We start from the raw sequence: 144179 nt of genomic DNA, 5'->3' as shown, positions 1-144179 counted from the left end.
TTTTGAATTTTATCGGTTGGGACCGATTCGTCTAGCAGCTGAAGGCTTTGGGCGACGAGATGCCAATTTATTAACAAGTGAAGGTATATTTGAATTTCTGTTAAATGAACTAAAAAATTTAAACACTGAAATAAGTTTCAAATTATTATATGCTTTAGAAGAACGAATTCAAAAAAGAAGACAAGTAGAATTAGAAACTCTTCTGCTGTATTTGCAAAATCCACAAAACATTTCTAGTTCAGCGAAGAAATCTAGTGTACTTTCTTTAGCTTCAAAAACCGAAATTATCAAGTTATCTGGAAAGATATTGTCTAGAATATTTCCGAATTCTTACGTGGAAACCTATTCTGATGAAGAGCAAACCGAAGAAACTAATAATCAGAGCAATGCTTTTGTAAAGGAAGCCATGGAAAAATCAATTCATAAGTTTCTTCAAGGCCCTGAAGGAAAACTTACAAATCCAGAAACACTGAAAGAAAACGATTCTTATTTCATTATTTGAGGCAAGGAATAAAAGAACAAAAAACTTATATTTGTTATTTGAGCCCATATACAGTAGCTAGTGAACGAGTATTTTCAATTTCTGGCATTATTGTCTCTAAAATAAGCACAAGACTTAGCCACCGTTCAGTCGATATTTTATGTTTTTTAAAATCCTATTTTCTTAGGAGAAATTAATATTAGTGAAAACAATATAAATATTATTTGAAATTTTTGTTTGAGTTTTCGTTATTTTGTGTAAGTAATATGTATATGAATCCTTAATTATTTTTTTTTATATTTTGACTTTGATAATGATTTTGTTTTTTATTATTTTATGTAAATTAAATATTTTTCCCTATTCTTTTTTTTTTTTGACAAAAATTCGAAAACCGGCAAAAACCGGAAATATTGAATTCGAAAATCGGTTTGTCAAAAAATCAGTTTTTGTATAAACCTTACTCAATACCTTATACAGATAATATTCCGTTGGGCAATCGAAAATTTGAGCTTAATGACGTTTACGTGAAATGAGCTGAGAATTTATTTTGGATTCCGTTGATCCTTTTTCAATGACAATAAAATACAGCTTATTACAAAATTTAGTTCGATATTTCTGTTGACGCGCGCTGTTGCATTTGTCGTGTAACTGTAACCTCATCTAAATGATTTCATTAATAATCGCTTAATTATTTCAAAATTCTTTCCTTTAGAGAATTTATTTTGTCAATGAGAAAATAAGTTCCATTATTATTTTTTATCAAGCTCATTAAAAATCACCTACTTGTCTTATCTGTTTAGTTAGAAATGAAATTTTAATTATGTGTTTTACATAGGATACTTTATTTTGAAGCGATAATGATTTCAAATTGACTGTAATCCACAAATAATAAGAGAAAAACCTAATAAGCTTATACATGTTGGCTTTTTTTTGAAACTATAACTTTTTTTGATAAAATAACTTTTGATAAAAATAACTAATTATTTCTGATTCTCATATTTTGAATGGAGCTTAAAATTGTAATGTTTAAAAAGATTAAATGGTTTTTAGAATCTCCGTTTTAATAAGTTTGCTTTTGTGAATTGGTATTTATGATTAATTATCAGAGTATTAATGATTTTTTTTTCTTTTGGTTGGATTTCTTCTTTATCTACATTTAATTTAAAGGATTTATTTCAATGAAAGAAAAAGCGGAGAATCATACAAAGATACAATTTGTAGAAATGCCAAAGGGTAAAAAAGAAATCTAGATTATTTGAACAGTGCAGATTTAGATACTTAAGAAACAATGTTTCTGATTAAAAACAGGTATGCAAATACTTTGCTGATGTATTTCAAATGTAATTAGAAGGCGATTTTTTCCCCCGGCCTGTGTATGCTTAGTCTAAAATATATCTCGATTGTATTTATTTATGATTTACAATTATACATTTATTAAATAATTATTTACATTCTGAAAAAAAAGTGCAACATTTAACACAGATAACTGATTTTTTTTGCATTAAAATAAGATTATTCATGTCTAATACATATAATTATACAGTGTATATACATTTTAATAAAAGCTGTCACTTGGCTCTTCACAAAGTGCTAAGTGACATGTATAATGCATGTACCAATACTTGTATAATGTATTAAATTTGTATATCTCAGTTTTTTTTCTTCTTCATTTACATAATGTATACAGTTTCTGAATTCGGTGCAAAATTCGCATATTTTAATGTTCTTACATAAAAGTCGACATACAATCGTTACATTTTCTAAAAACATTTGAGTCTATGTGTAATCTCGCTGTCTTTGGGAAACGCATTTCAAGCGATTCATTAAAAAATTATAAAATGTAGATAGATATTGAATTATTTTTCCCAGAAGTTATAATTGTGTTTTATGATCATATAAAAATATTCATTCTTATATTATCCTTGAAGTTGCCGTAAAGAAATAAGCATGGCCTATATTAGGAATTTTTATTATGCGAGTTAGTCAGAAAAAAGCAGATTCAAATACTTTGAGAAATAAAATGAAAAGGTTTAAATGTTGAAGTAAACGTACTTTTCCAATACAAATTTTTCGATCACCAATTAATGTGCTGAAAATAGATGTGCTGATGATGAACTTATCAGCTCATTAGGAAATTTTGTGTTGAAAATGAACATACCATGAGTGGATCAACAGTTTTGTATCTAAAATGAACATTTATAAATGGGTAACAAATTTCATAGTGAAGTTGAACATGCCATGATTATATATGTAAAGCGGGAAGTTTCGCTCTTGAAATTGAAATAGTAAACATTAGAAACGTCTTGCGACACTTTTGTAGACTTACGAACTAATATCGCCAATTAAAGGTTGACTGCAGTTGTTTGTGGTTCACAGCTCGCCAGAATTTAAATTATTGGCGAAATACATTTTTGCATCAGAACAATGTTACATCACGGGCTCCTATCAGACTTCTTTAAAAGGTTTTAGTGTTCAGATTGGAATTGCAGCCACTCGCACCACATTCATCCTATATATATTTTTTGACTATCATCTATCCTGCTCCAGCGAATCATTTAAATGGATGAATGAGGTGCTATTTATAAGGCGATCCAAGTGAAAATGTGTAGGGGTTTTTGGTAGTGATATTTAAATGGTAAATTGGATAAGGTTATAGAAAATAAAAACTGTTTTACTTTAAAAAAATATTTTAGTTCGATTGAAAAAATAGAGAGGAATTACACACATTACCATTAAGTTTCACTATCCTTATTAAATTTGTTCCATGGCGATTATTTACATGTGATAAAGCAATTTGAATTTTCAAGGCCTCGTGCGTCAAAACCAAGGTATACAATCTCCAACGAAATAGGACAGTCCTTGGAAAGCGCCTATTGGCATGCGCACCATGTTTGTTCTTTGGTGAGTTTTGATATGCTTTTTCAAATGATCTTTACGTCCAAACCTTTTGGCGCAGAAAACACACTGATGGGGTCTACAGCCTGTGTGGATGCGTAAGTGTCTTGTAAGTTCTTCATTTCTTGTAAAACTTTTGCCACAGTTTGCGTGGTCACATACAAATGGTCTTTCTCCTATTAAACAAATAAAAATCTTGAATTAAAAATAGTAATGATTAAATAACTTCATTTCAAATTACTGATTAAAAACAAATAGTTCAAACATATCTCTTTTTATTCCAGGGTGATTTTCAATCCCGATAACCGACTATGAGCAATCACGATTTTTCAAATTCTAGATTTTTGAGATTTTGTACAATTGTGTATTCTTGATTACAATATAATGTTTTAATATTTTCAGAAATTATCAGTTAAACAATTGATTTTTATTCCTTATAGTTGGAACCAACTAGTAATGAATTAAAAACTTAATGTACTTGGAGTATTTCTGTTAGCGCCTGAAGCGTTCCTAATCTCGCTTTGAAATTCATAATTGTAATAAAATTCCTCACTTCTAAGTAAATTAAAAAAATATGTTTTTAAATATATATACTTAGTTTTCCCTTGTATTTTGAAGCATAACATTCCTTTGATTACCGATAAAAATATTAAATTACTTTCACGCAGTAAATAGGCTTATTTTCACAAGGACTATTTAGCAATTGAAATTTTCTAAAAAATAGTCGGGCGATAAGGATTACAAATGATCAACCGCTACTTTCCCAAACATCCCCATCACAACAAGACAAGATATAGTATTTACAACAGATATTATTTAACTTTGAATATGATGCATTTTATCCACCATGAAATATGCCATTTCTAACGCAAAATGAAAGAGACTGAACGGTTATTTTAAAAAACTAACCAGCTAATGATTAAAGCGGAAATGTTTAATTAGAGCAAATATGTTGTTGTTACGTATGACACTTGTCATAGATAAGCCAGCTGACGAAGTCAGTGATTTTAAGCCGAGTTTGTGCAGTAGCTTCTGAGGATCAAGGCCCCTGAGCACCCGAGGGCAGAAGTCTGACTTCTAGCTCATATGAAGATGACACTCACACACTCGCTTGCCCAATCCCTTTATGCTGGGGGGAGAGGGGGTCTCGAACTTAGGATGCCCAGATCACGGAGAAGACGCGCTATCCCTAGATCAGGACACCGGCAGAGCAAACATTCTGTCCTGAAGTAAAATGCAACGTATAATTAAAGCTGTTAAATAATTCATTTTTTAATAATTTAACTGGATAGATACCAATTTTCTATCTTTATACAATTGATTTTATAGCAAATTAGTTAATTAGGAGCTATTTGGTTGCTCAATTATTTTTATGTTCCTTGTATTTTCTATTAACATAATGTCAAAGCGCTATCTATTGTTCGAAGTTATTTTGGTATAACCACAAGATCAGCTTTCCCCGCCATTAGTAAAATTATAGCAAATAATGCATTAATATTGTAAATATAAAAAAAACTGCTTATATTATGAATAAATTGTCTTTGAAAATCGGAATTTAATGTGTCACTGTGAGGAAATGGTTAATAAAGGAACCATTCATTTAATTCTGCAACCTCAGGGGTATTTTGCTTTCCTGTATAAAATGTGGGTCACATTTAATCTCTCTAGATAAAACTGTTGCATATAAATCCAATAAATTTTTAACTAAACGAATTGCCACTTGATACGATACTTTACTGTCGCCATTCAACTGCATATATTTCAGACACGATCTCTAAATTACTGAAAGAAATAGGATTAAAACAACTAACACGATGCCACCCTTTGAGTCAATAAAGACATTATTGTAAACATTGCCATGAGGGCACGTTTTGCCTGCGGACGAGAGCGCGATCTGTAATTAACTTTCCACTCACCTATTTTGACGAGATTCCCCTCGAATCGTTTATTCGATAATGCAGGACTTAACCACTTGGACTCTCTTCAAATGTCGATCGCCTCAGCGCAGAGTCTTTTAAACTATTGGACAGGTCTCGAGAGGAATACTTAGGTATAGCGAACTTTTTGATATTCTCTCCAATTAGTAAAAATTAACTTACAAATTAATTGAGAAAAGCATATGGGTCAAGGTATTTCATAAAAATTTATTAAGCATCTATCTTAAATTTTTTTTATCATAATTTTTATTTTTATTTTATTTATTTATTTTGTGGTGTAAATCTATAATTGAGATCGCGAAAACATCAAAATGATCCTATCAAAAATAAGGATCGATAAGTTTTGTATTTGAGAAGGGATCATGAGTGAAAAAAGATTTTTTTTCACTGTGGTCAGTATTGCATACTATTGCATGTGTCCAACTATTTGATATATTTACTAATTTAATCGCGAGTTTATGCTTTGTTTGCAAAACACATGTTCGGTCCGTTTTCCTGTGCATTGTGACTTATAGCACTTTACAAGCCCAATGACAGTTTTCTGTCAGTGATTTAAGCCGAATGAGCGTCTCTTGTTTTTTCAGCAGCGCCAACTAGGGCCAAGAGTACGACTTAGCTACTTCATGCATCACATTCGCTTGCACATCCCCTTTTTAGAGGGGTGCACATTCACACAACAAGAACAACCATGCCCAAACCGGGACTCGAACTCGGGACTACCAGATCAAGGGGGAAGACGCGCTACCCCTATGCCAGGAGGCCAGCGGTCCATTTTCGTACTTTTGAGTACGAGAAAATGGTTCTGTTTAATCTCCATTTGATCGTCTGTTTATCGCAACTGTTCAATTGGTTTGGATTGTCTTAAGCATGAACATGGACTCTTCTAAGGAAAAATTACATTTCATAATAAACAAGAGGATGATAAATTGTATATAAATTGTAAGTATTCCTGTTCAGAGAGCATTATACGAAAAAAAAATAGCGACTATATCATGATAGAATTTCGGTTACTTACATTTTAGAATAAGAAGGGGAAAAAAAATGGAAATGCTAAAAAAAAAAGAAGAGAAGAAATAGTATTGAGAAGTATAAAAAAGGGCACAAATCGCCATTTTGTAACTTTTTGCATATGCATTACTGGAGTTTGAATGTTTATAATATTTTTTAGTATTTACTACATTTTTATATAGTTTGCAATAATTAACTAATACGCATGGTATCAGTGATTAAACGATAATAGTTAAATTCTGATTATATTGCGGACTCTTTACTGGTTTTTCTTTCTTACTGCTAATTTTTGATTGTCCTTCACTTTGTCATGTTTCTAAGTACATGTCTCTGACATTTGTCTTTCATATAATGATAGTTTCGATAATTGTATTGCAAATGAATAAGGATATATTTATTTTAAATATCTGGTAGTCGCAATACTTTGCTGTTAAGTATTGTGAATTATAAATAGGAATCTTCGTTCAAAACCTTCTCAACTCATTCTCCTTTAAGAAACCTTATTTAATATCAATCAGAAAAATGAAGATTTATCTCCAAAACATTGTTATAGCTAATTAAACCATACCTGGTCGTCGCAAAAATGCCATCTACTGCATTACCGCAACTGTGTGGTTCTAACATATAGTTCCGTATAGTTCTAGTATAACTGTATTTCTATGGATTTTTTTTATAAGATTAACAGAATAAAAGTTTCTAAAAAATCTGTTATTCTAAGGTTCTAACCTATATAGTAACCGTATTTCTATGAAATTTTTTATAAGATTAGAGTAACAGATTTCTCAAAAGCTGTTAAATTTTCGCATAAATAGAAATTAAACAAATTTTGAAATTTTCTTTCAACACAAATGTTGAGCTTTTTCCTATCTAAGAGTATTCGTATTTTCCCCCTTGCATAATAAAAATCATTTGTGGTCAGTTATTTTCGATAAATTACCTAATACTAAACTAATATATGATTATTTTTGAAACAAGATCGAATAATTATTTGTTAATATACATAAAAGGAACTAGTTTTTCAACTATAGGAGAGAATATGAAAGGGTATTTATATGCATTGTATACATTTGATATTGAATTTTTAAATACTTTGTATAGAATTTTTTTTCTAAGTTGAAATATTTTAAAGCAAATTACTGCTTTGAAATAAACTGTTTTTTCCTTATGATGTCAAAGCGATTATTAAAAATTCTTAAAATTATATGTTTCTATAATCTTTGAATAAAAATTTTCAAGTTCAGATATTTTAATCGAAATAATAAAAATAAAACTTGTGGTTGAATTTGCAATAATGCTACCGAAAATCAGTACATGCTTATTCTTTTGTTAGCTTGGAGCTAGTTGACAAAAAACAAAATGTGACAAAAAAATATGCGAAAATCTTACCAGTAGTGATCTATTTTTTTAAAGTTTTATTTTAAACAGTTTCTATCAAAATATTATTAATACTGTTTAAAAGGACATCTAATTCCTTTTAAAAATAAATTATTTTTGCTGACTATATCAGAATTTCAACTAGATTGTTATTTAATAAAATGCACATTGTATTTAAATTCATGTATTTTAAAATATCATGAATCACCGTTTGTATCTTATTATAAAAAATGAATGAAAATGATAATTAAAATCGTCTAGAATATCAAATAAGTAATAAACGTTGTAGCTAATTGCCATGCCTATAATATCTTTCACCTTTTCATGAAATTTAACTTTAATATATTTTATTAAGAGGAAGTAAATTAATAAAGGAAAATATCGACTTCAAACTTTTCTTCATAGTACAGAAATTGAGAATTAATTTGGTCATCCAGAAAAAACAAAACAATCACGTATGAAAGTTAATTTCTAAGAAATTGCATCATTATATTCTTAAATGTATAAAAAAACTTTCTTAATGATATTATTTATTTAATATGATCACGATCTTTATCAAAATAACCTTAAAATTTTTGTTTAATTAATCTCTTTAGGTTGCGGGAATCAAAAAGTTCAAAATAATCTTTGAAAAGTTTTATTTTTTTATTACATTTGAATGCGTGACAATCTTTGATTTTTGCGTTAAGCTTCTTATTTTGATTTGCAACAAAAATTCGTAAAATCTCATTAGATTAACTTAATCACTTTTTTCTTTTTATGTAGAGCAACATGTAAATAATAAAATTTTATGAATTATTTCTTAAAAGTGAAAGGAAATAAATGCTACAGATTTTCTTTTTACTCATTTTAAATCAAATCTTCATCAATGTTAGAGTAAATATTTTCTGAAACAGATTCTAACAGCTTGATATGAATACTTGAAATAAGTACATAAATATAGGGCTAGTAATTTGTTATCATCCAATAAACTAAAAAAAATTTAATTATGATACGATATTCATAAAGACCACAAATTTTGCCGCACGTTACAAAACGAAAACTAAGATTGAAGAAATTCTACGTCGTTGCATTTTCAGGTCATAGCTTGTTATTAATATGTCGTAAGAGTCATATTTGGAATGCCGAGTCAATAATCTGTATTTTCGACACATTGTTATTAGGTTCATTCAAGATTAACTTTTGGTGCAACTATGTCAATTCTTTAAAGAGCATGGATTCATTAAAAAGTAATTGATTATTTAAGATTTAATATAACAAATAAAAAATTATTAGATTAAAATGTTAAAATATTTCGATAACATTTCAATGTGAATAGGGGTATTTATTTTTGCCGTTCTTCCGCACAGCTATAATGATTGCATCGATTATGTAAATTTTCACAAAAAAAAAGCATCTCTATTATGAACATTCCTAAAGCAAAAACTTAGGATCCATTTTTAATAATAAGCATATAAAAATTCATGTAGTTGTTGAATTTTAATCAAATGGCTAATAAAAAATACTTAAATAAAATGTATCGGGCCAAACTTGGGCAAAGAGTGAATATTGACCATTTCAGTTAATCCGCTACATTTGGTGGTTAGATGGATCCTTAATCAAATTTTTTTTTTATCAAACTTTCATGTTTTAAATTTTTAACTTAAAAATCAAAAAATTATTCTTTTTTAAATGTTCCAAGTTTGTCTTAATAATAAGTGAAAAAAACTAATCCTTTCGAAACCTATCAAGAGCATCCATATGATACCGATACAAGTTTTTTTTAAAGAAAGGCACGTTCCGATGAAGCAAAATTTATATTAAGCTTTGCGAGCAAACAATTGTAAATGAATATTTTCACTTAAATTTTTGATAAATATTAATAAATAGCTAAACATTTTTCAAAAATACTTTTACATAAATTTTGAACTAATATTTCTTCTGATTAAAATCAGTCCGATGATAGAGTATATAAAAAAAGATTTAAATAAAGTATTTTTAAATATACAGTTTACGCAGTCAAATTTATAATAAACACTAAAATTAGAATAGAAACATTGCTAAAAAGAGAATTTAGTGGAATCTGCATCGTTTGCATTTTTTAAAATCAAGTTATCTGTTCTTGTTTTTGAATCTCTCTATACCTCGATAGAACGCTTTCTGAAAATGTAGCGACCCCCGAGAAACTGTCGAGTTTCAGAATTTTCCCTGTATATAAGAAATGTCACGAGAGTTCAGCTATTTGCTGGTCATTTGCACCATTTCTAGCTTTCACGCCTATCCGACCACACAGTCATTGAAAAGGACCACGGCATGTGGTGAAAGAATCTATTCATCGCTTAACTTTTGCCCTCATGGTCAAAATCAATCAATAGAGCTATTGAGTAGCAAAGCTTTTATCCATTTTAGACAGCCTCTAATCTCTGACAAAGAGGCTCTTTAGCGGGGGCTTAAAGTGGAAAGCCCTCTATTCCAAGACGTAAAGGAGTTCAGGTCTATTAAGCATGCATTGAAGGGTTAGTGGGTGGGACGTGGATGTTAGGGTTCTTTTGGTAAACATCTTCATTGCTTACAAATTCTTACGTTTGAACTTTCGTCGAGTAAACGGGGTCAGGCACAACTCAATGAGTTTCCAAACATTAGAATGTTTTGAACATGAATAAAATCCTATTCATGTTTTGAAACGACTTGAACTCAGCTACTAATTTAACATTGTAATGGTGCAGCACGATGAATTGCCATAGAAAATCTGTTATGATTTCCCATTGTAGTAAATTTTCGAGTTACATCACTTTGATATTGGAAATGACGTCAATTCAAGTAACACCACAGTGTATTTACATGTCAGATTATGTTTCAATAATATTGTACATATCTCGTGTATTTCATTTTGATTGCATGTTTCAATAATAATGTACATATCTTGCGTATTTCATTTTGATTGCATGTTTCAATAATATTGTACATATCTTGCGTATTTCATTTTGATTGCATGTTTCATTATGATAAACTGGAATATATAAGCCGGATACAAGATCAAAAACACTTAATATGCTTGGCCTATATCATGATTACCAATTAATTTAAAAGATGAAAATGTCGTATTATATTCTATTACTCATGTAGAGTAGATAGATCCAATTCAAGGACTGTAGAATCTTTAGACGCTATTATAAGATACATAATTGCAATTCTAAACAATCCAAAGAATACGTCCCTACAGCATGTGCTGTTCTCTTTCAATGCAACTGTTAACACAACGCTGATTTATGCTTACACATATCAGTGAACTGCGTAGTATATCACTGTCTCGCCGGCCAATAACGTGAGCCACTGAGCAAACACGGTATCACGCAGGCCTTATAAATGTTAAAAAAAAAAAAAATCCCCGCCCTTGAACAAAAAATAAAAAAAAAATTGCATTGCACCCTTGCTAGAAGTTCAAAAACAGATTATCCATTTTCTGCGAAATCTCATATTTACTTTTAGACAATTAAATTTTTTAGGGGTTTTTGACAAATGATCCTGTAAACTGGTGAAATAACACTTTCTTTTCAGGAAATATCTAGTTTTGCTCCATAAATTTAATCACACGCCCTAATGCTGGCAGCAGAACATAAAGGGCATCAATATGTGCTAAAATCTGTCCGCTCATCTAAAATAATAGAGATGTGCCAAACTCTCCTTAAAGAGTTTGTGCGAAGAGCGTGAAAGGATACGTGTTATTTAATAATTGTTAGTAAATTTTTGTTGATTGGATTCGTGTTCAGGTTTTAAAACAACATGAAAAGATAGTTAATCAAGTCAAGTACAATAACCATTACAATCCAAAATAACCCAATCCGATAACTAATATCCTGATGATATTAGAAAATTGTCCTGGCAACAGCCCTATGACGTTCGCGGTTGTTATTTATGAAGAGAATATAAGTGTTGCAAATACTGTAAATTTTTTTATATATTAGAAACAGGGATTTTATAAATACAATGTGTTTATAAATCATTTGTTCATAATAAAATAATGACATTGTGTTAACTATTACAACTGAGTTGTGAATCCATGTAATAATAAATAATGAAATGTATGAAATATAACTTTAAAAATTAACTTTGAGCCTTACTTTAAATTAAAAATAAATGAATGTTAATTTAATTGAAATTTCTCAATTTTTAATTTTTTTCTTTTTTGATTGGATTTTTTGATTTTTGATTGGTTGCACTTATATACGTCATGTAATTGGGAAAAAAAAAGTGAAGAGATAAGTTGATGTTTGATTTTTTTTTTGTATATGATTATAACATTCTATATAGCATTCAATATATCATATTTCAAATATTTTTGCTCAAACAGCTGCCTAACTGAAACATTAGATATCAGTTCAGGTAAAAAATTTATTTGCTTGTTCATTCGGTCATTATTGATAAATTCAGCAAATGACATTTGCAAACTTATATAAACATATGAGAGAAACTTATATAATATTAGATGATATACCTTGTGTTGTCCAGGGTTAAAACTTTTTCACATACAATTCTTTTAATGTAAAAACTACTTTCTTATAAAATATTATAATCCTGCAGTCACCTGCATTCTCATTTTTTTTGCTGTACTATATATGTTTATTTGCAGTAAACCCAAATAATTTTATTGTTTAAAATGTTTAATTGCAATTAAAATATCAGCAATATCATTAAAACAGCCAATTTTAAAAACCGCTGATGACTGATTTTCGTCATAAGTGTGAAATATTTGTTAATTTGTTATTAGTCATTATTATATTTAATTTAAAATAAATTAGTTTTCCTGATAAAAATTTTTAATCGTCTATGCTTCTAAAGTTTGCTCTTAGAATTTTGCTCTTGTGCATTGGCAACAGCGTTTGAATATATTCTTGTTCTTCCATAATATGAAAAACATTTCGTTTACTCTAAAGGATTTACTTTCCGAGTCTTCGTATAATTTGAGGAGTGCACTAAGGTTTTCTTTGGGTCATAGTTAAATCACTATTTTCAAACAAACAAAAAACGTCGCCAACAGATACCAAAAAATAGGTAGTAAAATAAAATTAAAGTAGTTTTATAATATTTCTAAACTTCGGCATTGCGCAGCAAAGGATTGCCTACAGGTTACTTATTTCAAAATTTGTTAAATTTTCTAAAAAGCCATTAACATCTGGAAGAAAAATTACACAAAAATTAAACTAGCATCGTTAAAACGACGCAATTTTAAAGTTTATGATGATGCGAATTTTTTCCAGATTAATTTACCCCCAGGTTTTTATGGGAAATAGGCGAACTATGGGTTTATTTCTCATAGGCTGAAGCTGCTGCTCTCGGCGTACATCGGTTTCATTTCCTCGTAAGTACTTTGCTTGCCTCCGTTTGAGCGATTGACTTATGCCTGTTTTTAGGTATTGATAAATCACTATTTTGAAATAAATAAAAACTTGATAAAAAGATAAAATAAGATAGAAATTTTAAAAAAATGATGTTAGAACAGTTCAAAATTAACATTAAGTTTAATGCGTTTAAGTGTTTAAAAAATTAACAAGAGTTGGAAAAAATATTGTGCAAAAATGGAATTAATATCATTGAAATGGAAAAAGTGTGAATTTTAAGAGGGTATTAAAATATTTTTTGAAGATTATTTGCTCCGAAGTTACTGCAGAAAAAGGGCAAAATATAGGTGGCATGGAGCATATATACACACATAGATTCCGAGCCAAAATGAGTCTTATTTATATTAAAATAAAACAAAAGTGCTTTAACATTTCAGATCTCACATCAGAGAAAAGAGAATAGTGACTAACATTTAACAGTCTTATTATTTAGAATTCCTATTACGAGTTTGAAGGTTAATAGAAAATAAATTTTTGATTGTTCTTTCCAGATATTTCTTAATGTATCAATTTCTCAAATATTTAGATTGAAATCTCCTTTCAAGTCTAAGCTTACCAAATCATATATCATAATCATAATCACATATCGTTATCTTTCATACAGAAAATTTATTTAGTAGCATAGTTAAAATATGTAAGCATTAATGCATCTGAAGTTATTTTTCATATTTTAAAGTATTTTTTTTTTTATATTTTATCATTTCTATTATCTTAACGTACGAGCAAAAATACGAATATTACAGTAATCGTAAACCGTACAAACGTTTTCTGTCATTCAAATACTGAAGCGAAAGTAGATCATTTGAAACATACCAAATACTGAAAGATTCATGAAACGTTTAGAGAAAACAAACGTCTAAATGCGAAAAAAAGTTTTACAGAAGTGCAGCTTAGAAAACAAACGGTCTTATCGATCTAGGAGATCTTAAGAAAAGCGAAAATCGTTACCAAAGACTTTTATTTTTCTGGATCAATTTAAGTGAATACAAAGTTTTATTAATGGCAAAATAATTTGAGTGTTTTGTCTGAATTGCCTCTAAAATTGATGTAATATCAAGGATGAAAATACACAATGAAAGTATTTTGTGGGAAATATTTGGATAAAATTCCATGTGAATCAAACAATTGCTGAAAAAGCAAAAAAGAAAAAAAATGTGAGATGTGTAACGAAACATTTGAATTCTAGATGTACAACTTAATACTTTTCAAAAGATGAAAATACATATATCACTTCAGCAAATACTTTTTTAAAAGATTGATACATACAATAAACGAGAATAAAAAGTAAATTTTAAAAAAATCAAATAGTAAAAAAGTATAACTTATTATGGCAAAAACTTTTGATGAAACCAATTAAAATTTTTTCAGTCTTCATTGCAATCCAAGTAAAACTGTTTATAACAATTTCAAAGCATTATTTCTTAACGACAGCATATCTAAAAGATTTGCTTACTGCTACTACGCAACGCATGCTGACAGAAAAAAGCGAAACTACCGGTTTTCATTCGGAAATAATTTGGATGATTCTAAGCCGTTTTGTCGCAAGAATCCTTATGATGAAACAGTATTTTTGTTTATATTCGCTTATTTGATTATTTTTTAGTTTCTTCTGAGAAAATCTTTGATTTTCTTGACGAGAATAATTTGAAATCAACCTTTCATCGAGCACTGATACCTATTAACATAGGTTATATTATTATTTTTTTTTAATTATTATGGAAATAATTTATTTGAAACGCTTGACAAATATTTAATATAATTATTTATTAGGGTTTTTGTCATGGAGAAGGAAATTTATCAAAATGAAGATTTGAGTTAACCTATACTTTTATAAAAATTGACTTATTTCATAATTTGAGTTTAAAACTTTTTCTATATTTCTTAATATCATTTTTATTGATTTATATAATTGCTGTTGAAAAAGAAAATATGCATTGCATTACTCAGCAAATAATCGCAATTTTTTCATGCTTCTGGAAAATGTCTATGTGGTTTTCGAAACTTTTTTTTCATGTTTAAACATCATGACTGAAAAGAAAACTTTTCAAATTAGTTTTCGGAATCATTTCATTTATCAAAATAATTCATGTTATCAAACTGGTACGAAAGCATCAGCTAATGGAAAAGTTAAATGATGACCACAGCTTTCAAAATTTTGGTAAATAAAAAAAAATAAATAAAAAAAAGCAGAATAATAGTGGAATAAATAAAAAGTAGAGAAATTATTTGCTAGATCTTTATTTATAAGAACTTTACAAATTTTGATTAACTGTACGGGCGTATATTAACTATATAAATATTTTAATATTAGTCATATTAATCATCATTTTATATATTTAATCATTTTATAATTAGTGTAATTTCGTTTATATACTTTTTCTTTAAAGTTAAATAATGAAAGATAATTAGTTTTAAGCTTCATCCTCTGTAATAGTATTCTTTCAACATTTCAATGAATATATTGACAATTAACCGCAAATAATTACCAGATTCAAAAATTCATCAGCCTTTGGTTGAACAAAAGTACTCAAGTAAGTTTAAATAAAACATAAAATATTTTGTATTTACTATGAAAGGTTTATTTGTTAATCTTTCAAAGATTATTTGTTAATTATTTTGCTTGTCAACATCAATACAAATAACTTTATATATTTAACTGTTGTTTAAACGATGAAATTATTTTAATTCAAAAATAAACTTAGCGTTTCCTTAAAAGTAGATGAAGAAAGAAAGGGGGTTTTACATTTCATTAATTATAGTATCATTCATTCAGCATTTTAATTTGAATCCTGAACAGAGGCTAATAAATAATATGAACTCGATAGTCTCCACGTTTAGTATTTCAATAAAAAGCCAGGAATTATAGAATGAAACTGAGAATTTGTCTAGAAAACACTAAAAAGTAGATATATAAATTTAAAATTAATTTCAATTTCAGTTCTGTTCTCCGAATTATGGGGACGATGGGTTCTATAAAACATTCTTGCGAATTATTCACTTAGTTAAGAAATTTTTTATGCACATGTATTAAAATATAAATGCATCAAATATCTTTAAAATAAAATATTTTTTAAATTAAAAATTTAAAAATATTCTAGATGATTTAGATTTTAATTTATTATTTTTTATTATCTCAAATAGTTTTATTTGGAGCAAAACTAAGCATAATTTTGTAATTCCAACTAAAAGTTATTTTTTTAGAAATGTTTTTATATTCTGAATTTTCATAAGCGTTTTTCGGTTTTTTTCTGAACTAAAACTGCTTAACTATCTAAAAGAATTCCAAACTTAAAATGCATACCCAGTTTTTTCTAAACGTTTAATCGAATTCTTCCCTATAAATTTTATGCGATTTCATCAAAAAGTAAGACACCTGGAATACTACAAAGATACACTATTTTACACTATTGATAATGATGATTGATCATAATAGTAGTTAAAATATTACATAATTATCATTCATGAAGTGTGAAATTTTAGAGTAAAAGCTACGTTCAGTTTAAATAAATCTTTTTAATTTTATTTTTTGAAAATATATTTTTGTTAGTATCTGAAATAAATTTTCAATGAAGGATTTAAATTATCGTGTAATTTTTATAACTGATTTTTCCCCGAAAACAATTTCCAATTATTTTTCTATTTTCTCCAATAACCAGGTATTTAATATTAAATTTATATCCAGCATTTCTTTAAACAATTTTTTTTTCTTTTATACGGAAAATCACGTAATTGATCACTATACGTATGGGAGGGTTTAAAATGATCAAATAATGCTCTTATAAGTACTGAATCTTGAATAAAAAAATAAAGATGTTTTAAAAATCTATTTTATTTAAATCGGCTATAATCCAGCTACTACCAACGTGTTCAAAAGCATTTCACTTTGAAATTTTTTTTAAAAAAAGTAGTTTTATGTAGTATCTAAGGTAACCGTGGTACAGTCTTTATTATTAAAATCTATTTTGAATTTAAAGATATCATTTAAAAACAATTTTTTGCACTTAAAAATCTAATGTACTAAAGGGTATTAAAAATTTCGTCAATCGTTTGAAAATATTTAAAATATTTTCTCAAATTCTGGGAAAATTTCAAAAAATTAACACAGCAGGTCAAAAATTAACTTATCGTAGCTACTGGCAGAAAAAAAATTCGAGAGCTAAAAGAAATTAGAATGGAAGATAACAGAAAGCATTAAAAAAATATCATGAATCGAGTGCAAATATTTATGTAGCTTTTTCAAAAAAATAATCTGTATATTATTTTTGCAAAAAAATAATGTAATATGTTCAAAATTAAGTCCTTCAGGTAAGGGAAAAGAAAAAACATTTTTGCGAGACCTGAAAGAATTTACAGAGGATAAAAAAAGATCGTATTTCCAATAATTTTCCTTAATTTCTCTTGATTACGCTTAGCTGCATATTTTGAGGAAATACTAAATGAAACGCAACTTTTTCGAGCAACATTTTCATTTGATATTTTTTTAGTCATGTCTTTTTTCTTCCTTTTATTTTTTTGAAATAACATTACTATGCAACGAAGAATGTCAAACATTTAAGAAGTATTTATGAGCCCTAAAGAAAACTCTTTCAATACGTATATAAAAAAGAGAGAGATTCTGTAAATTATGTGTTTTTCTATGTGTGCGAATTTTTATACTTTATCGGTATCGAATATTCAGCGACTATACATATGAAGTGTGACTAAAATTTGCAGCATTTAAATAGAGATTAGAATTTGAGAAGTTCTCATGAATATGCATAGGAATATGTAAATAGTATTAACAAAGAAAAGTACTCCATTAAAAAGATTTGTTTCAGAATTGAATTCTCAGATCTTAAAAATAAGTATTTAATGAGTATTTTGCGTAAAAGCAGTATACTAAATACTCCAATTTATTTGCATTTTATATAAACGTACTTGTAAAATTAACTAAATTCTGCTTTATTTGCATTTGTGAATCACTTTTTAAAGAAAAATTATTTGTTATACGTATACAGTGAATTATGAAGTAAAGTTGAGAGAAAAATATCAAATAGCAGCTTTTTTGTATGTTAATAAATTTCAAGTTCAGTTTCAAAAGAAATACAATGAAAAAAATTATTATTATTATTATTATTATTATTATTTTGAAGAAGTAATCCGTCTTGTGAATTGAATCTTTGGAAACATCGATATAAGTATTTCGATAGCAATTAACTTTAATTCAATATTTAGCTTTCTTCGATAATGAAAAATTTTTAAATTTGAAGAAAAGACTTTAAGAATTATTCAGTTTTAAATGCAAACAATGCTTATTTGATCATCTTAATTTCCTTCTTCATGATATGACGAATGCAATTATTTTCTCTGGCATTGAGCTATGACAACAGTGAGAAAAGTAACAAGAAAAAAGTTAAAAATGACGTCAAATATGAAAATATATACCTGTATGAATACGAATATGTCCTTTTAATTGTCCGTTGTTGCTGAAAGACACCTGACAATGAGGACACTGAAATCGCTTTGGCCTCTGCTTTTTGACCTTCATTTTAGAACTGGGCTGTTCTAAAAGTTGACTAATATGAGGAGTCACCGGAAAAGCCATTTCAGGAACAAGGTCTCCCCAAAGACAAGAAGCAGCAGTTGCAGCTTTTGAATCGACCACTGATGGTATTAATATACCTTCGTTTGATGTCATGTCAGGTATATGATATTTGTCATGTACCAAGTTCAGTATTTGAGGAGTTACAGTGGTAGTAGCTGCAGCAGCAGGACATGATGGGGGTACTAATTCTGTTAGATGGTCTGTCAATGAAACAGGTACGGGCAATGTCCTTGGAAGTACACCAGTACTTCTAAAAGCCGAAGGAATAGTATAACTGCTTGAACAATGTGGTTGAAAAGTTGAAGGTGGGAAAACTTTCAAGTCATTTAAATCACCTTCATCAGTGATGATCTTTTTAGGCTCTTCAGAGTGTTCTGACTTAGGCAATGAAGACCCAGGAGCAACAGAAATAGGGCTGTTGGGGATCTCTTTCTCAAGCTTCAGAGAATGGGATTCCCCAAAAGCCCAGGGGCGAAAGAGGGATGACCGATTTCGTACCTGTTTGAAAGCCATGGGCTCGCAACCACTTGAAGTCGCGTGACACATCCACTTGAGTCCAGACACAGCAAGCAGCTCTTACAGCAAACTCACTTTAAAGGGATCTTGTTTCTAAAGGCTCTCTAAGAGCAGATGGTGTAACCAAGTGATGCCTATTTCTCGATATCCATTCAGAAACCTATATAATGATGAATGCAGTGCCTCTAACAATGCCACGGGATTTAGATTGGCCATTTGACTCTACGGGCCCTAGTGTTGATTTCCCTCCTTTTCACTCCCCTCTGCCTATGAACGCGTGATGGATGAGCAAACACCCCTTACTTGCCCCGTTCTGGATGTGGGGCGGAATGGGGGGTTGCCGGTGGGATGAACTTCATTGGGGAACACCGCCAATATTTGCCAAAATTAATGCGATGCATAATATATGCTTCGAGATGAGAAAAATATATTTCAGTGCTTCCTCAAACTTTTAGTTTTTAAACGACAGTTATAGTAGCTTGTTCTAGAACGACTCCAAAATCCCTCAGAGGCCCATACGTTCACTTCAAGTCTTGTTTGTTTATTTCTTTTAATTAGACGCTATTTTCATGATTTTCATAATGAATGTGTCCAGTAAGTAAACTATTAGAACAAGAAAGGCTGTTTGAAAACCATTCAATAATTCTTTTTCTCATTAAATATTTTTTTCGGATTAGAATTGAAATAAAGATGCAACTATAAAAAAAATACTACTTAGTAAGATTGACTTCTCTATAAATGAAGCATCTTAGATGATGAAAAATTGTGAATTTATAGAACTTAGTTTCGATTTTTTACAGCTGAATGCGCATTTATTGAAATAATCATGAAATAATTTATATAAATTGAATAATTGAATAATTTATATAAATTGAATAATTTATATAAATTGAAGTTATTTATATAAATTGAAGTTATTTATATAAATTGTTTATATAAATTGAAGTTATTTATATAAATTAAATCAATCCAATTAAAATCGCAAATGGTTTTTCTTTCATTATATAAAAGATAGCGTTTTGTATTTTATTTATTTTTATCTGGGAATTATTCAAATATTATAAAATTTAAAAAAAATTATCATGTTGCAATTTAATTCATTATCATTTAAACATGTATAAAAAAGTGACTTCAGTGTATAAATTCTCGTTGAAAATGTGAAAATCAAGCTAATAAACTATTAATTCGGATACGTATGACGGTCTTATGAACTATTATATGTATGAATGATAATGATATAAAATGGTTATGATACTTATGAACTATTAATTAATTATTCCGATAATTAATGACGGTCGGATACTGCAATTTATAAAAAGCAAATTTCTCAACTAAACTCATCAACAATAATAATTGCATAATTGTGACATTTTGCAAAGTGATTTCAAAATAGTTGCTAAACGTACGTTATTAATCGTGTAGATGTGTATAATTCAATTTACACAGTATTTACTTAACTTTCATTTAATGGTATAAAGTAACTATGCTCATGGTTTTGTTTCATTTTACAAAAAATTTAGCAATGAATGTTCTAAAAGCATGTTATGCCTTGGAATGAATTTAAGCTTCTCACCTTTTTCTGGTATTATCGATAGTCGAATCTAGTAAGCCAGAACCTGTTACCGCACAATGCCTTCCTATTGGATATTTCCTTATTTATTTTATATATACTACCATCTCAGGAACTTTGAAATTTATCATATATAATATCTGAGAACTTGCACATTACTACCCCCCCCCCCCAAAGTATATTCGTACCAAAGGCTGCAGCTCTATTTTAATCAGATTGGCCTGTAGAATACCAACACACGCACACACACATACAGACATATATTCTCTTTCGTTATTAATAGAAATGAGAATTAATGGAATGGATGAGTCTGTTTCTTTGTAACCAATTTCGATACGCCGATCTTCATTAATTTCAAGCGTAACTCGCACTCAAGTTGCATCCGTATTGTTTACTTTTAAATAGCCATCCAATTTCGCAAAGATACAATGTATCGAAAGTCAGTAAAAATGTCATCCCTTTGTCGGAATCGTATTGATATTCTTCTTTTTTAACCAAAATTTCTTTAGTTGTCGTTTCTGAACTCATTCGTGAAATTTCTGTCGTATACAGTGTCTAAAAGTTTACATCGCTCTTGAATCAAAAGATCTAAAATAGGGAACCGATCTTTTATCTGATTTTAATTTTTTTAAATTTTCAGAAAAATAGGAATGAAACTTATTAACAAATCCTATGCAATGTTTTCTATATATTCAATTAGTTAACTGCCAGTGAAAGATTTTCTTGCATAAACTCTCCTAATGTGGGTAATAAATCAACTTTCATAATTTTGATTCATTAATTATAATCAGTATTAATTTCAAAGCCTTAACTAGCATAACTATCAATGTGGCTGCCTCCATAGATAACTGTTTTAAGAGAAACTACAAAAATGGGAAAGATATATATAAATTTGAATGATAAATATTAAAACAAAATATTACAAGAGCTGCAATTTTATTTTCATTATGAACATCCAATTAATATTTTAAAATGTACCACAAAAAATAATGTACTAGTAGTAATGCATGTATCGAAGGCTGAGAATCTCAACTTCAGAGCATTCAATATTACTCGAATATTCATTCTCTGCTATTTGTTATCTTTCAAATGAACTTAGCATGTTCTACTTCTGATCAGAGGCATGTATTTTCAAATTTAGTTTAATTATATCTACGTTCCATTTTGAAGCAACGTGAAGGCTATTTGACGTTGAATCTCTTGATTTTGGAATGGACCTTCCTCTGGGCATCACTTCCATAATTATAGATTTATGTAGGTACCCTGTATAATAGTCAAATATTTAGACCTTGAAATTTGATTAATATTGATTTTTTAGGTCTCTTTGTGTTCGAAAAACTCGTTTTGTAATCATATCTGTTTACATGCGAATACTTTAAACGAAATGTTTCTAAGCAATTCAATGAAACTAAACACAGACAAAAATAGTGGGATATCTATGGAAAAGGAAAAATAAATTCAATTTTTAATGAGTTTTCAGAACTGTTGATAAAGAACTGTTGATTTAATCTTTAATATTTTTCCGCCATACATTCGGTAAATATAAAGTTATTCAATGAAAGAATTTTGATTAACGGTATCTTAAGCTTGAGTAAGAAGTTTTAATCGGAAGCCAAGGAAGGATTACAGAAAATAAAAGAAAAATGACAAGAATAGCTATTCTGATTTCGAAACCAATTACTTCAATAATACGAGAGAAATACAGCATACTTTTAAATAAGAATATTTTGTCAAGCTTAAAATTCAAACTTTGATTTATTCGATAAAGACAAGCTAAATAATCTTATGAAAAGCTTGTTTACATTGCAGTTTAATTATGGCAAAATAGACATTAGAAATCTACGAATGTTTAATGATTTCGCCGAAACTTTTTTTATATCCGTTTCAACAGAATAAAATTAAATAAGGGAATTTACAAAAGATTTCAACATAAGATACAAAATGAAAAGCGTCGTCATTGAAAAGGTAATCAATAACTGCGTAAGATTTAAAATAAATATTTAATTTATTAAAATTAAAGACAAAAGAAGTAACATATTTGATAATAGATTCAATTCTGCCTATTTAGAAAGTTTAGCTTTCATCATTAAACAAATTGCTTCAAAATCTTTCGAATTCAAAACCTTTTAATTTGTTTAAAAATTAAGAAAAAAAAAACGAAATACAGAATGAACAAGAAACTAAAAATTGAGAATGAAAGTGCTTTCGGCTTATATTTGTTTTATCTTTATTAATCCGTTGAAACAAACAACAATTTTTTGTTGAAATTGTGTCTAACAGCTTTTAAAATAATTAAAGTAGGAAGAATGTTGATGAAAAAGAGGAATTCAAATGTTGGAAAAGTAGAATTATCGAAGATATTTGAAATTCGCAAAATGATGTAATCAACATTTGGAAAAAGAATAATTAAGATAATATATCATATTTGCATATAAAATAAAGAGAACATTAATTAAGCAATTGAAGTTCGTTGAAAACTTTAAAAAAATGGAATGTAATTTTCCGAAAACGTAAAAAAGAATAAGTTTTGGGGGACATTTTTTTTTTTATTCAAAAGCTAATGAAATTTTCACAAATAAAATATCTTTTAAAAGCATGAAAAGCAAATTGTTTAATAATATATCTTGCCTAAATATACGTGAAGCACTTAATAAAGAATGAGAATGAAAGAACCAAAAATTAATGAAAACTAATTACTGACATTTATCTTCCAAATTTTCCCACTTTCAACTTTCTCAATTGCTCTCCATTAAATGGGATGCATTTATCCTAACTTTTTCCAATCTTCAAACATGTCCTAGAAGCCATTTTATGACATGTCCTTAAAAATAGTCTCCTGGGATATCACCACTGCTTCTGAGGATATAAACCGCTTACCTCAGTGGTGTTTCTTCAAATTCAGAAAAAAAAAAAAAAAAACGTATGATGATAAATTAGGACCATAAGAAAGATGAAAAACGCATGTCTTATTTTCTTTCTTTCTTCCTTTTTTTTTTTTTTCTTTCATGATGAGCCTTCTCGGAATCCATAGCTCGCAAAACCGTGCCACGTGCAAGTTTTCTATGAGAAACATCTGAGTGACACTCAATGAAATATTCCGTCTTTCTGATGGGTCTTTTAATGTAATTCGACGATCTTCCTTCACTTTCACAGTTACAATGTTGATATTTACTTCGATCAAAGAAGCCACTGGAGTATTGGATCTAACTTCCTTTGAAATTGATTTTCTCCCTTCTTTAAACATTTTAAATATCTTCCAGCTCGGCTGTAGGGTAGGAAAGACTTCTCATAAGCTTTCTGTAGCATCACATTGGCTTTAGCTGAAGATTTATTTTAAAGTAAAAAAAAAAAAATTTGGTTCAGGCGAAAGTGAAACGGTGTTTATTTGGTCCTTTGCCAAGATTATAGCAGTAACGTCATAGCCTGCGCTAACTATTCTTCACTTATCTGGCTACACATTTCAAATTTTAATTCCAAATTTTTCTAATCATTTTTTTTAAAATTATGATCATTCCTTATTTTAAACTCCTCGTGTAAATGCCACGCAAAAAAAAAAAAAAAAAAAAAGACCTTTAAGAACACTGTAAACGGTAAAAACAATCTCAAGATTCTCATAATTTTTAGACTGGTTTCCTTTAATTATACTTATCCGCTGAGTTCACCCTGTGTATATGTCTGTTCGTCTGTCAGCTCAAGCGACGCTCTCGTCATCTTGTCAAGCTTCAAAATTACAAAGGCTGCCACAAAATAGCGGTAGTGTTGCTTTAAAAGCGGGACGTTAATGCGACTAAATTAAGCCAAAACAGAGAATGAAGTTGAATTCCAAGTAGCTAAGCATAGCGCTTTGAGCTTGAAAATTAATATCGAAAAAAAAACATATCGAAAGTGATTTCGAAAATCTTATAAAGGGGATTAAAATTCTTTTTCCGACAAGAGCTGCAAATTATAATCATTTTTCCAGTCAATGGGACGTACATTTACCATTAAAGAATTAGAATCTGAAATTTTGATTGATATATTTGAAGTAAGAACTCATCCTTTATCCATATTAAGGAAGATGAGATAATGAATTATAGATTTAAAACAATAATACTTAAAAAATTTCAAGCAATTGTTTAAAAATGCCTAAATAATTTTTGAAACGTCGTAAAAGTACTGGATAAAATATACAGTTTGTAACAATATTGACAGACATTTTCAAATATTGTAAATTATGAAAAGGCAATGCCTTTTAATCAGTGTGAGATATAATATCTGAAAAAAATTTAAAACATCCAATAATAAAACTGCAAACTGTGTTGGAATTAAATAAATTGATGGCTAGTTTAAACCAAATGAATTGGTGAAAAGTATATATACACACACACACATACCACTTCGAAAAAGTGGTTTTCATAAAGAAACACCAATTACTGGAATATTCAGAACTCGATTTTAAAAGTGGAGCAAAAAACGTTCGAACCATACTTCCCGAACGATCGACAAAAACTTTTTGGTAAAGAAGTACGCACACACACACACACACACACACACACACACACACACACACACACACACACACACACACACACACACACACACACACACACACACACACACACACACACACACACACACACACACACACACAAGGAATGTTATATTTGCAGTGATAGAGATCATTGCGCTAGATACTGTGTAAAACAAAATAATAATAAAAAAAAAAATTTGAACCGAAATTAAGAAATAAGCCCCACCACTGACAGAAAAAAATTAGAACAGCGCGGTAACATTATAAAAAATTTTCTCATGCATTTCATTAAACATAAAGAATGATATATATTAACATTTTGCGTGAAAACTGAACTAGTTAATACTTTCGTAGATTCAGACGCTCAAATCCCAGTCATAAATTCATCGTTAATTCAAAACAAAAAAGCTTCAAGTATGAAGGGAAAATAATACTCATTTAAAATTTCGGGGAAGGAAAAAAAATAAATAAATAAATAAAAAAAAAAAAAAAAAAAAAAAAAAACTTGAAGCAGTAATTGAGAGGATGGAGATGGTCTGGAATCAAATTTCGGCCCGTTTAGAAATTATTGCTGATACGATTCCGACATTAAGCCCTTAATGTATTCAAACACTGTATGTTTATTGCTATTTGCTTGTGCATAGTAACTTAGGAAGAAAGAAGCAGTTTGTGGATGATTTCCATACTGTATTAAACCTCTTTTGAAAAGTGGTTTCTATTTCCTATTGAAAGTATAATTGATGAATGTGATCTTGATTAGTCACCGCATGTGAATGATCCAAATATTGGAAATGAGCTTTCATTTTTGATTAATAATTATAAACCCAATAAACTAAAGACAGTAAGTTACAAATAAAAACTGTTCTTCAAAAAGACGTTCCTCAATTATATAGGGTTCAGTGATTGTCTTTTTTTGAAAAACAGACAGAAAATGAAGAAATAAATGAATGGTTCAAGTAGAGTGCTTTTAGATATCATTGTTTTGATAACTGCTACTCTTTAATTCTGTGTATAAAATAAAACAGAAATTTCTAACTCTACGTAGACTACCTTAAATTAAATGCTAAAACTGTTAACGTTAGTTAACAGTTTTAGCATTTAACAGTCCATTACCACTGATAGATAAAATTCTAGATTATTGCAATCTGGGAAATTATTTTCATGCCTCTAATTCTATAAAATTAAGCTAATTTTATTTTTATTTTCAAACAACATTTTATTTATAATTTTAAATATGTTAAAAATAAAATTACTATTAGGGGTTGTAACTATACTGCAACAAGTAGTTTAAGATTAAACATTGATAAAGAATTAAGATCGTCTTTAGGACTAAAAATATTTCAGTGTCTATAGAACATGAAATTCTATAAAATATATATTAAGTCAAAATTAATGATGAAATCTCAACAGATAAATGTAAAATATCTAAAATTAAGATAAATATATACACATTTACGAAAACAATTGTGGAAAATGTAAAGAATTTGCAGTATTTAAGTATATTATTGCTTTATTAACTTGTGTATAATATTGTCTGAATTAACGTAACTGTTATCTGGAATAATACTTTTCTTATAATATATATTTAAATCCATATTTTCGTGACAGTTAGAAAAACAATAAATATTAAAATAAAATGCAAAGTGTTTATGAATGTTTCATTATACTAATTTAATTATTAAATAATTACTCTACTTATGTATTAAATAAATTAATATAATAACACAAAAAAAACCTATTTTTTAATAATGTAATCATTAAAATTGATCATGTATTCAATCAGGTGTACTGGAAGCTGGCTTTCAAAATCCTGCTTTGAAGAAGAACCTATCTGCATAACTATAAAGATTTAACCAGAGAATGACACTTTTTTTTATCTCACGGTTAATTTATTAGTAGATAGGTGTCTATTGTCAGTAGACCATAGATGCACTAATTCTTAGTTATGTTTCTGATTAAAAGCTAAATTACTCTAACCCAGGGCTCCCAAATTTGTTAAGATGGCACTGCTTTTAACACACAATGAAATGTCCTCTTAGCTTCTTAATTGCTTGCAAAAAGAGGAATATATTAGCTCAATGAAATAATTTATGTGACATTAGTGATTTTGTTATTAAGAATAATGCATTGTGTAAAACTGGAAATGACTCTGATCTTTTGATGACACCTCAAATAATGCAAACAGAAGTTGTTAATACGTCGCTGCCACGACTAAAAACTGATATTCGACCTTTTATAAAATTAGATGACCCCCCCCCCTTCTTTGTTATTTCCTATTTATATCAAAAAAGGAGTCATCTAATTAGATAAATGGTTTCGTTCAATTAGACATTAGATGTGAACCACAGACGAGTTACGCGGTTAAAAATATTCGTTTTAACTGGCATTTATTAAAAACATTATGAAGAGAAAAAAAAATTTCATATTAAAAAGAATATGTGGAAAATGTGACGTAAAAGTGCATTGAACGTATAGTTGTAAATAAAAACAGGGAAAAAACGAAGTATTTTTTAATCTAATCCCAAATCAGTAGCGCTAATTATCCCAATTAAGAGCACTACATTTTTGGCTATATGCCGTCGAATCTACATCTTCTCAAAACGTTATCGAGAAGGTGAAATGTAACAGCAAGTTACATTTGGAAATCACATCGCATCATAAGAGATAAAGGAATTGCGTTTATATCAAAATATTTTCAAAACTATTGTGAGAATGAAAACATCCCCATCTTGGTATTACTACTGGTATTCCAAGAGGTAGCGAGAAAAAACAGAAAAATTCTTGGTACTTACTGTTGTTCTAGTTTTAGTCAAACTATCTGGATAAATAGCATGGATTTGTTACTGCTGCGCACAGGAAACTAATCTCGACTGTTTCAATGACACTTTTCAAATTTACAACCGGAATTAAAATGAGAGATAAAGAAGATCTACAAATTTTTTAACTGCTAAATTCAAAAATTTATTAGTCTTCTTTAATTCTCCTTTTGCACCAATCGAAAGTTCTAAAAGTTTTCTTTGCATGCTCCTTGAACAGTGACCCTGAAAAGGTCAGCATCTAATCATCTACAGAAGATCGTGGGAAAATTCGATAGGGGTTTAAAGAAATACTTGAAAGGAAAATGAAAAACTGTCAAAGCATTGGCAGGATCGTTTTTTTTTTTTTTTTTTTTGTTTTTTTTTTGAAGAGGGTTTTTTTTTATCGTTAAATTTTCATTAAATTTATATTAATAATTAAGTTAATATCCTTATTATTCTTCCTTCATTTCTTGCATGTATGCATTTAAATTTAAAAATATAAATTATATTTAATTTATATTTATAAATTATCTTTAATTAAATTTTATTCCGATTTTCGCACGAAAAAATTAACTCTTGCGTGGAAAATAATTTTAGTTTTATCTGAATTTTATCAATTAAAAATCACACATTTATGTTATATAATTCATCCCTTCTTGTTAGATAATTCCTAAATTTAACTACAGATAATTGTATATTTAATTATATAATCTTTGAATTATATCCAACAAATGCTAAGTTGAATCCACAACTGAAATACATCCTTAAAACTCTCATTCATTCGTTCCTCAAACAATATTTTTTTTCTTTTTCTATATTTTGCAAAAGTTTTATCTCTCTTATCCTTTGTCGCCTTTACATCCCGCATTCTAGTACATCCGATATCATCTTTCTCCTCCAAGAAGTAGATTAAGAGCACTCGCACTAAAAGAGGAGGAAAGAAAAAATAGATAAAATTCAGCTTATGTCTTTAGATTAAGAGCAACTTAGTATAGGGATTTACTTATCTGAGTTATGGTTGCTTGGTTTCGTGTTGCTTGTCCAAATTCTTATGAAAGTATTGTTTTTGTGTGATTTATGGGTCTTTACCAAACAAATGGTTGCAATAACCCTCATACTACCCCAACATAAAATCAAAGAAATTACGAAAACTGGATTATAATGATTTTTCACTACTTTTAAGCACTCCTTTGGTAAGAGCTTTGAAATATATAGTTACCATAAAACTTTGATTTGTTGAAGAAATATTATTTGGTGCTAAACTATATAACCTAAATTAGAATCCAATAAGACCACATCGCTAACTAACTAAATGAAGAAATGAAAAACATAAATATATAATTGTTTTAAAACAATTCTTGTATAATACTCCTGTAACATACACTCAATATGTGAAGACATCATAGCCCTATAGCTACAGATAGTGACCTATAGGCAATAAACTTGTAGAGTTATTTGCTAGATGATATTTTGATGCATATGGCTCAATGATAATTTAATTATCTTTATACATAAAAATGACATAGAAAACATTGGGAATTTCTTACTTTCAAGCCCGTTTTAATCACAAACTTTTTATTATCCAAATAAGCTTTTAAATAAACGAAAAATATGTACACGTTTTCTTCTTATTTGTTTTTTAGACTATTTGACTGACTCTTATTTTTGGTGAAACTTAAGTTTTTATTTGGATAATAAAAACCTAATCTCTATTCATTAACTCCTTTTTGACAGAAAGATCTTCATAAAACTATTTTTATGGTAATATAAAATTACGGGGTATCTCATTATATATTAGTAACTAAAATTTAGTTCATATTTACTAAAGGTGAATATGAATTTTAGTGGTGCATAATTCTGTTGTTTTAAAATAAATTGGATAATGTGAACACAAAAACAGTAAATTTTTTTATTCATCACATAAGTATTTTTTTTATTATTATTTCCTCCTTATTACTGTACTTTTGACGAAACAAACATGAAATGTGGCACTTTAATATACTTGAATTTTAAATAAATTAATTTCTTTGCAAAAGATGACAAAAGATTTATTGAATAATAAAAATGCTCCTAGTTTGTTTTTTTTTAACTTATTACCAGTTTACACGAAACATCACTTGCGTTTTGATGTACCCTCTGGCAATGAATTCCTCCCTGTTAACCACCTTTATAAGTCTTGGTTTAATAGTACTAAAATTAAAAAATCAAATTTGAAAAGGAAAATTTGTGTCAACCAACTGTGTTTTCGAGGCCATTTTCCCGTTATTTTTAGAGACTAGATTGTTTTTGAAAATTTTCAAACTTAGTTATCCAATGCTGAAAACGTGTAGATATCTAAAATGAATCGCATAGAAACTATTTTATCGGAATTGTAAAAATCCATAACTTTTCAAACTTTCTTCGATGGCATGCCTGGATATTTTATTTGTCTCTCTCTTTCGCTCTTTCTATTTTGTCTTTTTGCTTTTAGACGAAATTTTCGAAAAATTTGAAGCACATTTTATAGCTTTTCTGATGTCTTTTGAGACTCCTGAATCAGTTTTCAAAAAAAAAAATATTGATAAAACTAATAGTGCTCCCAAAATCCATTATATGAATATTTTCAATCTGTGCAGATATGTTAGTTGATGGAAATAACTTTTTATCTATATAGCTGACAGAAATATTTATACTTTGATGCAATATTGTATTGTTTTCATAAATACTGGCTCATTAGAATTAAATATGAAATAAATAAAAAATGAAAGTATCATTACGTCGCCCCCCCCACTTAAGTGTCCTGTAAGATGATTATCAAATCAGAGCGAAATAAACCTTTTGTCTATTTTGAAGTTATGCTTAATCCTCCACCCCCGAACCATTAGGTGGTACTCCAAATATAGGAATAAGAAACTTATGATATATGATGGTAGTCCTCGCTTCCCTAATGGATGTAGCAAGGCTTAGATTTGGGATTACCATCATTCCAATGACTGGGCATACCTTCTATGGAAGGGGCTACACTTTGTTCAGTGATGGCCATTAGAATTCAACTACAATTTCCACCTCAGTGTTGTTGTTACGACTGTCATTGAGTTATACGAGATGTTTAAACAGGGCGAAGGTAGAAAGCTTTACGATTATGTTCCATCAAAGATAATTAAAAATACCAGCATTGAAAAAAAAAGAAAAAAGAAGAATCTTCAACAAAATTTACTAAACAGCACTATTAAAAGGGTTTCCTTGCATTAATCATCTTTTCCATCTCATTTTCCTATGTAAATGTATACATGGAATCGCAAAAAGTTTTTCCGTTATAAATGGAGTGACTGAAAGTTTTGCGAGAGAAAAGGGGGCGCGGGTGCAAAACGTTTAAAGAAACCTTGTTCGGTATCATGGGAAACGATAACACTTTAGTAGAAAATGTATGGCTTCTAAGCTGGAGAGCTGCAATCATCATTCGCTTAGAGCAAGCTTCTTAAATGATCTCCTCTCGCGATCTTATCTGGGATATAAACAAGATTCGGCGACCTCTTCTGGAAGCGTAAATTTTTTTCTCTTCTCTGAATGTAGCATGTATAAAAATAAGCAAAAAAAGATATTAGTTGAATGTTTTTCTTTCTTTTTTCTTTTCTTTCCTTTTTTTTTTTTTTTTTTTTTTTGCTTAATATTTATATTAATATTTTCAAATATCAAAATAAATTGCGCTGATTTCAATTATTAATAATGAAAAATGTGGCAAATGTTTTTGAGATTCCGAAATATACTTACGACGTCGCACTTGGAATTGAAATTGGCTTAGAACACCGAAAAACCAGCATTACCAATTTTTGTCCCCTTTAGGATTCTCAAAACTTTTTACTATAAACTTTTAAAAATTGGACAAAATGACTAAATAAATAAAATAAATTTAGAACGTAGAGATTTTAGTGCAAACTTTCTAAAAACTTGGATCAGCTTTAAATGTTCTCATTTGTTCTTTATAATTTATAATTCTATATAATTAAGGAATAGGGAAGTTTTCTTCCAAACAAGTTTTAAAAAATTCTTAGGAAATCCTTTCTAATTTGCTACATTTGATTTTTTTAAAAAAAGACACCCAAATATATTAAAGAAATTTTCAAATAGTACTATTTAACAATTTAAAATAAATGAAACGTTAAAAACCGACAGTAAATATAAATGTTGCTATTTAAAAGTAATCAATATCAGCTTGAAAGCTGAAAGTTTTATGCTTAAAAGATAAAAAAAAAAAGTACCTTTAAAAGAATTAGTACCTTTCAATATTAAAAAATGAATATTAAAATAAAGAATAAGCACTTTTAGTGTGTCACGGATTTTTGATTACACGTTTATCATTAACTGCAACATAACGGCAAAAAAAAAAAAAAAAAATCATGTTTTAATTTATTTTGCGAGAAAAATTCTGGAATTTAATGCTCTGAGACTGAATGATTGAATAAACAACTAACAGGAATTTCACAATTCGTATAATGTCCCAATAGCTTCTCAGTAAAAAGAGAGAGATCTGAACTATTCATATTAATACAGGTTTGTTTGTTTACTGATCTAAAGTTAAATTGGCACAAAATTTTGAATAATGTCTCCACGATATTTTAAATGAATTCGTCCTTTTTTAGAGGGCAAAGAAACAATTTTAACTAAATAAAACTAATTATGCTAACCTATCTAATTAATTTTTTCGTGCATTTACGCATGCGTTAAGTATTTATTATAATTAGTTGACATTCGTCTTAGATGGCGATCTGTCATGAATTTTAAAACTTTTTTCAGCTTACAAATTTTTGAGAATTAAATAATGTATACATTTCGTACATACTGTATTTTCACTTGAATTATGTTCGAAAGACCATAAAACATTTATTTCAGCATGATGAAATTTGTAGTTGATTCGTGAAAAAAAATATGAAGAATTTGAAATTTAATGAAAAAGATGTAATCTGAAATAGATAATTTTAAATTTTCCGTTGACCTTCTAAATTGGTTGCAAGCATTTTTTTTTTTTTTTTTTTTTTTTGAAAGCGTATTTCAAGAATACGCTTCTTTCTTTTCTTTTTGTTATTCATTTGTTCAAAAAATTTTTAAGTATGTGAAATGAATGATGACTAAGGTCTAGTAGCCAGTAAGTCATTTTGAAGACCAAATGAACAACAGATGTTTTTCGTCCATAGCCATATCCACATATAGCAAATTAATATATATATATATAATATGTATAAAGAAATTAATCCCAAATAGACACAAATCGGTTCTGCTTTAAATTTGTCCTTGGGCCTTTGCTTTAAATTCTACTCTATGGAGCTTCATAATCATGCGCATAATTAGAAAAAAAAAATCAAACATCCGGGGACTAGATTAAAAGCTCGGGGAAAATGGATTCAAAGTGATCTCCCACATCATTCCTATTTTCATGTTGAGGGACCTCCTCCGTCACCCCTCCTAGTATTGTACATAACCCTCCGTTCAGAAAGGTTGGGAGAACTCAGAGCGCCACGCCCCCTTAAGGGGACCCAACTCCCCCTTTTCAATTCACGCCTTGATCAGCGCCCGTCATTGGTTTGACTTCCATCCAGGAAGCTGGCACCCCATCCCAGGACCTCTTATGGAACCCCATAGATGATGGGAGTCATCGCTCCACTTGGCGTTTAAATTACATTGGCAGGCGATAATGATACTATGAATCATGCAAACACTCACTATAAATCAATGCCTCGATGACTCGTATTTTTATCGCACTGCGAAAGATGGTACAATTGATATTCTTCATTGACATGCATGCCCACTAAACGTTTCACTTTCCCGATTATACGCCATTGATACACTGGTTAGAGCTGAGTAAATCTCAACCTTTTTTTATCTGTTTGATTCTTAAGATTCTGAACATTTTGGTGAATTAATGTCATATAGGATTTCATTACCGTTTCTTAGAAATATTCCCAGGTCATTGAATGTTCACTAAGCATTCCATTTTCTAAGTGATATGTACCCCTTAATCAAGCATCAGGTATATCATACATGAACAACAACTTTAATTTCGCAAATTGACACCCAACACCAAGCTCCACTGTAGATTCAACAATATACCTGGTTTTCTCTTTTGAAAGTCTGCAAAACATTTATCTTTCCTAATAATATAGTGCTGACATCGTGATTAGGACTGAGCAAGTTTAATTCATCTTGTTTGAATTCGAATCTAGTTATCTGATCTAGCATTCATTTGAAAAATTGATTCAACATCGAAACTCCACTGTCGACTCTTAGCAATATAACCTGACTTCCTGCATTGAACGTCCAGTAAACATTTCACTTTCTCTATACAAAGAGAAAACATCGCTAAAAAAATTCAAATTCGACATTTTAGCGAATCACCAAGTTTCAGACTTAACCTCTCAGTCCTAAAAAACGCATTTTTGGAATTAAGTCTGTCTGTCTGTGAACACAATAATCCAAACCTTTTTGCTCTAGGCAGCTGAAATTTGGTATATGCTCCTTATATCAAATTTCGAAATTTTGAACAAAATCCATTTTGATTACAAGCGAACATAAGAAATACAAACGAAAAGAACTAGACAAATGAGCTAAAAAATGGAACACAGATATAACATTTAAAGCATAGATCTGCATCGAAGTTTGAACTAAATCCATCAAGGGATTGACTGTATGTCTGCTTCATGCACACAGTGACTTAAATAAATAAAATTCATTGGGTGATCATGAGACTACAATCTTAGTTCTTTGTCAAAACTTGGCTTTAGTTGGTCTGATAAGACACCCAAAACACATATTCGGTTTTTTGGCACTTGTATATTAACCACATCCCAGCTATTGATCGAAAACAAATCACCAAAGATTATTAATGGATCCTTTTATAGCCGTTGTTCACTAATGACATATGGTTAGTAATACACAAGTAATGGTAACTACGAAGCACAACTCTTATGTGCGCTATTTATAAAATAAAAATCTGTTCTCTCATGGCATTCACGCCCTTGTCCATCAAAGTGGCAGATTCATATATTGATGTAGTAATTAATACATTATAAATTATGTTTTTATACAAATAGTGTAATATACATTCCAATCTATACATCTTTCAATTTATATAAAACATACCAAAGGGGTTACTGAAACAGATATAGAGCTGAACAGATTTTTCTGTCACTGTTGCAAAAAAATACACTTGGGAAAAATGTACTCATGTTATGGAACCTGTTTACAAAAAAGTGTGGAAATTAATTTACCCTTTCAAATCAGGAAAATAATGTAAAATGTTTTAAAAACTTCTGCATGAAAGATATTTTTCTATTTATTTATTTAAATAAATGAAAAATGACAACAAAACTTTTTTGCAAAATTTTCATCAAATGGAGAAATTATGGTTATCTAGTAATCAGAGCATTTGTATTCATTGGTGCAATACTACAACATTGTTGGGGATTTTTATTACCCCCCCCGCCACTTTTTTTTTTTTTTCCTTCACTAGAAGCTATTAAATGTTTCTCTTTTCATATGAGTTTTTCATACTCTGGTTAGGACCGAATAAGTTAAATTCTTAGCCTGTTTTTTATATAAATCAAATAATATGAGCATGTAATATTTTGACAAATTAATGAAATACAATAGCTATAAACTGGACAATAGCCTTGAATTTATTTGAAGAAATATGCTTAATGCCCTGGCCAAGCTGACTATAACAGGCCAACGAGTTTTGAACCTAAAAACCCTTCTTCTAATTTAGAATTAAAATCAGATACTTATTTTTAGTTCAGTCTAAAAGTGCAAGATCAAACTAAGATACTGTCAAATTTTTCTAAAAGTTTCAGTATTTGATAAATTAAAACTGTACTTAATCCTCTCATATTTACAAAGGAATTGAAATAAAATGTGAATGTAAACACTGTTCGAGCAGAACGTTAAAAAAATTAGTCAAAAACATTTTTACATGAACATCATTGTAATTGAAATTTTCAAGTATTTTTAACGAATTTAGTTTGAAATTTGCTAGTAATCAGTAAAAAAATTTGAGGTAAACTTTCGGCAATGTAATGAGTATGAACTGGAAAAAGGATTGCTCAATTGGTATAAAAATAAAAAAAAGATTCCTCATCATTTAGCGATGGTTTTAATTACAATAAAGTCCCGTTTTAAAGTAAAGTTCCAATTTTGGATGAACGTATTAACTTTTGAATGTGGTCAGAAAACGAGAACGGCACTTGAACCAGCACCTTCCCTTCCAAAGTTTTTCGCCACACGTGGAAGAAAAATTAGACTCGTGCCCTCATAGCATGGAATCGAATTTCGAGCTTGCAACACTTCTCTTCCGAATCCAAAGTCATATCAGTCTATTGACGCCCACTTTTTACTTTCTCGTATACGTAGTATAGAGAAAGTATTGTAGGTAACAACTGATTCGCATAATTGGCAAAAAAATGAGAATCAGTTGAAAGGGAGTCTGTCTGTCCAGTTGTTCGAATATAAGTTAACGATAACCACAGAACGAAAACAGCTATATAGATAAAATTCGGTAACAGATTTAACATTTATAGTGTAGAAACCTATCAAATTTTGAGCTATATCCAATAAGGGATTGACAGTCTGTTGATTTGTACTTTCAGTATTTTCAGAAAGTTTTGGGGAGACCAATTCTTCTGGTTCATTTAGTGATAGAAAACGGAAAATTAGCCTGAGAAATATCTTGCCTATCTTTGCTTTTAAAGCCATGAATGAAAATTTGGCTCTCGCATTTTCCCACAGTTTAATTATATTCATTACAATATTCAAAAAGAAAAGAAAACAATATCTATATGTAATATGTGATTTTAAAATGATCAATTATTCTTAATTACGTTTCATTTGAGCATTTATATTTCCAGAAAATAGTAACGCAAATCTGGAGAATGAATGTAAACATTTAGAAATTACTGAATTTTTCAATATCTACATAATAAATTAAAAGTATGGTGGAATAAAATATCGTTTTAATAAATTGAATACAAACTTTTTTTCCAATATTCTCTGCTTTAAAATTATTCGAAATGAGTACAAGTGGAAGTAACTTTTATTTCAAAATGAATTCATCATTTCTTCTTTTCCATCTTGATTGCAATACTGAATCAAAATTTATTGATTACTAAGCTAGATCTTTTTATGATTGAACCTAAATTTACGATTATTACGAAGAGAAATAACATTCATTGTATATTTGATCCCAAAGGACTTTATCCTTATTAAGGAAAAGTTGTGATGTAGCCAACTGAAATGTGATCTATGATTAAAAAAAGGATAAATTATTTATTTAAATCGAAATGTTTGCATTTTCAAAACAGTGGGGAAAGAAAATTTTGAAAAATTATAGAGAAAAAAAAAAAGACATATGATATTAAGCCGAAAAAAAAGCAATGTTATGAACAAGATCTGAGATTTCAATATGGATAGCGCAGCTGCACCAATTTATGTGTTATTGGGCCAAGAAATGTAATTGGATTCCTTGTTCCCCACAACCATTATTATGGCACTTATCGGTGCGTTTTGGTATGTCCAGGAGATCTTTATTCTCTTGTGACTTCTGTTTGGAATGTGAAGGAAATTCAGTTTAATGAAAAGACATCTTCATAATCTTAACAGCAATATGAAGGTTGTTCGATATAACAGCAATATGATTTGAAGAGTTTTGACTCAATATAAATATTTATACATAAAATTATTATCCTTTAACCGTTCTAATTTATTGCTTTTCCACTTAACCATCATTCCATAACCCATATTTTTAGATAATGATGCTTTTTGCCTTAACTTCAGTCTTATCCAAAAAAATCTTTCCATATATCATCTATAATTTTATGTCAACTATTTATCATTGCTCTTGTATACTGTGTATGAATGTATCCAAGTCTGATACATCTAATCATTTATTAAGAACTTCTCGGATTCTTATAAAGTTACTAGATGGATCTCGTCATTTTGAAGCACTAAAAGAAGAGAATGGCCCCTGAGTCGATAGTTCCCTTTCAAAATTTTCTCACCACTAAAATAGGATAAATTTTAATTTTGAACGTTATATTTAATGTGCATCAACCCAAAATAGACGACGGGTCTTTGGTGAAATAGTGCCTGGAGCATGAAACTCTCCAGATTAGAACCTGTTGTAGATCATATGTGGAACAGAGATTCGAACTTATAATTCATTAAATATTTTTTCCAAGTAAACCAACACCTGAATGTTTATTTCAAAATTAGCACAGTTCAAGGATTACTCAGTTCAGGATAGTGCCGAAAAACGGTGGGAGAATTTTAAAATCTAAACTTTAGATTCAATGTGCATCAGCGCCATATATACGACGTAACTTAAATCTTTCGTTTTCGCCATCAAAAATGAATTGAAGTAGTCTTTAAAAAAAGGATAAATTGAATATCCTACTACTACCAGATAGGATGATTATACTACCTTGTACAATATTTATCCAAATATTTCTAGAAAAAAGTAGTTGCCTCTATGCCACTCCGATCGTATAATCTGATCTCTTCTGCATTTGTCTGCACTAACTATTATCTTTTATAGTCGTCATATTTCATATTTCCTGATCGGATGTTTAACCACTATTTCAAGTAAATATCTGTCTCTAAGAATCGGGCTATCTATTTATTACAAATAATCACCCACATCAACATATGGTACCTGTGCAGGTTGATAAATTAGGAGTAGCTGATTAGGGTAAAGCTTTTCCTGAAGATTGTTTATAGAGGATGCTATGAGTTAAATAATATAAGCGAAAGAGATTACTATTATAAAAATGTTTTAATCAGACGCTTGCCAATACTCTATTAAAATTCTTAATAAAAGAATATTTTAAAACTGAAAAAATCAATTTCGATCAACTTCTTGCATTTTCTATATACATTATATTTTAAAATCAAAACAGTTCAATTTAATAGACTTTAAATAAGGAATGATAACTTACAAAGAATTTCTAAGATTTCTATAATTTGTTTTGTACTTTTCTTTACTTTCTTAAGAAACATGCTTTCTATTAAGTATAATAGGAGGTCAATAATTAACAAAGGAATAAAAATACTAAGGGGAATATATGCTCATAACATAAATAACAAATTGAATAGGAAAACTGAAAGTACATGATTCAGTATTGTGCATGAAACATCAAATTTATTGCTTTCTAGGGGGGGGAAAAAGAAAATGAAATTTTATTATTTTTTTCCAAAATTTCTAATTGCTGCAATCCAAATTTTAAAAAACTGAGTTAGTCTAACGTTTTCTCCTTTCTTTTTGCGAAATATTTATGCTATGTTGCATAAGGTTTTTTTTTTTTTTTATTTCCTACGTGCTTTTCTTTTTCGAAAGAAATCGCTAATTTGTAGGAAAAAAAAAGTGAACTTCCTCTGTTCCTGGAAGTACCAACACAATGTTTGTTTTCCAAGTTTCAGGTCTAAAAAAAGTGGATTTTAAAAATTCAATGAAATCTCTATATCAAACCTGAAGCCTCCTGGGAAAAATTTGGTATCTAGAAATTTCGACGTATAGTAATTTACAACATATTGTAAAATTTTCATTATTTTTTTTACTAAACAAAATTTGCATTATTAATTATTGTTAATTAAGGAAAGTTTAAGAGAATTAAAATATCAAAGATGTATTAAAGATTAAAAAATTGTACAAATATGTATATAATTTGAAGATTTCTTTATATAGTATCAAAACAAATGGTATTATTATTATAGTTTAGACAATTATTATAGTTGATCGGAAGAATATACCATATAAAGTTGATATAGATAAAATCCCTTACTTTTTTTTTCAACAGGGTAGAAGTCTGTTATTTAAAAATGTAAAGCTGTTTGTTGATTAGCGGAAAAGATTATTTCAAAATGGACTTAAGAATTTTCATAATATGCCAGTACATATGCGGACCATTAGACTTGAAAGAATTAAAGATTCAAGTTGTTGTTGAAAACAAAATGATTGCATTGATTTTTTCATTTCATATTGTGTCTTAAAAGGGAAATTGTGAAAAATATCATAGAATAAAAGAAATTAAAAAACATTTAAAGGAAATTTGAAAGCTTTGAGAAAAATTTAAAACGTGAAGTGATAAAGATGATATGAAATGAATAAATAAAACCAGCAGGATATCCTATAGCGAAATTGAATTCCAATCAGAAAGAGCTTGAAAAATATTATTCTCTAAGATATTCTTTTGATATCATTTCCCTGACTTAAATTATTTATTCATCAATTTTATTGATTATTACAGACATTTAAAAAATCTTAAAAATGATATGATAAAAGTAATAACAGTATCTTAAAGCCATATCAGCTATTTCCCATGTAACTTCTGACTAAAACTCAATAATAGAACTAATAAACCTGTTTCATGTCATGTTTCACTTTCCTTAATTTATATTGAATTCATAAAAATATATTCAATATCAAGTACTCTTTTATCTAGCAATGGTGAATAAAACTCTACGTTTTATGTTCTGAATCAATTTTATATATAGAAACGATGACTTCAATGGAATATCGTTAGCAATAGAAAAAAGAAGCCGTCTTTAGTTATATAATGATGATTCGAGATGTTTGCGGTAATTTGATAACTTTCATTTAATGGCGAGGAAAGCCTTTTCGATGTTAAACAGTTAAGAAAAACTTACCATTTAACAAAATGGTACAGAAGAGAGGTAGGAGAGTCGTTAGAAATGAGAGATTCTAGACTTAGATTCGGGGAATCTTAACTTGACCTCAGCTCCTATGTAGATCAGCAATATATGTTGGCTTCGTGTGCATGATTCTCCCTTTGTATATCAAATGAGTTTACGTTGGAGTAGCATGAAAGTTTGGAGAGTAGGTTATTGTCGTACTCAGCATCTGATCAAGTTTTGAATTAGGAGGTCCTTCTTAAAATTGCCTTAATGAAACCATAAAGCCTAATATTAATAAGTCTAAGTATAAAACAATATATATCGGAATATGTGATTCACAAAATATTTTAAGCTAAAATAGAGCATTAACTGAATAAAGATCAATTTATTATGATATACAGATTAGGAAGGTATGGATTCCCCTCTCCCTTTCCTTTTTAGAAAACACCGCAAGATCGTTGCCATTCTAGATTTTCTTGAATTGATATGTATAATTCATCTTCATTAAATCTGTATGCATAAAGTCAGTTTTTCAAATTAAATTATCTTCGCATTCAGACTTGTATCTGATTACGATTTGGATATACTGTTTTACTTTCGGTTCAGAACTGAAGAAAAAAAAATAATAAGCTTAAGCTATTGTCAACTCAGCTTTTCTTAATCATCGTGATATCTTCAGATGCTTTCAAAAAGGCCATACTTTTATTTAAATATGCAACACGTGTGAGCTCTCCTTCAGAATTTATATCCGGTGGATATTTTATTCTCTTCACTTAAACCTAATTTAATTCATAAACACTCTTCAACATGGTTTTGGCAAACTGCTGGACAGCCATTTTGCTGATTTCTCTTTATTTAAACAAAAGCCTGTAATAAAGCATTACTACTTTTTTAAATTACATAGGCTACGTAATTATTATCGGCTTACCTAACTTTTACTTAGAATTTAAATAGAAATTACGATTAGTTAGTCAATGATTATAATCATCATGATCAGGCCAACAAACAAGTTAAATCTTTAATGGAATACAGTCTAAAGCTCACAATCTCTAAATAAGAGGAAAACTCAAGAGGAGTGTACGATATATTATGCTTAAGCAGATACAATTAATTCTCAAATGCTACTTGAAGAATAATTTGTATTACATCTATATATCAGACTGTTATTGCCACTTTTATATTGATCCATTCTTTATGAATAATATGTTGTTTATAAACAGTACAGCCCCGTTCGTAAGCAATACCTCTTGAATGATGAAGGCATGTTAATAGTCACGATTTTGGGTTTATAGGATTATAGGATCAAGACATTTCATTTGCACCTAAGATACGTCTTGTATGTGAATCGATTAGTAAAGTTACTGTCATTTATCAAAATTCCTTTGGTTTGAGTGATCTAGAAGCTGTCATGAAAATTTCTTTGGTTTGAGTGATCTGGAAGCTATAGAAAATGGTACAATCTCTAGCATCGACTTTGTCATCCGATCAAGATTTAGAGCAAAAAGGTTCATCTCAAAATAATTCTATCAAAAGTTGAGGAAGTTTGCATCACGTTTAAATAAATCCTGTTCAATAACAACAAAAAATTGTTGATCAATATTGACCTAGTTTGCCAGCAATCGTAATTAAAATCAGCATGCTGAAAGCCCCACAACATTCCATGGAATGCCAATTAAAATATTACGATTGCGGAAGTGCACGGAAGTCGTATAACTAAAGCTCCTTTCTATTCCTATAATAGCCAAACTGCAGCGAGAGAATTTCATATCGTATTTAAACAAATCCCATTGATATTATCACCCCGATTAGCCGTAAAATCCGAATGGTTAGCCGTAAAATCCTCGACCACAAGTATCGATTCTATAACGAGGCGTGGGGTAATAAAAATGCAGCAGTTCTTTCTCACCGGAGAGCGCATCTTCTTCAAATCCGCTCATTCAGCTTTTCCCATCGATAGAGGGATCATGGGGAATCGAATTTCTGATTTCTTTTCTATTGCGAGGCGAAGGTAAAATATTAACGGTGAATAAGGGACAATTCTCTTTGAGAGCGAGGCACTTGAAGTTTGAAGAGCAGTCACTTTTAAAGAACACTTTCTTACATTACACGTTTGTGGGGGCCATTGTTGGCCCGTTGACAGACCGGCCCGCTCCCGCGCTTATTTTTCTCCTTTGTGTAATGGATGGAAGAGGCTTTTGTGTAATGGCCCTTTGCCTCCTCACCACGGGTGCCGAAAAGCGCGGCGCTTTTACAATACCTCCTCCTCCCGTGAGTTGATTTATGAAATCAACCCTCGTTATTCTTTTATAGGTTGCTTTTTCAACAGGAATGGGTGGCATATTCTGAAGGGTCTGCCATGCCAAAAGTGCCACTGATCACAGAGACGGTTGAGGGCACTCACGGAGCGTGTGATATGAAAAAGTTATATCCGTCGGGTGGGAGAAAAATTATGTCCGTTTCTCGAGAAAAAAATAACACATTCGTGAACAAGTAAACTATTTGTTATTAAAATCTTATATGAATCATTCAATAAAATTGATGTAATATATTGGAGAAATATATCCTGTAAATAAATTTCATTGAAGGAATTTTTGCCAGCTTTCAAAGAAATTAAATTTCAAAGAAAAGCCCAGAAAAATATATTTTTTAAAATATTATTTGATTTTTTTATGGATTACTGAAACATGGGCTGAAAGAATGATATTATATATTGTCTCTATACGAAAATGCAGATTCGTATCGCATTTGGGATAAAATTCCATCATTGGAAGTTTGTGTGTTTATGCATTCAAAACCGGTGAATGCTAAATCCATCCGGTTCACAAGTTCTCCCACTTACTTGGCAAGGAAGTATGGAGATGAGGATGTCATCTGACTACGTTTCAAAATTGTAAAATCCTTCTGAAAATAACCATCTAATGGCTTCAAATTGGAGACGTAAATATAATTAAACTATGCTAAATTCAAAGAAATGAACTTTGGAAGAAATAAATTTTATTAAGAATAGTTTCAGATTAAATTAAAAATAAAATAAGAACTAAATTAGAATTTAAAAATTATTGATTATGACATTAACACTGCAGCTGTCTGAACAGAATAAATTAACATATTAGTGTTTATGCTCTGTTATGCTATTAGTGTTTATGCTAGTGTCATGCTATGTTTATGTTTAACTATGCATATTATGTTTAATTATGCAGAACATATTAACTGCGATGCTGGACAAAAGAAATAGTCCTTGATATGCCCTATCAGCAGATAGTATGTTTGTATTATTGTTACAACAAAAATTTGGGATTTACTTCGTTACATAAATAATAATTAGTATTTGTTTTAAAATCAAAGCCTTGCATTAATTTTATTATTGTATAAATAAGTTTCCATACCGGTGATATTTCAATCTATAATTAATTTAAAGTATTGCATCTTTCTTTGCTGTTTTCTTTTTTTTTTATGATTGCAGATGTCAATATGGACTGATTTGTGGAATTAACGAACATTCTTTTTATCTGTGTGAACATTCTTTTATTGTGGCTTAAGATTAATTCTTCTTCTTACATTTTAATTATTTATTATTTTAAAACAGCTAAAATCTGCTAATTTGGGAAATATTAGGAACGTTATCTATTAAGCTGGTAGATAGGGAAAACCCTTCATATTTATTTTGTAAAGTTAAATTGACACGCCAAAATACCATGCAAAGTCGGAAGTGCAAAGTCGGAGAAATTCGGCTTTATAATGTAAAAGATAGCGAACATCTTTTACATAAAAAATATGCGTAACATATGTTTAAAGGAGCAAAAAATGCTTTAGATATGTGTTTAAATGTAGTTATACAGTAATTTAAAAAAAAGAAATGATGAGAAAAGTCATAGTTCCTTTCAAATGGTAGAAGAAAGAAAAAATATTCATTTTATCTGAAATTTTCCCTCCTTAAATATCACCATTATTAATTCCATTAATAAATACATAATGCAACTTAAACTTGCCGTTTGACAAACGAGAATATAGATAAAAACACTTGCACCACATCGGCTGGATAATACCAGTCAGAGTAAAAAATAATTCCCTTCTTTGGATTGTCAATGTGTAAAAATTTCTCTTTAAGTGTTTTAAAGTTTTAGAAAAAATTTACCAATTCTCCAGCGATTTTCAAAATTTGAAATAAAAGAGAAAACCGGCTTCTAGTTTGCTATCGTAATAATTCAACCAAAGAAAGAAAAAGGCAGATGAAAAAAAAATACAAGAAGAAAACAGCGCAGTGGTTTGACATAAAATAACCATTCCTCTTTACGAGCGACTGTCGGCAACAAATTTGGAAAAACTCAAAGGGGATTCGATATTTCTGACTTAAATCTTGTTGCCTCAGACTAGTTTTGCTTTGATATTTCGTACTCAACTTCTCCTCTTTTAGATTGCTTTTGCTTTCATTTAGGTTCGTTGATTCCGATTATAAAATATAAAAAGAATTTTTAAAAAGAAAAAAAAAAGAATGAAATATATATGACTTGAGTGTTTTCATACTTTGTTGCATTATTCTAATAACTAATGTATTTACTTTTAATAAAACTCATGGAAGAATGTATAAAGATACCAGTTATTGAGAAATGTAAATGTCAGATTTTTCGCCGTTTAAGCATTTATCCTTATGTTATCAGCATATCTTAAGAAAAATAAATATTCCAATGCAACAAAAAAGCAATTCATTTTAAGGTTACACAAGAAGCAACTGGAGGCTTGCCTCGCTATTCTGAATGATCAAATAATGACGGCAACATCTGTGGTAATAGTGCCCCCTCCTCCAAATTCACATGCACACCAACGTGAAAACAACATTTCTTTGCACGTTTCGAAAAAATGAGGTAGGAAAGAAATAACTACTGAATACCTTATTTATTTCATCCCAGGGAAAATGAGGCGAATTTGACAAACAAGTTGAAATGAATTCAAAACAATTATATATAATTTAAATCAAAGAACAAATAAGTTCTTACTTGATTTTTATCCTAAAATATTAAAAATTTCTTTTAGAACAGCTTTGTAAAATGATCTGCGTATTATTTTAAACAATTGTTTAACGTATCTTTCAATATTTTGTCATTTTAACATGTTTCATTTTTTTTATTATTATTTTCATCGTTACCTTTGCTAGAATGTAAACATGTTGATGAAATTCAAGCGTTGTCAGAATATTTTTAAGAAATGTTTATCATCTTAAAATCGCAATATAATTAGTAAAAAGCAACAATAGATTCCTATTAATGAGAGTAAGGAAAGAGGGAAATATAGTTTAAAAAATTAAACTTGAAGTGAATGTTTAATTAAAACAAAGCATTTACAGATGAATTAAAATTTCTGTATAAAGATGTTCCTTCTGAATTGAAAAATGCTGTAAGAAAATAATTTTATTCACTAATTAATTATTTTATTAATTAAAGTTAATTAAAATTATTTAAAAAACCCCAAAGGATAGTATTTCAATTATGAACCTTTATGTTTAAATTATAGCGCAAAGTTTAATTAATGTTTTCTTCTCGCTTTAAAAAAATGGTTATTAGTGCCTCCCATTATATTATTAATTTTGCTATGAGCAGCAGTTCTGTCAAAATATCCGAATACATTATGCTTTTTCCCCTCTTGATGTAAAGATCTAATTACTTTAAGTAAAATATTTTTGGAGCGTTATCATAATCAGGTTTCACCCGATATATTATTTAGGATTTCAGTCATTAAAAGTCAGGTTTTAGAAATTGCTTACCAGTTTCTTATTGATCTTCTGTGAAAATGTATAACGCAATTAATTCATATAACGTTGCAATCTCGTCGTAAATGTATCTAAAAATGTTATTTAATATCTAAAGGATCTATTTAACATCTAATATCTAAACTCGAATCTTCGTTCTCGTCTCTGCAAGTGCAGGCTGTTCCAAAATGAAACTAGTACGATGCATTTCATCTATATCTCGTGAGCATATATACAGATTTTTAGCAGCTTTTGTCTTTAATAACTTAGAATTATATAAGATAAAATGCTCCATTTCTTCATATAAAATTAATTTTTGAAATCTTTACTGTAAATTAACATTTTTAAATTGATATTCTACTCAAAACAGCATTTTACGTGTTTGTATAGCAGAATGAGTATACAGACTAATCTTCTTGGAGTTAAAAGGGCCTCGGTAGTCTGGTGGTGAGGTCTCGTCTTCGGAACCGGACGACTCCAGGTTCCAGGACTCCGCCGAAGAATTAAACGGGTTCGATACACGTTAAATCCGTCAGGGCCAAATGTCCTTCCGTTGGTATGGTGCGGAAGTTTGGAGAAGGGGTACCAACTCTGGTATCATCTCATCATATGACCGCGGATCAAAATTACGAGATCCGTCCCAAAATAGCTCTAGTGTTGCTTTAAAGCGGGACGTCAATACAACTAAACTAAATTAAATCTTGAAATTAAAAATCTTGTGTATTTTACAATAATATATACAGCAGGAATTTGAAGAATTTTTAGTATTTTATGAATCGAATTTTAATGAAATTTTATTCATATCTTTGATAGTTTTAGCAATTGCGAATGGCAACATTGTTACATAATTTGATGCTATATGAATTTTACATCACGCGAGTACTAACATACTGATTGTGATTCCATTTATTTTATAGTAAATTTTATATAAATTTATTCCCTAGATTATAAATATTACCATTCAGTATTCCAGTTTTACTATAGTATTCTAAATTAAGCTTTGCAAAATAGAGAACCAGAAGATACAAAAGTAAAAACAAACAAATGAAGTAAAGAACTCACAAACTTGTGTAGTATAAAACATTACATAATTTTTCTGCGGTATAAAATCAGTAATAGTATACCACAGAAATGTAAGACTAGAATTCCTAGATATGGAAAGATGCTTTCACCCAGTATTCTTTTTTTTTATCATAAATTTTAGCTAAAAATCATTTTAACGATTTAAATCGAACTTCGATTCATATTGATCGAATTTTTTAAGCCACCGAATCCTTTATCTTCTTTTCAATAGTATTCCGTTAGAAGATTCGTTCAGTTAGACCTGATTCGAAGATTTAGTCTTTGGAAATGCAACGGAATCGATACACTTGAAGCTACAATCACATGAAAAACTTAACAGAATATGCCATCCAATATAAAATTGAACATTGATTTAAGTTTTGCTCATTTTCTTACTATAATATTCTATAGTATTCTAAAATTGTATAGGTTAGATTGGGTACATTCACATTTAACGTGCATCACATCAGCACGCAGGCTCTAATATGTTAACGAGATGAATTGTCTAATCCCTTTAAGTCTTGTTTGCAAATATGCATCCATAAATTGTTCCAAGGCAGCGATTAATATATTTTTAAAAAATATTTTTCATTGATTCATTAATCTTTCCGCAATTAAGAATACAAATTTAGTATTTTCCCAGTGTTTTAAATATACTATTTACAGTTCAACAAATTCAGTAGATGGAATATCTTCTTATCCAAAAGTTCATTTTTAAATAAGTATTGCATATTGTAGAGTTGTACTACAGCATCATTTTAATGTAATCCCTAATGTCATAGTGTCACTTTATTATACAATAATATAACCAAGAAAAGTTGATATGTTCTAATATAAAAAAATCTCAAAAGTACATGGAAACTGATAGCAATAAAAGAAAACAAAATCTGAAATTTTCTCAGACAAAGAATTTATCCAAATAAGATGATTTTTTTACAACTTTAGATAAGCATATAATGTTTGTTTGTATCCTGGATCTTCTATAACTGTTTGTGTATTAAAATAGTTGGATTTTAAAAAAATTAAGTTCTGTTCTCAATAATCTTTGAATGATTTTAAAATTTGTAGCATATCTGAAAGAAATAAGCTCACTTCGAAAGTTGATTTTCTCTTTTTATTACTATAACACATTAGTGCTATTCATAAAAGCATTACAATGAACTACAGTTTCATTTTTCAGATGAAAGTCTCTGAATTAAAAATAGTATTGTGAATGATAACACAATGAATGTATTTCACTTCAAAAGATCTCTACCTTTTTATACAATTTTATATTATATATCCTCAGATGAATAAACTAAATTCATCACCTTGCTGAGAATAAATAGCTGAATGATCTACAAAATTTATTCTTTCTTATCTTTTCTTTTTTCTTTTAAAAAGCTTGAAATAGACCGATTAATTTAGCTGTGAAATGAATAATCCAATTTAACTTAAAGAAAATTATGAACTTATGAATTTCAGTTAATAATCGAAAAATATTTTATGTGAATATATAATTTCTAATAACAATGCATTATTTCATCAAAATATTACTGAATAATAAATAAGTAGCCTATAATCAAATTCCGTATTAATGGTTCCAAACTAATTTTTGATAGGAGACCAGATGGATTTTTAAAAATCTACCAATGCATATATTAGTTAGCCCATTTATTCTATATCCTTCTTTTTCCAAACAAATGATATTTCACGACGATTTATAAAGTTTTATTCTTTCACAACTGATATGTTCCTATTAAAAATAATTGCAATCATGATACCTAAGACGACTAATGAGCAAAGACGACATTAAGAGGACTAATGAGCAAATGGATTTCAAAAATAGGTATCGTTTCATGCATTTGGTATCGAATTTATTGTATCCTGTCTTTTCCTTAACAAAAAATGTTTCGTAAGTATTGATGAAGTGCAATTTATTAAAAGGTTTATATATCAACTAGGCAGCTGTTGACCGATAGAAAGGATAATGATTTCCTCAAAATAATGATAACAGAAGATCAAATAAATTTAAACATGAATCATTGCCTATTTTCGCAATACTTATAAGTACAATGAAAATCAAATCTATTATGAAACAAAGGTGAGTTGCTTCATCGAATATCGGATTATAGCATTTAATGGGAAAGAATGATTCATGAATCACGTTGTTAACTGTTTTTAACTTAATATTTTTTCCTAAAATGATAAAGCAAACCAAATATAACATTCTGCTAAATAATGGGTTTCTAAATACGAAAGACATTTGAATGTTTTACCAACATAATGGATTACATTCTCTAATAAATTTTTGATGATACAATTCTTTTCAAGAAAAATTTTAAAAAATTACCCTGTTGTGAATTACAACTGGATATTGAATGAATATAAAGGAATATATAATTAAGTGAATTTTCATTGATACATATCTTCCAAAGACAGTTATAAAAAGTAAGTTTGATTTGAAATTCGAAGGAATGTTATACCAGCATTTTTACTTAGGTTCGATGATAGAAAAGAGAGTATGAGTTTCAACAATAGATCATAGTGAATTTTTAATGTTGAATTTGTTCTAAAACAAATAATATCCTCAGTTGGTAAAAGAACATGCCATGTATTTACTATTATGTAATACCTGTACCAAAAATAAAAGTAATCAAATAGCAACTTATATTAAAGCACAACATGCATTTAGATACATTACTCACTCACATTTTAACAATAAGTCAGATTACATTCTCAAAAGGGAAAAAAACTAATCTTTCTGTTCTCTTGTTAACCGCGATTTCCACATTGAATAAACTCAAAGGCAAAAGTTTAGTTCTTCTTGCAGCAGCCTTCTCACCGCATGCAAGAGGGAGAGGCGCACAAAAGAAGGGTAAGCGTCGATTGCAGTTGAAAAGAATCAGAGAGGCAGAAATATATCTTTCCGGTCTGTAGCACTCTCAGCTTGTAATCCGTAGGCGTTGGCAGGGAAAGAAGTTGGGCCGTTTGTAGAAGGCCTTGTCTGAAAATGGGCTGGTTTCTACCCTTGCCTTTTCCCGTAAGAGGAAGTACAGACCCAGCACTGTGATTTATTGACTCTCTTGGGAATTTTTCCATGATAATGTTTGAAATTGAGTCAATGTTTAATTTTTCTTAAATTAAAAAAAAAAAATTATTTTTCCTTGATAAAAAAAATCAACAATTGAGACTTTTGCTTTCGTCTATAAAATCAATGAAAGAAAATACAAAAATAATGCTGTACCTGATATTATAAAACTTCTATTTTTATTTTACACAGCAATGTTTATTCAAGTTAGACAATTTTATTTTAGAACTTAAGTATTAGTCCTCATTGATAGAAACCATGGACATAATGGGAAAACCTAGGGAAAAAAAACAACACTCGGTTATATTGAACGGAATATGAATATTCTTAAAATTAAATGGAAATCATCACTTTGATTGATTGGCTAAGATTTTTCTACTCTTTTCGCAGCAATGTTTATTCAAGATAGTTCAGTTTTTAATTCACGGCTTGATTAAATATTTTCCTTCTTTGATGAAAACCTTGGATAGCATAGGACAACTTAAAGGCTGGCTTATATTAAATATTACGTAAGAGAAAATTGAAATCATCTCTTTGATTTGGCAACTGACTGAAATCTTTCTATTCTTTTCCCTGTAATGTTTATTCAGGTTAGTCAATATTTAATTTTACCTTCACTGATTTTTTTTTATTTCGGATAACGAAATAGTAAAATCGATTATACATCTGCTTTTGCTGAGTATCTTGTAAGAAAATATGAACATTATTTACTGTTATTTATTTACTTCCCTTTTTTGCAGCAGTATCAAATCATTTTTAATTTAACTCTTGATAAAATCTTTTTATTATTCAATTAAAATCGAAGGAATATCTATACACTTTAATTTGAAAGAAATCAGAACGGGATAAAAGCTTTAATTTATTTACTCTACCTCATATTTTTTTCTATATCGTATAGAATCTCCCATACATCCATATAATTTCAAAAAAGAGTGGTAAATCTACGAAACAATAGAATATTGTTTCGTAGGAAACAAAGGAAAGGAAATTTCATAACTTGAATTCATTAATTAGGTGTTTTAGATATTTTTTAATACATTCTAACTTGTTTCGTGTCTTTAGAGATAGATTATTTTTATAGATTTGTCACTCGCTTCTACATGAACTTGTGTTCTGAAATTTAGTCCAGTTGTGTGTTATACTAGCAGAAATATTTCAATTTTCGTGACTTAATTATCAAATAATCGATTAATTAGATTAAATTTGATTTTCATACGATAATGACATCTGGTGGTGGATTTGAGAAAAATAGATTGTAAAATTTCATGATATTTATAATGTATTATGAAATATTTCAAAGAATAAAAAGTAGAAAATAATAAAATAAAGGCACAAGTAATATCATACAATAGAAAATTCCTTAACATTCACTAAGTATTTTAGATACATTTTTTTAATGTTAGAGATTAAAAATTTGCGTAAAATTTCTATTATCTAGAGTTTATCTATCAGGACTTCACGCTTTTAAATTTGTTCGTTCTTAATTTCAGCAAAATAAGAATTAATTTTCACACTTTTCAATAATATAATAAAAAGTGTACTTTAAATGTTTTTAAATTTTTATTCTAATTTCTGTTTTTGTAAAATTTATACAGTTTTGTCGATTTTTAGATTAATTTTGAATTTAATTCTCAAGCGAAAACTGTAGAAACTCTTAAACACTTTCATATGCTAGTACCCCGCAAGAGAAACCGGAGATTCATCGCTTTAATGATTTTTTTTCTCTCTTCTAGCAAATATTTAAGATTGTCAAATTTTAATTTTGCTTTTGATTAAATCTGTTTCTTCTTTGATGAAAAGAGAACTCCTAAGCAATCGATTGTGTGGAGCATCTCATTTATTAATGGAGCTCATTTTTATTCAAAAGGGAGAAAATCATTTTTGTTTATTAATCTCGACTTTTTCACTCTTTCCACAACATTCAAATTTTTTTTTATATTTAATTAAATCCGTTCCTTCTTGGCGGAATACCACCGAATCACTTTTGTTGCGCAAGGCAGTGGCAGAAAACAGAAAAATAATGCTCTAGTTTATTGATTAATATTTTCTCTGCTCTTTAAATTATTATTTGAGCATTAATTATTTGATGCCTCTATTTACCGATTAAATTCTTTTATCCATGGTTGAAAATTTTCGTTTATTCGCTTTTGTTATAAAATGAAGCAGAAAATCAATTCTTTAATCCCTAACGAAAAGTGATTTGCAATTTTGCTACAAAATGAGTGTTTGTATTATTTATTATTCATTTCTAACCCCCAAATAAACATCTATATATGTATTAAAACTTTGTGCTATTAGGTAAAATTACCTCTGGGTAATTTAGCTTAATTTTGTTAAGTTAACGTTTTTTGAACTATTATACTAAGGACTAATTTGGAACATGGTAACTTTGAACCGCTGTCAATTGACTGGAATTAAATTGCCCTTAAAGCAGGAAAACCCTCTCTAAACTTCTCACCACGTCAGTTTCCATTTCCATAAAAAGATTATGTACATTTAATTTCCTTCTCTCTGTAGAATTCTTATATATTTTAGGATGGATTTTATTTCTTTTACATCATTAATATAACCCCAATGGTTATTTTTTAAGCTTTATTTTAAGTATCTCTACTAAAAATGAAGATGGAAGTGTGGGTATTTTGAAGTGTACAGGACAAATCACTTAACCTACAGCTACGAAATTTGGTACATATATATGCTAATTTGGTACATAATATGTATATTAAGTGATATACCTTATGGGTGGGAGGTATGCACCTTTTGAATGATTTTTGTAATTTCAATTAATTAAAATTAAGTTGAATCTTGGTGTTTACTCTGATAACTTTCAAAAATAGAATAACACAAAAATGGTTTTTACATAATCTGAAAATTCAAATATATCTTTCCAGCGATGTCAATTTAATAATTCTGCAAATTTTTCCTTAAATTTGGCATTTAGAAAAAACACTTTTTGCTTAATTTTTTACAAGGGAATGCATTACAGCCCTTTTGTTTTCATTGTTTTATCAAATATTTAATAGTATGATTTTCTGCCATTGTTGAAAGCTTAAGAAAAAGGATTCTGTTTAATATCTGTGAAGTTACAAAATGAATGAAAAGGTGAAATTACAGTATAACGAAAGTTAAAGATAGATGAACCGTACATTTATGTTTTTAATAGTGCTGTGATGTCATAGGATTGGTCTCCATTAAAAAGGTAAAAAGGTTCGTGTAGACAATGAATAAAACATATGTAAGACAGTTAAAACTACACAGCTTTATCGTCTGGCAATTTGATAATATCATGATCATGAAGATATAGCTAAACGATTTAACTGAAATCGACACTAGAACTCTCGAACCGGTCAAGATAACAAGTCGATCTCTAATATAATACACTTTTTTTTAGTGCATGCCTATATCGTTCACTGGTAATTCTAGTGTTAAATACAGTCAATATTCCCAGCAAACCAGTTAGCCGCCAAAGGTAACAAGTTTAAAATGCTTTCTTTCTTTTATTCGTAGCAACTATTTTCTCAAACGCTGTTTTTGTTAATTTTCAAAATACTAAGATGTAAATAAATATGAAAATACGTGCATCTTCATAAATCATACAAGAAATCGAAAAATTTTAACTTTTTTCGTTATTATTATATTTTGATAATGTTAAGTAATTCTAAAATAATTGTTGCACAATGACAGCATCGTAAGTGGTGTTTGAATTTTTTTATATATATATATAAATTCTTAAAGGTCTAAATATGTATTTTTCATTACTTTTATCAAAATTATTTCAAAGTTTAGTTTGCCTTTATTTTTATGAATACTTACAAGAAAAGTTCTAATCATATTTATATATTAGTTACATAAAGGGCAATTGATAATAGACTTTTAAGGTATTTTAATGAGCTTTATTCTTATATATTTGTCCTAAAATGACAGTGGATTATAGGTCTTTTCCCCTATTTCGATTCTTAATATTTCGACTATGAGCAATAGCCATCGAAAATTCCCAAATTAGTCTATGATCAGCATGACAGTAAGAAATAATCATGTAAGAGGATCCGAGATTTTGACCCCAGCACATATTTTCTTGGCTCATCAACAAGTAACGATTCGAAAGAAATGCCATAGTTCATGCTGCATCAGTAAGGCAATCTTGAATGGAAGAATGTCTTTGCAGTGACAGGGCAGAAGCCAAAAAACAAGAGCAAATGCCGACAGCTGTTATTAAATATGTATAAAGCCCTAAAATAAAAGTGGGCGTATCCTCGCTATCATATACAGGGTAAAGATTTAGGAGATACTTTTTTTTCATCGATATCTTTTTTTTTTCTTTTTTTTTTTTTCATTTCCAAAATTTTCAAAGACATAGGCATTGTATTTATTACGATATATTTGTATACAACGTATAAAAAAAGATATTAATACTAAGTGATGAGCAATCGTATTTGATAATTATCAAAACCTCTGTTTTAATTACTGAAATGCAATTTTCAAATTAATTTATTATTCAGTATAATTTTCAGAATTAGTTTATAACCATATTACTCTAAAAAATCTTATAATGTTGTTTTGTGTATTTATGTATGTATGTATATAAGTAATTAATTTGTTTCGAGCATCTTGAATTACTGTAGGCCACGAAATGAATGAAATAGTAATTAACTGAATAGCATAATAATAAGCTTGGGTTTATGAAACATTTATTTTTTAATGCCAACTTAGAGGCAAAGTAAAAACAAATCATTATCTTGTGCAAATTGTTATTCTCTTTCTATCTAATTTTTTGTCGAAAGAAAAATTAATATTTTCTGGCAATGTTGAAAAGGTAACTTTTATCAGATCTATTAAAATGTTTGAATTAATGAAGTTAGACAAAAGTAAATACTGAACATAACAGTTCATATCTCTTCTTTTTATTTTGTAAAGTAATTTTTCTTTCCAAGGAAGAAATTTTGCAGTTATGAATTTAATTGATTTAGTAAATTAAAAAATAATAATAGGAGAGATTAGTTTATCAACTCTCAAAACTCGAGACATGTCTTATGTCACATGGTTTAAATTACGATAATATACGTCTGTGCTATTAGAGAGCCGCATTGGCCTAGTGGTAAGGTCTCGGCTTCGCACAAGAGAATTCCGGGCTCTAAACTCGATTCAATCGAAGAATCGCGATGTTAGCGCGCCTAGTGCACACAAAATCCATCGAATCAAACTGCCTTTCCGCTGGCATTGTGCGGAAACTAAGAGAAGCCGTTCCCAGGCGTTGATTTCGTCATCTGACCTCTATTTAAAATTACTAGGCCCGTCCCAAAACAATCCTAGTATTGCTTCAACGTTAATATAATTAAACTTAGTTAATAAAATAAGATAACTTTATACTTCTTAGGGCTATTTTCAGTCCAATATATTTATTTGATCTCTCAGTCAATATGTAGAATGTTAAAATTCTAAGAAGACAAATTCGAAGATAGTTGTTAGTAAAAAATGAGAGATACAAAGATTCTTATAATGCAGCTTAATCGTAACCGATAAAAGTTAAATGGATGAAAATTCCATTAATAAATTCAGTTCCAAAATCACGCTACATGCCTTCAGCGCAATTTTTGATGCACAAAGCAACGTAATGACCAGAATAACACTGGAATGTATGGCCGAAAATGTCAGCAAGCTGAGCTGGTGAATGTGAAACAGCAAGACCATAACGGGAATAACTCTTTGTCTGGCAATACTTTACAATTATGAAGTACATGCATGCGTTTGGTTTCATAACACCTGCTCCAAATTCTTACCATTCACTATTATGCATGCTTTACAACAGCGGGGCACGTATTTGCATACTTTTTCGAAAATAAACGGCATTTGAAATGGCGAGGAATATTTTTACAATGAAATTGAAAATGTCAGCCATTATAGTATTTGTAAACTGTTGCATATTCTCCGTACGCAGCCTAAATTTGAATGTTTCAATGCTGGAAACAGTCACTCATTTTATTGATGTTTCTGACCACGTTTACCTAAGTAAATTCAGTTTGTTTTAGTGTTTCCTATACCCTCTAACAATATTTTAAATCAGTTTGCACACTTTCACCTTTGAAACCTTCACTTAAGTCATTTTGTACACATTAAATACCTTTTACAACGCATTTGACACCTTTATCTAAGCCTTAAAAAGCCATTAATGAAATTTTTAATGAAAGATTTTATTTTTCTAATTTCTATAAAAACAGTGGGATGCAGAAATCTGAAAGGATTTTACAAAATATTAAATACTGTTATTCGACGGAAAATGTTTTAATTTCTTTGAAATTCAATTCGTATGACAGATTAATGAAATTCGAAAGGCTTTTCTGATTTTTTAAAAACATTTTAGAGAAAAACAACATCCACCCTCAGATTCTGGTTCGACTTAATTATTTCTTTTATTTTGTTATACTTTTGTGTTTCAAAATATCTTTTCATCATTTATGGAATAGAACAAATCAAAGCCTCGGGAAAGCACAATTTTTCATCATCCCACACAGTTTAAAAAATAATTACTATTTTCTTTTCGATAAGCTTTCAAAAAAGTCTATTGTACCTCCTTCATTGAAAGCGCCATTTCTTCATAATGAAATTTGAATTAGGCAGCAAATCATAAGAATATTTAGTTATAAAAATAGATTTTTTTGTAAAGTTAATTGAATTTTTTTTATTTTATGAAAAGCAATCAGAATTCTAGATTCTACAAAAATTTGATACTGTTTACATGAATGTACAATAATATGCTGCCTTTTCTAAAATAGAGAAATATTTTGCATTTAATTCGCCTATTTCACAAAATACAATGTTCTGTTTGACGTTGCATAGTGGTAAAAAGACAAAGTTTCCTACTCTTCGCAAGAAATTTGTTTATAAATGTTTTAAAAAGATTTACATGTTTGATTTAAAATCTATCTATAGAGCCCAAAAATATTATTTAATAATCAAAATTAATATCGGAATTTTACCTCTTTTCGAGTGAAAAAATATTCAGGGCCCAACTTTCATTTGAAGAAATTTTGCCATGGTTCTAAATTAGAAGTAAACGAATCTTAGTAAATGGGACTTAAACAGAAAATCAATTTAAGATCATTTTTCTTTAAATTGTTTACAATTGTCTTAGTTCGAAAAGGTTTTCTTAATGCTTTTTGCTTCGAAATATTTAGTTATCTTAAAGAGGAAATTGCCGTGAAATTTCTGCTTCCCCATTATAAGCCAAAACTGGCAGTTGAAGCACTTATTTAAAGCTTTTGAAATTCACATAAACAATTGGTGTTTCTTCTTAATTTTTGTAACAGCTTGTCGAAATTGTAACTCGTTAAAACTGGACGAAATTACTGATAGTATTTAGGACATTTATACAACAAAACAATGATTTCTCAAGAGGTAAATGAAAGAATAAATAGTGAAATAGCAAATGATTTACTCTTAGAAAATAGTTGCGGTCATTAGGTTACATTTTTTAAAAATTTATTTATATTTTTTCTTAGTAACTCAACAGAATAAAAATGACGTATACAACCCTATTTTCCCTTATGAACACTGATAAACATGAAAAGTCTTTCTACGAAACCGCAATATTAAAAAAATAAAACATATTTGAAAATAATAATCATTCAGTAAAATTTAGCGAAAAATATAGGTTTGAATTTATAACAAAAGAAAGCATTGAAATAAATAAATAAATGAATATGAAAAAAATGTAAAAGGTAATCACGAAATTAATTTATAGATATATGAATATGAAGATGAAATGATGAATGAAAGATATGAATATGAAAAACAACTAATCACGAAATTAATTTTGTATCTGAAATGGAACATAACTTATAAAGCAATATACTATTAATATAAATATGCATAGATATATGCTCTGTAGCATTAGAATTAGTTGATATTTATATTTATATTTTTAGTTAATTGCCAGAAATCAAATACTGCAGTTTTAAAGCTAAATTTCATAAATCTATTGTCTGTCGTTACAGTTGAATATGATCAGACTGGCAATATACATTTTCAAGTATGAGTATTTTTGTCTCTGCATCGCATTAAAAAATGAAGAGTTTCGTTTTCAGATGCTCACTTGAAACACCAAAACACCACGAAAATCTAATACTCAAAATAGCAATGAATCAAGTGTTGATTCTGAGAATATTTCTAATAAAACACAGATATAAAATCATTAACGCACCATTTTATTTTTCTCATTTTTTCAAATATATTTCTAATAGCATGGAATAACTTCTTGTACAGCTAAGGTTTCCTGATAGTAGTCTAGAACTTCTTCTAAAGACAATCTTTTCAAGGGGTAATGACTGCGGAATGTTTGTAATATTTTAAAATTGAATTCATGGACACGGTTACAAGTCTATACATCACTTGATTCATTACTCTGAGAAATTCTTAATTAAGTGGATTGTAAATATATTAACTCGTATTTAAACTTTCTATTTTGAGGCCACAGTACAGAAAGCGCCACGACCATATCTCGCCATGTCATACGGGATCGGAACAATACCACACCTACATAAATAAAGAAAACACTCTACAAAATTTGCAATAAGTACTCTTTTAGCCAATAACAGGAATTCTGTACACCTTTTCCATTGTTACTGAGAGGGATTGAAGTGATTGAACTTTCTGTGGTGAAGAATTGCATATCGTTAGCCATTATCAATAAACACAGATGCTTCCATTATTTTTTTAATCAATGAGTGTTTCTTATTGGACATATTCAGGTGTTTTGGTGATGATACAGAAAAACAGATTGCGGAAAAATGAGCTGATTTTAACAGTCATCCTCAAGTATCAAGTCTCGTTTCTCTTATATTCCATATAAGAGATATTATTATATTCCATTATATGCCGAGAATTTGTAAAACGACATTTGCATTCTTTTACAGCTAGGTCGGCATTACGATTATATGCAGCATACAGCATGAAATGTAGTACACCATTGTGAGAAAAGAAATCTTTCTTGCTCGTCATTCCTGTACATCTCTATGATATCTTAAATAATAAGTTTTTCTTCTCTTCTTTATTATGTTGCAACTGTGTACTGATGAAAATGAGCAACTTTATGCGCGATTATCAAATTTCTTTGTAGTCATGATGACTGGATGAAGTATTACGAGACAAATACTTGCATATGACAGCTTTTCTGCATTGAATACCCTTGGAGTACTGAAATAAATGTTGCCATCTAAATTTGTGATTAGTGCCTTTAAATTTAAAAATAAGCCTGTCTCTGCAAATTTTGTAGACATAAATATAAAACTTTGTGTATGCATAGATAAATGTACGCGAAACCGTTTTTACTAATAATACTTTTACGCTTCTGGAGATGCATAAAAATGTATTTAACTTTTTACGATCAACCTCCACATAAACAAAAGTGTTTTCATACATTTCCCATTTTATTTAATGAAACATGTAAATGAAAAAATGTAACTGGAAATATGTGTCTCGGTGTAGTATTTAAGAAAATAAAAGCTTGTTCTGTTTTTTGGAACTCCCTGTATATTAAAAATCTCAAGTATGGTCAGATGACTAGGATGACCTTTACATCGTCTCTCGTCCCACCAAATTTCCTCATAACACCAACAAGAAAACGTATGGTCTGAAACTACAGATTTTATATGCACCAGGTCATTTCAGGATGGAACTTTGATGGAATAGGATCTAAAATCCGCAATATCTAGACCTCAAAACCGACAATCTGCCAACAGTCTATCGCATCTCCCGCAAAACTGAAGGAAAATTATAATAAATATTGTCTTATAATAATATTTTCATATCAAATAGTAAAACTTATCGTACAGTTTATTTCCAAATTAGCAATTGAATTCCCTCTCTCAGACAGTTGCATAACTATAGAGTGGCAGGGCTGGCAAAATGTCAAAGACCTACCCAATTACATAGAAACGTAGATACTACTACCGATATTTTTCCCCTAGACAAGAGTCCCACCTTATATATTTTCTGGGAACCCTATACTATTGAGTCACTTCCCTACTCTTGTCAATATTTAAATCTTGTCAATAAATAAAATCTTTCTTGGTAAATAAATAATGAAGTTAAATAACTGGACATTTTTTTACAGATTTATAAGCTTGAAATTTGAACCACGATGTTAAATTTACTGTAATATAAAATATTTATTTTGTTATTCAAAAGCAATAATTTACTGATTACATATACAGAAAATAAAATATCAGTTTGTAATCTATAAAATGCCACTCCTTCATTTGTAAGAAAATAACTTCAAATTTATTCAATCATATATCTGTTTTTTATCCAATAACCTCTTCACCTTCGGATTTATTTAACCTCCTAATTAGATTATACATTCTATTTAGGATATTCATTGTTATTCCAATTCCTGTAATATAAATGACTTTTGAGATATTGAGGCTTTACCAAGTGATTTTTGCGTTTTAAATGACGAAATACTGTCACTTAATTTCAGATATAATTACAGACAATTCAATAACTTGATGCACATGCGCGACGCGTCTTTATAGCTCAAGAGGTTAATATCAATTCCATAATAAGTTTATTCTGTCGTATTTAAGTAATATGCCCAGTAAATGTTTTGAAAAATAACAGTAGATTGTTCACAACAGGCAACTCCTTAAACGATATATCACTTTCTTTGCAATCCACACCTGTCGGGGAGGCTCTATTAACTCCTATTTTTTTTCTATTGAAGACGGCAGGAACACGAATATCCTAAGTAAGTAAAGTTCTAGCTGAATAATTCTATTCTGTAGAGTACAGCTATTTGTCGATATATACTATTGTTGTGAGCGTATCGTTGCAGAGATTTACAATCAGTCCCGATCCATGACTAAACACTTGCCTTGCACCGTTGAGCCACCACTTAAGATATTTTGTGGTAAATAGAAGTTCGCAGTGCACCCTATGTGTGACGAATTAACCCTGCAGACAAAACTGAGATGTCATGGGTGGTTGAAACTTCCCTTTCAAGGTAAGCTATTGTCCATTATTATGCACATCTAAGCTATACTTTGATTCCAGGACAGGGGTAAGAGACTACCTATTCACACCTTCATTCGGTACCTCATGCTATAGTTGAAAAAGGATGTTCCCGCATTTTTTAAATTCTTGATTCGTGTTAAAATGGGTATAAAGATATTCCTACTCCTTTATACCTTCACTTTTGCAATCAAATTTTGTGGTCGACACGATTTTTAATGACTTTTGAAATCTGAAATTTATTAATTATTTTTCATCAAAAACTCCAATAATAATATTTTAGATAGTTTCATAATTTTGACTTCAGGATTACAATTTAATGAACATCATTCTCCTCTTAAAATTGCATTTTAACCCCTTCAAATACCTATTTATTTAATATACTGTTTGGGATATTTATTTTTATTTCAGTCGATATAAGAAAGTAATATACATGTATTTTTTTTATGTCAATCCATTTTAGAATTTGAAGGACGTCTGAGATGCATAAACACCTCATATACGTCATAATATGCAAAGGAATTGACAGATATAAATAGGAATAAGCCTATGCTTTTCCTTTTTAGGACATTCGAAATTAAGATCTATGATCTCTTTAAATCGTCAGAGGGAGTACTTTTCTCATTACTATTAAATCTAACCATCACTACTTACCTTCTTCAATTTTTCCAAGATATAATGTCTACAAGCGATTATAAATTCAATAGATTCCCTCTGCAAGAAGAGAGCAGTCTTAATGACCTTTATGCAACATATGTATCATCCTGTAATCAAAAAAAAAAACGTCCTTTGATTTTGATATAAAAAGAGTCACTACGAAAGTTTTAGAGAAATAAATACATTAATTAATTGAGTTTCAATAAACAAAGAAAGATATTTTTTGAAGCTTTCTTTCAATATTTATTTTTCATATATATATTTTTCCCCTCATATGACTATTTCGCTCATTTACCATTAAAAAGTTTCTGTCTTCAGAGATATTATATGGAGATAATTTTTTTTAATTAAATATCGTGTACGATAATAATTTTCTGAGGAGAAAATTATTATCGTACCCGAAAGAAAATAATAAAAAAAACTGAGGAGAAAATAATAAAACCATAATATATGAACGCAAAATGAATGCAACTAAAATGGAATATATTACCCCTATAAAAATTGCGAGTCTAATTATAAAGTTGTATTATTGGAGCTAATAAGAATGTCAGTCAGGTGACGAGCGTCAGACATTAAGTTGTGCTATGATAATTTACCTTTTGCAAAATGCGTCATGGAACCCAAAGTTAAACTGGCGTGACAAATATAGCTTGCATCATGTTAACGCAAATCATCTCCATTTTCGTTCAAAAAACTGTGTATTTAGAAGCCTGAAGTTTTATATTAAGTTTTTTAAATGCTTGTGAATCGTTTGTGAGGTTCAGAATCTTAACCATCTTCCTCTTCTCCCCCTCTTTTATTCATTAAAAAAATTAAAATTATTCACTTATACGATGAAATAAGGGAAAAAAATCCCATTTTCATTAGAATTTGAAATATGGTATTAACAATAATAATTTGTAAGATATTGATCACACCATGTAAAAAATAAACATCGTACTTTTTAATTTTTGTAATTCATCTATAATGAACAAAGGAAAAAAAAATGGTCATACATGTAAGGCATAATGACACATGTTAGTTTAAAACAGAATAAAATAATTTTCTAAGAAAATTATTCTTTGCTTCTTAGAACGTTGATTAGCAAATGTAGTCACTTTTCCAGCAATAGATTCCCCATTAAAGGTGTAGAATTTCATGACTTTTACTTATTACTCTAATAATAATTAAATAAATATCTTTATGCTTCTTCATTAATCAAAATATTTGATATTTTTCTAGCTGATAATTGCAAAGTGAAGGAAGGGTTGTTTTGATCCTTTACAGAAAAAATTAATTATACAAAGCACAAAACAACAAGTAGAAATAAAGTTTGATTAATTTTGATCGGAATTACTTTGTGGAAAATAGTATGTAAATTCAGATTCAACTATGAACTCCACCAATAGAGAACAAATTCATCTTCATAAAGTTTGTTCTAATTTTTTCTTAATGTGAATAAATTTACCTTTCGCAAATTCCTCATCTCATGCTTATTGAGGAATGGCACGGTTTCGCAGTGCCATCTAAGATCGAAATTATAAACTAAAATCTCGGCGTTTCGCTTTCATATAAATACTGTGACACATCTATCAGAAAAATACAAACACAATGAAAATTCAGCTGCATAACTGACGTGTATTAACATATTTCTACGATTTTACAAGTGCAAACTCTTTCACAATTATGGTAGGATTTTTAATTTTGATTTAATTCAGTTTATTTAAAATTAGAGGAATTAGTTTACCTTTTTTAAATCAGAGTTGATTATTTTTAATTGGTCTGACTAAAAACTAACAAGAATGATTTCAATTACTTAGAGAGTGGGAAAAACTTTTAATATTGTGTGATTTGATAACCGAAAATTAAAGCGAATTATTTTTTTTTATTTAAATAAGATAATACAAAATGGTTTATTGTGATTGTTGAATGCCTGGTTTAGCAGTGCCATCTAAGAACGAGTTTATAAACTAAACTTGAACCTTTCGTTTTGATTTAAATACTGTGGAAAATACGTTCAAAGAAATGGCGAAAATTCAACTGAATTTACGGCTTATATTAACATATTTCTAGGATTTTTAAAACACACATCCCTTTCCTGACTATGGGATGAATTTTTATTTTTATTTAATTTAGTTTATTTAAATTAGAGAAATTAGTTTAGCTTTTCTAAATCAAAGTTGATTATTTTTAATATTTCGGAACTTTTATTTTATCAGACTAGAGAATGGCCACAATAGGTTTCAATCAGCTCAGGAAGAGCACTTTTAATATTGTATAACTTGATTAGTGAAAATTAAAGTAAAATTATTTTTTTATTTAAATAAAAATATTCACAATATTTTCAGAAATTCGAAGAGTTCGAGAATTCTTGTGAGATTTTAATTTAAATTAAAGTTTACTGTGGTTATGGTATTTTAATCATTTTTATTTCATATTTAATTATTTTGATAGTTGCATGAAGTCGAAACAAGTTCTGATTTGAAATCATTTTATATTTGGGTGAACCGAAAAAACTCACGGCAAGAGTTATTTAAGTTAGGCCAACGCAAAATTTCAAAATAATAATAATAATAATATACTTTAAATGAAAAACAAGTGATATAAGATAATTTTGCGAAAAAATATTTGCCTGGGGTGACCTTTATCTATGCTGCGTCACTATAGTTTTCATTCTTTGTTTTCTGATTAATTACAAAATTGCAATGATTCATTTCTTTCATCGTGCTTTTAAAATGCTCCTTATAAAATACATTTATAATTTAGAGATATATTATTTAGAACTTCAAAAGAAAATCCCAATTTTATTGATCTTGATTACGGCAGCTCACAAAGTATAACAAAAAAAAAAAAAAAAAAAAAAAAATCATTGATTGGTATGAAATCTCCAGATTTAATTTCTGTTAATCATTTGGTCATGAAATTACTTTACATTTGGAATCCTTATCTTAAAGGGCCGATTTATAGTTAGTCACAATTACATCTTTAAGTCTTACTTCAATGAATTAGATTCAAAATTTGAAGTTCTAAGTAATATTTCTGATCTTGAAAATTTACACGAATTGCTAGGTGAATAACATTTCCCGATTTTTTTTTCTTTAATATTTCTAATGACAATTTTAAAATATTCATTCTTTGCGTATTCATCAAGTAACATTTCTATAAGAAATGTGTTTATTACTATTTTGCAACTGGAATTTAAATTTGTCACCCTTACTGGAAAAAATTTGATCATTTCCTAACTTTAGAATTATTTAAAATTATGGTTCACAAAATTCCACGAGTTTTTTGGGGTGCTACTTTAAAATTCTTAATATAAAATAGCAAGAAATATTAGTGGTAATTTAAGATTCTCAGTTTTTGATTTTTTTTTATTCCAGTTAAACGTACACATTCAAAAGAGAGAGAAAAAGCGGTATATTGAAATATAAAATAAAAATTATTAAGCAAAATATTCTATGAAACTATTTTTATTTACCAGATTTGAAATTCGATGTCGCAAAAAAACTAGCGATAGTAATGAAATAATACATTCCCTCTCAAGATTAATTAAAACCAGACACATTTACTACGTTTCCATGAGGTGAACTGACTTTAACACACGTGATTCTCCCTTAAAATGAATGTTTGGTTAAAATAATTTACGACTTTCAGAGTTCTGCATGGTTTCTTAAAACTCGCTTAATAAAATAGATACATTTTCAGATTTATTTTTCCCTCTTGCTCTAGAAAACAAATCGAGTCCAGTGTGTGAGCAGAACGTACAATAATCATTCTGTTTAACCAAAATGACAAAATCATTTACCAGAACGATTGAATGATTTATTTGAACGTTATTATTTTAGAATGGAATTTAAAGCGAGTGAATGAGTTGTTTGTATTTATAGCTGAACGGCCAAATTTGGCTCCGCTGACCTGAGCAAATTAAAAAAAACTTTTGAAAAGCAAAAATTTAAAAAAAAAAAAAATAGTTTCAGGATAATTGCTCCAAATTCTAATGGTAAATTATTTTCATGTATATTAAGATCAATGTAAAATCTTATTAATTACATTAATTACCAATCAAATTAATTACATGATATGTGAGACAGGTGAGGGGTAAAATTCAAGATAATCAAGTATCAAAAAACAAAATGTAATAAATCAACCTCTGGCACTGAATGTCAATAATAGTGTTAATTACATTATTTGATTCAAACATAAAGGACAATAGTGAGTGACACTATTTTTTTCGGCATTTTGTAGGTGTTAATAAAAGGTAATTTATTAGACTATGTTATTATTAATTGAAAATTATCTGGGAATTCTTATATGTAGCAAGTAAGCAACATAAAAAGAGAGGAATTTTACTTCGGATTCCCAAAACCTATTTAATTCCTACCATTACGATAAAACCGTACGCTTGGCACAGTACGGTCAAATTTGGCTTTTGCACTCAAAAACCTCAACTACCTACCTACCGTCCATTACGACGGATTTAAAGTTAGAATATATATCTATTGCTATAAGCCATATGATCATGGGGCAAATAGAGATGACATAAACAAATTACCATCTTCCTCACAATCTAGGAAAATAATTTTAGATGAAGTATCCCTAGTTTCTTCTAAATAAGAAATATTATATCTCTGACCTGTTCTAATAAACAGCACATAATTGTTTCCAAAGGTACAACATGGTACAGTTTCACATTTACGCTTCTTTAATTCATTTTTAGGATTATAATCTGTGTATAGTATCCGTGCACTAATTTTTTGTAATAAAAAAAAAGTCTTATAAGGCAAAAGAATATGTTTGTAATTCTCAATTTTTAGTAGTAAAATCGAATAAATATTTTTATTCATTAAAAAAAGCATTTTTAAAATAGCAGTAAGTTAAGTAAGTGGTGAGTAAGCGGTAAGTTAAGTAAGTTTATCCTTCTACTAAACACAAAAACTTTCAAATTTTGTTACTGTTCAAATTTGTTACTTTTGTTACACACACAAAAGTGGTCAAATGCACAATCGGTCAAAATTACAACATTCTCCCTTATTATAAGTGAAAATAGAAAGCAATTTATCAACTAATTAAGGTATATTCATTTACTGCTGATGCATAAATAATGAACTAAATAGAAAGATTTTTGTATCTGACTTAAATTGAAGCATCAGATCATATTACACGTATATGGATTATTAATATTGATACTACACATTAATATTGATAATTTGATATTGATAATTGATTATTAATATTGATAATTTGATTTTTTTTTTTTTTTTTACTTTAAAATTACCTAAAACTATGTGGTTTGGATGATGCGTTATAGAGCCACTGCTTTTTAATTAATGAAATTAATATTATAAAACATTCTGAAAGTGCAAATAAACAATCCTATTAATTTTAAAAAACGCATATTTTTTAGATAGTTATTTTAAAATGTTTTGAGAAACATATCAACGGAAATTTCTCCAAATACAACTTCTATGCTCATTTTTTTTTCCCCATTAAGGTATTTACTTTTTTTCTAAAAGCAATTAATTACTTTTGAATACAGAATTTTCAGGAAAGCATAAAGTATGTGTTCACTAAATATTAAATACATAAGGTTCAAGGCTTTTTTAAATTATAAATGTGCTCTTTATTTTTATATTCAATCATATTAAAAATGCCTCCTCATAACTTCAATACTTTTCGTTGGATTAAATAAGTTTTAGATTGCTTCTATCCCAATTTTTCTATTACTATGATGATAGGATGTCCACTCTAGTAGTGGCCCAATAGCAAATTTCTAATCATTAAAGTTCAATCTAATTGAAATTAATTTTAGTTAGAAATCTAGTGGAAAAAAATATTTTAAATAATGTAAAGAAATATTCTATTTAATTTGAGTCAATAAATGTACTGCTGAAAATAACCAAACTGAGTTAGGTTTGAATATATCTATATTTCATTATATTTATTCATTATTATTTATATATTTCTATTTCTCACGAATTTAGACCATTTCAATCGCCTCACCAACAACTATCAAATCACCTCTAGTTAAAAGTATGCTTGTTCGAAGCGGCTGTTGATCAATTTGAAATAACGAAATTCAGATTTTCATAACTCGAACAGTTTTGGTAGCAGAAAAGTGGAAATTTATTTGCTTAAAATCTTAGAATATTAAGAGTGTTTAACTAAATATGACTGATAAAACAGAAGAATTGAATAAAATTATTGATATCGTAATATTTTCAATGGTACATTTATCGACTCAAACTACATAAAATATAATTCTTTACGTAATTGAAAGCATTTTATTTTCTATTTGGAAAAATATGCCTATACCTAAAAGTTTAGAAATTATAAATTGGACCGTGATGAGAGTGGATAACCTAAATATTTAATTTTACTTTTTAGAAGTTAGTAAAATATTGTTTCAAACTTTTCTTTTCATAATTCTTATCTATTTTAATATCATTATTTATTCAATAAAGATTTAGCAAATTTCGTTAAAGATTTCAAGTTAATTTCATAAAATTAATATTTTCTGAAATAATAATACTTTTAAAGTGATACAAATTAAAGGATTGTTCGTTTATATTCTCAATGTTAAATTTTTTTAATAAAAAAAAAATCTGTCTTAAAAGATTTTATCCATTACTTGTTAGATATATTTATCTTTTCTTTCAGATCTGTCTAAAATGCTACATGCTCGTAAGAATGCTATAACGTTTGTAGCATTGTTTGTAGTTTGTATAGTAGTGGCTATAACGTTTCAAAAGGAGGATGCAATTCACATTTATTCAAAGAGGTATTTCTAAGTGTGAGATTTGCTTTCAATTCATATAAACAAATACAAAGAAAATGTTGTTGTTTTTATTCAATTATTTTCTGTTAAAATAGCATCCTCCCCCCAAATATATCAGTGAAATAAATTTTACATATATTACATAAACAATAATAAGGCTACGAAAAATCTAATTAGGGTTTCAAATAATATTTGCTTTCTCCTTTATGACCCTTACCAGTTTTGAATTAATTGACATAAGGACTGTTTTGAGAAAGCCCTCATAATTTTCCAGCCTGTTGTTAAATGACACAGACAACTCTTGGTGTTATAAGAGCAGATCAAATAAAAACGAAGAAGAAAAAACAGAATGAAATGGCTAGTTCATTTTTAAAAAAAGGACCGGCAAAATTATACAAGTACTTACCTCACTGGTTCACTAAGCAGTGGATTTTTGCTCGTACAAGTTGTTTGAACTAGTTTCAAACACTGTTCATGACTTTGATGTCCGAGTAAGAAAGGCAACGTTTTAATTTCTTTTTCAGCGTAACAAGCATTTCAAAGTCGCATGATGAAAGATCGGTGCTATATGGTGGGTGTTCCAACAATGTCCATCAAAACTTCATCAATGTGTTCAGTGTGCGAGTGGCCGTGCATTTTCATAGAGCAAAGTTACTGCAGAGGATGCGAAAACGCTTGCGTCAGTCCTGCCCAAGTGCCAATAAGAGTAAGTTTTTCAGTACAATTCTTAATTCACCGATGCAGTAAACGAAATTCTATACCTTCTACCTCTAGAAAATTATAAATATCAAGTTGATCTTGATATTCTTAGTCGCAAACAAAATGCAGACGCCTATGTAGTAATAATCAATTGCCTACTAGACAATACTGTTGGCCGACCACTAGCGCATAACACGTATTTCTATGATTACCTAGAGTAAGTCCATTCTTCAATAGGTGTTTTCTTTCTTATCTCCTGCTCTACCGCTACACATCACTATCGTAACATTTACACAAAAATACACTAAATTATAGCCACTTTTCCGTTCTCATTTCATTTTCCTTTATATGTTTACAAACTTATGTCCAAAGAATTGGATAATTCACATTATGGTAGACTGGCTTACACCTAGAGTTTAACTAGGCGAAAGTAAAAAAAAAATTCTATAACGCAACCTTTATGGATATGATTTTCATTGTTCGAGTTCATTGTATGAGTTTCAGTTGTTCGCATACCATGAAATCGATATGGTAATTTTGACACCATGGAAACCAACACATTCTATTTGGTTAAACATTACAATCTATTTTTTACTGACATAATTTGGATGGAAAATTGAAGTTCCACCACTCATCGTCACTAGTTTTGTTGGTATTATTTGCTTACTGCTTGCTAAATGATAATTTTCAATTAGCATTTAGAGCTTTATATTGAATTTTATAACATGAGATCTCTGATAATAAAGCAGGTAGAGTTACCGTTGGCATTATGTCCAACAAAAGGCTCCTCGAAACTGGAAATATTACTTATTGCGCTCGAACAAGAAATAGTTTTATATAATGATTAGCAAAAAAATTAATACTTTCTCCGTCATCTTGCAAGTCATTCCTATTTTGGCAAAATCAAAACACATGGTGCAAGCACAAAAGCGTGGGGGGGGGGTTAAGTTTCTAAAAATATATCATACTTGAGATTTTCTCTTGCAGTTAAGTACATTTCAAGGCGGATTCAATAGCATTTAGCCTGTTAATGTTATTTGTGCATCACTGTTCTACAGTAACAGAAATATAGGAAAATACAACCGAAACTAATTGAGTAAAACACAAATCGCCGTCTGGATGCAACAAGTAGATCTGGGCTTGAAATTAACTCCCATCTAGAATTGGATGATTCTCTGTCAACTTGCTACATTGTATCAAGAACGCATAAGTTTCAGGTATACAAAACTGATAGAGACTAAGAATATCAGGTACTCGGTATCTGTTTTTGAACTTGTTTGATAATCTTTTCTATCTTATTCGTTTTCGATCAGATGATTTATTTTATCAATATGATACTAACTATCAGGTCTATATTTTCTATTTTGTCGTTCTGCTTTGACAACGCTAATAGCATGCGTGATGTTTTTTTAAAAACTATATGTATTTCATGCCCAACCATGTAATGGGCCACATTCCACGGAAGAATTCTCGCTTTCTCCTATACTAATTATATCAGCAAAGCTCTTCCTTTCCTCTTCTCACCCACCCGTTAATCACTGTTAAGATCAAGGTCACAGGCACATCGTCATTAATATTTCTTTCAAAGAAGCGAAATCTCAATTTGAAATCATATTCGTATTAGCATCCGTTACCAATATCTGTTAAGTTCATGAGCCGATATCCACTGAATACCGGGAAAAGAATCAGCTACCATTGAATCATTATCAACCTGTACCTAATACAGCAAAATTGGACATCAACACAATCCTACCCCTGCCTAACAATAGGAGAAAATAAGAAATATCTTTTTCGATTCATGAATTATTAATTAATTCCCGACAGATATCGGATAACGAGACGCTATTGCATTAGCTTTCTTAAGATGGATAATAAAAATGTTTTATATACCTCTCAGTAATTTGATATTCATTTATATAAAAAAAAATCTATAAAAGTCTAATATTGATTCCTGACCTGTCTTGAATTTTAAAAAACCCTTTGACTCAAAAAATTAAATAAATAACAAGATGCATTTCAGTCAAAATGACAAGGTCAAAAATATACCATATCAGACTCTGGGAAATTAATTCGTCAAAAGAAGTGGAAACTAATGTAAGCACAAATTGCAAGGGAGTTTACTGTAGCTACAAGAATTCAACTATCAAGATATTTTATGAGCGACAGTTTGCAAAAAAGATTAACTACAAGGAAATCCCTCATTTTAACTCTAGATGCTAAATGCACCCAGTTGAATATGCACAGAGACAATCGTGATTAAAAAAATACTATGAACTAGAGTCGTGTTCTCCTATTTGACGAGTTCCTTTTTGTTTGGAGGTATGATTTTCATTTAAATGGAGCAAATCACACGAAGTCGACTGAAAACGTTTGTAAAAGGCATTGGTATTAAGATGTGGGATTATGGTAAAAGTGGGAATCATTTTGAATGGTCACATTGACCTACACATTTTTATCAATGCAGTTACAAAGGTTGAAATATATAGAAAAGAGGTTTTTGATCTTCATGTCAAGTAGTTCAGGATTGCAATCAGTAATAATATGTCCAATGAAAATAAAATTTCTCAATCGCACGACATTAATGAATTGTTATGAAGATGGAAGAATCTAGCAGATGGCATATTTCCCGGATTTAAATCCGACAGACAATACGTAGGGCGTACTGGGATAACGACTTCAATCAATGCATTCTCTGTCTAGAACACTCCAGGAGTATTCATCATTAATGCACTTTGTTACCACATGCATCCCTAGAAAATCTAATACTCTATGGAAAATCCCTGCAAAGCTTGCATTTCGAGCAGTGTTATCCAAACATCTTAATCAATTTTACTGTTAATATTGTTTATACATATGATATTTTTGGAATAATGCCGTCTGGAGTTTGCTGTTATGTGCATACAGACGACAGTTTTCTACTAGGCTCCAACAGCAAGATGGATAGGGTAATAACATTCAGAAACCCTTATATAAAATTGGTGCAAGATATGACATTTTCCAATACTTCCAAACCGGAAAAGTGTTCAGCCATAAGTTTTTCAAATAAAAAGAAATATTGGGATAGCCATTTTCATATTAGTAGATAATCTAATCCCTTGGAGTGTTATGCTTACTATCATTGACATTCATTTTGCTTCAAATCATTCGTTTAACTATCATTTCAACTTCCTGGGAAAAAAATCTTTACGACAACTAAATTCCATTAAAGTAATAGCTGGCAAGTCTTAGGTTGCCAGATCCCACTATCTCTAAAAAATATTAAAGGCAATAATCAGAAATAAAATGGAATATATTTTCTGTGCTTCCTCAAATTCAAGGATTCTACCTCTAGAAATTATATATCGATGTGCACTTCGGTTTGCCCCAGAATTACCAAAGCAGGCACCAATCCCTCTTCTTTTTCGAGAAACCGGTCAAATTCTTTTAAGTCACAGATTCAAAATTCTAGCTTCATTTTACATTAAACATTTTACTTTAATAAGAAATTCATCCTTAACTCATCTTTTACAACCCCACGTCGTCCGACCAAAATAACAGAAACTTGTTTCGCTTCAATATCCCAAATGTCCTGCTTGTAAAGAAATTGACCATATTGAACATATTCTCTTTCGTTGTAAAATAAAATTTAAAAAAAAGATACGCTTTTATTAACAAATTCAAAAGTGATAAGAAATGGTGCCACTTTCTTTCTCTTGGTGCTTTAATTCAGACACAGTGAGAAAAAAAAATAATTAAAAAAATAAAACAGATTTCATTATCAAATATCTGATCCTTAAATTTTCTTGGACAAGTTTTTGCTTATTTTCGTCTTATGGTTTTGAAAGAATTATTTCTGGTCATCTCTTTCCTTTGATTTGGTTATTTTTTAATCGTCTTTTCCTAACAACCTTTATGAACCTTCTACTTAATACAACTGTTTTTATTTAGATTAAAGAAAAGTGGAGATAAAGCAGCCAAATAGCAAGCATAACTCAACTGAACTGAGCCATCAGTAAAAATTCTATTGACTGGTTAAAGGTTAACTGTATATACACAGATCAATACAAATCCATTGAATGGCAATGTAGAGTCATGTTCACATTCCCTTCTGCTCAAACTAAGGTTCTGCCACTACTGAGTGAGGATGAATCCCCTTTTCAAGCCGTGCTGTATACATACACTATATGTCATCAAATTTGTAATAGAAAATGTAATGTGAAATCAATTTAATCCTTTTCTTACATAGCATCGAATGGAAACAAATCTAGTTCAACTTCTTGCTTTCATGCTGTCTTTTGAATCATTGATATCATTTCGTTTAATATTATGCAATGTGCTAATACATGCGATGAAAAATTTTAATCATCGCTCAGATAAACTGCCAAAAAAGCAAATACGAGGCTTTTAAAATTAATAGTTATTATCCAATGACTGAACAGGAGAATAATTCAAGGATTGACATGTAATTCCTGCTCATGATTATTTTGCGATCGATTTCCGCCAATAACCTTTTATAAACATTTACCTTGTTTATATGCACCAACTTTTTCTTTTAAATCATACTTAAAAAAATATTTGAACTTTTAAAGGATGCACAAGTTTATTCGTTATAAATTTCAAAAATTCGTCCATCCAAAATTTTGAGATGACTATTTGTCACTATTTACATAATTCATTAGTGCAATAACATGAAATAATGGAACATCATAGAACTACCGTTCTATGATGTGCCATTACTTACTTTAATATTATTTTCTTTGTTTTCTAGAAAAGTTATTTCTACCAATAAAAACAGAAAATAAATTTTCGATTTGTAACCCCGGGAAAATCAGAGTATAGTATTTAGTTATACTTGTTATATGTTTTACAATAAAATATATTTTATACATTTGTTTCTAAAGAGTGGCAAATTTATCTTTATTGTGTCTTAACTGCCATTTATAACCACGCCTGTTTTTTGAGTTCTTAAATTTTTAATAAATTGCAAAACGACATACGTACTCGAATTCGTAAGAGAAAATATGATTTATACCACGTTTGCTTGCATTTTAATGAATGAAAATGCTGTTTATTTAGTTAAATTTGTCAATACTTCTAAGTGGATGAATTAAAAGGGAAGGAATATATTATCATTTTGAGGATAATTATAAGAGAAAAACGGTAAGAGACATCCATCTCGAATTTTTAAATTAACATAAAAGACAAGCAAAAGGTTTTCAAGTATCTGTCGAAGTTTCATTCTGATAATTTACGCATAAAGTACCCAAAATATTTCTTTCACATACAAAAACTTTTTGCATCTTCATATCCTTAATTAGATTATGGATGCCTTTAAATCATTTTCGTATCTCACTTTTCTACCATATACGTATTCAATGCAAGATTTATTTAATCCCATGCATAGATAATGACTGACACTATTTAATTATATGGCCAACAAGTTTTCATAAATAAATTCGAAATTACTACTCGTTATTTATTTTTACTCGAGGGGGATTGCAGGACAAGATCAAATGATATCAATATAACTTCCACTCCTACTTTATTTTATTATTCACAATATGGTAAAAAGCACCCAGTTACCTAGGCCAGAAAAAAAAATCTCAGCAACATTTAATGAAATGAATAATCTAGTAAACTTAACACTGCTAGAACATTAATATATTATATCAACAGCAATTGCTTTTAAAAATAGGCGAATGTTGAACTATCATTAAAATAAAAGATTTGCATTTGAGCAACATTTTAACACAATCTTAGAAAGAAACCGTAAAATAAACAAATGGTCATCAATTATTTAAAACTTCCATATTATTCAATTAATGACAATATATCAGGTAAGGTTACAGTTATTTCTTATAAACGCTGGTGTACTTGTGCTCTTTGAAGTTGCAAAACTATTTTACTGTTAATATCTGTGCTATTTGTGAAAATTCTTAGCTTTTGCCATGTGTTTTTAATATGAAAGAATACATATTAAATAAAAAAGAATTTGAAAATATTTTTAATATAAAAATATCACATAACAAATTAAAGAGAATAATCATAGAATAACCATCGTCTAACAATCAAAAGGAATATAATAACTAAAATTAGCCATATCATGATCAAAGAACCATAATTATGAACACTTCTATCCGTAGAAGACTGCATAGATCTCGCATTATCAGACTGTACAGATTCTGCCGATAACTGAGAAGGAGCTATGTTTCGCTGTCGTATGATACGTGCATTTTCAGGTGTTCCTTCAACATCAGGTAAATTCATTACATCAGCTGTTTCAGTGAAGATAACATTAGAAGTGTTTTTACACTGCTCATGGATAAAATTTGTTTCAATAGTTTCTATTTCAGCAGTTTCTTCAGAATGTGTATTTTGGTGGTAAGGAATCTCTGTCTCTGCAGTAGTGCTTCCGTTCACCTGCAATAAATAATAATTTTAACAAACAACTCAAGACAAAAAATTGAGCTCATCTAATGTTTGTAATCCAAACAATATTTAACAAGTAGAAACAGTTAACCTGAGATATGAACAAATTAACTTATAAAAGAACATATACAACAATAATAGTTTTTTTTTAAAGGAAATTAGAATGGCGAACCATTTTAGCTTCTGCTTAAAGTCATGTCAATTATTTTGAAAATCATTTAAAAAAATAGACAGCTTAAGTATGAAAAAAATGGCTAATGTATTGCGATTTTTTTATTTCTAATTACTCCAAAATTTCAAACATGGGAATTAAAAGACAGGCATATTTAACAGATACATTAACCAACAACTACAGATCAGTCTGAAAAGAAATCAGATATTAATTCAAATATTTTTAGATAATATAAATCTTTTATTGCTAACATTTGTATGAAAAATACAAATTGCATACAATACTGGAAGCATTTATGCTCTATTAAAAACAGCATCAGAAATTACCACATAGCTATATGATAAGCAAATTTTCTTTCAAACATCACAATGACTATGACAATAGAGCAAAACTATCCACACACTATCTATATCATTTCCACCAGTTAAATAGCCTAAGAATGATCCCAATGTATTTTTGAAAGTAACCAATATATATTTTAAAAGTGAATTTTCGATATTCTCTAAAATAAAAATATATTTTTAAAACAAATGTTGCTTTATTTTACTTTTTTCACTGAGATTATACCAATCTAAATTTGACTTCCCATGAATTTCATTTTTTCTTGCATTGTCTTTGGACTGATTTGAGGACTTTTCTCTTGGTGCTAATCATAACTGAGATTTATTCAATACTTACTAGTGTTCATTTCATCCTTTTAAAATGTTTTTATTTAATCGATTTTTCACTCATTTCCTCATGTGCTAGAGTTTAGAAATTTCATATTATTATTGAATCCAGATGACTATAGAATATTTTAATAATTTTAGGGCTCTTAATTATCAAGTAATATAAATTTAACTAAAAATTGATTTCACAGAGGGGACACCATCTAGAAATTAATTAGAGAAATATTAACTTCGAAAATTTCATAATATTTGTAATCATGAAATTAAATATATTAAAGAGTAAAAAGCAGAAAATAATAAAAGTAAAGTTTCAAACACTGTCTTGTTAATATTTCCGTTTATTAGAATACTGTTTTTATCGAAAATCCACCAATATTATAGTAAAATTAAGACACAATGCAATGATATGCATTGAATGTGAGATAAAGTTTAATAAGACAAATTAGAAATTGAGTAATCGCATTATAATTGTGATTGAGTAATCGCATTATAATTACACTTTATTAAGAGTATTTCTATCAGAATCTAAGAAATAAATTTAGAATATATTAAAGATTAGAATTAAAAATTATTCTCATAATACAAAAGTCACTAATTTATGATGCAGTATTTACTATTCTAGAAGAATATTAAATATATAAAATTATCTGCCAATTAGAAAATTAGAATGCCAACAAAAGATAACTTTCTTCACAATGACATTTTTATATGACTGTTTAGAATATCGTAACTTAAAGAAAGCTGGCTGATTTGATGTGGTTCTTTGCGTTTGGCGTTGCAGCGCCAGCGTGACCATGTCCGCCTCTCGAATAAGGTATAGATGCTTTAAGCATAATGAATACCATAAAAAATAAAGACTAAAAACTAGAAAATAACATAAAAAACTTTTATTAAAACGGTTTATGAGTCATTAAAAGAAAAAATCATTTAGAGATGAAAACAAAATCGCAAATGCGTGAATAAAAAAAAGTGGGAAGAGAGTCACAAAGAATGTCATGAACCAAAATTGTGCTAAAAAATGTTTTTGTACACATATATTACTATACACTTAGAGAGAGAGAGAGAGAGAGAGAGAGAGAGAGAGAGAGAAAGAAAGATCTTAAACTTATAAATCCTAACACAAATTAAAATGAAAAGGTAATCTGATAAATTAACAAGAATTTTTAAAAGATATTTTTAAAAACCTTTTCGTTTCTGTGAGAAATTCTTTTTGGTTTGCAAAGCGAAAAAATGAATTCAGAGTTAATTTTTGATGAAATGGAAATCCTAAATATCCAATAAATATATTTGAAATAAAATCAAAAAGTTTTAAGCAAATACACTTATGCCCAAAATTAAGGTTACAAAAATGTTTTTCAAAGTAATTCTAAATGGCTACCAGTAAAATTTAAATAAATTATATTTTATATATTGTGAAGGACCGGTAATACGATATTAACCTTTGTTGTGGGAAAAAAATGTTTTTTAGCATTAGTTTTTGAGGAACTACTGAAATTAGCCCGTATAGGCATCTGGGATTTTTGCCAGCAATTTTGTGAATATTGCAATAAAACAAAAAATTTAATCTGTTTTCAGTGAGAATGAGTTCTCATAATCGTTTAGACGATTCCTTGAAATGGAGAGCCGTTGGCAGGATTGAAGCTGGTAGTCTCAAGCGGAGGTGGCTCGATGGTTACAAGTGGCACCGAAAGTGGTATCCAGGTTGCGGAATCAATTCCAAACAAGTGGTACTGTAACCCAGAAGGCTGACCAAGGCCGTCACAGAGCAACGGCACCTGCACACGATCGCTATTTGGCATTGAGCGCACGACGGCATAGGCTGACAACGGCTCCTCAATTGCTCGTGACCTTGCTGCTGGGTCTGGAATAATAATTTCCAGACAAAAAGTATACAGACGTCTAGCAGAGAGGGCTGTTTATGCCGGCGACCAGTTGAGTGCATCCCTTTGACTGCATCCAACAGAAAAGTCCGGCTGTTGTGGTGCTTAACATATCAGTCTTGGGCACAGCAAGAATGGGGGCGTGTTCTTTTCAGTGATGAGTCGAGATTTACCACACAGAGTGACACTCGTTGAATCTTCATCTGGAGAGAACGAGGAGCTCGCTATCATTCCTCCTACGTAAAAGAAATCGACCGATTTGGTGGCATAATGTTGGGCAGTTTACAACACTGCACGTCTTCGATGCGGGTACTGTCAATATAGGGATGAGATCCTTGAAGTCTATGTGAGGTTGTCCCGGGGTGCTTTTGGCCCAGACTTCATGTTTATGGACGATAACGAGCGTCCACATAGAGCCCAGATTGTTGAGGATTTTCTTGAGGAAGAGAATATTATACATATGGACTGACCCTCGAGGTCTCCGGATGACAATCCTATTGACCATGTTTGGGATGGTCTCGGAAGAACCATTGCACATCGTAACCCCCCTCCTAATACCCTACAAGAGTTAAAGGTCGCGCTTTTCGAAGAATGGGCTTTGTTGCCCCAAGCATTTATTGACACCCTCATAAACAGTATGAAAGCTCGTTGTGAAGACTGTATAGCAGTGCACTGTGGTCACATTCCATATTAGACAGGCTTTCCCCGAGAAAAACGTTTTATCTCTGATTCATAATGTAACACTTTTTGATATACCCGGTTTCTTAATTCCCAATTACAATCTTTTCCATGTTGTTATGTGTCTATGTTCTTTCTTCCATTGTAGTGTACTTCTCTGCCAAATTTCATGGCAACATAGTGAATAGCTTTCATTTTTCGCAGATTTTATGTTTGTGACCTTAATTTTGGACATGAGTGTATATGCAAAAGAAAGCTGTTTAATCAACTCCGCGCAACTATTCCTCGGACGATCATATGAAATCTAAGCCTCCCCCCCTTCCAGGAGAGCTTTTCGCAAAACTTTGATTCTATTTGCGGACCTCAGCGTCAATTTCTCTTTGGGAAATGAATCCTTAAATCATGAGGATAAGAATAATTGTGTGGTTTATTTAAATACAGTGTCATGTTTCTACTTAAACTGGTATTTCGCAAGCTTTCATATAATAATAATAATAATAATAATAATAATAAATAATCTACAAATTATGCGCTTAAACGGAATCTATAAAAAAATCCATCCAACCGACCGACTTTTTTCAGAGTGAAATTTTAAGATTTAGCTGGAATGTTCTTAAAAAAATGCCTCTAATTATTAGCAAAGTCAAAGTAATTCAGAGACGCGTAGAAACGCATACTATAACCATTCATTAACGAAACGGTCTTACACTATCGTAATGCTAATCTACCTTAAACCATAAGAACAACTATATTATTTGTTATTTTGATAACACTGAAATTGTTTTCTTTAATTAACAAAAGGTAAATATTTAAAACTACAAATACATAAAAAATACGCAGGATTTGATAAATTGTAATATCATTCCTTCAAAATAAATTCAGATTTTCTTAGACAGTTCACCAGAAAACAAGACCTAATTTTACATTATTTTGAAGTTGAATTTAAACTAACAAAACAGGCAGAATAGCTTTACTGTACTCTTCCCAGATTAAAAATGTCAAATAAGAAGAGAATAATCATAGTTAATTTTTCACAGAAGAATGGCTTTATTGACACATCTTCATTAATAATCCTAGATATTATTGTTATTCGTCTTTTAAAACAGATAAAAATAATTATTTAAACATATTTCATACTGATTAAATGCATTCCATATAAAAATAATTTATATTATGCATAAAATAATTATCTAAGATTCCAATTCTCTTTCATATAAAATTTACATTAGTAAAAATTTTAAGCAATTATTAAAATCATTTGAATAATTCATATTTAAAAATTTGAGAATTAAGTATTTTCAAGAAGGTTTTTATATTTTTTCCATTTTAAAACATAACTGAGTTAATTTTCAAATACAAAAATACGAGCTTATTCTTATTTATTAATATTGTACGAAATTTGACAAATTCAATATCTAAGTTTTACAGAAGCTGATAAAAATATTCTCCAAAATCAATAAATTCACAAGAAAAATTTCATAAATACAAATAGTTTTTCCATTGAAAAATATTAAAATTCAGTTTACAATTTATCTTGATATTTATAACTTACACAGGATAGGGGCACAGTTTCTACTTTCTGAACATCTGATTCCTTGGAGGATTCTGGTTCAGGACTTTTTAAACATCCTTTTATGTAACCACATTCAGGACATTTCCAATTCTGTGATCTATAAAATAAGATTTGAAATTTTAATAACATTCATTACAGCATCACATGACAGATACAGATAATTCTTTTTAGAAGCTACATTCAATTAGCTATCTACAACTAAATTTTTCAATAAAAACTGCTAGAATTTTTTTTAAGGAGTTTGTTGATCGAATATTGTAAAGACATGCATACACAAAATTTTCAGAACAAAGCAAAAGGAAAAACATTTTACAAAACTTTTTTTTTTTTTGTTTAACTTCTCCAGAAATAAAGAATTTAAAATAAAAGCAGACAATGTAAAACCATTTTTGAAAAGCAAGTGTGAAAATAAGTTAAGCATCAAAATAAAGAAAAAAAAAATGAAACGAGGGAAAAAAATAATTTCTTCTTTATAACATCAACAATGCTCGAAGTAAACTGTAGTCTTATCAAACATCACAATTAAATTATATTAATAAAAGTCACAATTGATATGAATACAATTGCTCTCACTTAATGCGAAAATTATAGTAATAAACAGCAGTGCAATTACGCTTCTATGCATTTTTGCACTAAACAAGAGAAGCGTGATAGCGCTTCGCCGCACTTAAACGGTTAATATAAAAAATGCAATATGAAAAAGATTACATTACCACATAGAACCACCATATACAACAAAATGAATAAAAATTTTACATATCAAACATTAATATCTCCCAAACTGGAAAACTTACTTCAAGGCCAAACGTTTTCTTTCTTCAGGAGTGTAATCTAAAGAACCAATAGCCCCGTTTCCATGTGTAGGAAGAAAGCCTATTATGGCAAGCAAAGCTGTTCTTACTATAAAAATAAGTTATATACATTACATCCACATCGCAGCTATTCAAAAAATACGATGTATCTTATCAAACATCTTAATGTAATTTTAAGTATGCAGAATATTTTGTACAATACACTATTATATACTGTACAAAGAATACTGAGTGAGAATTTTCAAAGGAAAAAAGGAAAGAAAAATTACTAATTTTATTATAATTGGATTACCTGGTCAGTCAAAATATAAAGTAAATAAATATATCATGTCTTGCAATGGCATTCAATTAATTATTATTAGAGATTTGAAATTTTCAATGTTACAGTTGAATAATTTTAAAATAGTTCAGAAACAAGTTTTAAAGCAAGACAGATGGAAAATAAAAATTTAAGGAAGAAAGATAAGAAAAATATAAAAGCATATATTTAAGAGGGGGGAGGAATGCGTTTTTATACAGTAAATACGAATATGAAACAAAAGTTAATAGACAATTTTTCTATTTCTTATAATCATATTTTTTATAAAAAGTTATTTATGAAAAAATTACAAACAATAAAATCAAATAGTTTAAACACAATTTTCGATATCAACAAAGGTGAAAAAAACGACGCAGCTTTACAATTTAATGAAAATATTTTCCCCAATATTAGCTTTACAATTTAATTTTTTAATTCAATACAGAACTACTCTAAAAAATTCGGGTGGGGGGGAACGTTGAATTTTACAATTTTTTAAAAATCCAATTCAAAATTACTATAAAAGATTCGGGGGGGGGGGGAGCAGATGTAGTTTTACAATTTCATGAAATATTTTTCTCAATATTAGCTTTAAATTTTTTTTTTTTTTAATCCAGTACAAAACTACTATGAAAGATTCATCCATTTTCAAAAGTATTACAGTCATAAATAAACTTGAGCAAAATATGAAAATAAGCAAACTCACTTTCTTACACATTCAACAAATTTTACATGTGTGCCTTCTGTGTCACAGGATAATTATGGTATAATTGAACTTGACCGTCTGAAGCCAACACAGTAGCAAAAATATGAAATCTTGTTCGCAACAGGGCATAGTTCCTTTCCAACTTTCTTCAATCCGTTTCACTTGACCACTACAGACAAGTGCTGAGGTAGAGGAGTTGGGAAGCCTTTATATAATGCCACTATTTTTAACTGCCGCTTGGCCGCTTTATCTAAGAACACTAACATCGGTTCTCAAAGCTACCTTGGTTGAAGAGAGTTTTTGCGAACAGTCTCTCTAAGACGAAAATCATATTCATTAAGTCTATAAATATGAAGAGCTACTCTGCAGCGATTTCAACATCTAATGTCACTTTCTCCAACTGGACAAGAGCCTTCATTAAAAGTGAATCCTAAATGATCAACCGACCACTTTACTAGAGATTTAGTGACACTTTCAGGAACTATCTCTTCTAATATTGAAAATATATACATAAAAAATGTCCAAATTAATTTTTTTTTACAGCAGTTTCCAAGACATTTTGCACATGCGTATGGATTTCGCCTATAATTTTTCTCGGTCAAATTTACGAAATGTTTTTAATACTATTCTTCATTTATCCGGCAGCTGGTATTTGGTTACCATATTGTTTTTGTGAGTGTTATCGTTCTTTTTTTTAGTCACTATTTTGTTTCGGCCATTGGTGTTTTTTTTTTTTTTTTTTAATTTTAGTATAGATTTTACTTGAAGCTCTTTATATAGCCAAAATGTGTCCTTTGGTCCTTTACAGTCCCTTCCCTCTACTTTGCAAAACCCCCATATCTTACTGTTATTAATTGTCTTCAGTTGTCGGTCTAATGCTTTCTACTTTCTCAAAAAAAAAAAAAAAAAAAAAAAAAGATACAACATTTGTAGATCTCTCATCAAATACTTTTTCAAAAAGATACTATTTACTTTTTCCTCCCACGTTTGCCCACCGCGCTGATTGAAAACCTTCATAATTCTAGGTACAAGGACAAGCAGTAATGTTAAAGTTTAAAGCCGGCATATCATGTCCATCGATTAAAATTTGTTTCAAAATGAAGAAAGAATTGGAGGATAATGATTTCGCTGAAATTTAGTGATGATGTTGAATTCCATTTAAAAGGGAAGGTAAAGTGTCATGTGTGATTCTAGGGCACTGAAAATTAAACGTTCAATTGTGACAACTAAAAGACATTCACCAAAGGTGAATATTTTTTACTATCATTATTATTATTATTATTATTGTGTGTGTGTGTGTGTGTGTGTGTGTGTGTGTGTGTGTGTGTGTGTGTGTGTGTGTGTGTGTGTGTGTGTGTTGTTTCACAAACAAAAATGTAAGGACAGTTTTTCTTCGGTAAGAAGACTGATTGGCACAACTACTTGGACATGTTGCAGTTGATTGTTTCCGCAAATGGTTAATAATTCCATGGTTTTTGCCTTCCAATAATACTGGACACTTCAACATAGAAATATTCAAGATCATCGATACCTGAAAAATGAGTTTTTGTATCGGCGGACTGGGAGTATTGGGGGGGGGGGGGGCAAGGAAAAAAAAATGAAGTCATCCTCAATTGTCACCTTGTTTCATGCCTTATGATTTCTTCCTTTGGGTACACATTAAGGATCTTATTTATGTACCTCAATTACCACAAACATTAGAAGAGCTCAAGGAACGGAACAATGCTGCAGTGATGACCATTGACAGGTTTATTATACAAAACGTGTGGAACGAGTTTAAATGCTGCCTGGACATATGTCACGCTACCCACGAGACGAAGAATGAGCATTTGTAGAGTGTGCCAAAACCCGGCTATTTCCATATATTACTCATATTTGTATAACACTTATTACACATACAATATGAGTGATGCACGCGTATTTTAAAAGCATAGCGTTTATAATATATAGCGTTTTGAAAATGAATGAATCTTTTATAGTAGCCTTGTATTTGAAATCAATGTTATTTATGTGAAACTTACTTGACCAGGAAGGTTGCCAAGATTCAGGATGATGTCCTGATATACTGAGGCAAATTTTCTTATTAATTTCAAATCTTCCATTTGGCTGTACATAAGAAGAAAAACAATTAATATCTGTCAAATTTAGTTTGTCCAAATTTTATTAAATTTGCAGTAACCTTTGCTTTTCTGCTAATATAACTGTATAAATCAGTGAAATAAACAAAAATTTAAATAAAAAGAAAGTAAGAAATCAATAAGAAAGTTAAGCATCTACTACTACTATTGCAAGAAGCATTCAATAACACAAAAATTGTTACAATGTTGTTTAAAGTCAGTACATGCATTTTGAATCAAAGCAATTCGAAAGGGGAAGAAAACTGAAATTTCGACCCACTTTTAGACAATGAAAATACTATTCTACAAACTTTTACATAACTACACTTCAAAAATTATAACTACTAATCCAGGTTGAACCTTGTACAGCTTTATAAATAATTAACAACACAAAAATTATTTTTTTAAATCTATCTCATTATCAGATTAAAAATTCTACAAAACTGTGAAACTGGTGTAATGGAATTTTCAACATTTGAATTGGGAAGAATTCTTATCGGATAATATATAAACAAAGGGCATGTAAAAGTTAATTTCCAATAAAGTATGTTTTATAAAATACAATACAATATTATATATATTCGCTTACAGCAGCATGCTCAAGTGATCCAGCAAAGCTCAATACAAAGGTTTGAAAAGTATATAAACAAATAGTAAATTTAAATTATCTTAAAATTATATCGTAACTCTGGGTCAAGTACATGATGACAACCCAGGTATTATGCTCGGCGATCTCCGTGCAAAATTAGCCCTTTCTAAAGTGTAAAACTGAATAAACTGGCACTACATTCTAATTTAAAGTAAATAACTTGCTAAAGATTGGCAATACAGCTAGAAAGAATATGACTCGGTATAAGATTCAGGGTTTACATGACTTGCAAAGACACAAAAATTTTGATTTATAGTAAAATTTTAATATTATACCTAATAGATTATCGGTCGTTCTTCTGTTATATTTCCGTGTATAAGCGGAGAGTTTTTGAATTTTTATTCGAGTTTGGAATTGAGAAGTTTTGAATAAAATGTGATGTTGGCGAAATTTACGCTCGGCTAACCTAGAAAGTACCAAAACATACACAAAAAATAATAGAATACCGTAAATAATTAGCACATAAAAATAACAATTGAAAAGTGAAAATATTTTAATCGTTTAACTTACTTTGTGGGTGTTTTCTATGCAACCTTTAAGAAGAAAGATAAGAAGAAAAAAAAAGTTATAAAAATCCGTGCCTGAATACTAGTTTCCGAATAGTTCGTAACATTCACTTTCACTCATTGAGATGTTTGGAAGCCTATTTTCATTAATTCCGATTAGAATTTAACTCTCTAGGTGTGAATTTATGTCTCCTTCTCACAGAGACTATGAGAGACTAATATCTCCTTCTCACAGAGACTATGAGAGACTTATGTCTCCTTCTCACATTAATTAGAATATCTAAAAATAATTTTAAATTAATTCCTTCAAATGATGACACATTTTTTAATCTGAAGTGAAAGAAAATGATTAGCTTAGTAAATGGTTACTGCAAAAGAATGAATATATTTTTTTAAAAATCACCCGTCAAAAATACAATTTCCTTACTAATTATTGAAATGGAAAAACGTCGGATAAAAATATCTCACTGTCCATCAAAGGTTTGTGGATAAGGGACAGCAATTGAATTCGTAAATTAGTTGCTTTTTGTTTTGACTGAATACTATTAATTTCAATCCTCAATTCTTATCCATATAATTTTTTTTAATGGATTTTCTATAAACTGCCATACTAGCATTTTAAAATGAATGCATGTATAATGACAAAAACGTAAGAAGAAAAAATTTCAAAAATGCAGACGTATTTGCAGAAAAGTCACGCTTAAATTTATGTCAAGCGGAATTGCTAAAATAAAGATATTCCTCTCCCCGCCTTATGTAACTTCACAGCTTATGAGAAGCCATGATAGTTTTTCATTCTCTTCTTTTTAAACAAAATGCACTACTTTTTCTCGGAAAATCAGAGTGTTCCTTTTAATTTACCATTCCTTTTGAAAACTCACCCTGTATTTCTCAAAACATTCATTTTCGTGTACAGCATTTGTGGAATGACGAATACATTTAAGATTCCTTGAATTCCCTTGTGGGATAATTTACAATTAGGCAAGGAAGACTTTTTTACAGTGATACTTTCTGCTGCACTTAGTGGCCACTAACGGCTTTTGTGTTTGGTTTCTTTGTAAAAACTGAATAATTACAAACGCTTGTGCTAATAAAGAGAGTCTGTTTCTTCCCATGGTACCCCTGGAGGATGGTACGATTTTACTGATAGAATGCAGATGGCTAGCTTTGTTCTGAAGTTTTAAAGAAGGATGACCCATATCAAAATACTATAAAAAAATGTCAGGTTTAAGAATTAATTGAAGAATTTTTCCCCATTTTCTGTCATGGATATACATGCGTTCCAGGTATTTGAAGGAGGAAAAAAAAAAAAAAAAAAAAAAGACTACGAATCTAATTTTATGTTTCTAATGTAAGCGATAAGTAACAAACGCTAATAAGAGTCAAGGAATGGTATTGTGTAATAATCAAGTCCTTTGAGCGGCGGAAGAACGTACCGCAAAAGCATTGCTACACCCACCTCCCCTGAAATCATCCGTTCAGTAAATGATCTGGACGCCCCAACAGCAATGAAGTAATATCTCCAGTTCAGTTTTATTCGTCATTAATAGCCACGTTTTAACTCCTCTCTTGGGAGGAACATCGTGTCATTAAAGAGGATAACTCAGCTACATTCCGTTACCATACTCATCAGAATGGCAAGAACAAACCATCATACTAGAAGCTTCTCATTTCCTATATGGGTTGGGACATACATCGCCCCACCTCCTTACGCGAAAACTAATGGCAGGAAAAATTCTTCAGATGTAAATTTATTATCACGGGATGAAAGACCATGTGGTGGTCTTCTCATAAACAACATTTTTCAAACAAAAACAGAATAGATACAACAGATAGTATACAAGACAACAAATGAATGGGGAAAAAATGTGCTACCTACCTTTAAATAGGGCTACCATTGTTAAAACTACCGGCGTTAGCATTTAGCGATTTACTTTACAGTGACTTGATTGGAAAATATCAAACACATTTAACTTGCTTGGTGAGATTTTCATTCTCAGGGCGGCATGTTTGAATGGACCCATGATTTTTTTAAAATCTTTATTTCGGTTTAAATACGAGTTTTGAAGTTTGGAAAATTACAGTAAACTTTCTCGGCCTAGACACGGATTGCCTTAAAAGGGACGATTCACTTTTGTGTTTATTCAATCGATTCGGTGGTGCTATCCATTACACGTTTAATTATCTACTAGGCTTCATATGGAAGAGTATACAGTACAGCATTAAAAATTTGCAGAAAAACATGGAGTGTCTAAAAGGCCTATAGAGCAACAATAAATTCCGTATAATCAACTGAACCATATCTGAAGAAATTTTTACTGAAACTTTTACTGACTGGGATTTTAAGTCTTTTTGATTAGTTTTACTGTTGTTTTAGAATGCTTCTCTTTTGGCAATGGTTGTTTTGAGCCAGTTGGTTATACTGGGAATAGTTAAGAGGTCATTTTATAATTTTATACTTTATATTTTACTATAAAAACAAAAATTAGTATGCCCATTAAAGCAAGTTTATTTGCCAAAAATGCTTATCTATCATAGCAGCTGCAATTTTCAAAACCTTCTTAGGTTCTGCCAACTGTTGATAGCTGGATCATTGGAATGCTGTGATCAAAAGTGCTTGATAGCTGGATCATTGGAATGTTGTGATCAAAACTGCTTGAAGGGTCCAGTAATGGTTAGCCTTTAATGTTTAAAAAAGGTTTAAATACTTTTAGACAGTAAACTACTTAAAATTATTTATGTTATTTAGTTCCGTGAACATTTAGGTTTATGTTAAAAACTGTCTACAAAGCAATTTTAATTCAACATTTGTAAGGGTAAAATTATGTATAATCAATTATATATTTCCTAAATTGTTGAAATTATTTCTTAGCTCTTGTTTTGTGTTAAATATTGTTCTATTTATAAATTAAAGTATTTGTTTTCGGATATTCAAAAGATGAACGGTATTCTTCAATCCTTAAGTGAATAACTAGTAATTTTTACTATTTTATTCATTTATTCATAACCCAATTTTGGACAATGCATGTATACAATCAAACTTTGCATTTACTTTCCTCACTGGGTAAGCTGGGTCGGTGTGAGTGTTAAAATAAATAAAAATTGTAACTTACATACAACAGTTTGAATATAATTCAGTTGATTCTGGTTATTTAGATTGGCATGTTATAACATAGCATTAAATAATTACTTTAGAACTGCATATGATATTCACCACATAATCTGTTTAACAAGTTATTGCAACAAGCAATTATTGCAAAAACAAGCATTTATTTTATCAACACCTTTATTATATTTCTAAGCAAAATAAACTTAATTCTCCAAGCTTTGCTCTGAATTTTTATTCCTAGAATTCTTTGAATTTAGTACAATTTATAACAAGAATGAAACACTCATAATACTACTCCCTTTTCATTTTCCTTAATCATGTCACTATACTTCTGTTCATTGAAAAAAGGAAAGGTATAAGCATTTGATAGTATAGAAGTCCTTAAATGTCCCCAATCATAAGCACAGTTTTGTTTCATTATGTATAGGTACAAAAGATCTGCACAGGTATAAGAAGTTACAGTACTTTTTCTGTGATTCAATAAACACTGTTTGTTATCATCGAATGCCTGTATTCAAGAAATTCTTGCTTTCAAAGTGAACTATTTGAACCAAATGCATCAACAAAGCTGCTATATTTTAGTTTTGATTCCGATTACTAACCAGCTTGGCGCCATTAGAAGAATTAATAGCACAGCACTCATCTTGTTTGAGCCTTTGGTCCAGAATGAATTTGGGGAAACAACATCCAACCACCAATTATAGTTCCGAAAAATCTTGAAATCGAAAAATCCTTTCACACTGTGGCAATAACTACTACCAACTTATCTGGTTATTTTGACACCAGTGTTCACTTTCAAGAGCTACTGATAATAAGTATCTTACCATTTTCAGCATTATTAGGTAATCATAACATCGACAGTAAACCTGCTAAAAACCACTAAGTGGACTTAAGAATAAGGACATCTCTGTTTCGCAGGAATGCAAATTCACATTGAGAGTTTGGGACTTGGTGACTTTTACCTGAGTGACGACAGTATATGTACATTTAAATATGATGGGAATCATCAAAAAGTAGTAACAAGTAGAAAGTAGTAGCAAGCAAAATAAACATTGCATTGACACATACTTACAATTACACATTTTGATTAAACAAGGTGAGCAATTGCATGAATACACTTTAGCATTTATAAAGGTTGATAACCAAAAAAATTTTTAATTAAATTTTAATACAGCTTAATAGTGAAAAAGTGTCAGTTAGTAAAACATTTCTCTTATGTTTATCTATGCATACACAAAGTTTCAAGTTTCTATGTACACAAATTTGCAGATATTAAAAAAAAACAATTTCATTGGTTTAGACCACTTGTTCAACATCTCAAAAGGATGTTTGAATGAGTCTTTCATTGTATATTTCAGGAATGATATAAATATTGCAGAAGGTTAATAGGATGGTGGAATATGAGAATGAATTTATTAACTCTTATTAATTTTTTAAAAAAATGGTTACATAATACATTTATTGAATTGTTTACAAAACTAGTTCAAAGTGCATTTCTGCGACATTTATACAGAGTTGCTTTCTTTTCACAATATTTACATTCACATACACCTGTATTATAATAACATACAGTGTATATCAAGAGCATTTGAAAAGATTCCTCTTCACTGAAATAAGTAATTTATAAGGAAAGATTAATATTGCACATATAACTGCAAGAAAAGAATTTTATTTATTCATTTATTTAAATTTGCATTATTTCTCTGAGATAAGTTAAGTGCTCAATTTCTCATTCCTTTTTTATGTGACTGAACGATAACCTTCAGAACGATATCCTATGGATCAATATCCTTTGATATACAGAAAAATTCTTACATATAAACAGTTTTCCTATGTTACATAAATTTGCAGTTAGTTAATTATTAATAGTTAAAATTGATGTTTCTGTCTATATTTAAAAATACCACCTAAAATTTTGAAGACAGAAGCGTGAGACTTTGAATGTGTAGAGAGGAAAGAAAAACTTTTACTAACACTTTTGCATCACGGGGGCATAAAAAAAGTAATTTTTTAAAACTTTTTATAATCAAATTTCACAGAAACCAAATCATATTCAAATGTTTATCAACCTTATTTAATGAAGCTTTGTAATCAAAAGCATATGTGTATGTGTAATATTTAAAGAAATAAATACTAGTTCATTTTTCTAGGGACACCTACATACACACTACATGATCAAGAAAATCCTAGGTACTTTTGTGTTTTTGTATTTTTATGAATTTCTTCATAAAGGCTAGATAAACTGTTTTTGAAATTCGACCATGGAAAAATAATGTTTCAAATCATGGTTTTCAGTGAAGATTTGATTATGACGGTACTTAAGACCAATTTAAAAATCAATAAAGACGAAACTGATTATAGCTCTCCCTCCATTTCAAATAAAACAGATAATGATTTGACACTTTTCAACAATAACTGAATATTTTTAAGGGCAATATTTACATACATTTTCAAAGAAATAGTGTGCATATTCAGGAAAAAATAAAGGTCTATTTTTTAAAAAATGCCATTTTTTTTTTAAAGTTTTTTGCTTATAAAGTGCAGAGTTTGAATAAAATTATACAAAATTCAGAGAATATGTAACAAACTATTATTACAGTTAGTATTAAAATTTAAAAAGAGAATTCTATAAATATCCAAGGGAACACCAGCATTTTTAGTTTAAAAACCATATATATATGCATAACTATAACCATGCATATATGAAATATAGGTTTTTTTTTTCTTTATTAATTTCAAACCGGATATATAAAACAACTTATTTGTATTCCATTAAGGCTGAATTTCAGTTGAATGTCATTATGATTCAAAAAGATAATGGCATTGCAGTGTACTGAATTTCAGTAGCTCTCTAAGTAAAGCTAAAAAATGAGGGATTTACACAAAATGATATTCTTAAAACTTGAATATTTGAATAGATATACTAAATTCTATAAAAGGTTAGAAATATATTAATATCCTTTCACTCATACAAATTTAATATAAATTACAATAAATTAATCATAAATAATAAAAACATTATTATGTCAGTCATTATTAATTGAACAAACAATAGATTTCTAACATTATGTAACTTTTTATAAAATAATTAAAAGCTTTTGGACATTTTTAAACTTTCCTTATTCCTTATTAAAGTGAAGCTGTGTTTGCAAAATTTTAGATATTAAGGATGATGGTTTTGCAGTAATTACCAACCATTCTTGTAAAAGTAATTTGGTTAATATCAGAAAATCAGCCTTGCACAGCCTGTGGTTTGTAAAGAGCAATAAGTTTGCTGATATGGATATTAATGAACTAGACTAGCCTGCTTACAATCAAGATCTCAATCTCAAAGTACTCTTTTGTGAATGATGGCAACATAAGTGACAGAAATTACCAGTTTTCTTTATAAAATTAGTGCACAATTCCTGTAGAAATGTTCCAAAAACTAGTGAACAGACCTCTTCATAGAACAGAAACTATCACTGAAGCAAAAGGTGGCTTTAAGTCATATCAATAATTGGCACATCTGCTACAAAAACAAAGCATAATGGTGCTTGGAGGCTTTGGACTATATTGTAAAATTAATAAAATTAAATTCATAAGTATAAACTTTAAAGCTAGCACAAATAATAAATAAAAACATTTTTTATGATGCCTGGTTTGCTACAGTTTATGCTAAGAGCTTAATTTATAAGAAAGAAAGGATATTTAGTATATTTCTGGTCTTTTATAAAATTCAATTGATTTGAGCATCTAAGATTTAAGTTTAAAAATAATCATTTGTAGAAAACCTCGTCATTTGGCTTCTCTTCTTAGAGAGCAACAGAAACTGAATTCACATTAATGTGGATATTTTTCTAAATGTTAGATGGTATTCAACTGAAAATTTTATAAAAGCTGCTGTATATATCTGACTTTGAAAATGTGAAAAGAAAAATAAGCCGCATTTTGCAAATGCATAGTTAAATTTATTTCCTAAAAATGCTTATATTTCTTTGACTATGTTTAGAATTAACCTTAAATTTTTAATACACAACTTCGATAACATTTTGTCATATACTATATAAATTTCGTATAATTTGATTGAAATGTCCGAATAGTATCAGCAAAGAACTTGCAGAAAATTTTGAGGCTTTTAAAATTATGAACTTAAATATCTTCACAATAAGACGTGAATTTAAGAATATTTTTTATATGGTCGTATTTCAAAGAAAATTCATTCAGAATTTCTGGGAAAATGAATAAATCTGAAAGTGTTCGGATAGTCGTGATCACATATGCGCATAAAATTTTTATATTAAAGAAGAGCAGGCATGGAGTTCTTTAAAGTACACATTTTATTCTCTTCACTATTATAGAAAAAGTTCCATTTTTTAAAATATGTTTAAAAGCTTTTTGTTAAATATATAACGAACCAGAGAGACAGTCCGAATAGGAAAGCAGGAAAAAGACATTGTATGAAAGCGTTTTGAACGTTTATAGTTTCAGAAGAGAATTTAGCTTTTGAGTAATTCAGCAGTTTGGGGTTTGATATATATATAGATTATTAAAATCCATATATATATAAGAAAATTTTCAGATTTATTCTTTTCAATTGCAATATCCATGGTTTTTTTTTTTTTTTTTTTTTTTTTTTTTCCCTTTTGAAAATTTATTTAAACAAAATTAAGACTTTTTCAAAATGAGTCTTGCTAAGCAATCTTAGGAAAAGAAACCAAGTCACATATGCACTGAATTTAACGTACGAATCAAGTGTGAATTTATCTATATGAAATGAATTAAAAATTTCAGTACGAAACCTTTAGAAACCTTCCACTAAGACTTTTCTAAAAAAGCACAAACAATTTCCATATTTTTTTTTAAACCAGCATATACCGATCCTAGAAACTGGTCCGGATATTTATTTAAATAATGAGGCACCAGTAAAAGAGCTAGCTAAAATTCAGGAGTACAAACAAAGTATTTTCTTTTAAAATCAAATTCTCAACTCAACTAAAATAAAAAAATTTCCTTTCTAATGATAAACTTATAAAAGTGATATGAATTCTGCAAACTGGATGTATTCCGCTTTCTTGGTGATATTTTTTTTCGATATATTTGAGAACATGGCGTCTCAAAATTTCTATTCTCTTCCAGAAAATTTGGGAGCCTTAAGAAAGTGTATACAAATCTTGCTGAAACAATAACTGTTATCTGCTATTGTGCTTTCACTAAGTGTAATACATGATCATCGGAGTTTCGATCGAAACCAAACTGTTGAATTTGCAGAAGAATCTAAATCGATCTAACGTTTCTAATCTAACGTTTCAATTTTTCCAGTGCTCTGTGAGTGAGTTAATTTGAATTGCAAGAATTGACGAAGAGTTCATTGTCTTTGCTTTTATCAAGTGTAAGTATTTGCAAATAACAACAATAAATAAGCATTTGCCTGTGCTGTCTTATTTGAAATCCATTCAATCCGCAAACTCGCCCGAATTTAAACAATAATTTCAAAAAGAAACGAATCAAATATTAGATACAATTTGATGTCCATATTCAGTTCAAAAAATATAATTTTTAAAAAGATTGATGTATTATTCATAAATATAAAACGTGGAAACTCATTAAAAATGACATATGCATAAGTTTCACATTTAAAAAATATTTAATCATTAGTCATTCTATAAGAATTGAAACTACAAGCATAAGTCTGAAACTAATTTTACATACTGTAAGCAATATAATGCTAGGTGGTTTCATTGGATAGTCATTAGGTAATGTTATTCGTCCATGATAAATACCACCCTCAAATTCTGTGTTTGGTGGGCCTCTTAAAGTAAAATGCCATTCAAAAAGATTGTCCTAGAAAAAAAAAAGTTCACATTAATACACCATCAAGATTACACCAAAATGTAAAAGAAGCAAAAAACCATTATTATAAACTATCTGTAACAAATTTTTTTGAGAAAATATGCTAAAAGATTATATTTTATTCACTGCAATAGATCAAAAAGACTGATAATATTTGATGATAATAACTGCTTTCTTCAGAAATCAACCAAGCAACAGAAAGCACAACTGTTATTCACTGTATTAAATTAGCCTTTAAAATATAACCAAAAGCAATTTAACTTCATTTGATTTTGCATTTTTAACAATGACTTCAAAAAAATATATTGACTCAAAGTAAAAACCACAAGAAGAAAAGTTAATGCTGATAAGCTTTTTTTTTTTTTTTTTTTTAAGATTAAGTTTATATAATGCCATATAATAACAAGCCTTTCAAGAAGAAGTAAATAGAAATAGAAATAAATTTCAAAAAAAAAAAAATTTCAACAACTTAATTCTAATAAGTGCTTAAAAAAATATTTGGGAGAAAATCCATTGTTCTAATAAATCGCATTTATATTTTTAAATTCATAGAATTACTATTTAGTAGTTATCACCGACTATTTAGATAATTATATCAAATAATCACAATGGCAGGTTGGCTGTGAGGCAGCTAGCTGCCAAGGATCGAAGTGCTGAGGATGGTCACAGGCCCATTAATTAAAAAAAAAAAAAAAAAAATGTCATTAGTCCAGTGGTCAAATAAATTCATAAAAAGCGGAAACTATATGAATTACAAAGCACTACGATCATATAAACTCTCAATCAAGTATATCAGGTCATATTCCTACCTGCTTCATAACGACCTAGTTACCACAGTATTTACAAATGCCAATTGTTTGCTTAGATGCAATTGTGTACTAGAATGGATCCGCGCAGTTCAGTCAATAAATAAATAAAAATATTTTCAAAAAATTCCTAAGATAAAAAAAAATGTAAATAAATTATTAATATGTTGTATAAATTAAAAATGCTTCGAAATGAGACACTAAACTGATCAATTTATTTAAAGAGGAATCTCATGATATGCAAAGCCTAAGTTCGTAAATACCTAAATCAGCCCGTTACTAATCAGAAATGGTTAAACTGAGCATTTAAAAATAAATAAAAAGAAGAAAAAAATAAAGAATTTTTTCTTAGGTAATTATAACATGTAACTTAATAATCATAAATTAAGGTTTTAAACAGTTTATTAAATATCACAATTCAAAAGCACATTTAATGGTTTAAAATAAAATACTTTAAAAAAAAAAACATTTTGTTCAGAAGAAATACATGTCTTGAATATAAATTCATCCTTGAGAATCTTCAAAAATAATTTAAACATTTTTAAAAATATTAAAAAGACAAACATTCCAGTTTAGCCATGGCAGTCCAGAATTTGTCCTAGAATGAAAAAATCACCAACATTTGTAGAGAATTCAATGAAAAGCTCTAAAATGTCCTGAATTTTTCTGGTAAGTAAAATAATTCATATTAAAAAAGATTAATTATATTTAATCTTTTGCACAGTTTGGCAGTAAACCTTAGTTTTGAAAAAAGAAAAATTATTAATTCTCATGTGAAGCTTTTTTTTTTTTTGGGGGGGGGGGGGGTCTTTAAGAATTATCAACTTCAAACTCTCTGATCTGATGCAACACAATGCACGTGAGAAGTAGATTGGCATTAGGAGCGGCTACATCAGCTATCTCGCAGAACAGTTTCTTCAATTTATCAAATGAAACTTGCTCCATTTGCCCCTAAAAGACAAAGTTGGGTTTATTTTTCTTAGTTAAATCAGAGAGTGGAGTTGAAATCTCGGCGTAAGTTGGAATACAGGTTCTATAAAAGCCCATTAAACCTAGAACTAATCTAACCTTCTTTGCAGTGGGTCCGACTATTCTTCGTATCGACAAAACCCTTTCTTCACCTGGTCCTCATTTTCTCCCACCTATTACAAATCCCAAATATTTTGTATCCAAATACATTTGTCAAGCTTTACAGAAAATCCTAGTTTGTCTAATTCTGTCAAAATTAACCTTAAGTAGGTCAAATGATCTTCAAAGGTTAAAGAAAAAATTACATCATTCATGTAGATTTGGGTGTATTTAGAATGGGATTTAAGTACAAGGTTTATTTCGCGTTGAAAAATACCGGATGCTTTTGCAAGAACAAAAAGGGCAGTTTTCCCATTAGTACACTGCATTATGCTTGGTAAACTCGGTTAAAGACGTGCTCTCTTCATTCATTTTGATGTGCCGATAATCTTTTGTAACCGCTAAAACACTGGGAAAATTACGGAGGGCAAGCAAGCGCGGGCAACTTTTCGTATGTGACCTTGTTGAAAAAACAAGGATACCAGTATTTATTTGTTTGTTTATTTTCATTTGCTGTTTCGGTTTGCATTTTTTGCAATTACATTTTAAATCGGATTATCTGCTCAGTCAGCAGATGTTAGACATTCTATACCTGATTCAATAGTACTGGCGATCTTCCATGGTACAAAGCTATATATCTACATCACAAAATATAATACATGTTAGATTTTAGAATCAATACTTATTTTGATTGAGAATAAATTTTGATTTTTTGTGGTTGTTAGCATCTGTAGCAATGTTAATTATTGGCGACTGTTATAATAAACGATACATCTCATTAATTTATATTATTTTCTTTTTTTATGCCTTAATAATATGTTTCAAATAATGCCAATATTTTTTTTGTGTGTGTGTGTGTATCTATATGATTTTAATTTGGAATAAACCGATTTTCGTCTTCAGCATTTTTTTAAATTTATATGCACCTTTGTAGTTTATATGCACCTTTGCAGTTTCAGAAAATATATAGTTATTGGAATACATCTTGTGTGTAGTAATATGCTTTTTCTTGTAGGCTGAATAACCTATGTTTTCCACGGATAAAATTGTTTTTAATTTATATTTGCAGTTAATAGTTATAAGAATTTAACTATGATCTTCAAGAGAGAAATGTTTGAGTAAAAATACAGCTAGAACTTTTATTCAAACATTTATATCTTTGTTAACTTTTTGAGACCTAAGAATTTAAGCTAAAATAATTACCTTGTTGCACACAAAAATTTGTTATGTTCGATGAAAACATTTTTATTCTCTAAAGCATAGGTTCCCAAAGTGGTCCAGGTGGACCCCCAGGGGCCATAGGAGACCACACGGGGGTCCACGTAGACGTGAAAAGAAAACAGGGGTTCACACGTTGTAAGTGGGGGTCCAAGAAAAGTTTTCTGGTTTTCATAATAAAGAACAAAAATTTTGGCTTGGATTTACCTATCAACGTAGGCAGGTAGCATCATTCACTAGGTAGGTACTCAAAAATATTCGAGACTCAGTTCAAACACAGAACTGAATAGAACAATAGATAATAGTACAAGTGGGGAACAGTGGGAAATTGCGAGAAAATTTTTGATAGCGTTTCCCTCGTCATAACTTGTCAAAAGAAGTTTTAGTGCCGTTACCAACCTGTTAACAAAAAAAAAAAAAAAAAAAAAAAAAAAAGGAGCAGATTGAACATCACTGATTTGAGATTACTTCTTACAAAACTGAAGCCAAATATTGATAATTTGCTGTCAATTCATCAAGTACATCCGTCTCATTAAAAGTATGACTACTTTTTATTGTTGATTTAATTTCAGAGTTCATAGTTGATTTTTTTGTAAATTGTTGATTGTTTGTAATGATAAATGTTTATAATTTTGTATAACCACAAGTATTATTTTAATAAATAGGACACAAGAAAATGTGGTACTTTTTTTTCTTCTTAACAGCCCCAATTTAGGGTGATATTTTTTAGGAGTTTTGGGAATACAGTAGAAAGGTAGCAGCAAGGGGCCTACCGAAAATAGTAAAACTTTGAAAGTGGTCCACGAGAAAAAAAAGTTTAGGAATCTCTGCTCTAAAGCAATCTTAACTATAACATTTAAAATTTTGACAAAAACTTTTTTTGTTATTTTTTTAAAGGGTGGTACATATTTAGTACTACAATGTTTTTTTAGTTTTCTAACACACAATATAATACATATTTACTCATACCAAATTAATTAGAGTTCCACCATTTAATATCAATTTTTAAACTTTTAAAGCAAATCTAACAATTAGGATTTAAATAAATAACATAATACAATTAGAAAAAGTTTAGAATGATTTGTAACAATAGATAATTTTAACTTTTTTTCAAATTAAAGCTTTTTTCAAATGCATCAAAATATTTTTCTCAATTACTTTTGGCATAAAATATTTTTAATGTGTGTGTATGTGTGTGTCTGTGTTCACACACATGCGCTAAGTATTTGGCAAATTGAAAAGCTGCACTCAATATGTTTTTTGTTTTGTGTGTGTGTTTCCTATAATTAGCACATCACCTAATGGCCTATGTGTTGCAGAATCAAATATTATTCTTTTAGTAAATATCTAAAGTATGCTTTTATAATGTCGTTCATAAAATAAAACTATGATGCTTTAATAAAAATAACCTTCCTTCATTAAATGACTCTTAAAAATGAAATTATCATGGATTTAATATTTAGATGTAAAAGATTCAGGAAATAAACCACCATGTTTAAAAGAGTTAGATGGGTTAAATCTCAACTAAAAATATGTAAAAAAAGATTTTACATATTTTATAAAAAGGTTTTAATATATTACATAATTACATTAAATTTAGTAAGTTAATAACTGTTAGTGACTAACACAAATGAAAACTCCAACCCTTATAGCTTAAAAAATAAATTTCCCATTTCAAATAAAATTTAAATAATTTTCATTTAATACAATTAAGTCTTGGGAATATTTTATTTTTTCTTAGAAGACCATACATAGAGTTTGGCACCCATTGTAGTTCTGAATTCAAAAGGAGGAGAATTAAGATTTTCCATGGCAGTAATTAAGTCAATTCGATCGATAACGATTAGTTCAATTCTGGCCAAATTGATGTCATTATTGGTGCGAAATTAGAATATCACATTACTTTTGATTCTAGATCTAAAATGGATGCCAAATGTTTCGTATGGTATTTGAAGAAAGAGTCAAATAACCATAAAGACCTAATTGTATTAAATGAAAATTATTTAGAGTTCATTCACTTTCATTCAGCGTTTAATAGTGTTAATTTTTAACCAACTAAATTTCAGCTGTCTTTTCATTTTTACATATTTTTAGTTTCAGATTTAAAAGAATCCATTTAAGTCTTTCAAACATGGTTTATTTCTTGAATCGTTTATAACTAAATATTTAATGTGGGTATTTTTGTTTTTAAACCATTTAATGAAGAAAGGACATTTTCAAAAAACAAATATTCAATCTGTGAATCACATTATAAAAACATTTTGCATACTTCAAATATTTACTATAAAAATCATTTCTGACACATCAATCCGAAAGATCCAATAAAAAAGCATGTGCTAATTGCAACACACCCACAAAAAAAAAAAAAAAAAAAAAAAAAAACCTCCTAAAAGGTTTGTACTAAAGAGTAATTGAGAATAATATTTTGATACATTTGAAAAATAATGCTCGATTTAAAAATATTAAATTATCTATTGTTATAACGCATACTTTGAATTATTTTCTGTTATTTATGTAAATTCTAACAAAAATTTGCTTCAAGGGTTTAAAAAATTTGATATTCATTAGTGAAACTTTGATTAATTTGATATGATTAAAGGTATTTTATATTATGCACCAGAAAAAATTGTGTTACATATACCTTGAAATATATAACAAAAAAAGTTGTCTAAATTTTAAATGTAATGTTAAAGATTACTTTTGAGTTTAAAATAAAGTTTTCACAGAATACAACAAACTTTTATTTGTGCACAACAAGGTAATTAATTTACATAAATTCTTGTATCTGCAAGAGTTAACAAAGAGAGAAGTGTTTGAGTAAAAATTCTTGCTGCATTAATTCTTAAAAAATAATTTTAACTATGAAAAATATAGGTTATTCAACTGACAATTAAAAAGTATTCCAATTGTTTTATATTATATATATTCAAATTACAAAGGTAAATATTAAATCAAAAATGCTAAAGATAAAAATCAGTTTATTCCAAAGTAAAATCATATAGCTGCACAAAGAAAAAACTGTCATAATATCAAACATATTATTAAGACATAAGATAAGAAAAATAATATAAAAGATATAAGTGAAGGAGATATATTGTTTGTTACAACAGTTAGCAATCAATTAACTTCATTATAGCTACACTAATAAGTGCAAAAAAAAGAAAATTTAATTTCACCCAAGATAAGTACTGATTCTTAAATCTAACATGTATTATCATATTGTATAATCATATTTAGTAACGATTCTAAAATCTAACATGTATTATCATATTTAGTAATGTAGGAACATATTTTTTTGCCATGGAAAAGCACCAATACTATTGAAACAGGTGCAGAACATCTTTCGAACATATTTTGCTAAAACTAAGCAAGTAATCCGATTCAAACTCTTATAGCAAGAATTGCAAACCAAAATTGAAAATAAAAGATCCACAAAAATGTGAAAGCAAAAAGCACATAATCAATAAAAAATTTTGCAAGCCCTTTGTTTTAGGTTTGTCAGACTGAATAATGGTATTCCAGCTTTTTTCCCCCATCAGTACGTTATCTCCTTCATTACCATGCTAAAAGTTGCCTGTCCAATCTTGCTCTCCATATTTTTTCTTAGTGTGCTATCCACTTGAAAGATCCACGTAGATTAACCAGAGTACAGACACCACAATTAAAATCAATTCTGCAACTCTTTACATTAAGTGCCTAAAAGGTTCTTACTTTTTGAAGCAGTTTTTCAGTATGCAATCTGAGGCATTATTGTTTGAATTAAATTTTGGTGCAGAAACAAAATGTACAGAATGCTTGCAGCCAACGAAGTTCACGATTTATGCTCTTGCATTTAACTGCTAAAAAGGCATTAAGAATGACTTCCTAAAAATACGAAATTATATTAAGATTTTTTGTTTTAATCAAGTATGAATTTAACTGAAATTGTAATAATTCACATTAATTACTATTTATCAAGTAGATATTTTAAAAATTATGATTCACAGTTGAATAATAAATTCAATCTGAAAGCACTTTAATCCTGAAATCCCCAACCTATAACTGCACGACTAGATATATATATACACACAGAAATAAAAAAAATAATAAAGCAATAATTGAAAACATTTATATACATAAAAATTGAAATCAAATGAATGGACATAAAATGAAAATAGATTTTTTAAAAATGATCATATCAAATATAATTATGAAATTTAAATTATCATACACCTAAGAATAATAATTATAAAAAAAAATTAGCAAGAAGGGCAAAAATAATACACAAAAGCTTAAAAATACCTAAAGAGATTAAATTCTCGAGTAAAAAATATATTGCATATGTATAAAGTTTTTTAACCATTAGAATCACACATGAATCTAACAGTGATTAAAATAATAGTATTTATTAGGTGATAAGAAGCAACATATATTAATCTCGTTTGTATCACATCACTGACATATACTACATGCTTCGTACATGCATACATACACATTTTCTAAGCAAAGGATGTTTTTCATTTTATAAAAATGCGAAGCTATTATTGAAAAATTATATATCTTAATCTTATTTAAATCTTAATTTCTTAATATTTATATTAATTTAACCCATATTAACTTCATTCTAAAATGTTCTCTTATTTCCTGATCCAATTCCCATTTTTTTATTTTATTAATCTAACAAGTGCTCTGTAAAACTGCTGAAATCAGCATGTTAATGTACTAAATACTTAATGTTTACCACATTCTTTTAGATATACCTAAATTTCCTGTTAGTAAGACTACATGTGTCAAAGAAATCCTTATCAAAATCTCATTATAAAATCAATGAGGGAAACATTTCTGGCCTTTCAGCTCTTGTATCATGATGTAGACTGACACATCTTTTATGACTCAAGGGATGGAATAAAGCAAAGTTGGCCATGCATCTGCTAAAATATATTTACATATATATGTATTTGATTTAGATATTTCTGTATTTGAACATCTTCTATTATAAAATAATGCATATCATTTAGATAAGACAAAAATAATCTAAATTGTAATTTCTAAAAAAAAATTTAGCACCCATTTTAAAGATTAGCAATAAAAATAGATGTCATTTTCACCATTTCTTAAAATTAACAAATTATCATTTAATTTGGATGGATACATCATTTCTGAAAACTGAGGTAGAAAAATAGCATGATCAAAACATTTTTAGAAAAGGACAATAAAAATTTTTTTTTATCATGTTTATATCAAAACTAAATCAAAAATTAAAGAATGTAATATAAAATTAAATTAATATTTTATTCTCTATTATAATATTTTTAATAAATTATATTAAAAATATTTCAAGAAACTTTTAATATAATTTATGCTTTTTATTTTAATAACACTTTTTTTTTAAATTTCAGGAAATATGGTATATAGAATTAATGGATTAAAATCGATTGATTGTGCATGCAGTCTCTGAAAAAAAAATCTTTGACCTCCCAAAAAAATAATAACTTTTCATATTTTAACAGAAACATTCTAATACAATATGGCAAAATCTAAATATGGTTTTAACTTTGTTTAGAGGTTGAATCGAGTCTCATCATTTATCGAGAATATCAGTTGCTTTTAAGTAATAATTGATACAAGAACTGAAAATTTGATTTATGAGGAATTGACTAGAGATGTTATAAACATTAGAGATTTATATAAGTAGTAAATAATAAGTGGGAGCTTGTATCATTTTCTAACAAAAACATCTACATAAATTATACAAAAAACATTATCAATCTATTATCTAATTCTGTGAAGTGATTCAAAATATTAATTTATCAATACCAAATAATGTTAAATGATTTTTAACATTATAATTTTTAAATTAGAATTTTAAAAAAATATATCAAATAAATCAAAAAATTTTTACAATTTTATAAAACTATGCATAAAAAAATAATTGACTGTTTTCTTCCCTAATTTTCGATTCTCAACTCAAATTTTAACATATCAATTGTTTATTGTTTTCTTCCCTCTTCTGGTTAACAATCCATCAGAGTTGACCACCAAACAGAAATTATTCAGTCCAAGGACAAGTACACTGATTTCAAGTTCATACCAATAACATTTAAATCCTGTTCCAGATTTTTGTAAATAACCTTCTTAATCATTATCAGGCATTGTAACCACTAGAACTAGAAATCTTATAGTATCAATGGAATTATCAGTATGAAGACAATAGTCATCAAATATGATTCCTTAATAATAAATCCAATTTATAATGAATCTGATTTCTTAAATTGGCTCCCTATCTAAAATAACTAATATTTATATGGGAATAATTAGGTATAAGCATTTGAAAAAGTATGCTTAGGATGTAGGTTATTATTTCATTTGGAACTCCACTCATTGCCTAGCTTAAATGTTGGAGCTATTTAATAAGGGGAATTTTGCAAAGATTTAGCGGACTTTGTCTGAGCCCAATAACATCATAGTATCATTTTAGCATTTAAATGAAGGACTTTTAACTTTCCTTTATAAGCAAGAATCCCTTCACCCTGATAAAAACTGAATACCAAATTTTAAGCTTGAAGACATCATGATTAACAGATTTTGCGAAGAATCAGTAAAATAATCGCATTTGACTTATTTATATGCAGCAACAAAAAAGATTTAACATGGCTGGAATGGAAAGCATGCATTTTCATCTGTGTTAAATCACCATAATTAGCTAACCAGAAAATTTTATTTGCAATCTTAAAAAGTTAATAGCTAAAGCCTTTCTAATAATCATCATAAGATATGCAAAAACTTGCATGAAAATGACAACAGAATAATGCCAATTTCTAATTAGGCAATAATTATTTTATTAAAATTTTTTACATTATAAAATATTAGCATTTAGAAATGGTCCGACTGTTCAAAAAATTATCGCTTCTTACTCCTGAAATTTAAAAGCAAGGAGCTTCTTTCAATATTTAACATTGCCAAAACCTAATTAAAAAAAATTGGCTTTTTAACCCATATGCACAAATAAATGAAATTTCCATGTTTTAGTTTTTAAAAAATTACAGAAAATGTATGATTAAGTATTTTATGAAGAAATGAAAATGATTTAACAAATCATGACTTTAATAAATAAGGAAAACAAATTCCCAAAGTAAAGAAGAAGTAACTCTGTAGTCAAATGTAAAATGAAAATAAAAAATGTCAGTTGTCACATTTTTAAAAAGTATTGTCTAAAGGTAGCTATAGATATTGCATTGTACCAATATAAAGCACAATATTTAGTAGATTCCAGATTAAATTAAAACTCAGATTTATAATCATATGGATTTACCATTGCTTGTTAAACTTGACATATGTCATGCAAGCATGAATTGCTTTTACTTTTATACATACGGTGTCTCACAAAAGTGATGGGACACTTGTGCTTTACAAAAGGAAACTGTAATAAAATAAATAAACATGTACAAAAAAATTTTGGGTGTGTTTCATATTTAAAGTTAGTAACAATTATTACATAACATACATTTTGTCAAAATATTAATTTAATAAAAATACAATTTTTAGAACGGAGCAAAAAATGGCTCACATAAGTGATGGGACACTTACTTTTCCCATCAAATATTTATCCAAAAATTTTACTTTTTAAAAGGTTTTAATATTTTGTTGGATTTCATTTTACTTTTAAAACATGATTTAATCTTCTTGGGATGGATTCGACTAATTTTTTTGTGATTTCTGGAGTGATTTTACCCAATTCTTCTTGAAGCACCGATTTTAATTGTTGTTTTAAGAAATGGTGTGTTTGCGAATTCTTGATTCCAATTCTTGCCAAATATTCTCTATGGGATTTAAGTCTGCAGATTGTGGTGGTGTTTTTATTATTTCAGGACAGTTATACAGCAACCAGAGTCTAACATTCAAAGCAGTGTGCTTGGGGTCATTGTCCTGGTAGAATTTAAAATCGTTATGAAGGTTCAATTTTCGTGCTGAAGATTTCAAATTTTGCTTTAAAATGTCAATATACTTGTACTGATCCATTATACTGTCAATAAAAAGAAGATTACCAACTCCAACAGACGACATACACCCCCATACCATAACTCCTCCTCCACCATGTTTTACTGTTGGCACCAAGTTCTGTCCCTGGGTTTTCTCCACACCAAGATTCAACTGTCAGAACCAAATATATTAAATTTACTCTCATCAGCAAAAATAACTTTATTCCAGTAATCAGAATTCTTGTGTATGTTGGATTTTGCGAAAGCTAGTCCGAGTTTTCTATTCTTTTCACTTACAAAGAATTTTTTCCCGACTACTCTACCGTAATATCCAGCAGATTGAATTACCCTTCTAATAGTCTCAGGATTAACAATTATTCCATATAATGTTTGTAAATCAGCAGCAACTTTAGGAGCATTCTTTCTCGGATTTTTTTTAATATTTCGAACGATAATTCGCTTTATTCCATTGGATAGCTTTGATGGTCGGCCAGGTCTTCTTTTATCCTGAATAATATGATTCTTTTTATATCGTTTAATGATATTGAAAACTGTTGAATGACTCAAGTTAACTGTTCCAGCAGTTTTTCTAATAGATTTTCCACGTTCAATATGTAAATTAATAACTAATTTTCTAATTTCAGGCGAAGTTTCTTTTCGTTTAGCATTCATGGCTGCACAGAGCTAAAAAACACAAAAATTCCAAAACAAACTGGGGAGAAATACTGCAGACGATTTTATAAATTATTGCCAATTGCTTTTGAGTAAAAATAAAACCACCAAAAATATTTTTATTGCTTATTTCAGATGATTTTTGTTGCATATCTAATGGTGTCCCATCACTTATGTGAGCTATTTTTTGCTCCGTTCTAAGCAATTGTATTTTTATTAAATTAATATTTTAATATTTTGACAAAATGTATGTTATGTAATAATTGTTACTAAATTTAAGTATGAAACACACCCACAAAAAAATTTGTACATGTTTTTTTAATTTATTTTATTACAGTTTCCTTTTGTAAAGCACAAGTGTCCCATCACTTTTGCGAGACACTGTATGAATAAAAACAGAAAAATTGAAATGAAAAAAAAAAAAAAATCCCGTACATGAAATATTACAATCCTAGGCCCGTCATTTTGCTTTATTTTATATGTTAGTCTACTAATAAAATACCATTTAATAAATATTTAAAAATATTTTGTTGTTAACAATACCATAAAGAAATTGAAACCCTTTTAGTATTGTTAAATAAAAAAGAAAAGAAAAGAAAAAGAAACATTAATTGACAGCAAAAATATACTATGAATGCAATAAAAATACCAAATTACTGAGAACATTTATATCAACATATAATATTTATATGACTTTCGATTTCATCCTCAGATTTCAATAAATATATATATATTCTGCATTTTAATACACTACTAAAGTAATGGCTTTAAAAAAACTCGTTTTTATTAATAATGCTAGGTTTAAGAAAGTTTTATGAATATATAAGTTAGGATGCTTGAGTGTTAACATATTTCTCTCGTGTCGATCTCGTGTGTTAACATATTTCTTTTCTAATAAAATAGAATTGAAGACAGCTTATATTTTTATAATGTTTCTGTCTTTTTTTTTTTTTTTTTTTTTTACAGAAGAATCATCATGCTATATATAGCAGATTAGGTAGGTCTTACCAATATAATTACTTTGTCAGAATTACTAAAAACTGGAGAAAACAAGTAACACATAAAAAAATACTGTAGCAAAAAATACTCACTTCCAATGGCTGTGCACAATATTCTTCTGTTGGATTCCTCAGCTCTTCTGCTTCTCTCATCAAACGTTTAACAGCTAAACAGAATAATAAAAATTAGTTAACTAGAAATAGATATTTTAAATGTATGTGAAATAACGACTGCCTATAAATATACTACAATGTAGTTTTTAATTATTTATGACAGAAAATGTACATTAAAAATCCAAAATAATGAATTTAAATTTGCACATGCATGATTATACTGATTTATGATTAACTGCAATGACGTGCATGTTTTTAGAAAATTATATTTACTGTCAGACAGTTTTCACATTAATGAAAAATATATCAAAAGGTTACTTTGTACCTGACAAAATACCAATACACAAATAAAATAAATTTCATGAAATAAAGTTTAAAGATTGCATTAAATGAAGTAATTAATTGAACTACTTAAAAAGGATAAACAATTCTGTATTTTTCCCAGATACCTTACAGAAAAAAAAATTAAAGAACTAATCAAGTATTAAAATAAAATCTCTGCCTTATTTTATGTAGATTTTTATTGCAAATAATTATTAATCCACATAATTACTGTCAATAAATGTGTAATGAATTCTAATAATCAATTGACTTTTCAAATTGAGGTTTGTCAACATATAAATTTGGCTTGCCCTCTAATAATAATCTTTTCCATCTATGAAAAGGGGGGGAAAAATCGATAAATTACGACGAGAAAAAAATTAATGCACATGGAACATTTATGCAATCTAGTCCATTACAATGTTTATGACCCATTATGCAGTCTAAACAGACAGTCGGTATTTCAGACACCATAATTTAAGATTTATTTTCTTTTTATTTGTAATTCCCTTACAAAATTACATTATTTTGGCTAAAACTTGGTTAACAGTTGTATTCTTTGTACACAAAAAAATTAACATTTCAAAAAATGCATATTAACTAATGTTGCAAAGAAGCAAAGGTGATGGGAAAAAAAAAAACTATACATTACCAGAAAATCTCTAAGTCTGCAAAAATAAAATGTTACTGTAAATCATTTTTTTTACGAAATAAAATCACTGAAGAAATAAATTGTACAAAGAATGTGTGTAAAAGAATATAACTTCAGAAAATGTCAAAAATATATAAAATTATCTTTTATTACCTGGATTTCTCAGATTATAGAGAGACATTCTATTACGTGCTGAAATAATCAGGCACTACGGAAATTCACTTGGAATATTCTGTAATGCTATCATAAAAATAATATCTGAATAAACTTTACAGTTACACCATATTAAACAAACAGATACATAGATTTGCATAAACAAATAGACAGTAGAGTTGGTATGAAACTGACAGCTATGTCATGTTGCTTGATGGCCGCTAGAAAAAGAAGATAAAACACGAATCAACAAATAAATGGAAGAAAGATCCTATATTATACCTCTTGTAGATATACTATACTGACCAATAATTTTGCATATAGAGGGCGTTATAATTTCAAAACAGAAGTATAGATAAGAGAATTCACTTCTGAGTTCCGCAGACATAACCTGTCCGAGATCCGAAAATTAGCCAAAATTACTTTAATAATAAAGTTTTTATTATTGAAATTTTAATACTTATTAAATAAATAATTTAATAAAATATTATTAGTAATATAATTTTATGAAAATAATTATATTAATGCTTCTATTTATTAATTTCATTAGTTAATTTTTAATTAAAATTAATAAAAGTAACATTAATTAACAATTTTTAAAGACTTCTGTACCTCTGATTATGAAATTTTATTAGTTGTTACAATTTTCAATATTTCGATGAAGAAATGCGGTATTTTTGTATTGTATTATGTCTTTTTAAATGCAACTTTTCTAAGAATTTGTTTTTATTTTCTGGAAATAATTTATTCGCAATGACTTCAGTAATAAAATAGCACTTCACATTTTTAATCAAACAGCCATTGCTGACAAGCTCCATATTCTACAAACTGTCTTATTCATCGTCAAAAATCTTTAAACAACTTTTAACAACTTAATCACGTATCTAAGTGTCAATATTCAAACGTTTAAATTTAGTATTAATTCCGTTGATAAAATGTTTATTTCCATTGACTGTCTGCCAACTTAGCTGTCTGACTAAAATTTAAGAAAATATAGAGCTTATCAATATATTTTAAAGCATCTAGCAGTTAGGGGTAGGGTTGGGAAATCGCCAACATTCTTATTGAAGCGGCGACGGTTCAAGCCTTGCCGGCTTAACCAGCTTTGTTATTGTTTAATTTGACGCATATTAATGGCATAATTTATCTTTATCCTAAATTTTTCGTGAAAATATATTTTATTCGGCTTTACTCTTGTTTATAAACTCAGAACTTTATTGAAAAAAAACATTATGTAATTCCTATACCAGCATAAATACCCCCATACTTGTTCCCAAGAGTTGTAAAACAAAATTTATGCATTTTCGTTTCGTTACATCCTAATAGGGAAATACTAAATGGAAAGAGAATGTAAAATATCTACAGATACTGTTTTATAATAATCTATAATAACAGCAAATAAAGCTTTTCATTAATAATTCTTCGTCCGTGTCATTTCTTGTACTTTCTGCCACACAGATAATAAATTCTAAACTGATTTTCCACTTTTTGGCATATTTTAACTTATGTACCAAAAATTCTCTAGTATTTAAAAAATACGGTCGCATTATTTTACATAAATCTACTTATGTTAAATCTACTTTATCTTTTATTAATTTTATTTCATCAAGATTCGAACAAAAGCTATAATTTTTTCATTGGTAATTATTTTGCTGCATATTTTCCAATCACTAAAACATAATGTAAAAAAAATATTTTTTTTAAGACATTGCGATTGTATATATTTTTTTTCTATATATCACAGTTCTTAACTGTTTTTTTCCTTGTGAAGAAAGAAAATAATCTTGAGTTTTAGATATTATTCCATTCGATATGTTTGTCCGAAAATGAAACAAGAATTAACAATGCGATCTGACGAATGAAACAAAAATTAACAACAATTAAATTGGAACCATTCTTTATATGAAACTTTATTATATTTTAAAATAGCTCATGAAAAGGTATTCAATCATTTCGATTTTTTCCAGAATCGCAGTTTTGATACTCCTGTAACAGCTTAAAATACGATATTTGATCTACTGCAAATGATATGTCAATTTACAATATGGGTTGACAAAGCTCTTCGTCTCTTCAAATACTAAGCAGAATTTTGAACAAGTAGCAGCGAACTATTTCGATAACGAATCAAAATCTTTTTCTTCGATTAAAAAATTAGAATACATTTTTTCGAACATACTTCATATTTAAAATTTCCACTATCCCAATCTAAAGAGAAAAGTCTATTTCCAGCAATTTGAGAAACTAGCTTCTGATTGATGACCGTAAAGGGGAAATTTTCATAATTGTACGTCGTTGGGAGGTTTTGCTATTTCCAGATAAACGACAACATAGAGGGAGTTAAGGAGATTTGTATAACAGAAGAATAGACGTGAAGAGCAACAGTGATAAATCTTGATATTTATATTTCTAAAAAGATCAAATGCGTATACATATAAAATAACGTTTGAAGCAATTTCTGAAATTTCCTCCTTCCCTCTTCCCCTAAGTATGATGATTCTTCTATATGTAAATTTGTATTATTTATATTTAGATTTTTAGCAAAAAGTTCTATTTACGTTGTTAAAAGTAATTCCAGATCCAGCGCGAACAAAAACGAGTTCTGGTGCAAGACAGATTTGTGAGGCCTTGAAAGGAATTTTGGGTAACAAAATAATGATTTGTTGTATTTTGCTATTTATTACATTACACAAATTTTTACAATAAGAGCTTAAAGATACAAAAGAATGAAGAATAAATCGTTTTGTCGAGCTCAAAATTTAGTCACATATCTTAATCAATTAATAAATCAAGAAGAAAATAATTATTTTATAAATTTATATAATGCAATTTCCTAGAAGACTGATTGGGATGAAGTTACAATATGCGATTTTTGCTTTATTTTCTTACACATTTTACTTATAGCAAATTCATTGGTAATATCATTATAATGTAGGACTATTTTTTAACTTATTCTGATTTAATAGAGAAAATAAGTAAAAAAAAGTAAATCGTTCTTGATTAATGCTATTTTTATTTTACTATATCCAGTCTTGGAAAATACAACAGTCATCGTACGGTTTCAGAACAGTAGCAAAATTTAGATGAAGCTCACATAAAATTTTAAAAAAAAAAATACTGTTACATTTATTGTGATCTCACGAAGAAAAAACTCAACGACAAGTTTCGATTTGATTAAATAAATCAATGCAATCAATTTCGTTTTGCGAAATCGCATTTAAGTCTTTCTAAATTTAAGGAAGATTATCATCAGTCAATTTGAGCATACTGTTCGAATTATATCGAAAATTCGAATGAATTCTTATGTTCGTGATTAAGAGAAATAATGGGACCACTACTAGAAAATATTGAATTCTGAAATATTTTTTTGCAAAATGAAATCAGTTTCGACTGATCGTTTCCTTCAAAATAGTTTTCTTCCTTCCGTCCAATTCTTTTATTTTTAAACTCATGTGTATCACTTTCTTTAGTAGTTATTAAACAAGATATACCATATTCACCATATTTTTTTAAAAAAATCTAATTTTCTCTTCTAATCCTTCTTGTCAACAAAAATTCATCCCATTTTCAAAATAAGTGGGTTAAATTGTAACTTTTAATATTAGAATTGTATTTTTGATCCAGTCATAAATTATTGTTTCAATACTTCCTTTCATAGAAATTCATCATGTTCTCTGAATCAGAATTTTGAACAAATCGTATAATCAAAATCTCAATAAATAATATCAAATTCGTAAAAAAAAAAGTTTTTGATTTTTTGTGATGTCAAATCAGTAATAATATTTTGGGTTGCTATTAAGAATTTTCCATCAAAAGGTTGATTAATGTCTGGTTAGTTTTCATTTTTATTTCAGCTTGAACTTTAGAAATGGAATTTGAAATTTTAATCAGTGGTTAAATGGTGAGAATGAAATACGAACTGGCACACCCTTTCCAAACTTCCATGCCACACAAACGAGAAATGGCAGTTAGTTTAAGGATGTTTTGCAAGATATGATGATTAATTTTGGAAAAGTCATATATATATATATATATATATATAAACTGTATAGAAATTAGCTATACATACATACATATAAATATATATGTTCTGAAACAGTGTTTATGATCATTTCAAAATTAATAATAATCTAAATCTTTACACTATATAAACAATCGGAAATATATTAATATTATGAAAAATTTATTGGTTTTTAAAAAAATTTCATGACTCTTTTCACTCGTCATAATCTAGTTATAAAATGTCAGTCATTATAATTTTTATTAATAACAAGAGATATTAGGTTTCGTAAACGTATTTTAGTAAAATTTCATTCACCAGTTTCAAATGTTAAGTAAAATAGCTCATTGGTCTCAGGCGAAGAGAAGAAGTTTCTAGATATACTTTTTGATGTTCTAAATTTAACGACTCTCTTTGCTGCAGTTTATAAATCTATTACGAAATTAAGTTTTCCAAAAATGAAACAAATTCGTTTGACATAATTTAGATTAATTCTTTCAACCCTAAGATTGAAAAAAAAATTAAAATAAAAAGAAGGAAAAAAACTTCATTATTTCTAAAAAAGGTCATAAAAGCCTGTAATTCTAAGAAAATAAAGCTATAAAATGCAATCCGACATTCCAACATTTCAGATCCACATTCTCACACATTAAATAAATTAATAAAGCAAGACTAAAAGGCTAAATAAAAAGACTAAAACTTGCACAATTTTGTAAAACACACACACACACACACATACACACACTGCTTGACAATTGCTAAGGAACAAGTGATTCATGCACAATTGCGTCTCAGACAGCTGAGCAATAAAAGTAAATTCAAGTTGAGAGAGCGTGGTAGACCAGGACTCGTTATATGTATAAAAAACATTGCATACAAGCTCATGATTCATACGAAAATTCATGCTGTTTGATGTTTGACCTAAAGTAGTGCAGGACTTTATAAAAGTTTTTTTCTCTGAAATTCTGTTTGGTTCTTGCAATAATTAAGAGTAAAATGTCAGAAAGATATCATTTGAGTGCCTTCAATCGTGGACGAATAGTTGGAAGACTGGAAGCAGGTCAATGTGTCACCATTGTAGCTGCTGCAATGGATGTATCAAAGAGTGTCATCTCGCGATTAAAGAAGGCCTCTAAAGGTGGAAATGCTTTGCAAAAGCATGCCGGGGGTCGTGGTAGGAACACCACACCTTTAGAGGATCGATATGTAGCTCTCGTGGTAAAAAGGAACAGAAATTTAACTTCTGGCCAGATAGCTGCAAACCTTGCAACTGCTACCGGTACGCATTTTTCTGCAAGAACCATCTCATGGCGATTAAATCTAGTTGGTTTATATGCACGGAAGCCTGTTCGTTGCATACCGCTTCAACCACGCCATCGTCGTGAGAGATTACGCTGGTGTAAGGAACATGTTGGTTGAGATATCCAAAATTGGTCTAGAGTGATGTTCTCAGACGAATCTCGTTTCAGTGTGAAAGTGATTATGGACATCAATTACTGTAGAGAGAGTGTGGAACAGGTTATGAACAACAGTTTGTTAGTGAACGTAATCGGTACGGCGCAGGTGTGATGGTGTGGGCATGCAACATGTACAATGGCAGAACACCGCATCACATCTTTGAGCGAGGAAGCGTTAGATCGTAATGTATCGTTAAATCGTAATGTTAGATTGCAGAGAGGTTATTCTGGATCATGTTCGTCCTTTTAGGGGTGCTGTAGGTCCAGACTTTTTGTTTATGGACGATAATGCGCGGTCACACAGAAGCATTGAAGTATCGAACACACTGCAAAGTGAAAATATTGTCCGTATGCAAAGACCTGCTTACTCTCCCGATCTAAATCCCATTGAACATGCTTAGGATGCTCTTGGCAGACGTCTTTCACAAAGAACCATCCCTCTCCGACAAGTGCAAGAGCTCAATATTGCCTTGAGAGAGGAGTGAGACAATATCCCCCCAAAACTCCTCTATAGTTTAGTGGAGATCATGGAGAACAAAGGAAAAATGTGCACTAGTGACCGTGGTTATCACACATCTTACTAAGGTACGCATGTCTGCATCATTCTGACCTGAAGATCAATTTTTGTGGGGCTGTATGGAATCAAGGAGCATCTTTTTTATTTTTTAAGTTTTTAATTCTTCGATGTCCCGATATCTGCACCATTTTGAACTATAATAAATGCACATCCTCCCTACTAAATATGTACTTAGTTTCATTTCTTCAATAATTGTCTATACTTTATTATTCCGAAAAAAGTAACTGTTCCTTAGCAACTGTCAAGCAGTGTGTGCGTGTGTATATATATATATATATATATATATATATATCTCCAAAATTAAGGTCACAAATATAAAATCTGCGAAAAATGAAAAACTATTCATTGTGTTGCCACGAAATTTGACAGAGAGGTACACTACAATGGAAGAAAGAACATAGACACATAACAACATGGAAATGATTTTAATTAGGAATTAAGAAACAGGGTATATCAAAAAGTGATACATTATGAATCAAAGATAAAGCATTTATCTCGGGAAAAACTTTTCTAATATGGAGTATGACCACCGTGCACTGCTATACAGGCTTCATAACGAGCTTTCATACTGTTTATGAGGGTGTTAATAAATGCTTGGGGCAACAAAGCCCATTCTTCCAAAAACGCGGCTTTTATCTCTTGGGATGTATTAGGAGAAGGGTTACGCTGTGAAATGGCTCTTCCGAGACCATCCCAAACATGTTCAATAGGAATGAGATACGGGAGACCTCGAGAGCAAGTTCATACGTCGAATATTCTCTTCCTCAAGAAAATCATCAACGATCTGGGCTCTGTGTGGACGCGCGTTATCGTCCATAAACATGAAGTTTGGGCCAAACGCCCCCCGGAATAACCTCACATAGGCTTTAAGGATCTCATCCCTATAGCGATATGCATTGACAGTACCCCCATCGAAGACGTGAAGTGATGTGCGACTGCTCAACATTATGCCACCTCAGACAAGAATTCCTTTGCCACCAAATCTGTCGATTTCTTTTACGTAGGAGGGATGATAGTGAGCTCCTCGCTCTCTTCAGATGAAGATTCGACGAGTGTCACTCTGTGTGGTAAATCTCGACTCATCACTGAAAAGAACACGTCCCCATTCTTGCTGTGCCCAAGTCTGATGTGTTCGGCACCACAACAACCGAGCTTTTCTGTTGGATGCAGTCAAAGGGACGCACTCAACTGGTCGCCGGGCATAAAGGGCCCTCTCTGCTAGACGCTTGTATACTGCTTGCCTGGAAATTCTTATTCCAGACGCAGCAGCAAGGTCACGAGCAAGTTGAGGAGCCGTTATCAGCCTATGCCATCGTGCGCTTAATGCCAAATAGCGATCCTATGCAGGCGTCGTTGCTCTGTGCCGGCCTTGGCCAGCCTTCCTGGTTACAGTACCATTTGTTTGGAATTGATTCCACAGCCTGGATACCGCTTTCGGTGCTACTTGTAACCATCGAGCCACCTCCGCTTGAAACTGCCCAGCTTCAAGCCTGCTAACGGCTCTCCATCTCAAGGAGTCGTCTAAACGATTATGAGAACTCATTCTCATTGGAAACAGGTTAATTTTTTTGTTTTAATGCAATATTCACAAAATTGCAGGCAAAATTCCCAAATGCCTAAACGGTCTAATTTCAGTAGTTCCTCAAAAACTAATGCTAAACAACATTTTTTTCCCACAACAAAGGTTAATGTCGTGTTACCGTTCCTTCACAATATATAAAATATAATTTGTTTAAAATTTACTGGTAACCATTTTGAATTACTTTGAAAAATATTTTTGTGACCTTAATTTTGGACATGAGTGTATATATATATATATATATATATATTAAAGCAGAGTCGTGGCCAAAGACATAAAAGACACTTTGAATTTTTAACTTCATTTTATTTCCATCCCGGAAGGCATGATTTTTTGTACAAGCAGAAGCGACGAGCACAGCACAGAACGTCACAATACGAAATGAGGAAAAGCTAAAAGAGAAGGAAAGTATTTTTGTCAGTGCTTATATACTGTGAGATTTCGATACGCATTTCACCATACGCGTCGAATTAGGTAAGGGAAGCATAGGGATCTTTCAGAAGAATTTGTTTAGATCAGCAATTTTTAGCCCTTTATTCGGAGTGTGGGAACCGTTGACTAAAGCATTTGACAAAGCTTCTCTTGAATTAATTAAATAGAAAAAGTGGAATAGTATCAGGAAATAAGAGAATATTTTAGAAACTGAAAAATAAGGCTGTATTACGATAAAACTTTGAAAATTAATTAGAATTGAAATTAGAGTTTAAAATATCATTATGCATGCATGCATATATATATATATATATATATATATATATATATATATATATATATGCATGTAATGATATCTCTTAATCTAATTTAAATCCCAATTAATTTCATATTATTTCTTAAATAAGCTCAAATTACTTTGTTCTAAAATTTTCTTTTATTTCCTGATCCAAATCCAATCTTTTTATTTAATTATTTCTAAATGCACTCTACACATTTTAATGACTATAACAATTCTCACGGTGGAAGCGAAGGGATAAAAATCCTTATCGTCCACGTCATTCCTTTCAAAGATGCCCAGATTCCCTTTATTGAATCGACAAGTGTCAAAGAAATCTCTTTATGAATCTCTCATTAATAGCTTTGAGGGGGTGAAAACTGTCAAGTTCTTTTTCTTGTGTCCCAGTGAGAAAGGAGGAATTCCACTGGTAATCTCCACGAATAAATTATGTCATCCCATGAAAAAATAAATTGAATTCCAAATCTGTCTTCTTGTCGGCCTAAAATCTGCAAAAATATACCTCTCTCTCTCTCTCTCTCTCTCACACACACACACACACACACACACACAAGGTTCCCTAACATATGAACCTCTAGCGGCCTGTACGCTCATTCAATCGAGAAAAAATTTCAGATATTGTTATTCGAAGGTATGCTCTTGATATATATATATATATATATATATATATATATATATATAAAACCCAGAGTTATCGCGGTCCATTACAATGAAAAGCTTTCAAATGGCAAAGTTCAATTTTTTTTTTTTTTTTCTTCTACAAATTTATCAATATATTTAAAAAACCAAAAATGGCGTTGGAAAGGTACCTGTATGGCGAAAAGAGGCGGCTTAAAACATTAGCAAAGACGAGTATTGTAAAGCGTCAATGACAAAAAAGAGATAAGGAAAATCTTTTATTAATATTACAAGTTTTCAACTCGCCCGCTTTCACAGATGATAAATCTTTGCGTGCGGATATTGTTGACAAGAATGTCGAACGTAACATGACAGAAGAAATCTATATAATTTGACGTTTTATGGCATCTTTAAAGTCTGACAAATCTCGTGATTTTATGTATATACCATAGATTTTGGATACCTCAGAAATGAAAATCCGTCGGAGTAAGAACAGGGGATTCTAAAAAATGAACGGAAGAAAGCAACAAACTACCGGCAGATGATTTTATCATCAAAATCAGATGTCAATGATCAGTTCAAATTTTTTAACCGAACAGTATACAATTTTTACTGCACATGTGCCTCTTCTTAACTTATGATTTCGCAGATAAATTCGCACTGCTTCGTCCGAATCTTTCGTTTTTGTAATAATTTGCCAATAGAGTTTTGTGATTGGTGCTTTTATTGTTATTTCTTGTGAATTGAACTAAATTCCTGAATGTACCTTCTCTGTATTCCCATTGGTTCATGAGAATGTTTTTCTTTTGAAATGTTTAACACCGTCAATTTTCCTCATATATGTATCGCTCCGACGTCATTTATGGTTTTTCAAAGTGCTGATCAATTTGCACAGGGAAAAAAGTGGGCATTGCTCTTCAAAAATTTCGAAATTTTTTCACTGTAGCGTAGCCGTGAGAGCTTTATTGTTTTAAATCATCACAATCTCGAGCACATACCTTCAAATAACAATTTTCAATTTGCTTCAAATAACAATTTGCATATATTTTTCCCCATTGATTATATACCGTGAGATTCTGAAAGGGACTTCTTTTACACGTGTGGTTTTAGGTGAGGGAAATTTAGATATTTTTTTTAAAAAATGCAGCAAACATTAAGGATTTTTATCCCTTCACTCGGAGCGTGAGAACCGCTGATTTTATAGTTTTCTAGAGCGCGTGTAGCAGTAATTAAATAAAAAAGGTGGAATTGAATCAGGAAATAAGAAAACATTTTAAAATTAATATGGGTTGAATTAAGAAAAAAATTAGGGAATAAATTGTTTAAATTATATATATATATATATATATATATATATATATATATATATATATATATATATATATATATATATATATATATATATATATAAATAGATAGATAGATATAATGAACTTTCCGTCACTTGAAAAAAGGTTAGACTAAAAATTGAGAAATGTATTCTCAGATTCTCCCTTCTACCAAGTTTATTTTTCAGATTTTTTAATTGTTATTTTTGCTTACTTTTTTCATTGCTTAAATCTCATTTCTCCATTGCTAAACTCAGAATAGCTGTATGGTAAGACCTGAGAATAATAATTGACATAAAATAAAGAGAAGTAAAACTTAATAATTTAGTAAAATCACAACTAAGAGAGGAACTTTTTTTTTTTTTTTTTACTTTTTTGCATACGAAGTATAGAGAAAGTAATGTAATCCTCAAACAATTCGAATATGAATTCGAGCAATGTTTCGAGAAGAATATTAAAGTAATTCTAAACAACATAATTTTAACATCACTGAGATTTTCTGATTAAATTTTTCTTATTTCAGCCATTAATAAATTTCAACTACTGATTCTCGATCACTTTTTCTGATTGTTCTTATAACTGAAAATCATTCTCTTCCTCTCGTGTTTTTTTTTCTACACAGTAATTTGCAGACATCAACTAATTTTCTTGAAATTTAGTCTTAATACTCTGAGGTTTAAACAAAGAATAGCGTTGAAATCATTGCATTGCATTAATTCCTTTATTTTTATTAATAAAAATATTAAGCCTGTGAAGGCATAAGTTAAAAAATTCAATTGCCATGATTGTTATGCAAAAAGGATCAAGCGCTACGTTGCAGTGCTTTTATACTGTTTTGTCCCATTATTAATCGCAATGGAATCAAACGTTGTAGAAATTTTCTTTGCACTTTATGAAATTAATGTAAATGGATTAAAAAAAATATTTTTTGATTTAATTCACTTTACTATGCAGACAAACTTGATTTTTAAGGGGCTATTTTAATATGGCTTCACTAAACAAAATAAATTTCTCTAAATGGAAGCATTACGATACACATTATTTTTCTACTCAATGGATGTTTTTATATTCTATTTTATTCTTCTGTTTTTGGTCTATAGAAATTGTTTTGAAGGAATGAAACTCATTATAATTACAAAATCTTTGAATGCTACAAATTGTAGAAAAAATACTTATTACTTAGATTTCTACATATTTTTGAAAAATTAGTCCATTTGAAGCTGTAGTAAAAATTTTATTTGTTATGTACACAAATAAATAATTCACCATCACATTATTACATCATATCCAATTTCTCAGACAGAGCCTGCATGTACCCTCATGTGTCTATTCAAATTCCCACTTTGTGAAAATCTTAAAAGACACAATTTACATTGGTACGGTTTTTCACCACTGTGAATTCTAAGGTGCTTGGTCAATGTTGAACTATCCGAGAAAGATTTTTTACACATGTAGCAACGGTATGGTCTTTCTCCAGAATGTGTCCTCATATGAGTCGTAACTGAGGAACTCTGCGAAAATCTTCTGTCACAGACGTGACACCTGAATGGCTTTTCTCCACTGTGTGTGCGTATGTGAGCCGTTAGATTGGCAGCCTGGGAAAAAGATTTATGACATGTTGCACATCGATACGGTCGCTCTCCAGAATGTGTTCTCATGTGCGTTTTGAGTGTACTTGGTCTTGCATAAGTTTTACCACATATTCGACAAAGATTCAACTTCCCAGATGAATTCGAATCTTCGTTCATTGTAGCAGGCTCTGGATCCAACGGTGAAGGTGATGGTATTGGAGGAGATTCAGTAGCTAGACCAGCTGGAAAGCATGCTGCTCGACCAGTAGGAATAGTTCGAGGCTTCGGTTTAAACATGACTGAACCGTTTGTTTGACTTGATTCTACAGTTACTGAGGGATGTTTACAGGGATAGAAAGACCCTGACATCGTTTTCAAGCCTGAGCTGCAATTTGAAAACTCCCTTTCCACAGATGGCAATGACATTGAATCTGCTGGTCGAAACTCTGCAGTGAAAGTATATGTGCCAGATGCACCTTGAGTAGGATGTGTTGGAGACGAAGGATTGTATTGCACCTGTAACAGAATTTGTTAAATGAAATTTAGAGATATGACAATAATAAATGAACTAAGCAATATACATTTTCCAAAAGATAAATAATAAAATATTAAAGTTAATAAAAAAAACTTTAAAAAGTTTATTTAAAAAAGCTTTTATTGTAAGTTTAGAATTTGTATTTTATAGTTTTTCGCTGCATATCCTTGAAGCGTATTTTTATTCCCTGATTATTGGAAAAGGGTTTAACCCTTTCTTTTTAAGGTCTCTGGTAAATTAAAAAAGGAACATTGAAGCATTTGAACAAAGTAACATTATTATTATTACTATAGCTACTGAGATATAAAAAATATTATTTCTGCATTTAATATACTTTTAAAAATTCAAGCTCTTTCGCTTTCTCGTAAATTTTACTTGGAGCTGAAACATAAAAATAAAACAGAGCATAAAAATTTAAAAGCTGTAGAGTAATCAAGAAACTGTTCTATCAAAAGTTATCAACTATGCCCCTTAAATAAAAAACGCTGCTCAAATAAATGATATAATTGTAAATTTTCTTTATATTAGAGACGGGGGGAGTTAAAGGACTTTTATTTGGCAGGGAACTATATATTTCTTTGGCGAGTTTTTGGAATAGATTTCATCCGAAATCTATGCAAATGACTTGAAACATGTGATATTGTACAGTACACTTTTATTGTACATTATAATACCATAAAAAGAGGAAATTGCATTGCCCAGACTCATTATGTTCAGGATTTTGATGTGCATCGACATTTAGGTCTCTATAAACATAACGCTATCACTTTTGAAATTATGTCCATGCATGATTATTCGTCTGTCTGCTCTAGGGACTTGGACAGGACAACTCAGAAATACAGCAAATTATATGGGTGGCATGTAACATATAGTTCTGGCATCAGAACAGCAAATATGTGTTAATGTTTGGAAGAAGTCTGTCAACAAATAAATAGGTGCTTCATTCAAATATATGCTTGTTCTCTTCATAGGAGCTAGTTTCAATGCATGGAAGTACAAAACATTTAGTATATGTTTCTATAATATCTAGGATATCGGACTTCAGCCTATTAGTTTATCCTGTGTTCAAATACTATTGTGCCTGTAAACTGTATTACCATCATGTAATCAACATTTATGCATATTGACAATTTATTAAAAATTTCTGCTTGCTTTCAAGTATTTTCTAAATTTTTATCATCTTTGTCACTTCGATTACCCGTTTTTATAACTACTACTATCAAGGAATATATCATCCATTTTGCTAGAGTGGAAGTCGTTTCATAACTTTTGGGAATAAATGTAAATGGAAAAGATTTCAGTCATTTGTTTTTATTACAGAAAGAATTTGCTTTAATTAATTTGGGGAAAACTTAGTTGAGAAAGGTTTCATTGCAAAATATGAATGCTGAAAAAGCAAAGGCAATAATATCATTGCTAAGAGAAAACTTCATTGGAAATTTTTCATACTTTTAGGGATTTTCTTATTACCAGTGGAAAACATTTGGTTGCATAACACACAGGAATATTTATTTTTAGAAATACTTTAAGAAGGCGATCCCATGTTGCACTACAAGAGAAAGTTATTGATCAAGAATGTAAATTTAAAAAAAGGAATGAAAAAATTACTTGCACTGGCTGCCCATAACTGGATACCATTGGCGTTCCATTTGAACTATAATGTGAAGATGGAACATGAGAAGCTGTCCACTGAACATGATTTGTAGGCACTGATGACGTAGCTGTACCAACAAAGTGCTCACCAAAACTGGGTACACCCATAGTCATGTTCATTGACAAGTTGACACTCATGGCTGCTGGAAAAACTGCACCATGACTTTGTACAGAAGCCGGAGCTGCAGTGAAGTCTCCTGTGTAAAATACTCCGCTTCCTCCACCAACGCTTCCGCTTCCAGATACTTGTATTTGAGGATAACCATTGCATGTAACTGAAGAAGATACAGGAACACTTTGAGAAGATAAAGGATGACCCGGAGATACTGTTGAGCATATGTTGGGCTCTAGAGATATGTCTATGAAAAAGGAAAACTCGATTTTAGTTTATATTAGATAATGAGGTTCTGATTAAAGATTAAGATTTCTATCTCATTCATTTTCCAGGGTTTAAAAAAATCTAATTGAAGATATAACAAATTCTGTATATAATATCGCATGGAAAGTCTGCAGATTACAGAACTTATGAATATGAGGAAAAATACTTATGTAAGTTGTTTTAAAACTGAATCTAGGAGCTAGACATAATTTTGAATAAGGAATGGATTCAATTTGTACTCACGTAACAAGAATTAGTACAGCTAATCGAATTAATTTTGAAATCAACTACAGGTATTACAGAAAAAAAGGTCATCTCGTCATATCTTAGAGTAAAAAAACGTACATGTCACGACGCAGTTACGCACAGACGACACACGCAGTTACGTTTGCAATGTGATAGTGAATTCTCTTTTTATGATACATGTATTTATCCTCAAAGATGCCTGTACATGAAGCCGGAATTAAAGTTACTCAAAGATATTCAAGTTTCCGAACATATTTGTCTCTGAGAAAGAATTTATAACTCTCCTCAGAGTGAGATTAAATGAAATCTCCACAAGCGAACATTTTTAGTTTAATAATGATCAATACAACATCAACAAATATTTTTCCGTGGTCGAATTTTTCTCTACAAATAGTGCGCAAACTTAGATTTCTTTCTTTACTAGCCGCCTTTGACGACTAGCCAGTTCGCCAATCTTAATGCTCTTTAAAAGTTTCAATTAAATCTTTGTATTTTAATAGCTTCTTCAAAATATTTTTAAGCTTCAAATTTTGATAGCCATATAATTCACTCATACTATTATAAAGGCCTTACAACATAATGTACCATGTTATCTTTTTAATTTTCTTTTAGCAGCCGTAAAATTTCAACTTTAAGTTAAAGTGGAAATGATTAAACTGCAATTAATATAAAAAACATGTTTTACTGAAACCAAGTATTTTTTAAAAATATGAGTAATGAAAACAGAGTTGTTCAGCTGCATTGAAATTCTTATGTGTACTACAAAAAAATCTTCATAATTTATGTAATATCTCAAGAATTGTTCAACTATAATTTCTCTGAATCAAAATAAAATTCACTTTTTAGTTTTACTATCACAAGGATTTAAATGACGTGAATAACAATATTTTGTTTCGGTCTATAATTATACTTCAAAAAATTAAGAAGTCTAAAGTTTATACAGTCCTTTTGTCCTAAGGAATCATATTCAGCGAAATATCTTTGACATTTCAAATTTTACATAAATAAATTAACGTTTTTGTCTTCTGCTATCAAATCTGATCGATTTATAAATTTTTGAATAGAATAGTTTAGAACAATCAATATTTTCACAATCTTAGACCAATCAAATTTGGGTGCTGATTGGGGTATCATCTTTAAGACGGTCGATGAAATGGCTTAAAATCGCCCGTTTTTATCAAACAGTGATATTCAAATTTTCATTAATAAATCAGTTTTAGTGGATTTAATTGATTGGAATGCAACTCTTTTTATTTAAAATAGAAGTGTCTCAATAATATTTTGTTAAATATGATTCACAGAACAGAGGATTTAGATAAAAGCTAAACATTCGTAATTTATTAGAACATTTATTGACTCAAGTTATAAAATATAATTATTTATTTCATTTAGACCATTTCAATACATGTATTTTTATTATTAAAGGTTTACAAATTAGCCGTTGAACCCTGAATTGAAAGGATCTATATTAAGCCATGTTTATCTATATCTATACTTATAATAAAGCTCAATGTGTGTGTGTGTGTGCGTGTTTATGTGTGTGTGTGTGTGTGTGTGTGTGTGTGTGTGTGTGTGTGTGTGTGTGTGTGTGTGTGTGTGTGTGTGTTGGTGCTCTACAGGCCAGACCATTTGACCTACAGCTACCAAATTTGATACATGTATACCTTGGAGGTCGGGAATGTGCACCTGGGTTCCTTTTTTGAATTTTTATTAGAATTTTAATTATTAATTAAGAACTAACTTTTCCACCAAAAAAATCTTCATTTCCCCACCGCCAAATAAGTAAGGCTTCAGTTTTTTTTCCCACTCTAATGAGGTTAGGCTTAATATTTTTCGACCGATTATGTCAAACGATTCTGTTTATTTTCTTAATGTTTGATGCACTTAAAATTAAACATTGTTAATTAATCGACCTGCTCATGATGAATCTGAGAAAATTTTGTTGACAAATTCTTGAGATATTATATAAATAAAGAAAGATATTCTTTAGTGCCCATAAGGTTTTAATGTTCAGTGACTCTTTTTTCAGTAATTATATAAAAAATGCTTTGTTTCAGTAAAAAATATTATTATATTAATTGCAGATTAATCATTTCCACTTTAATTTAAAGCATAAATTCTACGGGATCTAACAGAAAATTAGAGATACATATTACGTTATGACTGAAGGCCTTTATAATATTATGAGTGAATTGCATGACTATCAAAATTTGAAGTTTTAAAATATTTTGATGAAGAAGCTATTAAAGTAGGAATTACGTAAAATATTTAATTATTAAAATTTTAAAGAGCATTAAGATTGGCGAACCGGCTGGTCGCCAAAAGCGGCTAGTCTTAAATAAAGCTGATTTACAAAATCAAAAATGTAGATATTGTGAAAGATCATATAAAATTTTATCTTGCATTTATTTTTTAGAAAATACTATATTTCTTATTTATTTCATTTTATACAGACATGTGTTGAAAAATACACATTTCTAGGTTTGTAGTAATATTTAATTTATTTTTTAAAATTTTTTTCAATGAACGCGTAATGTGCTCGTGCAGGCTGAATTCCATTTTTATTTTGTGCTAAATAAATTATTGAAAAATATGTTTAAAATACTTTATAAAAATTCATTAAAAAAGGGGGAACCTAATTTATAGTTTAAAATATTGATATCATTAAAAATGATAATTTTTCGAACTTCAACTTGATGCAAAAATCATTTTTGTGCAATAATATTTTTTGAAATTATCGAGAAAAAACGTCGAAATTTTGCTTAATTTTTAATTAATTAAAATTCTCATTAAAAATTTTAAAAAGTCGCTTCAAGGTTTGGTTATATTAACGTCCCGTTTGAAGCAACACTAGGGCTATTTTGGGATGGACCATTAATTTTGAACCACGGTCAGATGACGAGGACGACACCTGAGCTGGCACCCCCCTCTCCACTCCACACCACACCACACCACACCAGCGGGAGGACGTTTGGTCATGACGGATTTAACGTGCAACAGACCCCCTTACACGACGTTTCTTCGATGTAATCGGGTCACGAACTTGAAACCCTACGGCTCACAAGCCGAGACCTTACCACCAGGCCACCGCGGCCCCAGTCGCTTCAAGGGGCACATTCCAACTTTGAAATATATGTATGCCAGATTGGTAGAAGTAGGTCAAACGGTCTGGCTTGTAGAGTGCCAAAACACACACATTCATCATTATTATAAATATTGGAAAAAAAAAATTTATATAATAATAGTGACTATTTTTTTATGCCTATGCGGCTTAAAATGCTTCAGATGGTGTTATTGCATATTTTTTTGTGCAGAATCATATTTTTAGATATAAAAAGTACGAGAAGCAGGTTTAATAACTTGTTATAGCATAACTAATATGAATTGCTTTTGTGCTTATAATGGTTTGAATTTTGGATCACTATAAAATGAATCATATCACTTGCACACAAAATCAGATGGTTTAAATAACAATGAAAATTTTTAAGAAAACAATTACTGAATAAGAATTAAAAACAACAATTTTAAGAAGCTAGACGAGATTTTAAAAGGAAATGTTTTGCGCAATTTAGTACTGTATTTGTGAATAAAAAAGTGCATTATTATGTTATTATATTAACTCATTATAAAGTAAACTTATATAAATTAACAAATGAGTAACACAAAATGTATGACATAAGATATCTTCCTAGCAAATAAATGTACACCAAGTTACATTAACACATGGAATAAACGTATGTATCTTCGAGACAAATGTATGTACCTCCGCGAAGCATTGAAAGTAAGGCATAAAATAACATACTAACAAATGAGTGAACTCCAAGTTACCGTAACACATGCAAGACACGCATATACCTTCTAGAATTCAACTAAAAAAACTAGAGATAGAGGTGTGTTTAACGTTTAGATGAACCATAAGGTCTATAAGATAGTCTTTATTACATAACATTTATTTTGGAAGTAGTGACTTTTATGACTTTTTTAATAATGTTAGTCAATCTGACAATCTCTTACTTTTATCGCACTTCTATTATCATTTGCAAAATATATTAAAACATGAACTGCATGATACTGTTAGTCATAGTAACTTAGATTAGTAAAAGGAAGTAAGTGAAAAATTTATCTCATTTACCATTTAACTCATATTGCAGTGTTTCAGTGTAATTATTATGAAGAATAAGCATGAATCTTAATATATTCTACAAATCTTTAGAATTTCTAAAATTATTTTGAGTAATTACATGAACAATAATATAACAGTGAATTTTTGAGTTTAATGGCTATATTTGATAAAGCTTGTTTTTCCATTGTATCAGGTAAACATAAATCCAGGAAGAAATCGTTTTAACTGTAAATAACTTAAAATGGCTTTAAAGTAGAGCAAAAAGTTATGACACTAAAATTTAATAGCATTCTAATGGAATTTTTTCATAAAAAAAGGCATGAAAATGATTTTAACGTTTAGTAAGAGTCATAAAAATGCTTACTTCTGTTTAAGCCTTGATTATAAATATTATGCGACATTGCTCCAAGTGGAGAAAGCTGACCAGCAAATGTTTGTGAAGGCGCTGAGCCATTGACAGGACTTCCATTGTTGTGCACTAACGCATGCTTCATAGAAACATACACATCATTTGTGTCATGACTTTTGTAATCTTTACCCGAATATTCTCTAAATAAAAGCAATTACCAGTTAGTAACATATATTATCTTCCTTCAGAGCAAAATAAACTAGAAAAATTCTCCAAAAGTAGCAAAACTGTTTTTCTTTTTAAGGACTAAACCCACATAAAAGTATTTTAGAGTCGTGTTCTATTTATACTCCAAACCAATAGAACACGAATTATTTTTGTAATTACTAGAGTAAATTTTCAATTTTCAATTCGATGAGCAGTTATTTTTATGATTTTCATTCATATAATACAGTCAATAAATGAGGATATGTCCTTTACATATATATATATAAATATATTTAAAGGATTTATTCTCATATAAGATATGTCTTTGTATCACATGCATAAATATAATATTATATATGCATAGTAATATGCATATGTGAATATTTATTATAAGCTTTAGAAATTTCGTTACAGTTTGAAAATGGGTTTTCAGTTCCTATTAATTTCATATTCTTACGAATTATTCACGCATATTATCAATGGTCAAAAGTAACCATATCAACATCATTTCTAAAGTTTTTATTTTTTTAATCTTTTTATTTAATTTTGGTATAATTTCATTATTTTTATTTCGATCAATTAAACCCCTTCGTTTAAATACCTAGTAACTAAATGTAACAGCATAGAGTGAACGGATCTTCAATGAATTCAGTGGAGTAAGCACCTAAACATTAAAGTGATTTTCAGTGTTAAGTTAATTTACTAAAGAAAATATATATATATATATATATTCTTGTGATATTAACAATATAAAATATGAAAAAAGATTATTAAAATTATGAGGATGACCTATAAAAAGTTAAGAACTTGTTTGACATTTTCAGACTTCTTTCACACTGCAGTTAAAAAAACGCAATGAATGTTGTGATTAACTTTCTTGTCTCGGTCATTCAGAAATCACATTTGGGATTTCATTATATACTAAATGGTTGGCCCTGCTATTATAGCGATATTCATAAATAACCTTTATCTTCATTGTAAAAGTGTTCGAACTAATTTGCTAAGACTTGCGTATTAAGAGAAGATTATTAAAAACGCAACGTCTTTATACAGAAACAGTGAAACACAAAAACATTTGAAGGTTAAGCAAATATGACGATTTGTTCTAAATACCATGAATTGAAAAATTTACTCTTTTTATTTCAGTTAAAATTTAAACTTATTTTATATTCTACGCGATGGAATCAATTTCTCCAGTATGAGAAACGTGATAGTTAAAAGGAGCTCAAAATGTTTCATAATATAAATAAATAGAATTTTAAAATAAATTTCACTTTTTCACAGGAAATCAGGCTAATATTTTTTAATTTTCAGTTTTTTTAACTATTTTTCTTTAAGAAAATGATAAAAAAAAAAAAGAGCGTGTCTTTTTCTTTTATTTTACTCTATGATGCTTCAGTAACAAACAAATAATCAATTTCGACAGCTTCATTCACACATCAGTGTTTTGTAATTTTGAAATATGTGTTTATAACTTTAACTTGAATATAGGCATTCATTTTTTGACTATGGATATTGATAAATTCAGAACACATATAATTTAGCATTTTCAAGGCTTGTATTTTTAATTGAGCCAAGTTTCTTTGTTTCCATAGACTGATGTGTCATTTAGAAGAAACATGACTGTAATTAATACAGTTAATTGAGCCGCAGTTGATTGTTATTAGTCTATCTTTAGTTCAATATATAATATGATTGATTATTAGTTGGACCGTAGTTAGATGATACTTGAACCAGCAACCATTCGTTAGGCTTACTCGTAATGCAGGTGTAAGAAGGTTTGACCCATAACTAATTTAATATACTCCAGATTTGTATAAACGAAAGGTCTTTCGCAGAATTTAGTTAAAAAAAATCAAGACCATATCATCAGTTATAATTTAAGACCTCACTCTTCACAAAATATTACATAATTATTTTGAAAATACTACTGAATTTATTACAAATTATTATTTATAAATAATTATCTTGAAATCTTAACCATGAATTCATTATTTTCCCAAGGAAGTGTTTATTACGACTTTTTTTTCCTGCAAAAAAAAGGGAATATTTAAGCCATTAAAATTGGAATTCTAACTTAGTTATTTTTATAGTTCCTGAGCGAAAGTCGAATCGCTGCACTGAGTATGCAGCTATGTTCTCTGGTATAATGAAAAATATTGATCAAATTAAACATACGCATGTAACTCCATAAGCAACTCTTAATTTCTTAAATAGAATGATTAATATATATATTTTTACCTCTCCATTACGCTCTTTACATTAACGAAATTAAGAGTGTAATTTCCAGCCTGTACTTCGGAGTCGAATACTCCATGATTTGAAGTAAAATTCATTAAGATAGGCTGAGTGCGTGGTTTTGGAGAAAACACTAATTAACATAATTGTTAACACACAATTAACATAAATGTTAATATGGTTTGGAAATTTGGAGAACAAATTTCATGTTTAGTTACCCTTATTATCTAAAGACAGCGAAAGATTAAGTAGTTATCGTGCATCCTACAAAAGGGAGTCGATAGAAGAATAAAGTTAATATCTAACTGTTCGAAATTTTTATAAGCAAATTTTTTTGTTATTTGAAAACCTAGAATATAAATATTAAATAGTTACATTTCTTTTTATTTCCCAGACCTACCCACCCACCCCTCTCTAAAAAAGAAAAGAAATCTAGTATTATTTATTTGTAATTTTTGATATTTAAAAAGAAACTGGTCAAAATCTTTTTTCAAAAAGTTGTTTGGAAGAAAAATTGTTCGAATTGTTCACACTTTCTTTTATTTCAAATGTAGGAGCAAAAACGGAATTATTTGTTCTTTTTATTAAAGTAATAATGAACCTTTAAATCTTAAGAAACCGAGATAAAAGATTTAAATGTTTGAAACCACCAGTAATGCTTGATTCCACTGAGATTAAAATGCTACAAAGAAGGCCAAAAATTAGAAGATTTCATTTTGAGAAGAGTTCATAGATTCTTCAGTTTTTCCTAATATGTAGGAACTAAAAAGTTCCTCCAAATACATTACTTATTTGAAAGTTAATTGAATCAAAATCTAGCTTTAGCTTTAACCACATACTAGAGAAACATAAAAAAAAATTTTAAAGAAAAAAGCTTACCAATAATTCACAATATTTTTTTCTGCTTAGAATCATTAATGAATCTAAGAAGCCTTTTATTCTTTTTCACTTACCTGATAATAAAGGATGGATGGACCTTATAATATGGTCCTGATAATATAAGGACCATATATAAGTATGGACCTGATAATATAAGTATGCTCTGGAAGCATTAGAAACTAGTAATAAAAGGTATTTTACTCTATCATGATAATTAATATAATCTTATTTGAAATTGAAAAATGAAATTATTCTTATATACTGCTGAGTGAATATTAAGAAAATTTTAATACTTACACGCATATAATAAAGTCATCAATAAAAGAAAGCCTTTTCTTCTTATTCATCTTAAACAGTTTATCGTGATTCCACTGTGAATCAGATAGAAAAATGCAGCAAAATTCTTTATAGAAACTTTTTTCAAATTCTTCAACATTCTGTATGCAAAACGTAGTTCAAATAATCATCCTGACATAGAACCACACTTCATTTTCGCTGTAAGCTCTGACCGATTTCAATAAAAATTTTCCAACCGAAAAGGGGCCAGGAATAAAAAATGATAAAATAGCAAATAAAGCTGAAAAGTCATATTAATCTTGTATTCTACTGAGTTTATCTAAATCAAGTCTTACTTGTAGGGAGACGAACACGTACTGAAAGAGAACAGACTGGTCAGTGGCTCCATGTCTACCGGCGAGAAGCTAAAACTATTGATATTCAAGTCCACTCCAGGTGACCTGGGACAGTCAAAATCTTGCGGTTCTCCGCAAGACTTGTCCTCCGCTGCTTCATCAAAGGCGGTATTAGAAATGGGACTGAAAGACTGTGGAGATTTCCAAGGATCTTGCAAGAAGGATGGGTTGTTAGGCAGGTAACTTGGAGGGGCTCCATCCATGGCTTTTATACTGCTTGCCGACCCACGTCACTCGCCTGAAAACATAAGAATGCAGAGGAAGGATTTTATTCGAAGAGAATAGGGAGCAGAAAGAGATGCGGAGGAGTTATTACCTTTTGTTCGAGGAGTGTCATAGTACAAGAGAAAGTATTCAACTATGGGCTCACGTTTGTAATAACAATTCAAAGGCTTCTTCCCCAGTAATTGAGAGAGCAGTTGAAAAATTCGTTTTATTCAAATCAATTACGTTTTACTTTGGAAAACATTATTTATAATGTAATGGAGTGTTGTATTCGTAATAAGGTTTGAAGGAGGAGAGTGTGTCGTGACATATGACGATTCGTTTTTTTTTAAGTGTAAGAATTTTGAAAGGTTTCGGCTAATTAAAATGGGGAAGAACAAAAATGAATTTTCAATAGTCACGGTAGTGTCCAGATCTTTCTTTGATAATTGTGGAAGCATGATATATTATGAAGAGTAAGGCTGTTGTTATCGTGTTTTTAATTTCGACAGAGCATGAAATTTAATTATACAACGTGATTTTGTTTACTTTTATTTATATTCCTCTATTTCAAGTATCTGATTTTATATCAGAACCTTAATAATATGTTATCAGTTTGAAAGGAAATCTTAACAGAAAAATGTGCCAAAAGGCCAAATATTATGTCTCATAAAGGCTTAGTTCTTTTTTTGGAGACGAAGGTGTCAACTCATGTCACTATATTTATCAGATAGAGTATAAATTCCTAACTAATCTTGTCACTACCATATTATTTTCATTATCGGAAGTGACGGCTTACGTTGAGATTATTCAAAAATCATTAAAAAAAGCATCATTGGTTAATGACATCAAACATAATTTTACACATTATAAAACTATAGAAAGAGATTATGACATGAAACCTATTTCCTTTCCAATTCCTGGTATTGGACATTAAACTATGTGTCTATTGCATCAGTTACTTCTACATGTTTCAAATATGCAGGACAATTTGAAGAGGCTAAATAATATATCGCTTTCTCTGTACTATCAATTTTATTTATCACTGGGTATTAAGCATATTCAGAAAGGCAATAAAAATAATTATAACCATGTACTAACTTATTATCTTAATATATTGAAATCCCATAAATAATAATAAATCTTTCATTTTACTCACGAATAAAACCTAGGTCTTTTAAAATTAATTAAATAGAGAAAAATAAATGATATTTAAAGATTTGAAAATTCTATCACTAAATTTCTATGATTGGATATGATTTCTATGAATAAGATTCCCGAAAAAAATAAACATAGCCATATGAATCCGTAAATTAAACTGCAGGAATATGAAGAAACTTTATAATTCAAAATACATATATAAGATATTACAAATAAAGATATATAAAATTGTTAGTTATATTTTTGACCACATTCTAGAGTAATTACACTGTGAATGAAGAAATGAATACTGAAGAAATTAATTTTAAATTTAGATACGATCAGAAAGAAAAAAAAATATACACACATACAACAAGGAGAAATTACACGAACATATATACTAACATGAAAATATACAATATGAATTTGCCCTATTCTGCCAAACGAAAAAGAGCAATAAAACAGTTCATATGGACCATAAAACACCACAGCCTGTCCTATCTCTAACTGTTTGCAGGTTAATACGGATAAAATGAGTATATTGCCAGGGAAAAAATCATATATATATATATATATATATATATATATATATACATTTTACATATCAACAAGCAAAATAAATACATATTTAAAAATAGAGGGAAAATACGATAAGAGGCCTCAGTTTCATCTGAATACTTGGATATAAAGCTGTGCTACAAGCACTGAAACATTGGCGAAATGCAAAATCGTATTGTTGCTAAAATCTTTAATATTGAATACTGTAATGACAATTCTAGCCACTGTCAGTCAGAATTACGAAATACTTGCCCTTTCCCTCAGCTTTCGAATGAGCCTACAATAGTGTTCTAATTCAGAAGTTCAGTAATTCTTTTGCAGTACATTACTCAAATCGGCGCTTCCCGAGATGAAGAAATTGTCAGAAAAATCAGTAAACGAAATTATGGTGAATAAATATAAATGGAATGTACTCAAATCCGCCATAATGAACTTTTTGTCTTCTGCAGGTGTCTTCCGACCTCCCTGCATGCGCGCGCAGGTACAGTTAGTAAAAAACATCTTTGTAATTTTGTTATTTATTATCGCATCGTCACAAAATTGATGCCGATGGAAATGACTCGAAGGGATAGGTTTTTTTCCAGTCAATAAATTGATTATCCGAGTGAATTAAAATAATTAATAAATTATTATCTCTAAATTTACCATTACAGCTATCAATTTTTTAATCGATTTGTTGCTATGAAATTAACCTCCCAATAAAATTCTATGGAATTCTGGCTCAATTTCGAGAGTCGTAGGGTTTTGAAAAATGACATTTCCAGCATTAAAGGAGTTTCATTAACTTTTGACGATATCTTAGTATTTTGTATATATTTCCTCAAAAAAATTTCACTTACTAAAAGAAAGCTATCTTAGCTATATAGGATAGCTATTGTTATTGTATTAAATAAAAATTACAGCATTTTCTTTTCACCCTTACTTGTAAATAAAGAAGAAAAATCCCTCTTATTTCTGGTAACGTAGCGATCACGTAGTAATTATTCCATATACACATCGGAGAATAATTTATTATGATAATAAATATAGGATTATTCACTTACGATGGCTTAAGCTATTACAGAAATGTATGCAGGCAGTAATTCGTTCCAATGCAAAAGTATTTGAATTTCTTTGCAAACATTGCATGTAAGTAAGGATTAACAGTAACGGATTCTACACACAAAAGTTTTATTGATATTCGAGTGTTCTATTCGAAATACCAAAATTGTTTCTCTAGAAAGATCTTTAGTTTATAGACGGAAAAAAAAAACTAATCGATAAAAGTTATGTTTCATTAACTTAAAAAAATTGATCAAAATCAAAGAATAATTTTGCGATAAAAAATTATTTATTAAAAGCTAATTTTCGAATTTTAAGATGGTGTAATAATAATGTTTTGCGTGGTGATTGATTCGGAAGTTATTGTGGAAAAACTGAACTTTTTAAATTTCAATTTCACCTGCCTTAGTGAGGCATAGAATTGTTTAATAACTGAATTAATCCTTCTAGGTACCAAGGAACATCTATACTGAATTTCGTTTCAATCCATTAAGGGGTGTAGACTTGTTTATGTTCAAAAATTGCAAACGAAAGGATAGTTAATTTTATAAATATCGATAACCGATTTAAAACCCTTTAATATTTTGACTGTTATCTAAAATAAATTTTGAAAATGTGATTGAATATTACTTAGATCTTACAGAATTTAGTTCGAATTTGCCACAGCTTACTTTTACTTATTATGTACTTAACTTATGCATTTTACTTATTATATACTTACTTATGTATTTAAATTACACAAAATCAAATATTCCAAAAATGATAGCAAGTCAAATGCTTTCCCAGGGGGATACTGAATCAGTGGATAAAACAATTATCTTTTCTAATACAGTATACAGTAACGTCAAAATAAATCCGAAACACTAATATCTTCGGGAATGGATGATATTTACAAATCTTCTTGAAAACAAATGTTGACGATATATGTTTGATAATGATGACAGTTTTCTAAAATGTAGGAGTATTTCATACATTTCAGACAACTGATACTTCTTCCATTAATCATTATTCTATATTAAATACTTTTATGTTATTATTAGGTAAGGCAATATCAGAGTTAAAAATAGTTTAGAAATAAAAAAGAACTTATCGAAAGAAAGGTAAAATATCAATTTTCAAATCAAATAATAGGAGAAGAACAAACAACTATCGTTTATGACTCGTTACTGAACTATACCTAATGCAATAAAGAGTTGCATTTTGTATACAGAATAGTAATAAAGTTTCTATTCTGTATAACAACAATGCGTTCTTATAAACAATATTTTCACAGAAAGCAAAGATAAATTTCTCGAAAGAATGAATACATGATAAACAAACTAAAATGCCACTGTTAGTCACCGTTCACCAGTCATTGTTAGTTTCATATTTTAAACCAGTCTCTGCTGTTAAACCAGTCACTAAATAGAACTTTCAAACCTGGGTGATTTGAAGAACTAAAATAGCGAAATTGTGAAGTTCATATTATTCTCAAATCTTGCTTATTTATTATTTTAACTAAATATACAACAATTGCAATAATATTTCTCTAAATTAAACTGCATTTTTTTTAAACCAGTCACCATTAGACAAAACTAGCAATGTCTAGGGGATTTGAAAAGCTAAAATATATGGCATTATTTATTATTGCAATTTAGAAACAGAAAGGAAATGATCGATAGTTGCACATGCAATTTATACCGGGCATTGTGTTTCAACATCAGGTGTAAATTACGTTCCGGAAGAAGAACTGAAGCGCTTAGTGGAATCGGATTTCCATTTCAAAACAGCAGTTTACCAGATCCTAATTTCTACCTCCACAGAACGGGACACCAGATGCTAATTTCTACTTCCACAGAATGAATCACCAGATGTTAATTTCTCCTCCTACGGGCAGGATCACTAGCTAATGATTTTGGGAGAGTTAACGTTATTCAATAGAAACAGGTGTGGATTTATTTTAATAGATTCAATAACGGCAGATGACTAAAGGAGTAAAATTTCATTTCAAATTGATACATAATGATTTTCATCTACATCAATCAAAGATTGATGAACTTTTGAGACTAAAAAGCAAAATTTGTTTACCATAATAATTTTTAAATTATCTGAGAGCCAAAAATACATTTCTATAAATAAGAAAATTTTGAAAAAGTATTATAACTGTACCAATATTAATTATAACTTATATTTATTGAAATGAAGTTAAATCCCTTTTATTTTAATTTGAAAATTTCTTTGTTTGGTTTGTAATGTCAGCTTTCCTGTATACAAAGTACACAATTTGGAAATATTATAATAGAAAAAAAAAAAAGATGTCCTTGAATTTTGATGAATTCCAAGTTTTAGACTTTTTTGGATCCAAAAATCTTTGATTCCATCTTTGGAATCATACCGGTCTATGCGCAAGATCATTCAAAAAAGTATCATGCTAAACAGATGAAAGTTGTTAAAAGTATTGATATTAAAAATGTAAATTTCTATCAAATTATGAACAAAATTCCTCTAAAGAAAGTTTGTCTGTCTGTAATTTTCATATGTATATGAACACGATGACTTAAAAACCTCAGAAACTAGAGGGATAGACATATGATTTTATTACCAGAATTGTAGATCAAATTTAAACCAAATCTATAAATGAATTTGTATATTGGTTTGTCTCTTCGTATGCATATGAAAGCAAAAATTTTAAAAACACAACTGGCTAGTTAAGTGAATTTTAATCTATAGTCTTCGCCTTCAAATCTTAGGTGTGTATTTAATTTTTGATTAAAACTTCAATGTCTGTCTGTTTTTATTTGTCTTTTATAAAATTTAATGTGCAGCCTTAAATCTAGAATTGTTGATCTATTTAAAATTTGGGCCAACAGGTCAATAAAAAAAAGAGAATCAAAGTACATAATCTTCATCATACTACAATGTTAAATACTGTACATTCAGTATTCTGCGAGTATACGAAGAAATCAAAAGGAAAATACTCACAGAATATAAATTAATACTTTTGGAACAGTCATAATTAGGAATATACTTAAACTCGTAACGATTCTACCGATTCTGCAGAGTGACGATACCGATTACTAACTAAATGTTAGCATTTAAGCGATTACGGAAAGAATCGATTGGACGTGGTCTTTCGAAAATTATGGAATAGACTTTAAGGATAAGAACAGAAATGTAGACGGAAGTTAGGGAAGAAATGTGGAATAGTCTTTAAGATCAGACATACAGAAACAAATAATTTTCACTTTATCGTATACGATATATATAAAAAGTATAGTAATCACCAAAAAATTCTATCTCGAGATTTTGATGAATCTTTACGCTACAAATCTCTATGAATCCGAAAAATACATTTTTGAAATTATGTTTCACCTTGAACACAATACTCAAAAACGCTTTGAGCTAGACGGATAAAACTTGGTATAAGGTCTTTACACCAAGGTTGCAAATTTCTATCAAGTCATATAAAGAACGCCTGTTTGTCTAGCTGTTCGAATAAAAGTTAACACGATAAGTACAAAACGGAGAGATCTAGATGTATAAAATTTGGTACACAAGTGTAGCATCTAAATTGTAGAATCCGTATCGAATTTTACAACCAAATTCTATAAAGAATTGTTGTCTGCATTCCGCTTGCATGTCAACATTATAGCTCTAAAATTCAAGGACTTAAATAAATAAAATTTGGCATGTGCTCTTGTGATTATATTTTCAGCTCTGTGTCAAACTGTGGTTTTAATCTGGCGTGAAAAGGGCGATTAAAACATTCATCCGATTTCCTGCAAATTTTGTACCTCAGTTCAGAGATTAGTCGCCAAATTTCGCCAAAGATCGTACGCTTTCCTAAAAATATTGGATCCAAGCCAAAGATCAATATTTCGAGGTAATTGTTCACGAATGCAATTAGCAAACAAGTATCAGTTTTCTTCTCTATAGCTCGAAGTATCCAACTCCCACGTGTGGGGCTCTTTCAATAAAAATTCAGTACTCATGGGATTTACGACTTTGCCCAAGGTCCATAATTTTACGAAGGACGGAGGAGAATAACACTTATTAGAGAATGTGCGAGAAAGTGCTGAGAAGAGCTCTACCACTGGTTAATATCGGGGTTGGTAAAGGAGGATATTAAACAAAGGATTCAATTTGGACAAGGCCTCATAAATAGAATATTTTTACAAGTTTTCAGCCAAATAAACAGTGCGACCTTATGAACTAAGAAAATATTTTGTATTTCATTTAAATGCAGAATATTAATTATTTTAACATAATAATTTCTTCAAAATCACACTAACACTGTCACTTATTTAGCAAAAATCATTTTGAATTAAGTCAGAAAATTTTCTCTTTGAAAAATGAAAATTGATTATGAGTTAAACTGCAATTTCAGTTCTAGGTTAATGATATCTCGAGACAGAAAATTCTATTTTTTAAATCTTTTTTTTTCTAAATCTATTTTTTAGAGAATATTAACTATTATAAAAAAAAATTACAAACTCCTTTTTGGCGTATCAAGTTATAAATTATGTCGTAAAATAAATACGAAAAATGTTCAGATTAAAAAAAGTAGTCAAATAAACGAAACTTTAGTATAGAATAATTGAAATTATTTGAAACATGTAATAATTTTTTAATTCATTATTTAGAACATCTTTTCGATACGATTTTACTTTTTGCAGTTGAAGATATTATGAGAAAAATATTCTTAAAAATCTCATATTTTTGAACTATTTTATTCAATTTTTACTAGAGTATAATTTTTTTTACTCTTTTACTATAATGTTTGCTGGTTTTATAGAGAAGATTTTTATGTTTTTTAACTGCCCCCTATTCGTTAAATGCATCACTACAATATCACTTTATTCTTCATTAGAATTTTAAAAAACTGTCAGTTACAGGTTTTTTACAATGCATCATTCTATATTCAATTTTTGTTCTATTTTATTTATGAATTTGTTGAGTTCTCTCATTAGTTTAATAATCTTTAATTTTTAATTACTGACAGTATAGATAAAATTAAGACAAAATTAATACATTTTATTTAAAGATAAAGCATTTGAAAATATGTAGAGTATAATAGTATGTGACAATATATACACATGGAATAACTAACACGAGATAGGTTAGTTTATCCTTTGTTAAGGGATAAACCAAAGATGAAAAGTTTCCTCTTGAGCTGCCATTACCTTACTGTAATCTGGATTAATCTAGCTGTCACCACGTTTTTATAACGAACATTTTTACGTTTTTTGGAAAATGTAAATATCTGAGGTCATTCTCTCCTTATTATTTTCGCATTTGCATTTTATTTCAAGGTTTGTGATATTCATGTCAGCTAAAAGGACGCAATTTGAAATCTATCCATATTTATATTTTACCAAAATAAATATTCTGTACTTGGTAATTATTGAATATTTACAGGATGTCAAAAATGGTACAGTATTTCATATTTACCTCCCCCCCCCTCCCCTGAAAAAAATGTTTCTGTAAAACAATATGAACCAGTAGTATCTTCAAAACTTTCTCGCATATTCTCTAACAAAGGTGTTATCCTATTTCCACTCACAAAATTGTGAACCTCGGGTAACGCTGTAAATGTTTTGCATGCCACTGGTGAATAATAGTTACGAAATATGGATCTTTGGAGTGAATATAGTATTATTACTGAATCTAGCGGGCGAACTAATGCGAGTTTTTTTTACTATTAATCCCTGGCACGCGGTAAATATACAAGTGTCCGAGAATCGAATATGTATTTTGAAAACCTATTTTCCTACCGACTGAAATTACAATATAACATAGAACTGCAACTGTAGTCAAAAGATAGCATTCCAAACTTCATTAATTTATATCATTGCATTTTTGAGTTATCGCGTTTATATGCATGCAAAAGACAGACTGTCAATATCTTGACGAATCTGACTCAAAATTCGGTAAGGGTCTATATTTTAAATGCTAAATATGTGTATTAAATTTCATTTATCTAACTTTTACTGTTTTATAGCAATCGTGTTCAATTGTGATCGAAAATTCGGATAGACAACCTTCTTCAAATAAATTTCAAATTAAAAAAAAATTAAAAATTTGGTGATCAGTCCATATTCCAAATTCCATCCGTTTAGGTCAAAGCGTTTTTGAGTTATTGTGTTCATAGACAAACAAAGGAATGGGCAGGCATATTAACAAAAATGGCGTTTTTCCGAATAAGTGAGTTTTGAAACGTGAAGATTCGTCAAATTCTCGAGTTCAAATTTTCCAGTGATTACAGTACTTTCTCTTTGAATTCGTCGTATAAGAGACAGAAAACCAACAACACTTTCTCGTATATTCTGTAGCATATGTACAAACGCGGGGGAAAAAGGAGCCATCCAGCTTTATTCACCACTCGATCATTATATGCGAAAATAAAAATACCATTTTAAAAGCAGTAATGTATACTAAAAGTTGCTGTGCTTAAAACTTTCGACGGAGATTTGATATTTTACCGGATATTCGATATTCATGGTACACTCGTGATATTGTCGCATTCGAAAATTTAAATTTCATCATTACCTCGAAGTTGCTTTGTTACATCTCCAATGTGTCGATTTTAAAGCCTTGTTCAGAATCATTTAAATCTTATTAGATCTTATTAAAAATCTTATCTAATTAAATCTTATTAAAAGATCCAAGAGACCTAATCTAAAAACGATTCAAGACAACTATGTCTCATATAGGCGCTGCCAATTGAATCATACTAAGCTAATTGGTTGTATAGCTCCTTTATTTCCATATGCACGCCTGTACCATTTTTTCTAGCTCTTCAGCGCATATTATAATGCATTCTATTTCAATTAATAAAGACTTCATTTTATTTTTATCATTTTCAATCTATTTCTGTTAAAGAATTTTAAGCGTTTTACATTTACCACCCACGTAATTTTTTTTAACCTGTACTCTATTTTTTTTTTTTAAATAGCGTTGATTTTTGTCAAGTTGAAAGAAAAATCTTTTCTGTAAAGTTAACCCTAAAATTTTTCAAATATCTATATTTCCAAATATTTGAAAAATTTCAATGCTATTTTTTTTCTTTAATTTTAAGAATTTTTTTAAATTTAATTTAGTACACAATCTGTACAATATTTTAAGTTATGATGAAATTCGAACTTATACATAAAAACATGCAATTGTGTGCTTTTGCCAATATTTAAATTAAGATTTAAAAAAATGCTTTCCTTGAACATTAACTTCGAAGTAATATTTTCACTTCCGCTTTAATTTCGTAGTATATACACTTTTTATTTACACATGCAGCAATTTGTAGCAGATTGATTTCATTAAATCTAAGTTGTATCAAATAATGCGAAATTTAAAAGAAAATACATCCCACATTATTTGTGTCACAGCGTAAAACAATCAGTAATCTGGACGTACAAGCTGGCGCCAAAAACAGTGTAAGAAAAAAAACCTTTTTAGCTTATAAATGTAAAACAGGTAAGAATAATATTATTTCTTGCAATTTATATTTCGCAATATTTCCAGAACTTTTTATAGAATTTTTGAATTTTTAATCAGACAAAAATTATGAATGAAGTTAAATAAGTGACGACACAGTCATATACCAAATATAACTGAATACTATCTAATATTAAACTGCACATTGCATTACGCTGTGTTGTTATTTCACGTCATTTTACTTACAGGGAGATGCGCAATGGATTCCAAGATTAAATTAGCATTTCGCATTTGATTTGTGTCATGTGAGCATAAATTGACTCCACTGGCCAATGATAAACTCAATGCTTCAAAAATAAAGTGTTTCACTTATTTCATAATTTTTTTTTTTTTTTTGAAATTTCCTAAATTGCTGCAAGTATAAAGCGACGGTGTGAATGATTAGTTTTGTAACCTCAGGAATGCTTATGAAGTAGCCGCATTCTACAACTAAATTTTTTTCCATGACTACACTTAAAAAAATCAAATAAATAAAAAAACATTGGATCTTATCTTTATTTTTAATTTTTTCTGTCGGAAAATACTGCTTTTCCAGACCAGTACAAAATTAAATTGTAAAATAATAACGGGAAAGCGAATTCATGCTAAGAGTTTCAAAAACTTATAAAATATTTAGACCTACGATCCTTTCTGTCTATTTTTTCGACATTGCTATTCACCATTTGTCACACAAATAAATAAGTAAAACTTTTGTAATAAGTAAATCTGATTTTATAAAAAAAAAATGCAGTATGAAAGGGAAAAAATTATTCGGTCCTTTGATTCGGTTTGCAATTTTAATTCAACAAATAGCTGCCTTCGCCTTTCTTCAAACTATATCACATGTTCACGAGAATATTTTTTTTTATCTGTGGGACAAAAAGTAATATAAAATTAAGTCTCATGACTAAGTATATAGCAAAAATAATAAACGTAATCGAAAACGATAATGAAATCTGAAATGTGTTACTGTATACACTCTCTACAGAATTATCTAACGGGAAAAAATTAGAAAACATCAAGGGAATCTGAAATATATATCTTGCAGTTATTTAAAAAACTGAATACTTTCAGGCTACTTAAGTATTTAATATTAGAAGACGGAAACATAGGAAAACTCAAGGATTCGTAAAAACAGAAGTAAAAGCTTCAAGAGATGAAAAGCTTAATTCACTTATAAAAATTTACAAGATAATAGGAAGAAAAAAAAAAAGGCTGGGTTGCTATCTATCTTTCAAGGCGAACTTCCAAAATTGTGTGACGAGATTCAAAACTCTTCTCAAAAAGTAAAAAAACCTTATATTATTTTAATAAGTTGTAGAGAAACAGGATGATCCAAAATTCAGAGTACAAACAGCTACTGGTGATATAAATCACAAACACAAGTCCTAATTGCATATGGGTGTACATCGGTGAATCCCTTCTCTTTCTTGTGTACACCCGATCACCCCGCTACCATTGAATGTAGCAATATCGACAGAATTTGCTGTGGCCGACTGCTATATTTAGCTTAGTCCGTCCAAGACATGGAACGATTAGCTAAACTGGCATACTCTTCAATGGCCAA

At 29.3% G+C, this 144179-nt stretch overlaps 4 protein-coding genes across 5 annotated transcripts; 1 reads left to right on the top strand and 3 right to left on the bottom strand.

Annotated features, from left to right (window-relative positions):
- Window positions 1–2097: 2097 nt before the first annotated feature.
- LOC129958790 (Krueppel-like factor 14) lies at window positions 2098–19278 on the bottom strand. Its single transcript, XM_056071467.1, has 2 exons — window positions 18498–19278; window positions 2098–3552 (listed from the first exon to the last, which is right to left on the bottom strand). The coding sequence occupies exons 1-2, from the start codon at window positions 19201–19203 to the stop codon at window positions 3299–3301; spliced, it is 960 nt and encodes a 319-aa protein (XP_055927442.1). The 5' UTR covers window positions 19204–19278; the 3' UTR covers window positions 2098–3298.
- Window positions 19279–75659: 56381 nt separating this feature from the next.
- LOC129958500 (ubiquitin-conjugating enzyme E2 J1-like) lies at window positions 75660–109355 on the bottom strand. Of its 2 annotated transcripts, XM_056071020.1 has the most exons (8): window positions 109258–109355; window positions 109063–109149; window positions 107916–107989; window positions 94962–95093; window positions 84911–84995; window positions 81868–81973; window positions 81053–81170; window positions 75660–76093 (listed from the first exon to the last, which is right to left on the bottom strand). In XM_056071020.1, the coding sequence occupies exons 2-8, from the start codon at window positions 109088–109090 to the stop codon at window positions 75704–75706; spliced, it is 933 nt and encodes a 310-aa protein (XP_055926995.1). In that variant the 5' UTR covers window positions 109091–109149; window positions 109258–109355; the 3' UTR covers window positions 75660–75703. The 2 variants fall into 2 exon arrangements, with proteins under 2 accessions (XP_055926995.1, XP_055926994.1); XM_056071019.1 differs by having other exon boundaries at window positions 109063–109318.
- A 4700-nt stretch (window positions 109356–114055) lies between these two features.
- On the top strand, window positions 114056–114478 carry LOC129959189 (uncharacterized). The gene has a single exon (XM_056072012.1). It carries the CDS (start codon window positions 114056–114058, stop codon window positions 114476–114478), a length of 423 nt encoding a protein of 140 aa, XP_055927987.1.
- Window positions 114479–120643: 6165 nt separating this feature from the next.
- On the bottom strand, window positions 120644–132423 carry LOC129958948 (protein glass-like). Its single transcript, XM_056071702.1, has 4 exons — window positions 132161–132423; window positions 128220–128404; window positions 123063–123466; window positions 120644–121435 (listed from the first exon to the last, which is right to left on the bottom strand). The coding sequence occupies exons 1-4, from the start codon at window positions 132421–132423 to the stop codon at window positions 120644–120646; spliced, it is 1644 nt and encodes a 547-aa protein (XP_055927677.1).
- Window positions 132424–144179: the final 11756 nt, after the last annotated feature.

This window comes from Argiope bruennichi, chromosome X1, assembly GCF_947563725.1.
Source record: "Argiope bruennichi chromosome X1, qqArgBrue1.1, whole genome shotgun sequence".
Lineage (NCBI taxonomy): Eukaryota > Metazoa > Arthropoda > Arachnida > Araneae > Araneidae > Argiope > Argiope bruennichi.
The sequence above is the reverse complement of the archived record's forward strand: the minus strand, read 5'-3'. Positions and strand labels throughout refer to the sequence as shown.

Bases quoted from the DNA above. Each gene is read 5' to 3' on its own strand.
- LOC129959189 (XM_056072012.1), top strand. From the start codon at position 114,056: ATGTCAGAAAGATATCATTTGAGTGCCTTCAATCGTGGACGAATAGTT.
- LOC129958790 (XM_056071467.1), bottom strand. From the start codon at position 19,203: ATGTGTCACGCGACTTCAAGTGGTTGCGAGCCCATGGCTTTCAAACAG. The intron at 3,553-18,497 runs GTATATATTTTC...TTTGTTTAATAG, and splicing joins ACATATTCGTATTCATACAG to GAGAAAGACCATTTGTATGT.
- LOC129958500 (XM_056071020.1), bottom strand. From the start codon at position 109,090: ATGTCTCTCTATAATCTGAGAAATCCAG. The intron at 81,974-84,910 runs GTAAGTTTCACA...TTATTTTTATAG, and splicing joins TTGGCAACCTTCCTGGTCAA to TAAGAACAGCTTTGCTTGCC. The intron at 76,094-81,052 runs GTAAGTTATAAA...TATTTATTGCAG, and splicing joins AAACTGTGCCCCTATCCTGT to GTGAACGGAAGCACTACTGC.
- LOC129958948 (XM_056071702.1), bottom strand. From the start codon at position 132,423: ATGGATGGAGCCCCTCCAAGTTACCTGCCTAACAACCCATCCTTCTTG. The intron at 128,405-132,160 runs GTAAGACTTGAT...GCTTTTATTTAG, and splicing joins ACGTGTTCGTCTCCCTACAA to AGAATATTCGGGTAAAGATT. The intron at 123,467-128,219 runs GTAAGCATTTTT...CCTTTTTCATAG, and splicing joins TAATCAAGGCTTAAACAGAA to ACATATCTCTAGAGCCCAAC.